The 144179-nt window shown below is 46.4% G+C and overlaps 5 protein-coding genes across 5 annotated transcripts; 3 read left to right on the top strand and 2 right to left on the bottom strand.

Annotated features, from left to right (window-relative positions):
• Positions 1 to 62077: 62077 nt before the first annotated feature.
• On the bottom strand, positions 62078 to 63220 carry LOC147983826 (uncharacterized). The gene has a single exon (XM_087540881.1). It carries the CDS (start codon positions 63218 to 63220, stop codon positions 62078 to 62080), a length of 1143 nt encoding a protein of 380 aa, XP_087397007.1.
• A 3002-nt stretch (positions 63221 to 66222) lies between these two features.
• LOC147983825 (uncharacterized) lies at positions 66223 to 67109 on the bottom strand. The gene has a single exon (XM_087540880.1). The coding sequence runs from the start codon at positions 66982 to 66984 to the stop codon at positions 66223 to 66225; it is 762 nt and encodes a 253-aa protein (XP_087397006.1). The 5' UTR covers positions 66985 to 67109.
• Positions 67110 to 69460: 2351 nt separating this feature from the next.
• On the top strand, positions 69461 to 71048 carry LOC125540989 (peroxidase 22.3). The gene is made up of 3 exons (XM_048704495.2): positions 69461 to 69741; positions 69895 to 70104; positions 70250 to 71048. Exons 1-3 carry the CDS (start codon positions 69466 to 69468, stop codon positions 70826 to 70828), a joined length of 1065 nt encoding a protein of 354 aa, XP_048560452.2. The 5' UTR covers positions 69461 to 69465; the 3' UTR covers positions 70829 to 71048.
• A 19608-nt stretch (positions 71049 to 90656) lies between these two features.
• LOC125535668 (peroxidase 2) lies at positions 90657 to 92104 on the top strand. The gene is made up of 4 exons (XM_048698736.2): positions 90657 to 90853; positions 90942 to 91133; positions 91245 to 91410; positions 91513 to 92104. Exons 1-4 carry the CDS (start codon positions 90692 to 90694, stop codon positions 91899 to 91901), a joined length of 909 nt encoding a protein of 302 aa, XP_048554693.2. The 5' UTR covers positions 90657 to 90691; the 3' UTR covers positions 91902 to 92104.
• A 9403-nt stretch (positions 92105 to 101507) lies between these two features.
• LOC147983824 (peroxidase 2-like) lies at positions 101508 to 103049 on the top strand. Its single transcript, XM_087543153.1, has 4 exons — positions 101508 to 101785; positions 101874 to 102065; positions 102166 to 102331; positions 102433 to 103049. Exons 1-4 carry the CDS (start codon positions 101582 to 101584, stop codon positions 102819 to 102821), a joined length of 951 nt encoding a protein of 316 aa, XP_087399279.1. The 5' UTR covers positions 101508 to 101581; the 3' UTR covers positions 102822 to 103049.
• Positions 103050 to 144179: the final 41130 nt, after the last annotated feature.

Raw genomic sequence — 144179 nt, 5'->3', positions numbered from 1 at the left:
ACTTTTTGACAAAACTTTTTTCCTATTTAGAGCAAAACATGGCCCACAACGATGAGGCCGGCGGTTCGGGCAAGCAATTCTAGGAGCTGTCCCAAGAGATGGAGGAAGAACCTCACCGCTATGAGGACGCCGCGGAAGACATCGATCCTGACTACACAACCCCTAGTGACGTCGGGGATGACACCACTGATGGTGCCGCCGAGGATGCCACCACTGATGATGGCAGCGCACGCACAGATGGCAGCCAACTGAAGAGGCAACGGATGGACCAGCGCCCGAACGTGCTCCGCACCGTCAAGGAGGAATTTACTCAAGTGAACTCCGACGGGCATCCAACGACGCCCAAAGAATTAGTCAAGGGGTACTCGCTTCAGCTCGGGTGCATTCTCCGGAGCACCGTCTCGATCAACACCGAGAACCTAAGGCATAAGGACCGAGGGAATTTGCGCAACCTCCTCTTCACAAAGCTGCACGAATAATACAAGTTCCCTGCTGACTTTGTAAACACACGCCTCTTAGGGAATAAAGTGAATAGTGCTGCCCTCACGACGATGAGCACGGCCCTGTCTACTTGGATAAGCGTAGTGAAGAGAATGATTGGCAAAGGTGATAGTTATGAGAAGATCAAGGCAAAAAATCCTTTGATCAGCGAAGATGACTACAAGGAGTTCAAGATCAAGTGCGAGAGCAGCGAAACCTCCGAATCAAGTCAGTGGGGGAAAGAAATGCGGGAGTTGAACTTAGGGGAACACAAACTCGGTCCCGGCGGTTACAGAGTGGCAGAGCCTATATGGGACAAGGAGGACGCGGAGTGTGCCGAGCAAGTCCTACCGCCCCGCTTCGAGAAATACCGTGACAAGCAGACCAGGAACTATTTCAGGGCCCGATACAAGGAGGACCCGGTAACAAAGGAGCTTACCACGGATCCGAAGACCAGGGCGCTTGAGCTTGTTCTGGTAAGGAATACACCCCCGCGTAATTAGCTCCATATGGTTGCATTCTAATTAATGAAGCAAAATTTCTAAATGGTTCACATTCCTTCCACAGGAGACTGAAAGCAGTAGCGCGGGGTCGTCTCAGAGCACCCCTTGGGACAACACTCTAAATAGGGCGTTGAACGTAATGAAAAACAAGGATAAGCTCAGTAAGCCGTCGTTAGCTTGTCGTGTGGCCGGCAAAGGCTTGTCCACAAAATGGTCGTCATACTATAACGCTGGTGGGCGAAAGGAGAGAAAGACCAGCTCGGAAAGCCAGTCACGCGAGGTTCAAGAACTCAATGCACAAGTGGCACGGATTTCGGAGATTATACAAGAGCAAGTGCAACAACAACTGGGATCGACGCTCACCGCCATTGTGCCTACCTTGATTCAGGGGCTGACGACGTGGATTGCGGGCGGCCAACATGGGCCCCCCCGGATCCCAGCTTCACGGCCAGCAACTCGCACAACGCGCAGGTGGCGCCATTGGTGTCTCCGGCGGAGGCGGTATTGGTGTCTCCTACGCCGGCACGGGCATTGGAGCTTAATGCACCCAGGTGTACGCCGGCCGGCACCTCGGTTGCAAGCGGCCCCTCCGTCAGTTGCATGCCCGCCGTTGGCGGTGCCTCAACATTAGCCGAGCTCGACGCCATCACGGTAACTAATTAAGCCTCTCGGCCGATGACTTCATCTCCTTGCCTTCGACTGGGCATCCCTGACGCCCTACATGTTTTCGCAGGGCGCCGCCGACGTTCCATGCACTCTCCTGCACTTCGTGGGCGGTGAGTTGATCGATGTCGCCAAGGGCAGAATCGTTCAACCGGGCAACCCCGTGTTCCACGGTAATCCGATGCCACCCACCGTGTATAGGGTTGAACTGGTTCGGGTGCTGCCAGGCTGCGACGAGTTGTTACCTCCGATTCGACCCGCTGGGGCCGACGAAGATGATGTGATGACCCTCAGCGCCTGCGTAAGCTGGCCCCTGCTTTGGCCGAAGAGCCAGATTCGTTTGGGGGCGAGGGACACCACCCCGCAGACAACACCGCCAGTCGTGCTGGCGCCAAGCCATGGCAAGACCGCCGCAACGCTACCGGACATGTCGGACATCCCTATGGCACAGGATCCAAACATGCATATGGCACAGGATCAGGACGACAACGACAACGACGACGGTACATTTACCAACGTCGATAAGTACTTTGCCGAACATGGGTACGGTGACGAATTCTTCGGGCCTCCTTCTCAAGAACCCAACCCTGAAAAAGACGACCGCGATCATGCTGGTACCGCGGAGAAACCAAATTGCAACAGGCGTCGTCTGTCGTTCAATTCTCAGAAGACGCCTCCAGCTGCCGCCTTCACCGAGCCTCAGATAGCCAAGGTGCCAAATATTATCAGCCCCAACACACTCAAGAAGGCGGTCTGTGAGCAGAACTCGATCCCATTACAGCACAAGAAGAAGGGACGGAAAATAAAGAGTAACAAGGGTGCCAGCCAGCCGGCACCGAGTATGATCCGTGCTCAGGACGGTCCACCTTCACCTAAGGATATGTCGAGGAGGGTGCATGTGGCGGGTAGGCCGATGCTACCGACTAATCTGCTTAATTCTGCAACCGGTGCTATGCGGAGTCTGCATGACAGTGTTGTTTCTTTGGAGAAGCGTCGTCTCTCCGCGAATGATGTGGCATACCCGGTTTTCGTGGCCAAGGTGCCAGAGGGCAAGGGCTTTGTGGATAACGCCATCGAGGGTATGATCATCCTGCGGTTTGATGACATCTTCGCTATGTTTAACCTTCATCCGCTGCACTACACCTTCGTTCGGCTATTTTCGCTGAGTATGGAGATTTGGATCATTAGAGCCAAGACCCCGGACATCGTGATAGTTGACCCCTTCTACATACGTGCCAAGATCTTGGGCGGCGCTAGGGACCGGCAATCGCGATTTCTTACCTCGAAGGCGTCATTCTGGCAAACCCAGATAAGGATAACTTCCTCGTGTCTTAGTTTCCCGAGTAAGTCATCCCCTCACCGCCCCGTAACATATGATTTCTTAGATTTCGATCGTTCTTTTTTTTTTCTAACATTCCGTGTTTTGTGTAGTGACACACATTGCACACTCATCCTCTTAAGCCCGAAATATTCCATGGCCACGTATTTCGACTTGGACCGTCAGTCGAAGAAAGACTACACAAATATCAAGAAAGTTCTTGATGATGTTCTCCCCGGCTACGCTAGATCTAGAGGCACCTTCACCAGGCTAGTTCGTAGGTACGGCAAGCACGTGTTCGCCCACACTACGACGTTCCCCTGCGTCAAGCAGCCGCCTGGCGGTCATAAGGATGCCTACTACGCCCTCCATCACATGCGGCGATTGTACGGGACCATAATCACCTTCGGCTACCAAATAATCTCAAAGATTGGGCCGCAAGATTGTCAACAATCCAGGACGCGGACATCAGACAAGAATTCTATCGCATCCAGTCGGAGTTTGCGGAAATCATCCACCAAGATGTCCTTCGTACCTCGGGACAGTTCTACCTCAGATATCAACCGTCCAACAGTGAGATAGGCACAACGCTACAAATGCAGGCTGACAACACCCGTGATTTCATGACCATCACGAGAGACGGCGGCTTCATCCATGCTCCGGTCCCTGAGTCGAGTCGAAAGTAGTGATGCTATGTGTAGTTCTGAAACATCAATTAGCTCATGTTATAATTAAACTTTAATGAACTTGTATGTCTCTTTGGTTTGGACAGTCGTTCAACTTATATGTAATTGATGCTATTTATTAGTAGGACCATGAATCGTGCTATTAATGTGTTGCTTTTCTCTTCTGATCCTTTTGTTGCATACTTATATATTGCTTATGTATTGTCTGTGAATTGTTACTAACGTTTTGTTTGGCTAGTGCATAGAGATGCCGTTGTATGTCGTGTACAAGGGTAAGGTTTCCGGAGTCTACAACGACTGGGAGGAGTGTCGGAGACAGGTTCACCATTTCAGCGGTAACAGTTACAAAGAGTACACCACTAGGGCGGAGGCGGAAGTTAGATACACGCGCTATCTAGCGGGAGAGAGGAGGGAGCGTTGGAGGAAGCGGATGAAGACCAGTTTTATCATGATGATGCTCATCGTGATGACCGCAGCTCTCTTCTATGTGATGGTAGTTTAGATGATCGATATCGACTTGTAATGTGAAGATAAACTCGCTACTCGTGGTTTCGAGACTTGTAATGTTATAACTTTGTTCGGTATTTTAAATTCGGACACTAATATGATGAATTGTATTCGGAGACTAATCTTCTATTGTATTCGATAAGTCTGTTGTTTATATGTTGTGCTCTCTATATTATGTGCGGTAATATGTTTTGTAACCTGTGCAAATATTAGAAAAGAAAAAAATCCCTAATATTCATACTAGTGGCGCACCACTCACCACACTAATGACGCACTACAATAAGGACTCTAATGGCGCATCATCCACTAGTGCGACATTAGTATGCCAAAGCACATGGGTAAATATGGCCCCCTGGGAGGCATACTAATGACGCACCGTGGGCTATACTAATGGCGCACTGCATGGTGCGCCATTAGCATACCACAGGTGCGCCATTAGTAAAAAATACTAATGACGTGATACTAGTGGCGCACCTGTAGTGCGCCATTAGTAGGCAAAACAGGTGCACCACTAGTAGGTCTTTTCCTAGTAGTGCGTGTTGAAGATCCTCTTCATCGAGGCCAGCAAAGTATGTACAGATGTCAAATTTAGAGCCACAATCCAGGCCATCATTTGATAGAATGTCTCTCGAAAGTATATATGTCCAAATAGCTTGGCTAGCCAACGATCACAGCTGTGTTTGCACATTATAATACTGTTGAGGTGATTACATGTCAACTTAGCACCTATTCATTTAAATTTCTTGAAATACATAACATGTTCACCATAATTTTAAGAGAGCCGTCATGGACACTTCAACTAGGGAGGAGGGACTCCACCATGGCTAGCGTGACACTGGCCAACTATGACCTGCCTCCGCCGTCCTTGGACGTCGCCGGCCTCAGCAGCAGATTCGCCATCAAGGGGTTCAGCTTGACCGATATGGTCGCCCTCTCTGGGGCACACACGGTTGGGAGGGCGCAGTGCAAGAACTTCAGGAATAGGCTCTACAACGAGGCCAACATCGACCCGAACTATGCGACGAAGCTCAAGGCCAACTGTCCCCAGCCAACCGGCTCTGGCGACAGGAACTTGGCCCAGCTGGATGACACGACGACAACCATGAACGCGGACTCGTTCGACAACAACTACTTCCTGAACCTCCAGCTCAACAAGGGGCTCCTGCACTCCGACCAGGTGCTCTACACCATTGGCGCCGGTGGTGCCACTGAGAACATCGTCAACAGCTTCGCGGCTAACCCGGAGACGTTCAGGAACGCCTTCGCCTCGGCCATGGTGAAGATGGGGAACCTCAGCCCATTGACTGGCTCCCAGGGAATGGTCAGACGCACCCGCTCCAGCGGACGCAGATTTTTAGAGCTTGGGCTCGTGGACACCTCCTATCCTTACCCTTTAATATACTTTGAGATCCGTGCCAGACAACTAACTTACAACATGAAATTTTCTCTTTTTTGTTCCTTCCAAATAAAACAACATATGAACATAAAACTTTGCAAGATAGCGAAACATTCTTACTACACTATGAGAAAAAAACTTATAGATTTTTTTGGCCGACATAAATATACAAAATGAGATTTTCAATATTAAAAAAATATATTTTTTAGTATTTATGATGCACGAAAAAATCTGAAAGTTTTTTCCCACATTCTAGTTAGAATGTTTTGTTGTGCTGCAAAGTCTGAAGTTCATATGTTGTTTTATTTAAAAGAAACAAAAAAGACAAATGTTCTTGCATGAATCTCAATGCATAGATGGATGGCTAGATAAGGAGGTGCACCCAAGCCTGTGAATCGTCCTTTGCACCGAAATGATAGCGTGAACCATGTCTATGGAGGTGCTCTACAGAATATTTTCCGCTCCAGCACCAAGGTGAACTAAGAATCGTCCTTTGCACCGAAATGATAGCGTGAACCATGTCTTTTTCTTTTTCTTAACTAGCACAGTGGCCGTCTAATGCGAGGACATCATATTTTACTCTTCCAAAAATGTTTACTATTTTTTTGTTTCTTTTGTGGGGTACTATTTATTTGTTGTTGACATTGATAAATTTTCATAGATGTAGCATTGATATTTATTTTGTATATGAATATATAATTATGTTGGTAATAAATGTAATAAGAATTATAAAATATATTTTTATGAAATCTGATGAGATTGATTCATTTCTAGAATAATATGTTTACAAAGTAGCCGCACTAGTGCCGCGCTCTTGCTCCTAGCCCTCGCTCCTAGCTGCGCCGCTGGCCACTCCGGCCGTGACGGCCACCATCGCCGTCCCTAGCCGTTCCTAGCCGCGCCGTAGGCCACCCCGGCCACAGTGGCCACCACTGCTTGCACCGCTTGTCACTCCGAACATGGTGTACCACATACTCCCCTCGCTTGTCACCATATCGCTCGCTGACCTTCGCTTTCAGAGAGGCCATGCATTCAAAGATCGGATCTGGCATTCTCTGAAGCTTCTGATCAACTTCAGGGCAGAACAAGTGCAGAGGGAATTATTTCTAGTTGCTGGGTTTACTCGATCCAAGATCACGCTCACGGAGGATTCAGTCGGTACTATTATTCTCCCTTGCTTCGGAGGAAGAGCATCTCAATTCAAAGTTCAGAAACTTAGTGCTAGCTTGTTTAAGTTTTCAGTCTCATCCATCAATGTTGGTTTTGCTATTTACAATGGTGGAAATGTTTCTTTGCCTGAATTCAACCTTGTTTTTCTCCTTTGGGGGCCAAATGGTCCACAACATCGATCTTTGTCAGACCCCGATCAGGATGAAGGTTGGACAGTAGTTTCTTGTGCAAGCAATTCAAATTCCAATGCAGATGCAGTTCGAGCTCCAAGGTACGTCAATCAGTCCGCAAACACCTCCCAAATTCAGAGCAATTCTCGTGCTCGATCAACGGTGGTAGTTACTACAGTTTTTGAAAGACTTCAATTCCCGGTTATTGGCAATAATGAGGCGGGAAGTGAGGACATTCAAACTAGTCAAGGTACAAGGGCTGAGATTGTGGCTGTTCCGTGGACTTGGCTGACCCGGACCAAGGCCTTTTGCGTCCGTTGTCTCCTAGAGGGCCTTTTGAGGCCGGACTGCACTAATAAAATTAGATACCGAAACTGTAAGGGGTGGGGCCATGTTGCCAGTGGCTGCCATTTAGCCTTCCGCTCCCTCGTCCTGTCAAATCGTCAGTCTGCCTCAATATCTGTAATGAAGCGATTGTGGTGCCTTCTCGGAGGAATGCTATCATAGAGCCCGACAATCAAGCGGAGAGAGTTGTCCCCCACCTACCAGCTTAGATGCTCCTGCTCGTCCAACCTCTAGCTCGACCTCTCTGCCTCCGCCACCTCCATTGACTACTAGTCGACTGCTGCAATCCACAGTGGTGAGAGGAGAGCTCGTAGAGCAGACCATGGAAAATTTGCCCTTTGACCCCACGCCGTTCCTCCCACCGTGTCATCAGGCACTGCAGATCGAAGGGCGGCCAGCTAGGGTGCGGGTAATCACTGATCCGGCTCCGCTGCGACATGAAGATTGGGCCATCGCCACCGTTGTCGGTGTCAAAACCGGCGGATCTCGAGTAGGGATCCCGAACTGTGCGTCTAAGGCAGATGGTAATAGGAGGCAGGGGACACGATGTTTACCCAGGTTCGGGCCCTCTTGATGGAGGTAATACCCTACGTCCTGCTTGATTGTTCTCGATGATATGAGTATTACAAGAGTTGATCTACCATGAGATCAGATAGGCTAAACCCTAGAAGCTAGCCTATGGTATGATTGTATGTTGTCCTATGGACTAAACCCTCCGGTTTATATAGACACCGGAGGGGGCTAGGGTTGCACAAGGTCGGTTACAAAGGAGGAGATATACATATCCGTATTGCCTAGCTTGCCTTCCACGCCAAGTAGAGTCCCATCCGGACATGGGACGAAGTCTTCAATCTCATATCTTCATAGTCCAACAGTCCGGCTGTCCGGAGACCCCCTAATCCAGGACTCCCTCAGTAGCCCCTGAACCAGGCTTCAATGACGATGAGTCCGGCGCACAGTATTGTCCTCGGCATTGCAAGGCGGGTTCCTCCTCCGAACACTCCATAGAAGATTTTGAACACCAGAATAGTGTCTGGCTCTGCAAAACAAGTTCCACATACTACCGCAGAGAGAATAATATTTGCACAAATCTAATCTGCTGACGCGTTCTGACAGCATGACGTTATGTCATGGCTCGGTCATTATTCGAACCGTTTTTCTCAACCGGCACCGCACACAACATGGGGCGGTTTTTTTCGACACGTCTTGTCAAAGCAGAGATCATGTCCCCTTATTACGGGATTCTCATCAATACGGACATGGGTAACCCAGCCGCGCCATCAATTACGGCGCCTAGAAAATAAGCGGTTTTAACAGGCAAGTGGGGAGACGCATCATCTCTTCGGCCCTTATAAAGGGACAAGGATTCACTCTTTTCACCCACGCCTTCTTCCTCCTTGCTTAGCCACTCCCGCACACTCGAGCTCTAGCGCCCAAGCTCGCGTTCCTCTTCTCAAACCACTCCAGGCATGTGCGGAGCAGGAGGCAAGTGGATGGTCTCCTCTGTCATGGAGGAGAACATCAAAAAGTTACGGGATACCGGATATCTGGCCGCGGATATCGCGCACCGGCTGCCAGATGCAGGGCAGATCATCCCTACGCCTGAACCCCATGAGAGTGTAGTTTTCCTTACCCATTTTGTCCACAGACTGGGATTTCCCCTCCACCCGTTTGTCTGCAGGCTCATGTTCTACTATGGGCTGGATTTTCATGATTTGGCCCCCAATTTCATCCTCAACATCTCGGCGTTTATCGTCGTGTGCGAGGCCTTCCTCCGCATCAGGCCCCACTTCAGCCTATGGCTGAAAACCTTCAATGTTAAACCGAAGGTAGTGGGTGGCCAGCAAGAAGAGTGCGGAGGCGCCATGGTGGGCAAGATGCCTAATGTCACCTGGCTCGAGGGCACCTATGTGGATACCATAAAGGGGTGGCAATCGGGGTGGTTCTACATCACTGAGCTGCGCGAATCCAACTGGGTGGCGGCCCCCAAATTTCGATCCAGAATCCCCACGTGGCTCGCCTCCTAGAAAGAGAAGGGCATGTCCTGGGGTGCTTCGGTAGAGTTGACTGGACTCCAGACCTATATCCGGAACATGACGAGCAAGAAAATCAAGCTTGTGAACGTGGTCCAGGTCATGCTCTTCCGCCGGATCCTCCCGTGTCAACGACGGGCATTCGATTTGTGGGAGTTCGACTCGGCCATGCACCAGACGCTGCGAGAGCTCTATGACACGACGCACGAGGAAGTCTGGAGGGTGCTATTCAAGGGCGTCAAGATTCCTCCCTCCCTCACCGAGGACCGCGGACTCAGCACAAAACGTCACGCCAATCCGATAAGTTTTTATATCTCCCAGGGTATTTATTTGCCCCGGTTTAGTCATATGCAGGATCTAAGCTTCTATGCCATTAACAGGACTGGATAAAGACAATGGAGCAGCTTGAATGCCCAGCCCCCCTGCCCGAAGATCCTGCAGGCGCTCTCCTAACGGAGGTGCTGACTCTGGCACCTTACAAGGTGCCGGTGAAGAAGACCAAGAAGAAGGCCGCGGGGACCCGAAAGGGTCTCCGGCGCAAGGTTGTATCGGACTCATCGTCCGATGACTCCGATGCTCACTCCTCCCACGAAGACGAGGAGGAGTGTTGGTGTCAAAACCTGCGGATCTCGGGTAGGGGGTCCCGAACTGTCCGTCTAGGTGGATGGTAACAGGAGGCAGGGACACAAAGTTTTACCCAGGTTCGGGCCCTCTTGATGGAGGTAAAACCCTATGTCCTGCTTGATTAATATTGATGATATGGGTAGTACAAGAGTAGATCTACCATGAGATCAGAGAGGCTAAACCCTAGAAGCTAGCCTATGGTATGATTGTATGTTATTGTTGTTGTGTCCTACGGACTAAAACCCTCCGGTTTATATAGACATCGGAGAGGGTTAGGGTTACACAAGGTCGGTTACAAAGGAGGAGATATCCATATCCGTATTGCCTAGCTTGCCTTCCACGCCAAGTAGAGTCCCATCCAGACACGAGACGAAGTCTTCAATCTTGTATTTTCATAGTCCAACAGTCTGGCCAAAGGATATAATCCGGCTGTCTGGAGACCCCCTAATCCAGGACTCCCTCAGTAGCCCCTGAACCAGGCTTTCAATGACGATGAGTCCGGCGCGCAGTATTGTCTTCGGCATTGCAAGGCGGGTTCCTCCTCCGAATACCTCACTGAAGAATTTGAATACAAGGATAGTGTCCAACCCTGCAAAATAAGTTCCACATACCACCATAGAGAGAATAATACTTCCACAAATCTAATCTGCTGACACGTCTTGGCAACACGACATTATGTCATGGCCCGGTGATTATTCGAACCGTCTCCTTTAACTAGCCCCGCACATAACGCGAGGCAGTTTTTTGACACGTCTTGTCAAAGCAGAGATCGTGTTCCCCTAATTACGGGATTCTCATCAATACGGTCGTGGGTAACCCAACCTTATCTAGGACTCCTAGATCATAGGCAAGTCCCAAACGGCTACGGAGAGGACGCTTGATATTCACCCTCTTTATAAAGGGACAAGGCTTTTACTCTTTCCCTCCCGTGCTCAATCGAATCCTTCCCCCGCCTCGAGTTCTAACACCAAAGCCCAGGTCAGGTGCTCCGGACCTTCAATCATGTCCGGATCTAGCCTTCAAGGCCGGTGGATGCCCTCCTCCGTTACAGAAGAAGATATCAAGAAGTTGAGGGAGGCCAGATACCTGACCGCCAAGGTTTCGCATCGGTTGCCTGCCCGAGGGCAGGTCGTCCCTACTCCTGAACCCAATGAAGACGTCGTGTTCATCTCCCACTTCCTCCGAGGTCTAGGCCTCACTCTGGATCCCTTCGTTAGGGGGCTGATGTTTTATTACGGGCTAGATTTCCACGATCTAGCCCTGGACTCCTTTCTCCACATCTCGGCATTTATTGTCGTATGTGAGGCCTTCCTCCGCATTACCCCTCACTTCGACCTGTGGCTCAAGACCTTTGACGTGAAGCCGAAGATGATCGAGGGGCAGCATGTAATGTGCGGAGGTGCATTAATAAGCAAGATTTATGGAGCTCCATGGCCAAACGGTTCTATTCCAGAGGTGTCCGGATTAGGGCAACGGGAGTTGTTTTATATCACAGCTCCCAGAAGTGCCAAGTGGGCGGCTGCCCCTGCTTTCCGCTTAGGCCCTCCACCACAACTGATGTCATGGATTAGCAGATGGCTGAGCTGGGTCCCAGCCAAGGACGTGCCTGTACTACAAAGCCGCATTCAAAATCTCTTCGAAGGAGATTTCAGTTTGATTATGGTAATGCAAGTCATGCTGGTTCGACGAATCCAGCCATGCAAACGCCGGCCTCTTCGCATGTGGGAGTTCAACCCAGAAGGACCGCGCGCTATTCAGAATTTCCTTGGCATGACGCACGAGGAGATGTATAGATCATTCTTCGGACCCCAGATAGAGTGTCCGGATACTACCGAGGACGTGGGCCTGAGCAGCAACCGCACCGCCGACCAAGTAAGTTATCCTCTAGACAAACACACCATCTTCCATTTATCATGACGTTATTCTGAGAAATCGCTCTTTGACTAGGACTGCATAACAAAGGCAAAGATGATTCGGTGTTCGGCCCCCCTTCCTGAGGGTTTGTAAAATCCAGTACTGGAAAAGATGCTCGAACTAGCACCTTGCCCGGAGCCCTCAAAGGAAGACAAAGGGGGGAATAATGAGGGCGAGAGCGGGCCTCCACCGCTACCTATTCTGACCGAGGGAACGAGCACCTCCGTGAGGGATGATAACCGAGGGGAGGAATCTGACATTCTCTCACCCCGAGGAAGGAAGAGGACTTCCTCCGAAAATTCGGAAACCAAGGTTTCTAAGCGGGAGAAGAAATCTCCACCAGAGGGTCCTGCCTTGGAGGGTGCTCTTGCCGCACAAAGTCCGCACGGGGATCAGCCCTCTAACAAGCTGTAGGCAATTAAAAGTACTTTAACAGTGAAGATATATTACCTTACCTCTGAGGAAAATAACCGAAGTATTTATCTTGCAGTTCGGATCTTAGCCCTTCTCAGCAGAGCTTGTCTTCACGGAATCTTCTTCCGGAGATGATGGAGAGCGAAACGCCTCTCCCGGACTCCTCCGCTCAAGAGGTGGGCGACCTTGAAGTGTCGTCACGGAGGGCCTCTCCAGATCCGGTGAGGCCAGAAGATAATCCTATAGTCACCTGAAGTCCCCAGCGTCCGGCTCTCGAAGAGAGCAAACAGAAGAGTCCGGCACCGTCTGGTATGCGGTCGGACGTACTGAGAGAGCTGTTGGAGTGAGCGGCCATCTCAGAAGAACACCGTACATTGATGGGTATGGTGATGGAAAGGATTTCATCCGTCGAAAGCGGGTTGGATGATGCCTTTATGAGTCTACTAACGGGCTTTGAGGTACGTAAAATGATGTACATTTGTGATGGTACCGCATATTTTTAGGTGTGCCCTGTGTAGATAGTAGCCCCTGAGACTCTGGTTGTCACCGAGAACGGCGACAAACAGAGGATCGTAGTCCCAGGTAGTAACCATGCCGCTTTAATGTGCAGGTAGTGGGAGCTCCGATGGCTAGCCGGACTCATGAGTTTGCCAAACTGAAGCGGCAACTGGATGCGGCGGATGCCGACATCGAGCTTGTTAACAAGAGGTTTGACGAGGCACATGGTAAGTGGTATTTTCTGGTGAATGCCACATAGTAAGAGCATCATGATGCCAGTATCTTTAATATGTTATGACTGAAGATGGAGCAGCCACCGTGGAAACCCTGCGGGCGGAACTTGCCCGAGCCAAGGAACAAGCAAGGATTAGTAATGCGGCTGCTGTGAAGGCGGCCGAAGAGTTGAAAACCGAGAAGGCTGCGCATTGCGAGAGCAAAGAGAAGATGGCCAAGATGGCCGTAAAGTTAAAAGACACTGCCAACCGTTGCCAGTTCCTTGGAAAAGAAAACCGAGCAAAGGCAACGGACCTTGAAAAGGCCACGATGGCGAACAAAGACACCCGCTCTGCTATGAGAGCGAAGAAGGAGGAGCTGCGTGAAGCCGGGGATATTGCGGCTGGGAAGCCCTTTATGCTGCGGAGGAAGTTCAGAGATCCACGGTATGCCCCTCTGGATCGGCTATGGAGTTCGGCAGACGCATACATGGACTTGGCGGCGAGTGCTGTCGATGCGGCCAAATACTTCCAAGATCAAACAGATCGTGAAGTGGACAAGCTATTCTGGTCGCAATTTAACATTCCAGAGCATCCGCTTCCATTGACTGATCAGCTAGCCGAATGGGCCGAACTCAATAGGTTGTCCGGACTCGCCATGAGGTCTATCGTGGATCAGCTGTGGCCGGAAAAGCCGAAGCCGAACAGCTATTTCAGCTTAGTGCAGCAGTTCCTTGGTGTGGTGCCGCGCATCAATGCGATGAAGAGGTCGGCGTGCATAGAAGGCTCGCGGATGGCCCTTGCCCGTGTAAAAGCATACTGGGCGGAGATGGATGCTACCACTATTGCGGCGCAGGGTTCGGCCATAGGCCGAGTGGCTGTCGAGCACTATTTCAAAGAGGTTCTCGAGGGTGCTCATTTGATAGAGGCCCAGTGCTCGAAGAATATTATGTTTGAGTGACATGTATTCCCATTGTAAACACAATGTTTTTATGAAATTTATTAAGGCTGTGTTTATACTTTTGCCTGAAAGTAATATGATGCCTCCTGTGTGGCCATTTATGTATACATGTGTATAACCTGAAATATTGCAGTCGTCGGCTTCATCCCCCACGCATAGAATGCGGGGGTGTTCGCAGAAGATGCGTGTTCACAATTAACCCAACATCTTGGTCCTATTAAGGAGGTGATAGCGCAGCGAACGAGGCAACCGGACTATAATGCTTTAACACTTTCACTTAGCCATAGGAGTTTGACGGTGGGGCTACTATATAGCCCCTGGTGGCTCCGCACTCTCCCGAATTCGGGGTGCGTACATGCCTGGCCAGGAAACGGCCCTTCGTTAAGGCGGAGAAATTCTAACATTCTGATAGGTCATCGAGTGGTTGACCAGTCTCACGCTATATCATGACAGTCAGTTTTCGGCTTTCTCTACTGAGGTGCTCGTCCGGATGACCCGCGGCACAATCGCAGTAGTTTTCCTAGTGCTACCTTAGCCGATAGAGCGGAACGTAAGGTACCAAAACATAGGAGCCGGGCAAACCCAACATTTGACCAAAGACATGATTCGGAGCTGATGCATATAGGGCCAAACTCGCGACGCCGAACACTCCCTAAGGTATTCGGTCTTTATGGTATGAACCGGGCCTAATCAGTGCCCTTTGTAAGAAGCCCCTGGTGTTCAGGTACGTGCATTATTCTGACGTGGCCACATGCAAGACGCCAGCATCCTTCTCAATTGTACTGAGAATCCGAGGGATGTGTATCAATAAGAGACAGTAAAAAAGGTTGACGCAGGGTCTTAATCTAAAAAGAATCCTTGGAACGGGTCCCTTCTGAACGTCTGCGCCCGTGTCTCCATTGTGCCGTATCCTGGACGGGTGTAGCACGGTGGTCATCTGTAAAAGAGAGGAACTTAGGTGAAAAGTTGTCGTGCAAAAAGGTAGGTTTTTTGAAAAAACAACCTATAATTCAAGATAAGTAAAATTTGCCACTTGTCTACGTGCGTTGAGCCCCTTGTATTTGTGATAGGGGTGTGGCCATCAAACCTGTACGAATTACATGCAGCTGCACCGGACTCGTCTAACCGTGTCCGTGGTCTTGACGACCTATCAAATACTTTAGTTGGTGAGGCTGTTTTAGTGTGCGGCTGCCCAGGCAGCCGCATTCTCTTCGGCGTGCAGGGATCGCTCCATATTTCCATTTACTGCAATGATGCCACGTGGACTGGGCATCTTAAGCGTGAGGGAAGCGTAGTGCGGTATTGTGTTAAAGTGAGCGAAAGCTTCGCGTCCAAGTAGTGCTTGATAGCCACTTTGGAACGGAGCAATGTGGAATGTTAAATTTTCGCGACGGAAGTTATCGGGGAAGCCAAATATAACTTCTAGTAGTAGGGAGCCCGTGCAGTGAGCCCCTGGGCCTGGCGTTACTCCTTTAAAGGTAGTATTGCTGTGGCGAATTTTCATTGGGTCTATCCCCGTTTTGCGGATTGTGTCCTGATATATCAGGTTTAGCCGGCTGCCACCGTCCATCAGGACTCGTGTGAAATGGTATCCGTCAATTATTGGGTCTAATACCAAGGCAGCCCATCCTGTATGCCGGATATTTGCTGAGTAATCCCGATGGTCGAAAGTGATCGGTTGAGCCGACCAGTGGCAGGACTCCGCGGTGATAGGCCCTTGGGCATATTTCTCTGGGAGTGCCGCTTTACTTCTCCCCTTGATTACGTGTAACACGTTTACTGTTTTGACTTCTGGTGGAAATTTCTTTTGTTCCCCAGTGTCTTGCTTGAGAGGCTCATCCTCGTCTTCGCTTGGTGTATCCTCCCCCTTGTGTACAGCGTTCAGCTTGCCGGACTGCTTGAAGACCCAACATTCTCTATGGGTATGATTAGCGGGTTTACCAGGGGTGCTATGGATCTGGCATATTTGGTCCAGAATTTTGTTCAGGCTAGACAGTTCATCCCTGGCGCCTTTAGGGGGGCGGCTTTTGCTGACCTGGCCGAGAGCTTCTGAATCCGGCATTTACTTCCGTGCTCTTCGGACTGTCTTCTTTGTTCTGGCGCTTATTCTTTTTGCTGCATCGTGATTTCTCGTTTTCATCTCTAACTTCGGATGTACTTGGGTCACTGGTGCTGCATCTGGCTAGCCAGCTGTCTTCACCCATGCAAAAGTGGGTCATGAGGCTTGTTAATGCTGCCATTGTTCTCGGCTTTTCTTGGCTGAGGTGTCTAGCAAGCCATTCGTCGCGGACGCTATGCTTAAAAGCTGCCAAGGCTTTGGCGTCCGGACAGTCGACTATTTGGTTCTTTTTAGTAAGAAACCTGTTCCAAAGCTTTCGGGCTGACTCTCCGGGCTGTTGAGTTATATGACTCAAATTGTCCGCATCCAGAGGTCGGACATAAGTCCCTTGAAAATTTGCCCGAAAAGCATCTTCGAGCTCTTCCCAGCTTCCGATGGAGTTTTCGAGGAGGCTTTTAAGCCAGTGCCAAGCTGGCCCTTTGAGCTTGAGGGGTAAGTACTTGATGGCGTGGAGATCATCTCCTCGAGCCATATGGATATGGAGGATATAGTCCTCGATCCAGACCCCAGGGTCTGTTGTCCCGTCGTATGCTTCTATGTTTACGGGTTTGAATCCCTCTGGAAATTCATGGTCCAGCACCTCATCGGTGAAACATAGGGGGTGTGCGGCACCCCTGTATCTGGGTGTACCGCATTGTTCGGATGTTTGTTGTGTTGCATCGTATGCTGGAGCGCGCTTGCGTGGTCCATAGATGGATCAGGTTGCGTCGTCCTTTTGATGCGAGCCCTCGCGTGGATCACGTATTGGCTTATGTGCGGCATTGTTTGCCGTTCTATGTTGGCCGTGAGGTCGTCTATCCGGCCAGGTGGCCGTTTTAATTTTTGGTTGCGGGGGATCTAAGGCCTCCTCATCGAATTCAGGTAGCAACTTCCGCTTCGGGTAGCTCTTAATGGGGCAATTACCACCGTACTTTGCTGCTGTATTGAGTACTTTACTCCATCTGATTTTAAGTGTGTCTTGTGCAGCCTTGAGCCTTTGCTTCTGCTTTTTTAGACTCCTCGCGGTGGCAACGAGCCTTTGACGGGCATTCTGTTGCTCCGGGTGTCTGTTCGGTGTGATGTCATCCGGACTGTTATCTTTGACAGAATCGGGTTGTTCGGTTTGACTCCGTGTTGCCGTGGTCCGGAGATGGTTCACCCTGCTCTAACGCTGGGTCTGTATGATCATTGTTTCTTCCGAGGCGGGATTTGGAGCGGCGCTTACGCCGTTGCTTTGACTGCTTCTCGAGGGGACAACCCTTCATTGCGTCCTTTTGTTCCTCGTGGTCGTTTTCTTTTGGTGTGTCCACCATGTATACGTCATGTGATGAAGTGGGCGTCCAGTGCCCTGTGGGCAGTGGTTCCTGTTCATCTCCTGCATCGTCGTCCATACCGTCGATGTCTTCGGATTCGAAATCGAGCATGTCGGTTAGGTCATCGACAGTGGCTACTAAGTCGGTGGTGGGTGGGCGGTGAATTTTGACGCCATCCGCATCCCAATCCTGCTGGACATACTTCAGCCAGGATTCTCCTGACAAGGAGAGAGACCTCAACGAGTTCAGTATGTCGCCAAGGGGCGAGTGCTGAAAAATATCCGCAGAGGTAAACTCCATGATCGGTGCCCAATTGGATTCATTAGGGACGGGCGCAGGCGGTTCGGAGTCCGTGGCCGGAGAGAGATCCGGCAGTATGTCAGCGCGGCTCTCATGCAGAGTAAGGTCGATGTTCGGCTGGATTGCCGATCAGGGTAAGGCCTCCGTGGTGGGGTCCATCCACCCGTCCATGGACGCGCAATTGGTTCCGAATTGAGGGTCGGAGCGGCTGCCGGTGCGATCTCCTGAACACTGTCGGATGGTAGAGCTAAATCGTACTCATCATGACGGCGTGACGCACAAGGCAGATGCTCGAATCCGTCGAAGATCGAGTCTCCGCGGATATCGGCCGTGTAGTTCAAGCTTCCAAATCTGACCTGATGGCCAGGGGCGTAGCTTTCAATCTGCTCCAGATGGCCAAGCGAATTGGCCCGCGGTGCAAAGCCGCTGAATACAAAAATCTGTCCGGGGAGAAAAGTCTCACCCTGGACTACATCGCTAATGATGATAGAAGGAGCCATCGAGCCTAACGGCGACGACACAGAGGAACTCTCAATGAAAGCACCAATGTCGGTGTCAAAACCGGTGGATCTCGGGTAGGGGGTCCCGAACTGTGCGTCTAGGTGGATGGTAACAGGAGGCAGGGACACGAAGTTTTACCCAGGTTCGGGCCCTCTTGATGGAGGTAAAACCCTACATCCTGCTTGATTAATATTGATGATATGGGTAGTACAAGAGTAGATCTACCACGAGATCGGAGGGGCTAAAGCCTAGAAGCTAGCCTATGGTATGATTGTATGTTGTAGTTGTTGTGTCCTAATGACTAAAACCCTCCAGTTTATATAGACACCAGAGAGGTTAGGGTTACACAAGGTCAGTTACAAAGGAGGAGATACACATATCCGTATTGCCTAGCTTGCCTTCCACGCCAAGTAAGAGTCCCATCCGGACACGAGATGAAGTCTTCAATCTTGTATCTTCATAGTCCAACAGTCCGGCCAAAGGATATAATCCGGCTGTCCGGAGACCCCCTAATCCAGGACTCCCTCAAGGAGGAAGAGGAAAGTTCTCCCGCCCCAGCCAGGGGAGACAAGAAAAGGAAGGCCGACCTAACCGGGGAGGCCGAAGGGTCCAAGAAGGGGAGGACCCTCCCTCTGGACTACGCCACAATAGCCGCCGACTGCGACGACGAGTGGCTACCCAGGGTCAAGCCCCTGGTGAAATCGTAAGTGTCTGGGCACCATAGTATTCATGGTATGTTTTATTACACTGCCTCTTCTCATGCCGAACGGGATTATGCAGTCCGTCCCAAGCTCGTCTCGACGTATCCTCGTCGAGCGGCTCTCTGGACTCGTCGGATATGAACAGTGGTTCTCTCCCGACCGCTACCACCCCTCGCCCTACGGACAATGCCGAGGTGTTGTCTCAAAAGGCACTGAGCCAAGGGGAGGTGGTCCTGGGGTGCCTCAAGGCGACTTCCCGGACCCTGGGTACCAAGGGAGCGAGGCTCCTACGGGTTCCGAGTTCGGACCTCAGCCGAACACTGCGCTGGAACCTTCGATTTCCGGACTCCGGCAGGCGATCCCCCATTATGGGGGGCCAACCATCTGTGTCGGTGTCCTCTGTCCAACCAGAGGCACCAGAAAACTTGCTGGAAGCGCTTCGCAGCGCTTCCATCGATGAAGAGCACCACACTATCATGAGTGCGGTGGTCGAGAAGGTTCAGTCCGCCAAACACGGACAGGCCGAAGCTTGCGCAAGCCTCCGAACAGGCTTTGAGGTAAGAAACCAAAAAATATAAGAAAATATTACCGCATAGATAGTATCCACTGATGCTCTGTTCGGCGTTCAAGAAGAAAAGCCGAATAGAGGATCAAATGACGGCACAGGAGTCTAATCAGAATGTATCTATGTGTATGTGCAGGCTTCGCTGCTCGCCGCTGCCGCACGTACTGCGGAGGTTTCTGCACTGAAGCAGGACCTAGAGCGGTCCAAGACCGAGCTCGTCCTTACCAAGAGGCAGCTCGAGGAGAACAAAGGTAAGTAGTACCTTTGTCTATATATTAAAAAGGAGTTTGTGTGTAAGATAATAGGATCATCATGGATTTGTCAGGGGCCACGGCCGAAATGGCGACCCTGAGGGAGGCATTGGCCAAGACCGAAGACAAAGCGGCCAAGGAGCGCATTGAACGGGAGAAACAAGAAGCCCGAGTAGGCGAGGTGCAGCAAGAGCTCGAGGCTCTTGCCAAAAGGCATGAGTCCTTGGAGCTGGACTCTAAGACGTGAGAGTCTGAGCTCACGCAGGCGCTTGAAAGCGTCTGGAGCGCCAAGGCCGAAGCCCACAAGGCCCTTCAGGAGATTGATGCGGTGAACAAGATAGCAGCGGGTAAGGCATTCATTATGCAAAGCAAGCATGTGAAAGAGACTTTCCTTTTTCTTACTCGAGTTCGGAGCTCTCCAGGAGCGTTTGCAGATCTTCCCCTTAGTGTAGTGGATGCCGCAGAGTTTTACCGAGCTGAGGATGGGAGTTCGGCGGAGAAGCTGTTTTGGTCTCAGTATACTGGGACCGAACACCCCGTGCCCTTGAGCGACCAGCTGAAGCAGTTGGTCGAGCTTCACAAGGCCGAACAGGCCATGAGGAACCTTATAGTCCGGATGTGTCCTAGCGAGCCCCTGTCCGGCAGCTACTTTGGTCTGGTGAGGCGGCTTGTGGAAGCCTGCCCACGGCTTGAAGTCATAAAGCGGTCCGTCTGCATCGAAGGTGCACGCAGGGCTTTTGCCCGGGCGAACATGCATTGGGCGAAGCTGGATGCCGTGAAGCTGGTGAAGGGGGGCCGCCGGAGGGCAAGGAGCATCGCTGCCCCGAGAACTATTATGAGAGTGTCCTGAAGGGCTCCCGCCTAGTGGCGGATGAGTGTGCCAAGGATGTAATTTTTTGAATGAACATGCTCATGTGATCATGTAATATGAAATGAGTTTATTTGCGCCATGGGATGCTTTCTTAATTTAAAATATTACCATATGTGCGGCTGTTTGTAAAATATGAGAGTAGGCCAGTCGGCGGCTTCTGCCCCCATGTAACTAGTTTTGGGCTGTTCGGGATAAAAATGAGCACTCTTTACCCCAATTTTGGGTCCTTCGAGGGAGGTGTTCAACACAATGAACCAGGCAATCGGACTATAATGCTTTATCACTCTCACTTAGCCATTGAAGTCTAGCATTTTAAATTTTGATGAAGCCCCTGGTATTCGGAGGGCCGAATTTGGGGCGCTATATACGCCTAAGCCGGACAAGACCGACTCCTCGCCCGAAGCGCAAAAAGTCTTTAAGGACTTGAGACCTCTCGAACAGCGACCAGTCTCTCGCCTGATCATGACAGTCAGTTTTTGGCTTTCTCTACTGAGGTGCTCGTCTAGAAGAACCGGGACACAATCGCAGTAGTTCTCCCACCGCTACCTTAGCCGATATAACGGAACGTAAGGTACCAAAGCATGGGAGCCGGGAAAACCCAACATTTGACCAAAGACATGATTCGGAGCTGATGCATATAATGCTATAAGTTCGGGGTGCCGCACTATCGAAAGTGTTCGGACTTCTGGCACCGTTTTATGGGGTAAACGAGAGCCCCTGGCGTACTTACCTTACCCTAATGTACGGGTGTGGATTGTCGTAAATGGACATATAAGAGAAAGAGAAAAACTTAAATAATGCAATGACATATTAATGATATGCATTGTTATTTAAATAATACGCCGAAGCGTACTTGGTGCAAGTAGTGCAATAAGCATAAAGTAGGGCAAGCTACGCATGAATAGTGAAAAGCGGGTATATCAATTATTACTAGAGACCACCTGGCGGTTCCCGTGTTCATCTTAGCTTCTTGCCTCCTTGGTTGTTGCTTCCGGAATGTGTCCGGCAATCGTACTGCAGGAAAGGGCTTCCAGAGAGTTAGACCCTGAAAGAGGAAAGGAATGAAAAAGGTATGCAGCCCCTAGTGCGGTTAAGCCGCAATGCGGGGCATGTCCTGATCGTGCCCCCGCCTATGTCCATGGTATTTTCAATGCGTAGCTATGTACGTGCGGCACAGATTTCGTCGCTTCACTGGGACTTGGACGGGGGACGAATTGCTAGGCGAGCTCTGATCGTGCCAGGCGATCCTGTTGCAGCTTGTTCTAGACTCGCTTGAAGGTGTCCGGGGCCTGTGACGCTGAATGAGTGGTCTTCCTGAACAGGTTGCTTTGTGCTTCTGCTGCGAGGGCCGCAGTGCGCTCTTCCGTACAGAGTGAGCGTTCTGTGTTTCCATTTACTGTTATGACCCCGCGAGGTCCTGGCATCTTGAGCTTGAGGTATGCGTAATGTGGCACTGCATTGAATTTTGCAAATGTTGTCCGTCCGAGCAGTGCATGATAGCCACTGCGAAACGGGACGATGTCGAAGATTAACTCTTCGCTTCGGAAATTGTCCAGTGATCCGAAGACCACTTCCAGTGTGATTGAGCCTGTGCAATGGGCCTCTACACCTGGGATGACGCCTTTAAAAGTGGTTTTGCTGGGTTTGATCCTCGAGGGATCGATACCCATTTTTCGCACTGTATCCTGATAAAGCAGGTTCAGGCTGCTGCCGCCGTCCATAAGGACTCAAGTGAGGTGAAATCCGTCAATGATGGGGTCTAGGACCAGTGCGGCGTATCCGCCATGACGGATGCTAGTGGGGTGGTCCCTGTGATCGAAGGTGATCGGGCAAGCAGACCATGGGTTGAACTTTGGGGCGACGGGCTCCATCGCATAGACGTCCCTTAGTGCACGCTTCCGCTCCCTCTTGGGAATGTGGGTTGCGTATATCATGTTCACCGTCTTCACTTGTGGGGGAAACCCCTGCTGTCCTCCTGTGTTCGGCGGCCGGGGCTCCTCCTCGTCATCGCTGTGCAGCCCCTTCTCCTTGTTTTCGGCATTTAATTTGCCGGCCTGCTTGAACACCTAGCATTCTCTGTTGGTGTGATTGGCTGGCTTGTCGGGGGTGCCATGGATTTGACACGAGCGATCCAGTATGCAATCCAAACTGGACGGAGCCAGAGTATTTCTTTTAAATGGCTTTTTCCGCTGACCGGATCTAGAGCCTTTGAATCCGGCATTAACTGCAGTATCTTCGGTGTTATTGCCGTTATTGCGGCGCTTTGGTCTGTTATGATGTTGCCTACCGTTAACATCTTTGGTATCCGAAGTGTCCGGATTCCTTGATGTGTTGTTGCTGCGAGCCAGCCAGCTATCCTCGCCCGCACAGAAGCGGGTCATAAGTATTGTGAGGGCTGCCATAGATTTGGTTTTCGTGGATGTTATGCTTGAATGCCGCTAGGGCCTCTGCGTCATGACAGTCTACAATTTGGTTTTTCTTAGTCAGGAACCGAGTCCAGAATTGTCTGGCCGATTCTCCTGGCTACTGGGTTATATGTCTCAAGTCATCAGCATCCGGTGGCCGCACATAAGTGCCCTGGAAGTTGTCAAGAAATGCGTCTTCCAGATCCTCCCAACTGCCGATGGAATCTGCTGGCAAGCTGTTCAGCCAATGCCGAGCTGGTCCTTTGAGTTTTAGTGGGAGGTACTTGATGGTGTGTAGATCACCACCGCGAGCCATGTGGATGTGAACGAGGAAATCCTCAATCCATACAGCGGGATCTGTTGTGCCGTCGTATGATTCGATATTTACGGGTTTGAAACCCTCCGGGAATTCGTGATTCATAACTTCATCGGTGAAGCATAGGGGGTGTGCGGCGCCTCTGTGCCGGGCTATATCCCGACGCAGTCCATACGAATCTTGTCTGCTGTATTCGGCCCGGCCGGATTTACTCTTGATGTATCCGACACGACGATCATCGTCCCGTGTTGGCGCGCGTGTCCGTGACCCGTATATTGACCTTGCGATCTTTTCCTTATTGTCCAATACGTCTCGCAGGTCCCTTGTGTTGTCCCGGGCCTTAGTATTTTTGATTGAGTGGCGGCGGGGTGCAGGCTGAACTTCAGGCTGAAACGCCTCTCTGGCTCGGCCACGCGGTGGCCGGTCAGCCACATCGCACACTGGTGATTGAGGTTTCAATGCTTCCTCCTCGAGGTGACGTAGCAACTTGCGTTTTGGGTAACTCTTGGAGGGGCGCTCGAGTTCATACTCCTCGGCCGCAAGGACTTCGGTCCACCTGTCTGCTAGCAAGTTTTTGATCAGCTTGAAGCTGTTGCTGCTTTTTCTTCGGGCTATTTGCCATGGCCATAAGCCGGCGCTTGAAGCGCTCTTGCTCGAGGGGGTCCTCAGGCACGATAAATTCGTCATCGCCGAGGCTCGCCTCGTCTTCGGAGAGAGGCATGTAATTATCCTTCTCCGGTTCTCCATCTGCTGCCTGCTCTGGAGGGCCAGCTTGTTCGTCCTCTAGCTCTACATCGTGCTGGAGGGGATTGTTGTTGTCTTCGGCGCTATCCGGAGTGTTATTATCTACTGTGCCAGTATCACTGCTCTTGCTGTGGCGGGACTTAGAGCGGCGCCGCTAACGTCGGCGCTTGGGTTGCTTCTTGGAGGGGTCGTCTTCCGCTGCCTCATCGCCATTGCCTTCTTTGGGGTGTCCACCATGTATATATCATATGATGAGGTGGCGGTCCAGTGCCCTGAGGGCGGTGGTTCCTGTTTGTCTCCGGCTTCGTCGTCCATACCGTCGAAGTCGAGCATGCCGGTTAAGTCGTCGATAGTGGCTACTAAGTGGGTGGTGGGTGGGCAGCGAATTTCTTCGTCGTTCGCATCCCATTCTAGCCGGACATAGTTTGGCCAAGGTTCTCCTGATAGGGAGAGAGACCTTAATGAATTTAGCACGTCGCCGAAGGGCGAGTGCCGAAAGATATCCGCGGAGGTGAACTCCATGATCGGCGCCCAGTCGGATTGGACGGGTACGGATATAAGCGGCTCGGAGTCCGTGGCCGGAGATGATTCCAGCGGTTCGGCGACGCGGCTCTCGTGAGGGGTGAAGTCAGTATCCGGCTCTATCGCCACTGAGAGTGCGGCCTCCATGGCGGGGTCCATCCCTCCACCCTTGGATGGCGCGTCTTGCTCCGGATTAATGGCCGGAGTAGTTGCAGATGCAATCTCCCGAACATTGTCCGACGGCAGAGTTACGTCATGCTCGTCGCGACTATGCGGCGCGTCCAACTTGGGCTCGAATCCGTCGAAGATCAAGTCTCCGTGGATGTCGGCCGTGTAATTCAAGTTTCCAAGTCCGACCTGATGGTCAGGGGTGTAGCTCTCGATCTGCTCCAGATGGCCAAGCGAATTGGCCCACAGTGCGAAGCCGCCGAATTCGAAGATTTGTCTGGGGAGGAAAACCTCACCCTGGACCGCATCGCTAGCGATGATCGAAGGGGCCATCAAGCCTTATGGTGACAACACAGTGGATGTAACACCCCGGGTGTAACTTTCTCAATTTGTACTCCAACTCTTGCCGTTTCCGGCGTTAAGTTATATCTATTTCTCGGGTTCGGGCCTTTGTCTCCGTGTGTTGTTTTCGTTTTTCATGCATCTCATATCATGTCATCATGTGCATTGCATTTGCATACGTGTTCATCTCATGCATTCGAGCATTTTCCCCGTTGTCCGTTTTGCATTCCGGCGCTTCGCTCTCCTCCGGTGGTCATTTCTAGCTTTCTTTCGTGTGTGGGGATTAAACATTTCCGGATTGGACGGATACTTGACAAGCGGCCTTGCTTTACTACCGGTAGACCGCCTGTCAAGTTTCGTATCATTTGGACTTCGTTTGATACCCCAACGGTTAACCGAGGGACCGAAAAGGCCTCGTGTGTGTTGCAGCCCAACACCCCTCCAATTTGGCCGAAAACCCACCAAACTCTGCTCCATGTCCTAGAGCGTTCGATCACGATCGCGTGGCCGAAAACCGCACCTCATTTGGACTCTCCTAGCTCTACTTATGCCTATATATACACCCCCCCCCCCGTTTTTCGGATCTTCACCTACCTCCGAACCCTAAAAGATCCCCGCGCCGAGCCGGACACGTCCGACCCGGCCGGACAAATCACCACCCGCCACCGCTGCCATGTGGCCCGTCCTCGTTGGCCCGCGCCTCAGGCCCACTTCGCCGCCGCCGCCAGCCCGTGGAGCCCAGGGCGGGCCCTCCCGGCCCGCAGCCGCCGCCTCCCGTGCCCGCATCGCCCCGCCGCCAGGGACGCCCGCGCCACCGTCTTCCTCCCGATCGGCCACCGCGCCGCCATCGCCGGCCGGCGCCACCTCGCCGGCGCGCGAGCCGCGCCCGCAGCCGCCTGTCTCGTCGTGGGTCGCCGCCCGAGCCGGCGCCGCCCTCGTCCACCACCGCCGGCGCCGCCTTGCTCCGGCCGGTGAGCCCCGGCCTCTTCCCCGAGCTCCGGCCGTCCCTCTCCTCTCCGGCGATTCGAGCTACAGTGACTCCGGCGAACATCGAAGAACGTGCCAGATCTGGATCTGGGTCATCTCGGTTGATTTTTTTCGTCCCTAACCCTAGTTTTTTATGCATACTTCGACCGCCCGTAACTTTGCATCCGTAGCTCCGATTTGGGCATATAATATATCAAAATCTTCGCCTCGGCGAGTAAATCATTCCATTCCATTGCACCATTTTCATTTGAGTTCATCCTGTTGCCCAAAATTCTGTTAGAAGGAGGCTTCGTGAGTTAATTGTCAGATCTGCTAGTTCATCTTAGACTTTTGTCATTTTTGCCATGATTATTGTGTGCATGCTATGCCTGTGAGTCCTTCATATGTTTTGTTAAGCATTTTGTCTTCTTTCCAGGGGTGCAACCCATGCATTTTTAGGGTGTGTGTGGTGACTTGTGCAAGCTTGCAAAGAGAGGCACCCGGGAAATCTGTTTTCAGGGACTTAGTTGTTTTCACTAAGTCTGGGATATTTTAGTTCATGATGCCATATGTTCAGCTTGTTTCCTAGTGATCCGTGCCTCTTTTGAGGATGATCAGTAAAGGAGTTTTGTTAATCATGTTATGCTCTTTGTTTGCAATTATGGAGCACCCTAGCTTGAGTCAATCGAGCTCTACTTTTGCTTCGTGGTGAATCTGGGCAGATCGTCAACTCGTTTGCGATTTGGCCGGCGTTGTTATAGTTGATCCGTGCATGCTATGCCATTGTTCTTGCCATGTCTAGCTTGTATTTTTTGCCTTCTTAATGGGTGTATGCCTGCCTTGCCATGACTTGCACCATGGTGAGTTCATCGAGCTCGTTTACATGCCTTCGTGAGTTATATTTCAGCATGTCTCAGTTTTCACTAAGTCTGAAAACTGATTGTGTTTTAGCTATGTTCGTGTGCCCGTTAATATATTTTGTGATCCCTTTTGGCCCCAGGTCACTTTGGGACTTTTGTTAAGCTTGTTGAGTATCTCCATGCCATGTTCTTACTTGTCATGTTCAGGTCATGTATCATGTTGTTTTTCTACTCCGAAGAGGGCTTCGTGATCTGAAATTTCAGACTAGTGTTAATTTCACCAAGTCTGGAATCTGTTTTGCATTTGCGTTTTTGCCATGCTTGTTTGAACCTCTTAATGGATGAATTGGCCATGGCTCAGTGCTAGCCTTTTGTTAAGCATCTTGTGTGAATCCCTGCCATGTCTTTTTTTGTCTTGTTTGGTGGCTGTAGCATGTTCATTTCGTTGCCTTTAGATGCCTACTTGCTGTAAATTGCAGACCGGTGTCATATCTTAAAACGCTTGCCATTTCCAAACCGTAACTCCGATTCCAATGATCTTTATATCGTTTTCAAGCGATTTCATCCCCTCTATCCAGTGGAACCCTTGGAATTCCAAGATGAGGCCAGGTTCATGCATTTCCTGTCATATCTTGCATTTTGCATCCCGCATCGCATTACATATAGCATATCATCATTTCATCATATTGCTTGTTCTTGCACGTGGTTGATTGTGTCCTTGTTGCTTGTTTGTCTTGTTGGGTAGAACTGGGAGACGAGTTCGCTACCGAGGAGCCCGTTGAGTTTGCTTGTGAGGATCCAGTCAACTCTGACAACTGTGCAGGCAAGATGATCATACCCTCGAAATCATTACTATCTTTGCTATGCTAGTTTGCTCGCTCTAGCTATGCCAATGCTACGATGCCTACCTTTTGCTTGTCAGCCTCCCAATTGCCATGTCAAACCTCTAACCCACCATGTCCTAGCAAACCGTTGATTGGCTAGGTTACCGCTTTTCTCAGCCCTCTTATAGCGTTGCTAGTTGCAGGTGAAGTTTGGAGGCCGTTCCTTGTCGGAACATCTTTTATTTACTTGTTGGGGATATCATTATATTGCTATGTTATCTTAATGCATCTATATACTTGGTAAAGGGTGGAAGGCGTGGCCTCTCGCCTAGTGTTTTGTTCCACTCTTGCCGCCCTAGTTTCCGTCATACCGGTGTTATGTTCCCGGATTTGCGTTCCTTACGCGGTTGGGTTATAATGGGAACCCCTTGATAGTTCGCCTTGATTAAAGCTTTTCCAGCAATGCCCAACCTTGGTTTTACCTTTTGCCACCTAGCCTTTTCTTTCCCTTGGGTTCTGCAGACTCAAGGGTCATCTTATGTTAACCCCCCGGGCCAGTGCTCCTCTGAGTGTTGGTCCAACCGAGTGATGTCCGGGGCTACCAGGGGCAACTCTGGGCTGGCCTACCCGTCGTCTTGCTCATCTGAGTGTGCCCTGAGAAAGAGATATGTGCAGCTCCTATCGGGATTTGTCGGCACATTCGGGCGGTGTTGCTGGTCTTGTTTTAACCTGTCGAATTGTCTTGTTGTACCGGGTTACCGAGTCTGATCGGTGTGTCTCGGGTGGAGGTCTATTCCTTCGTTGACCGTGAGAGCTTGTCATGGGCTAAGTTGGGACCCCCCTGCAGGGATTGAACTTTCGAAAGCCGTGCCCGTGGTTATGGGCAGATGGGAATTTGTTAATGTCCGGTTGTAGATAACTTGAACCTTAATTAATTAAAATGAATCAACCGAGTGTGTTGCCGTGATGGCCTCTTCTCGGCGTAGTCCGGGAAGTGGACACGGTGTTGGAGTTATGCTTGCGTAGGTTGTTCTTATAGCTTCTCGCTCGCGCTTTGCCTCCTCTTCTCGCTCTCTTTTGCCTATAAGATAGCCACCACATATGCTAGTCGCTTGCTGCAGCTCCACATATATTTGCCTCATCCATTCCTATAAGCTTAAATAGTTTTGATCGCGAGGGTGCGAGATTGCTGAGTCCCTGTGGCTCACAGATACTATAACTCCAGATGCAGGTCCAGGTGATTTCGCTCCAGGTGACGAGTACGAGCTCAAGTGGGAGTTCGACGAGGACTCTCAGCGTTATTATGTTTCCTTTCCCGATGATCAGTAGTGGTGCCTAGTTGGGGTTTGATTCAGGGCCTTGTCGCATGTTGGGTTCTTTTCCATTTTGGCGCCGTAGTCGGGCCATGAGTGTTTGTTTGATGGATGTTATTTATGTACTCTGATGTGACGTGGCGAGTGTAAGCCAACTATGTATCTCCCCCTTTTATTATGTATTACATGAGATGTTGTAATGATTTCCTGACTTGCGACACTGCTTTCAATGCGGTTATGCCTCTAAGTCATGCCTCGACACGTGGGAGCTATAGCCGCATCGAGGGCGTTACAGTGGAACTCTCAATGAAAGCACCAATGTCGGTGTCAAAACCGGCGGATCTCGGGTAGGGGGTCTGGAACTGTGCGTCTAAGGCGGATGGTAATAGGAGGCAGGGGACATGATGTTTACCCAGGTTCGGGCCCTCTTGATGGAGGTAATACCCTACGTCTTGCTTGATTTTTCTCGATGATATGAGTATTACAAGAGTTGATCTATCACGAGATCAGAGAGGCTAAACCCTAGAATCTAGCCTATGGTATGATTGTATGTTGTCCTACGGACTAAACCCTCCGGTTTATATAGACACCGGAGGGGGCTAGGGTTACACAAGGTCGGTTACAAAGGAGGAGAGTCCCATCCGGACACGGGATGAAGTCTTCAATCTCATATCTTCATAGTCCAACAGTCCGGCCAAAGGATATAGTCTGGCTGTCTGGAGACCCCCTAATCCAGGACTCCCTCAACCGTCGTCCCAATGCCAAATCAGCAGGTACATTTCCCCAATGTCTAGCAAATCATTGGAGAGTTCATCATCGACGTTAAGCACGTAGCAGTTCAAGATATATGTCCTTGTCCGTTTGGGCAAGCTTATGTTAGACTCCGCACTCCTTTAGATAGAGATGCTCTGGTTCTCCAAATCCCTCATGTTTTCGGAGATGTGCATATCATTTTCCAACGTCATAACCAAGGTCTAATTTGAAAGAATTTGGCGCTAAATAGAGATGTTTGGGTGCTTCTGATTGGTTTTCCGTTTGACAAAAGAGAAATTCATGAATTTGGCAAATGCTGTTAGAAGTTTTGGAAGGTTGTTGCTGTGGGACAGAGCCAAAAGCACATAGGCTGCTTTAATGGTAAAAATCAGAGTGGAAGAGATGAGAGATGTTCCTGGAAGCATTGTTGTGGGAGAATCTGATGATCCCAACTCTGAATCCTGGACTACAGTGCTCATTGTTTAGCAAGAGGTTTTGGGGGTGGCCCACCTGATGAAGATCCAGTCCCAGCTGATGGCAATCCTCACCCCAACCTGCTAACAATTTCTTTCACCCAAATCAGCTAAACCACTTCATTGGATCAATCCAGGAGCATCAAGCTAATGATTTAATGGATGGCAACCCACAAGATTTTCATCAACAGGCTATGCAGCAAGCAGAGATGGAAGTAGAACCAGTGGATGAAGAAAACATGCCAGGCTGGGGGCACTGGGCCATGCCAGCAGAAGTGGATGATCTTGTTGATCAGGAACTGGAGGAGGGGGAATTCATGGATTTGGCTGATCTTTTTCAACCCTTGGATGAACCTCAGTTGCAGGAAAATCTCCCAGATATGGACCCTCAAAGTGAGCTCACTCTCTTAGTTGGCTCAAATGGTGTAGAAGTAGAGCAGCAGATAGAGGAAGACAACCAGTTGGTGGAGGGAAATAACTTTTTGAATCTCTTGGTCCAGGCCCAGGAGGAGCTACCTAATCTAAACTTGGCTATTGGGGCTCTTCCAGCTCACCAACCTTTTTTGCAGGATGTGGATATCCAGGTGGATCAGCCTTTTATTTCTACTCCAGATGAGCCTCTGAATTTTATTAATTTGTTGTCTCCAGCGCACCAAGTTAACTTCCCAGGTTTTGACCTCAATCAAGCTCTACCTCAGTCTCCTTCTCAGAATGATCAATTTTGCAATCAGGATCAGTAGGAACAATTAGGTCTGCCTCAACTTAGAGAATATGTGGAAGAGGATGGGGCTCTGTTTGATCTCAATCTAGCTGAAGGAGATGACCCAGTTATTCAGCTTGCTTCTCCAGAAGTATTTCAAGTTGCTTTAGAGAAAGTAGTAACCCACAGCTCCACATTGGATGAGGAGGTAGAAATTATTGACCGGTCCTCAGATGAAACATCAATGCCATGTTCAGACTCTGAGAGTAAAGAGATCTCCTCTCACTCCTCCACTGATTGTTCTGCCCCACCTGGATTCAACATAAATGGAAAGTACTTACCTACCTCTCCTACTGCTGCTTCTCATGCAGATTAAGTAGACCAAGGATTTGCTAGTGAAGCTGTCTGGGAGAAGCATTTTTCTCATGAATCTAATGGAACAGCAAAGGCACAGGTACCTTTTGAATGGGTCGATTTCATTTGTAGTGCTCTCTTAATACTTGATAAGTTTGATTGGGAAAAAATGTTCCTCCAATCACCAATGTGGCAAATTATTTGTGAAGGAAGCCAACAAGATAAATTTGTTACCTTCTTTATTCCTAAATCTTGTCCTGTGACCGAACCTCCTTCATGCTCACATATGCAAGAGAGTAGAGGGGAGGAAACCTGCACTGCTGCCTCAGAGGAGCCCATCTTCTCCAGCCCAGTCACCCACAAAGGCAAGAGGAAGGACATATTGCCAATAGTTGACTGTGAGGTAAGAAGAAGTGAGATGCTGTTACATCTTAATAAAGGATTTAAAAAGAAAATTTGTCGGGACAATAATTGCATGGCTTGTTCTACCAAGCCCCCTATCTGCAGCATCAAAGTTATTAAAAACTTGAATACTTCTTATTGCAAGGTGGACCCAAAGGTGTGCAATGAGGAAAATCTACTACAGAAGAAAGCAAAGAAGGGGAAATAGCCTACATGGTAAGACTAGAAGATCAGAGCAAGGAAGAAGGAAGACTTAACAGAAGCCTCTTTTTGGGAATAATTTTGTGTCTCTGTAATGGTGGTCTTTATCATTTCTCCTTTACCACTCCAGAAACTTGTGCTCTATTTGCTTGCAGTAAGAGTAGAACTAAGTGGGTTTGTAACAGAGACTTTAGTCTGTTATGCTTGTTTGGCAAGTGTGTTGCCATCAGTTATTGTCACTTTGTTTTTTAAAGAAGCTATGAATAGAGCCTGGAATATCTTGAGTTGGAATGTCAGAGGAATTAATTCAAGTGATAAGTGGCTGGCCATTTCAAATAAAATAGAGGAGTCTAATTGTTCTGTGATCTGTTTGCAAGAGACAAAAAGAGAATCTTTGGATAGCTCTTACTTAAAGAAATTCTGTCCAAAGAGAATAAACAAATTTGATTACTTGCACTCCGTGGGAGCCTCAGGAGGTTTGCTCATTGCATGGAATGACAACATGTTTCAGGGAGAATGTTTATTGAAAAATGATTTCTCAATTTCCGTGAGATTCATCTCTGCACAAACTGGAGATTCTTGGATTTTAACAAATATTTATGGGCCATGTGACAATGAGGGCAGACATAACTTTCTTTCATGGTTCAAAAACATTCAAATGCCAATTGAAACTGATTGGATAATTACTGAAGACTTCAACTATATTAGATATCCATCAAACAGAAACATGGCAAATGGAGACCATAATAATATGATGCATTTCAATGAAGCCATCAGCAATCTTGCCCTGGTTGAAATTCCTCTCAAGGGCAGATGTTTCACATGGAGTAACATGCAACAATCCCCACTACTGGAAAAGATTGACTGGGTTTTCACTTCTGAGAGTTGGTCCTCAAATTATCCTAATACTATGGATTTCCCACTATCCAAACCAATATCAGATCATTGCCCATGTGTCATCTCTATTGGAACATGCATCCCAAGGGCTCAAATTTTTAGGTTTGAAAAACTATTGGCTTCAACATCATGACTTCAAACAGATAGTTGAGGAGAATTGGAAACAACTCATGTTTGAAAGTGATAGTGGAAAATTAATTACAACCAAGTTTAAAAGACTCAGAAAGAGACTCAAGATTTGGAGCAAATCTATCTCTAATCTGGCTGGTTATATTCAGGCCACAAATAATGTTATCCTAATGTGGGATCAATTTGAGGAATACAGACAGCTTAGTCACTCTGAACACAATGGCAGTGAAATGATCGAGAAACATCTGCTAAAATTACTTTCCTTTCAGAGAATCTATTGGAAACAGAGGGCCACAATTAGATGGGTAAAATTTGGGGATGAAAACTCAAAGTTTTTTCAAGCAAAGGCCACAATCAAATATAGATACAACAACAATCAATCTCTGCAAGATGAGAATGTCAATGAGCACACAGATCACCATGTGAAGGCAACAATTTGATGGAAATCATTTAAGGACAGATTAGGTCAGCAGGAAAGCACATCTGACCCCTAAACCTGATTAGCCTCATCACAAGAATTGACGGTCTACAAGAACTAGTGGTTCCATTTTCTGAAAAGGAAATTGATGAAGTGATCAAACAACTCCCTCCAGATAAAGCTCCGGGCCCAGATGGTTTTAATATGGATTTCATAAGAGCCTGCTAGAGCATCATTGCAGAAGACTTCTACAAGTTGATTGATGACTTCTATCAGGGCACAATCTCACTCCAAAGTATCAATGCTTCTTTCATTACATTAATCCCAAAGAAGGATAACCCTGTCAGAGCCAATGACTTCAGACCCATATCTTTACTGAATTGCACCATAAAAATCATCACCAAGCTATTAGCAAACAGTTTACAGAAAATTATCCTTCAAGTTGTGCACACCAATCAATATGGTTTCATCAAAAGTAGGACCATCAATGATTGCCTTGGATGGGCATTTGAATACCTTCATCAATGTCAGAAATAAAAAAGGCCTATAGTTTTGCTCAAACTGGATTTTGAAAAATCTTTTGATTTGCTCAGCCACAACACAATTCTAGATATCTTGAGGGCTAGAGGTTTTGGAGAAAGATGGACCAAGTGGATCAGCATGTTGCTCTCTTCAGGTACATCCTCGGTTTTACTAAATGGAGTACCAGGCAAAGTCTTCCACTAGAGACAAGGAGTAAGCCAAGGAGACCCTGTTTCTCCATTCCTTTTTGTACTTGCAGTTGACCTTCTACAATTTGTGCTCAATGAGGCTATGCAACAGAATTTAATAAGTCCACCCATAGACAGTCAAGCATGCCCAGACTTTCCAGTCATTCAATATGCATATGACACAATTCTAGTGCTCCCTACTGATGCAAGATAACTGGCACATGCCAAAAACCTAATTTTTCACTACTCAAAGTGTACTCAGCTCAAAGTTAATTATGAAAAACCATTCATGGTACACATAAATGTGTCAGATTCACATATGGCTAGTCTTCTTCATATCATGGATTGCAAGCAGGGCAGTTCCCATTCACATACCTTGGACTGCCACTGGGCACAACGAAGCCAAAGATTGAAGATTTTAACCCAATGATGCAAAGAATAGAAAGAAGGCTCACAAGGTGCTCAACAATGCTTTCATATGATGGCAGACTAATTCTTATTAAGTCAATCTTTGCTGCTTTGCCAACCTTCTTCGTGTGCACCCTGTCTTTACCTATGGGAGTAGTTGATCAGATAAACAAATATTTCAGAAACTTTCTCTGGAGAAAATTTGGCATGGAGGACAGAGGGACAGAACTGATTGCCTGGTCCAAAGTTTGTCAACCAAAAAAGCAAGGAGGATTGGGAATACTGGAAATTGCTCTTCATAATAAAGCTCTTCTCATGAAAAGACCTACTCAAATTCCTCAACCAGGAAGATATCCCTTGGGTGAAACTTATTTGGGAGAAATATTATCACACTGAGGCGCCAAGAGGGAAGGTAGAAGGCTCCTTCTGGTGGAAAACTCACATCTCCCTTCTAGAGTAGAACACAAAGGAGTTGTGGGCGTGGGTATATACATATTGCTTGCCGTCACTAGTTGATTCTTGATTTGGCGGTATTGTTGGATGAAATGGCCCAGACCGACATTACGCGTACGCTTACCCGAGACTAGTTCTACCGATGTGCTTCGCACATAGGTGGCTAGTGGGTGTCAGTTTCTCCAACTTTAGTTGAATCGGATCCAATGAACAGGGTTCTTTCTGAAGATCAAAAAGCAATCACTATACTGCGTTGTGGTTTTTGATGTGTAGGTAAGAACGGTTCTTGCTCAGCCCGTAGCAGCCACGTAAAACTTGCAGCAACAAAGTAGAAGACGTCTAACTTGTTTTTGCAGGGCATGTTCTGATGTGATATGGTCAAGACATGATGCTAAATTGTTGTATGAGATGATCATGTTTTGTTAAAGTTATAGGTAACTATTAGTAGCCTTATGGTTGTCTCTTTATTGCATAAGATGCAAGCGCCATATAATTGCTTTACTTTATCGCTATGCGATAGCAATAGTTGCAAAAGCAATAGTTGGCGAGATGACCATGTGACGACACGTTGATAAAGATCAAGATGATGGAGATCATGGTGTCATGCCGGTGACGATGGAGATCATGACGGTACTTTGAAGATGGAGATCAAAGGCACAAGATGATGATGGCCATATCATGTCACATATTTTGATTGCATGTGATGTTTATCTTTTATGCATCTTATTTTGCTTAGCATTATAAGATGATCCCTCACTAAATTTCAAGCTATAAGTGTTCTCCCTGAGTATGCACCATTGCGACAGTTCTTCATCCTGAGACACCACGTGATGATCGGGTGTGATAAGCTCTACGTTCACATACAACGGGTGCAAGCCAGTTTTGTACACGTGGAATACTCGGGTTAAACTTGACGAGCCTAGCATATGCAGATATGGCCTTGGAACACTGAGACTGAAAGGTCGAGCGTGAATAGTATAGTAGATATGATCAACATAGTGATGTTCACCATTGAAAACTACTCCATCTCACGTGATGATCGGACATGGTTTAGTTGATATGGATCACGTGATCACTTAGATGATTAGAGGGATGTCTATCTAAGTGGGAGTTCTTAAGTAATATGATTAATTGAACTTAAATTTATCATGAACTTAGTCCTAATAGTATTTGCATATCTATGTTGTAGATCAATTGCTCGCATATAGCTTCCCCATTTTATTTATGATATGTTCCTAGAGAAAACTATGTTGAAAGATGTTAGTAGCAATGATGCGGACTAGCTCCGTGATATGAGGATCATCCTCATTGCTGCACGGAAGAATTATGTCCTTGATGCACCGCTAGTGACGAACCTATTGTAGGAGAAGATGCAGACGTTATGAACGTTTGGCAAAGCTCGGTATGATGACTACTTGATAGTTTAGTGCACCATGCTTTACGGCTTAGAACCGGGACTTCAAAAATGTTTTGAACACCACGAAACATATAAGATATTCCAAGAGCTGAAATTTGTATTTCAGACTTATGCCCGAGTCGAGAGGTATGAGACCTCTCACAAATACTTTGCCTACAAGATGGAGGAGAATAGCTCAACCGGTGAGAATGTGTTCAGAATGTCTGAGCACTACAATCGCTTGAATCAAGTGGGAGTTAATCTTTCAGATAAGATAGTGATTGACAGAATTCTCTAATCACTATCACCAAGTTACCGGAACTTCTTGATGAACTATAATATTCAAGGGATGACGAAAACGATTCCCCGAGCTCTTCATGATGCTGAAATTGGCGAAGGTAGAAATCAAGAAAAGCATCAAGTGTTGATGGTTGCCAAGACCACTAGTTGCAAGTAAAAGGGCAAGGGAAAGAAAGAGAACTTCAAAAGAATGGAAAACAAGTTGCCACTCCCATGAAGAAGCCCAAAGCTAGACCCAAGCCTAAAACTGAGTGCTTCTACTTCTAAGGAAATGGTCACTGGAAGCGGAACTACCCCAAATACTTGGCGGATAAGAAGGATGGAAAAGTGAACAAAGGTATATTTGATATACAGATTATTGATGTGTACTTTACTAGTGTTCATAGTAACCTCTAGGGTTAATTATCATTTTGCCCTCAGTGGTGTCCATGTGCTCAGTTTTGCCCTCAGATGCGAATTGTGCTCAGTTTTGCCCCTAGTCCGAGCACACCGACTCGTTCTGTGAACTCAGTCCTCTCCATCAGGTCAACCTTTTGACTCGGACCTTACAGGTGGGACCAGGCGGCAGGGATGGCCAATTTTATTCAGACTGCTGCACGCGTGGCTTGTCGGACCCATCAGAGGGCCGTTGAGCAGAGAGCCGTTCCAGGTGTGCTATATAAGCGGGCGACAGCGGAAGTGACCACGGCGACAGAGAGCACGACGGTGACCACGGCGAGAGAGAGAGAGAGAGAGAGAGAGGATAGAAGTGGGAAGCTAGCTGTGGAGGGCGCGGCGGCGTTGAGATCCCCTTCGGCTCCGAGCTCCATGACTTCCTCAAGCTCCCGCGCCACCTCGTGGATGCAGAGTCGGGCGCGTGTGGACATGGTTGTCTTCGTCTGTCCGCGGTGCCGGGCGGGTGTTGATCAGAGGGTTTCTCAGACATCGAGGAATCAGAATCGTCTGTTCTACGTGTGCAGCGAGAATGGGGTAAGAATTGGGGCAATTGCACCATTTTCGTGGTCGGGATCTTTGAGCAATGGGTTGATCTGTTTGGTGTTCATGCAGGTGACATGCTTCTTTCTTTGGGTCGATGCTCTGGCCAAGACTCTGACGAATGAACTGCAAGAAGAGCATGAAGAATGGTTGTGCATGCTGCCACAAACGGCAGTGGCCGCAGCACGAGCTCCGGAAGAAGAGATGGAGGGCGAATCACGCACTCACAGAGAGCTAGCTGTTGAGCTTAGGATGTTGAAGAAGAAGGTTAGGGAGCTTGAAGATCAAGAACTACCAATACCCATTTGCAAATACTTTTGGGAATTTGTAGGTATGGTAATCGCACTGGTTGTAGTGTTGAAAATTTATGGAAAGGCATGAATTATGGAGGAATTTTTAATCTTGAAGTATGAGAAATTCACCTAGTTTAAATGTTGGTCAAAGTTGTTTAAATGTTAAAAAAAGAGAAGAAGTGACCAACATTTAAATATGTTGACAAAAGGAGAAGAAATGAGGAATTCGGAAACTTTTGATCAATGAAATGCAGCTCTGTGCTTTGCCTTTCTGTCAAGTGCATGCTAGACTAATGGGCCAACTGCATCCAATTAGGCCCATTCGGGGGTTCTCTTGAGTATTTTTCTGTTTTCTGTTCTGATTTAATTTAGGGAGTAAATCATAATGCTGAAACTTTTTGTGGAAGCTAATAGAATTATTCCAGAGCCAAACAATTAAGGTTAGAAATTTTTTGGAGTTGTTAATTAATCTAATTCAAATACACCATGATTTAAATCAAAGACCAAAATGTCATGGAAAATGCGCCTCAGCTCTAGTAGAGGTTTACGCCTGGTGCCAAAATAAATGAACATTTTTTAAGGGCATTACATTGAGAAAAAAATAATTTGTCTAAAAAATGAAGGGTGGAAAATGCACAAAAAAATGGTGCAGCTGGGGACTCGAACCCAGGACCGCGTTGGTTTGTGGTGTTTAGGGCTGTGCTGGTAACCGCTAGGACAAATGGCAAGACTTTGACATGGGTAGGGAAGGAAGGTATACATAGTGAGACTGTGAAATTTGTCAAAAAAATAGTGATACCGTGAATGTTTGCACACGCGTGAGAGTGGTTTTCCTTTGTCTTGCACTGAAATTTTGGAGGGTTGGAAGGTTGAAAACGTATGTTTGTGCTGCCACATGATTTTGGTTAGAGTGGCACTTGGTTTAGGGTTAGAGTGGCACTTGGTTTAGGATTTAAAGGGAATAAATTTGCATGTTAGTTCATGACTTCTTTTTTTGAATGAAACAGAGGGCTTCTCACCCCCTCCGATTTTCATTAATGAAAACCACAAGTTCTCGAACTTCATGACTTGGTTTAGGGAAGAAATGATATGTTTGAGAACGGACATTTTTTAACACACATAATAAACCCTAATAACTTAGATAAGATGCAACACACCGTACCATTACAATAATAAGTTCACGGACACATGACGAAACATGACACGACACGACACGACATAGAAAAGCAACAAAATAAAAAATGAAACATGACGAGCTTGACTCCGGGCTTGAACATATTCTTCTTGACCTCCTTCTCCACCTTGGCCGCGCGCGCCCCTTCAATACCATCTTCATCTTCACACCTCCTCCTCGTCGTCATAGGGAAGGGAGTGCATCTGGCCTGGAGTGGGGAAGATGCTCTGTAGTTGCTGTAGATGTTGTAGACGGTGAAGAAGATGGTCTCGCAGCCGCACCAAAAGACTTGGCTGAGGAGCTCACGTGCATCAAACGTGTTGGTGAAGGTGACCGTGAGCAGTAGGAGGATGCCGCCGCGGTCACGAACCTCATTGAGGGTGAACATCCTCGGCGAGCCCCGTGGGAGGTGGGCCTAGCCAACTCTGAGGAAGGCGCGGGTGAGTTCGACGGAACCCCTCCACCTTGAAATAGCCCACACATGGAGCTCCCTCTCCACGAGCACGCCCGGTGGGTAGCGCAACTCCGGCACGACAGGCGGACGGTTGAAGGCCGGCCCGTTGAACTGCATCTTCACTTGGTCTCGCTTGGGGAGGGCTCAGTCGCTTGGGTGTTTGAAGTTGGAGAGAATGGATCGGATCTGGCTTGTGGGTGGGATAGGAAGAGAGCCACCCCATTTATAGGTCTGTCGGTGGGAAAGGAAGAGAGAAAGGATAAGAACGGTGCGTGTGTGAATCCGAACGCGTGTGTGTATCCAGACGCGTGTGTGTATCCATTACGTTTTGCACTCTTAAATTTTTGCACGAAAACGATGCATGGGGCGCGTGCGTGCATCTGAATCACCGCATAGCTCTTTGACTAGGCGGTGCATCTGACTCGCTGCTCTGAACCACTGCCCTAAACCACCTAGCTCGCCCCGCTAGCCTAGCTCGCCTAGCGTGCCTCGCTCGCCTCGCTCGCATGCATGCATGTCGCCGCCTCCCGCGCATGCAAACCCTCGTCGCCGCCTCCCATGCATGCAAGGCCTGGAAAGGCTGAGACGGGCTATTTACTGCGGTCTCAGGCCCAGACAACGATGTAACACCCATGATGCAGCTATACCTCCCACGTGTCAGAGCACGACTTAGAGGCATAACCGCATTGTAGGCATGTCGCAAGAGGGGTGATCTTTACACATCCCATGTACTGAATAAGAAAGAGGTATAGAGTTGGCTTGCAATCGCCACTTCACACAATACATGAATATAGCATTACAACATCCAGAATACAATCAAGGTCCGGCTACGGAACCAAAATAAAAGAAGACCACCCCTAATGCTACAGATCCTCGATCGCCCTGACTGGGCTCCACTACTGATCAACTAAAACGAAACAACACAATGAACAAGATCTTCATCGAGCTCCTCCTTGAGCTCGGTTGCGTCACCTGCACAGTATCGTCGGCACCTGCAATCTGGTTTTGGAAGTAATCTGTGAGTCACAGGGACTCAGCAATCTCACACCCTCGCGATCAAGACTATTTAAGCTTATGGGTAGGTAAAAGGTAGGTGAGGTGGAGCTGCAGCAAGCACTAGCATATATGGTGGCTAACTTACGCAAATGAGAGCGAGAAGAGAAGGCAAAGCACGGTCGTGAACTAGAAGTGATCAAGAAGTGATCCTGAAACTACTTACGTTCAAGCATAACTCCAACACTGTGTTCACTTCCCGGACTCTGCCGGAAAGAGACCACCACGGCTACACACGCAGTTGATGCATTTTAATTAAGATAAGTTTCAGGTTTTCTACAACCGGACATTAACAAATTCCCATCTACCCATAACCGCGGGCACGGCTTTCAAAAGTTCATAACCCTGCAGGGGTGTCCCAACTTAGCCCATCACAAGATCTCACGGTCAACGAAGGATATTCCTTCTCCCAGGAAGACCCAATCAGGCTCGGAATCCCGGTTACAAGACATTTCGACAATGGTAAAACAAGACCAGCAAAGCCGCCCGATGCGCCGACATCCTCATAGGAGCTGCACATATCTCGTTCTCAGGGCAACACCGGATGAACACTACGTACAGCTAAAACCAACCCTCAAGTTTCCCCGAGGTGGCGCCGCGAGTGGCTCTGTTTCGGACCAACACTTGGAGAAGCACTAGCCCGGGGGGGTTAAAATAAATATGACCCTTGAGTCTGCAGAACTCAAGGGAAGGTGATAGGTTGTTAGTGCAAATGGTAAAACCAAGGTTGGGCCTTGCTGGAGGAGTTTTATTCAAGGCGAAATGTCAAGGGGGTCCCATTATAACCCAACCGCGTAAGGGACGCAAAATCAAGGAACAGAACACCGGTATGACAGAATCTAGGGCGGCAAGAGTGGAACAAAACACCAGGCATAAGGCCGAGCCTTCCACCCTTTACCAAGTATATAGATGCATTAAGTAAATAAGATATAGTGTGATATCCCAACAATAACCAGGTTCCAACATGGAACAAACTCCATCTTCACCTACAACTAGCAACGCTATAAGAGGGGCTGAGCAAAGCGGTAACATAGACAAACAACGGTTTGCTAGGACAAGGTGGGTTAGAGGCTTGACATGGCAATATGGGAGGCATGATATAGCAAGTGGTAGGTATCGCGGCATAGCAATAGAGCGAGCAACTAGCAAGCAAAGATAGAAGTGATTTCGAGGGTATGGTCATCTTGCCTGAAATCCCGATAGGAAGAAGAACGAGTCCATGAAGAAGACAAACGGACATAGTCGAACGAATCCTCACAACTCTGGAACGAAACTGAAGCTAATGAGAGAGGCAACCCGGAAAGAAGCAAGCAACATAGTAGACAAACATCACATAAGCATGGCACGATGCGCAGACAAGTATGATGCATGTTCGGTTTAATGAGGCATGGCATGGCAAAGTGCAACAAACAATACTACAAATTAAGTGGAGCTCAATATGCAACGAGTTCCACATTGACGAAACACCACAACAACTATTTAGTTCTCTCTCGTTTAGGTACACATCAATATTAAATGTTTTTAAACATGGCAAGAGGTGAAGCATAGTAAAACTACCTATCTAGGCAAGTTTAAATGAGGCCGAAACAATAAGCAACAAGTCCAGAAAATCCTCATGTGCATATTTTAAAGTTTGGTACTGTTCTGCCCTAAACCATATTTTATAGTGGTTAAACATGCAAAGCAAAGTCACCATGATAAACTATGCATTTTTCTACCCCATTTACATATAAAGATTATTAAATGTGGAGCTACGGTTAAATAGTTATGAAATAAATCATTTTACAAGTTATTTAAGAAAATTTAATCAAACAGTAGTTTAAACATTTTAAACATGGTTGAAAGTTGCAAATTATGAAACTAGACACAATTTTAAGCATTTTTCATATATAAAGTGTTTTAATATGATGCACCGTTTGAGAGATATGATATGCATAAACAACAGGGGGTATTTTGTAAAACTGCCAACTATGGATAATTATACAAATTCGCAGAGCACGAAAAAACATAGGCGGGCTGAAACTGGACGCTCACATTGGGTCAGGCCCAGTCGGTGCAGAGGCTGAAGGAGGCCGGGCTGGACAGGCCGGATCTGGCTGGGCCTTCCACGCGCTGGAGCTGGGCCGGGCCACCTTGGTGCTGGTTGGATCGAACGAGGGAGGGGCAGCGGTCAACGCGAGCGGTCATCTCGCTCGACCACCAGTTAAACAAAGGACGGCAGAGGCGCGATGCGGGGTAGGGGCGTGAACTCCGGCTCCTCAATGCGAAGACCACCGGCGGCGACGGAGCTTGGCAAGGCGGCGACTCTCACGGGCGATGCGGTCAACGGGGATGAGCAGCGAGTTGGACGGGATGCACGCCTTCCAGGCAGCAAAGTGAGGAGGCCACGGCGTTCCTGGCAACGCACTCCGGCGAGGCAGAACTCGCAAGGCAGCGGCGCGAGGAGGTTGAGGAGGAGCTCGGGGCTACGCTGCTGCTGCGAGGGAGGAGCACGGCGCAGGGGCTCGAAGGACGGGCGTGCTGTGGGACGAGAGGCTGCAGGCGCGGGCTTCTCCTTGCCGGTGGCAGTGTGAAACCGAGAACGATGGACGGCGGCTTGCTGGCGTTGGCGCTCCTGCGGGCGTTCCTGGCGACGGTGGGGGAAAGATGAGGCCGGCAGAATCCGGGACAGCAGGCGGTGAAGCAGGGCTCGACGGAGGACAGCGAGGCGAGCAACGGCAATTGCGAGCGTCTGCTGTGGGGCTCCATGGCGTTCCTGCGAGAGAGATCGGGGAGTGAGATAAGACCACGAGGTGGAAAGAGAAAACAGAAAGGAAAGGAAGGAGGCAGGGCAAGGCGCTAATCTGCTGATTCGGTCAGCCGGCGGCGGGGCTGCTATTGCGTTTGGGTGGCCGACGACGATGAGCTCTGACATGAGCCGGACACGAGGGGAGGCACTACTCAGGAGAGAGGTCGAGATCGAGCTTCTCTCGATCTGGAGTGGGTGGTGGCGTTTGGTTGGTGGATTCGAGGGGATCGGGAGGGATCCTGAGGGAGAAGGTGGGGCGCTAGGGGATTGGGTCGATGGGGATAACGAGGAGGAGATCAGGGGAGGCACTGCGGGATCCAAGGAGGATGGCGGCGCGTGATGGGATGGAGAGGGCACACCTCCTAAAAATTAGGGTTTGGTCTGGTAATATATAGCATGTAGGTAAAAGAAGGGGGATTTTGATCATCGGATTGTGATCGGACGATCGAGAATAAAAGGTTAGGGAGACCAAAAGAAAATCAGAGATGTTTTGTAGATGTTAGGGGATGATCCGGATCGATCGGTGATGACTGCCCGGGTCGGGTCCGGGACAGTTTTCAGACGCGCGCGCGAGGAGGGCTGCGGGCTGACGAGAGAGGTTAGGTTGGGCCTGGCGGTAAGTAATGGACTGTGGAGAGCGGGTTGGTCTGAGAGAAGAGGGGAGAGATGCTGCCCGGCACGGTTTTCGGAGACCGACAACGTCCGACGTTTAGACCAACTATAATGCCGATATAGTTATCCGTTGGGGCATCAAACGGACTCCAAATGCAATGAAACTTGACAGGCGGTCTATCTACACTATAATAAGACCACACGCCAACTTTCATCCCATTCCGAGAACATCTTCCGGTCACTTATAAAATAATAACTCGGACGTTCCACGGGCGCGTGCAAGTGTGTCTGGGCTCAGAGCGGACAACGAACGGAACTGGAAGACCCGGACGGATGCAAGTTTTGAAAACATGATGATGCAATGCACATGATGACATGATAAGATGCAACACACAAGCAAAAGACATGGCAACGACGGCGAATAACTAGGAGACACCTAGCGCAACGGTTTCGGGGCGTCACAACACTCCACCACTATGAAAGGATCTCGTCCCGAGATCTAGGATGGCACCGGAGGGAAACGGAAGAGGAAGAGAAGAGGTAAAACTAATTGCTTCTTGGACAAACGAGTGAAACCACGAACCTTCAGAGGTTAAACAATTTTAAAGAAAGAATAGAACGAAGATGAACGAAGTTGAAAACACTCCGTTAGTAAAGAGGAACAAGGAACATCACGAGAAACTTTGAGGTTAAAAGACAAGATAGATATTCGAACCACTCTGGTTAAAACAAGATAGAGAAGGAATAAGAATGATATAATTTCGACAACACTCCGTCTGATAAGAAAAGGAATTGAATAAGAACTTGATAAGATGAGAAGATACTTGATGAAATCACAACACACTGCCTCTGGAACTATTGAAAGAATGGAACAAGGGGTAAGAAAGATCTCAGACAACACTCCAGTTGAGAAGGGAGGTAAAACTTGATAAGATGGGAGAACTTGGAAAGAGGGCACGACACTCCGGTTAAATGGATAAGCACGAAAAGAACATGGTCCTGACACTCCGAGATGATGAGTGGACAGAGCAACATCACAATGCCTCCGAAACGAATGAATGGAAAAAACTAGATGGTTGGAAAGAAAAGAACGGAGAAGAAGAATGACAACTCTCGCAAATAAAATTGAAAGAGCATGCTTACGAAGAAAAGGTTGAACGGAGTTGTTGGATTATCAACAATGAAAAGAATAAGTTTGTAGTGGGCTTATGGAAACATCTCAACATTATGAGGTGACAAACGACCACTAAAGGAAGCTATTGATTTGAGTGAGAGCACCAAAGAGATGAAAAACTTCTTTTACCGCGAGAATGGGAGGAAAACTTGGATTATCGATAGACACCACCATTAGCAACATTCCTTAGGGAAGGCTTTAGGTGAAAATAACCCAATTTAATTCCAATGAAGAGATTGATGGATTTAATTTTCTCATTCCTGACAACTATTGAATCACGACAAACGAATTGAAATTGTCAAGAGTGACATAACACCACCTCAAAAGATGAGATATGAAAGAATTGCACTTCAAAATGCAAGATGAAGACTGCTTGAAATCCTCAAAACAAGACACGTGTTGAACACTATGTTTATTTTGGAGTATAGCTTGGCGGATCTTAACTTCAAGAAAAATCTCGAGGACAATTGAAGCATGAAAAAAATCCTTGGCGAACCACCATGTAGAGCCTCCATGAAAAACTCCAGCAATAAAATAATGACAGAAAGAAATAGAAGTTGAAAACACAAGGTGAAACCTTGCAATGATTAGATGGATCTTCGCGACGAGATAATGCGGAAAACCTAGAACTCCGGAAAAGAAAGATGAACAAAAGAAATCAAGAATTTGATGAGCCTCCGGAATAAGGAATTAATCCCTTGGATGAAACAATAATAAGAATTATGTTATGCGTACCCTTCACCAATTAAATTGATGACAAACAATGGATTTGGCATACTACTTATTCTCGTAGAAAGGATTAAGATAGATATAGTGCAAACTTGAGGAGGTCTTCGATGATACACCGTTAGGATTGGAAAGAACGAGTGAATTGATATGATACCAAGAGAAAAGGAATCTTGAATGAACCACCGGTAGAATTGGAAATGAATGAAGTAAATGGATGAATCACCGGTAAGAATTGAAAAACGACTGAAGATACTTGAGGGAATATAAATATATGAGAACAAAGAGATCACAATCTGATTAGAGAATATTTGAATGATGCACCGGTAAGATTTGGAGAACAATAGCTGAAAGCTGAGAATTAATAATCCCGAAATGATGGCCTTCGGAGAATCAAACTTAAAAATACTCGTGAATTACTCCGGATGGGTGAAAAGAATTCTCATAATCAAAACAATTATGAGAGGATGGCATCAAGCTAGAACTGAGAATCTTCGAGAGAACATATATGATTGAAGAGAAACTCTTCCTCGATCTTCAAAATCCGAGAATGACGACGAGAAGCAACACCATGAATTGTTGAGACACTCCGGAATAATGAAGAATATAAAGGTTGAATCAACAACGAAAATAATTTGAAAGATCTTGGAGAAAGACATTTGACTGATGATAATTCATTCTTACGTCAACCTATGAAAGATTTGAGAATAGCTCTGGTAAAATTAGAAGAGTCAGGTAAGATCCTGGAAAAAGACCTGTGGGTTAGGGCCCACCCAAAAGAAACACCATTGGAATGATTAAAAAGAGAGATTGCACCAGTTGAATTAAATGGCTTGAATGAGATAACAGCCTCGAAAGAGCTTGAACGAATGCAAAGTGGAAACATGAATCTTCTGAGATATCTTCAGCACTCCGGAACAATGAATAGCGAGTAGTGAATGATTAAGAGGTGCACCGGCATGAGAAGGCATTTGAAAAAAGGAAAAGAATATGATCAACACTGAAGTCTTGATTTGCGTCCACCGGAGGAGAAAAGAACGAACGAAGAATGATGAACTTGTACAGCATCTTCATGAGAACTGCCGGGTAAGAACATTGATTAAAAAGGATGAAGAGACTTCACAACAATAAGATGATACTTGATTAAGAAATCTGAGTCCTTGAAGAAAAAGGGAGGGAGGGTGGGAAAACAAAGGCAAGCTTGGGGCGGATGAAATGAACACCGTTGAGAAGAACTGATAATTGATCTTGCGGATGTAGAAAACGATCGGATTCACTTGAAGAGAAACACGTCGGTTGAGAAGAAATTGAGTTGGCAAACTCGAAGATTAAGAAGGATTTGTATTCACATAGGAACATGAGAACACCGCTTAGACAAGGGATGGAATCCACATTTAGCCTTGAAGCAACTCGAATACCACAATGAAAATGAAACAAAGGATTGGCTTGCAAAATAAGCCGGAACAAAACATATGATAGAGATTTCGTTCAAAGTTTTCATGGTGGGGCCCACACAGGCTCGATCGTACAACACCATCATGTACAAGGCAGTGCACATGACATACGAAGCGTCCCCGAGTCAGCATAGCCCAGGACTCTTTAAGACACAACGAGACCACTGTAAAACCAACCGTGGATAGACGGACCACTAGACGTCGAACCCCAATTTCATATCATACATCTGTCGAAAAGATATCCTAGGAGCTACTTGAATTCCCACTTATAAACTCCCGAAACTTTCTGGTTATGCAATCAGGTGTTGGGGATACAGGGGAAGCATAATATCTCAACCAAAACTAGCAAATCCTACATCCAGCTGTATCCATCCTTCAACACATAACCAAGAAACCTTTGAAAATTGTATACCTCAACCTTCGAAAAGCATCCGTTATACGAGTTATGGCAATACTCCTGAACTCCCGCCCCAGTACTGGGTGGCGTCGAGGTTATCTCGCCAACAACTGCATAAAAGAGATTTTCGATGTCGGCGAGCTCAGGTATTCCAGAACTACAACGATAAAATTGTGACGACAACACCTCAGAGCTCAACTCCCCGGGACACTGCCACAACCCCTAAATGTCAGGAGGCACCAAGAACAATGTTCTCGTCACAAAACCATCGGAACGATTCCAAGATACCCGCGTGATCCTAAAAAATGTGAAATTTGAGAAGAGAAGAGTCAAAACTCTACGTCAGGATGCCTCAACAGAGCGACGAAGGGACTGAGGAGTAAAAAGAATCCTATTCTCTGATATATATAATCCTAAAAGACTCAAAACATTTTTTCTAGACTCAACAACGCTAGCGATTCGATCAAGCAGGCGGCTCCTAAGTCGGGGAAGGCTCTGATACCAACTTGTAACACCCACGATGCGGCTATATATCCCATGTGTCGGAGCACGACTTAGAGGCATAACCGCATTGTAGACATGTCGCAAGAGGGGTGATCTTTACACATCCCATGTACTGAATAAGAAAGAGGTACAGAGTTGGCTTACAATCGCCACTTCACACAATACATGAATATAGCATTACAACATCCAGAAAACAATCAAGCTCCGACTATGGAACCAAAATAAAAGAAGACCACCCATAATGCTACAGATCCCAGATCGCCCCGACTGGGCTCCACTACTGATCAACTGAAATGAAACAACACAATGAACAAGATCTTCATCGAGCTCCTCCTTGAGCTTGGTTGCGTCACCTGCACGGTATCGTCGGCACCTGCAATCTGGTTTTGGAAGTAATCTGTGAGTCACGAGGACTCAGCAATCTCACACCCTTGCGATCAAGACTATTTAAGCTTATGGGTAGGTAAAAGGTAGGTGAGGTGGAGTTGTAGCAAGCACTAGCATATATGATGGCTAACTTACGCAAATGAGAGCGAGAAGAGAAGGCAAAGCACGGTCGTGAACTAGAAGTGATCAAGAAGTGATCCTGAAACTACTTACGTTCAAGCATAACTCCAACACCGTGTTCACTTCCTGGACTCCGCCGGAAAGAGACCATCACGGCTACACATGCGGTTGATGCATTTTAATTAAGATAAGTTTCAGGTTTTCTACAACCGGACATTAACAAATTCCCATCTGCCCATAACCGCGAGCACGGCTTTCGAAAGTTCATAACCCTGCAGGGGTGCCCAACTTAGCCCATCACAAGCTCTCACGGTCAACAAAGGATATTCCTTCTCCCAGGAAGACCCGATCAGGCTCGGAATCCCGGTTACAAGACATTTCGACAATGGTAAAACAAGACCAGCAAAGCCGCCCGATGCGCCGACATCCTGATAGGAGCTGCACATATCTCGTTCTCAGGGCAACACCGGATGAACACTACGTATAGCTAAAACCAACCCTCAAGTTTCCCCGAGGTGGCGCCGCAAGTGGCTCTGTTTCGGACCAACACTTAGAGAAGCACTGGCCCGGGGGGTTAAAATAAAGATGACCCTTGAGTCTGCAGAACCCAAGGGAAGGTGATAGGTTGTTAGTGCAAATGGTAAAACCAAGGTTGGGCCTTGCTGGAGGAGTTTTATTCAAGGAGAACTGTCAAGGGGTTCCCATTATAACCCAACCGCGTAAGGGACGCAAAATCAAGGAACATAACACCGGTATGACGGAAACTAGGGCGGCAAGAGTGGAACAAAACACCAGGCATAAGGCCGAGCCTTCCACCCTTTACCAAGTATATAGATGCATTAAGTAAATAATATATAGTGTGATATCCCAACAATAATCAGGTTCGAACATGGAACAAACTCCATCTTCACCTGCAACTAGCAACGCTATAAGAGGGGCTGAGCAAAGCGGTAACATAGCCAAACAACGGTTTGCTAGGACAAGGTGGGTTAGAGGCTTGACATGGCAATATGGGAGGCATGATATAGCAAGTGGTAGGTATCGCGGCATAGCAATAGAACGAGCAACTAGCAAGCAAAGATAGAAGTGATTTCGAGGGTATGGTCATCTTGCCTGAAATCCCGATAGGAAGAAGAAAGAGTCCATGAAGAAGACAAACGGACGTAGTCGCACATAAGCATGGCATGATGCGCAGACAAGTATGATGCATGTTCGGTTTAATGAGGCATGGCATGGCAAAGTGCAACAAACAATACTACAAATTAAGTGGAGTTCAATACGCAACGAGTTGCACATTGACGAAACACCACGACAACTATTTAGTTCTCTCTCATTTAGGTACCCATCAATATTAAATGTTTTTAAACATGGCAAGAGGTGAAGCATAGTAAAACTACCTATCTAGGAAAGTTTAAATGAGGCCGGAACAACAAGCAACAAGTCCGGAAAATCCTTAGGTGCATATTTTAAGGTTTGGTACTTTTCTGCCCTAAACCATATTTTATAGTGGTTAAACATGCAAAGCAAATTCACCATGATAAACTATGCATTTTTCTACCCCATTTACATATAAAGATTATTAAATTTGGAGCTATGGTTAAATAGTTATGAAATAAATCATTTTACAAGTTATTTAAGCAAATTTAATCAAACAGTAGTTTAAACATTTTAAACATGGTTGAAAGTTGCAAATTATGGAACTAGACATAATTTTAAGAATTTTTCATATATAAAGTGTTTTAATATGATGCACCGTTTGAGAGATATGATATACATGAACAACATGGGGTATTCTGTAAAACTGCCAACTCTGGATAATTATACAAATTCACAGAGCACGAAAAAAACATAGGCGGGCTGAAACTGGACGCTCACATTGGGTCAGGCCCAGTCGGTGCAGAGGCTGAAGGAGGTCGGGCTGGACAGGCCGGATCTGGCTGGGCCTTCCACGCGCTGGAGCTAGGCCGGGCCAGCTTGGTGCTGGTTGGATCAAACGAGGGAGGGGGAGCGGTCAACGCGAGCGATCGTCTCGCTCAACCACCAGTGAAACAAAGGACGGCAGAGGCGCGATGCGGGGCAGGGGGCGTGAACTCCGGCTCCTCGACGTGAAGACCACCGGCAGCAACGGAGCTTGGCGAGGCGGCGACTCCGGCGGGTGATGCGGTCAACGGGGATGAGCAGCGAGCTGGACGGGCTGCGCGCGTTCCAGGCAGCAAAGTGAGGAGTCCACGGCGTTCCTGGCAACGCACTCCGACGAGGCAGAACTGGCAAGGCAGCGGCGCGAGGAGGTTGAGGAGGAGCTCGGGGCTACGCTGCTGCTGCAAAGGGGGATCATGGCGCAGGGGCTCCGAGGACGGGCGTGCTACGGGATGAGAGGCTGCAGGCACGGGCCTCTCCTCGCCAGTGGCAGCGTGAAACCTAGAACGACGGACGGCGGCTTGGTGGCGTTGGCGCTCCTGCGGGCGTTCCTGGCAACGGTGGGGGAAAGATGAGGCTGACAGAATCTGGGACAGCAGGCGATGAAGCAGGGCTCGACGAAGGACAGCGAGGCGAGCAACGACAACGGCGAGCGTCTGCTGCAGGGCTCCATGGCGTTCCTGCGAGAGAGATCGGGGAGTGAGATAGGACCACGAGGCAGAAAGAGAAAGCGGAAAGGAAAGGAAGGAGGCGGGGCAAGGCGCTAATCTACTGATTTGGTCAGCCGGCGGTGGGGCTGCTGTTGCGTTTAGGTGGCCGGCGACGATGAGCTCTGACATGAGCCGGATATGAGGGGAGGCACTAGTCGGGAGAGAGGTCGAGATCGAGCTTCTCTCAATCTGGAGTGGGTGGTGGCATTTGGTTGGTGGATTCGAGGGGATAGGGAGGGATCCCGAGGGAGAAGGTGGGGCGCTAGGGGATTGGGTCGATGGGGATAACGAGGAGGAGATCAGGGGAGGCGCTGCGGGATCCAAGGAGGATGGCGGCGCGTGATGGGATGGAGAGGGCACACCTCCTAAAAATTAGGGTTTGGTCTGGTAATATATAGCATGTAGGTAAAAGAAGGGGGATTTTGATCATCGGATTGTGATCGGACGATCGAGAATAAAAGGTTAGGGAGACCAAAAGAAAATCGGAGATGTTTTGTAGATGTTAGGGGATGATCCGGATCGATCGGTGATGACTGCCCGGGTCGGGTCCGGGACAGTTTTCGGACGCGCGCGCGAGGAGGGTTGCGGGCTAACGAGAGAGGTTAGGTTGGGCCTGGCGGTAAGTAATGGACTGTGGAGAGCGGGTTGGTCTGAGAGAAGAGGGGAGAGATGCAGCCCAACACGGTTTACGGAGACCGACAACGTCCGACGTTTAGACCGACTATAATGCCGCTATAGTTATCGGTTGGGTGATCAAACGGACTCCAAATGCGATGAAACTTGACAGGCGGTCTATCTACACTATAATGAGACCACATGCCAACTTTCATCCCATTCCGAGAACATCTTCCGGCCACTTATAAAATAATAACTCGGACGTGTCGCGGGCGCGTGGAAGTGTGTCTGGGCTCAGAACGGACAACGGACGAAACTGGAAGACCCGGACGGATGCAAGTTTTGAAAACATGATGATGCAATGCACATGATGACATGATAAGATGCAACACGCAAGCAAAAGACACGGGAACGATGGCGAATAACTGGGAGACACCTAGCGCAACGGTCTCGGGGCGTCACAACGAGATGACCCAACGGTCCATCCAGCGCGCCCGGTATTTGTTAAAAAAAACAATCTCCCAGCCAATCAGATTGCATCTCACGGACCGCCCCCTCCTCCCCACAGATTCCTTCTAGAAGGGTTAGATCGACGGCCCTTGATCGCCGCTAGGGTTAGATGAACGGTCCTTGTTCAGCGCTAGGGTTCGCGGGGTTTGGAGCAGTGAAAGCTATGTTTGACCGGATTTCAAATGAGCATAATAAATTAAATAAAAAACCTGCGCACATAGTCTTCTTATGTCATATACTAACGATTTAAGTTGATAAATAAGGTTTACATACATTTAAACGATAAGTTCATGTGTATTGTGTGATATCTCGGGTATCTCAAACTCTTTTGTACGACGTGAAGAGAAGTGTTTTGGGGAAATGAACATCAAAAAATCAAAAAACTCACCACAGCTTCATTTTGGAGTGACTAAGAAGGATCCAGGCTTAGTTTTTCATTTTGATGTTTTACACTTGTTTAAATCTTGGTCAAAGTTAAGTTTGACCAGAATTCAAATGAGCAAAACAAATTTTTAAAAAATCAAAAAATGGAAAAACCAGCGCACATAGTCTGTATATATAGAATATATGTGTAGGAAAGTTATTTGGCTGATTTAGACAAGGTCGGAAAAAACCTTGCTTACAAATGAGGCCGTTTACCCTACCTTTGGACCCCTCTTTTTAGCACATTTTTCATGAAAAATTCAAAAACCTCATCATAGCTTCATTTTGGATTGACTAAGAAGGATCCAGGCTTAGTTTTTTATTTTGATGTTTTAGACTTGTTTAAATCTTGGTCAAAGTTAGGTTTGACCAGAATTCAAATGAGCAAAACAAAATTCAAAAAATCAAAAAAGGAAAAACCATATGCTCATTCAAACATCATCCAACAGATTTAAACATCATATCAAACATACTTCTAACATAGGTCCAACATCATCCAACAGAAATACAACATGTCAAGTGATAAATGTTTCATAATACAACATCATCCCTTATTCATAATGTTTCATAATTATTCATATATAGCATTGGGGCTTCTTTCTGTTCCTTGAGCTTCTTGCCATCACTTTGCTCCTCGTGCACCTTGTGCTCATTGCTTCTTCTCTTCTCCTCTTGGTTATCGGTACCTTGCGCGTCTTCTTCAAACCTATCATAGAGCTGTGCAAAACATAAAGGGTAATGAGATCATGTCAAGTGATAAATGTATAGTAGTATTTGACCCTTGGAAGATTTACATACCTAGCAGAACTCACAACAACAGAAGGTTGGTCACCATTTGGAGCCTCACTTGGATCATCATTTAGAGCCTCACTTGGATCACCATCATCACCATTTGGAGAATCACTTGGATCACCATGGTCACTATTTGGAGCCTCACTTGGATCACCATTTGGAGCCTCACTTGAATCATTATTTGGAGGATATTTTGGATCATCGTCAAAATCATGCGGCTGTTGACCATCATCATTTGGAACCTCGTCAAAATCCTCATGTGATGTAACCGGCTATTGACCATCATTTTCATCATCTGTTGAGGCAACCGGCTGCTGACCAACATTTTCATCGAAGCCTTCATCGAAACTCTCTCCGAACGCTGGATCTACTGTGTTATCACAATACTTACCGAAATGACCAGACCCACCACACCTTGTGCACTTACGCTTCCTCGCTCCAAGTCCAGCTCCTTCGCTGCGAGGTCTGATTCGACTCTTCCTTGGTCTACATGCTGCTCTCTTCAGAACTGGGGCGCAAAGCTTGAATCCAGGGTCCACCATGTCCCATTGTTGTTTTCCATCCATAGCAGGCAAGGCATAAGCATATGTGGCTTTGAACCTTGCAACAGAGTAGTAATCATGCACATATTGTTGTATGTTCCCTGCTGGACCTGGGAGAGAAGTGATGAAAAACAAGGCATGAATGCATGGCAACCCAGTTATCTGCCATTGCCTACAACTGCAAGTTCTAGCTTCTAGATCCACTGGATATCTCCATTCCCTCTTCTCTTTATCCAAATATGATATCTCTGCTGTGGTACCCGAGCAAAGAGTCATGTTCATTTCCAAGCCTGTTGTCTTCTGCTTCAGTTCATTCATCACGGCAGGGATGATAATGTGGCCCATGAATTTTGCCTCGGCTATTCTTGCACGATAATGAAATTTCTGCACGTATTCTATCCTTATCATGTCAAGCAAATCCACCACATAATGACCCTTTAGTTTCCGGATCGTTGAGTTGAAAGACTCTGCTAGATTATTGTGCACATAGTCAACTTTGCTCACTTCACTGAATTGGCTTCTGTCCCATAACTTGGAGTGGTGTGTTTCCAAGTATTCTTTCACTTTGGGATTCATGTATAACTGCCTCAAGTGGTAGTTGTGCTTCTTCACACTGCAAGTCAAAGATGTTGGCCATAAATTGTCGGTATACACCTTTCCTTTGAATTTCTTCATGAAATTTGCAGCAAGGTGACGCATGCATTCCCTATGCTCTACTCCAGGGAACACATTGTCCAAGGCCACTTCTAAACCTTTGCAGGCATCTGTATGAATGACCAACCCATTGGGATGTGCAATAGCCTGGCGCAGATTATGCAAAAACCAAGCCCAGCTCTCCTCAGACTCTGTATCCAGCACACCGTAGGCAACTGGAAATACAAAACTATGTGCATCAACTGCACAAGCTGCTACTAACTGTCCTTTAAACCTCCCTATGAGAAAAGTGGCATCAATAGCCAAATAAGGCCTGCAGCATGCCAAAAAAACCCGGCGACAAGCCTCGAAGCAGACAAAAACCCTCCTAAAGCATTCCTTGGTCTTTGTCACTCCCCTGAATGTGTACTCCATGGTGTGGTGATCAATATCTACAATACTACCTGGGCTTGTCCTCTCCACTTCACCTTTGAATGAATACAACAATTGAAAACTTTCCTGCCAGTTACCATAAATAGAATACATAGCATGTTGTTTACCATTGAACAACCTCATGTATGGTAAATCTATCTTGAACTTATCTTTGATGTTCTTCTGCAATTCCTTTGGACCCACTTGCTGGTTTTATTTCACCCACTTCTTTACTTCTTCTGCCACCCATCTTGACTTGGCTCTACTGATTGTATCCTTCCAAAGGGTTGATTCCTCGCATGTGTGCTTAAAAGGGTTCACTTTGACCTGAACATTAGTGCTATTTCGCATTTTAGATGCGAGCAGCCTCCATGGACAACCCTCAGTCGGACAGTGCACTCTGTAACATACTTGATCGCTCTTGTCAACTTTGAAAGTACGTTCTACCTTGATGCAGTATGTCACAAGTGCATTTCTACACTCATTCATGGATGCAAAAATTGTACCTTCTTCCATATGAGGGTTCAAAGGGTCCCATTCAACAACTGCAAGGTCTTCGTCCTCACCCACCGCGTCATCATCCACACGGACTGCATTGTGAGCCTCATCTTGGTTTTCAGTCCGAGGTGCCCGTTGTAAATTCCGAATAACATCATAATATAGCTTCTCTTCATCAACCCCAGAATTGTAGTCATCAGGCTCCACTTCAAGGGGGACCCTACTGCTGTTGTCCACACTTGTCGAGCCACCACGTCGCCGTGCACCAACTGAACTGTTCTGGCTAGAGATGCCATTACGATGACTTGGTTCTCCCCGAGATGTTGCACCTGTCATCCTAGGTCCAAATGCCTACTTAAGCACATCAACTTGTAGCCTCACATGAAAATTATCTTTCTCTTTATGCCTAACAAACATGGTAGCTAGATCTTCATCATTACTAACTATCACCCATTTATTTTCCCCATCATAGTATTTGTATACCACTTCATCAAGCAAACCCCAAAGATATTAGCTACAAATTACCTCCCCAAATTGTCTGAAACTCCAATTACTAGCCATTGGCAACCGATAATCAAAACCTCCTTGATATTTCTTCTTATCCTTTGCATCGAACATGTATCGGTCCCTTCTAATGTGCACCATGAAAGCAACCCGCAACTCCATCCTAACCGGCGAAAAACAGAGACGTAATCAGCACACTAATTGGGCAAACCTACTCGAATCGAGTGTTCAAATGCACAACTAATCTCAATCTAAACAAGAGGCGAGACTTACCCCTCGGGAACCCAGTCGTGGATGCGGCGGATCTCCGGCCTGATGCCTGCCTCGCCAAATACTCCGGGGTCGCCGCTGCTCACCATTTCGCCCTAGGGTTCTTTCTCCTAGTTCAAATAGCTCCAGCAGCCCCCCACCTTTGAGCGCTCTGGCCGGGCGCACGGAAGGAGGCAGTGCCGCGGGTCGAGCAGGTGGCGGGCGCCCCACCCGTGGCATCGCAGGAAGGTGGCAGGCGTCGCAGGTAGCCGTGGAGAGTAGGCGCAGGACGGTAGCGGCGGAGCAGGCCGTGCAGCTGGTGGCGGGGCAGGTGCTGGCCGCGGCGCAGGTGGCGGCGGCGGCGGCGCAGGACAGCCGGCCGGTGGATGGGCAGAGTGAGCTAGAATGATTTGGGGATTTAGTTGCACGGGCCTACATGTCAGCTCCAGACCCACGTCCATGCGGTCCCACGTGTAAGCTCCGGACCCACAACCACTAACGCTGGCGGACGGAATGGACTCAAATATGGCCGTTTGGCCTCGTCATACTTGTTGTGCATGGACTAGGGGCAAAACTGAGCACAATTCGCATCTGAGGGCAAAACTGGGCACATGGACACCACCGAGGGCAAAAGGATAATTAACCCTAACCTCTAGGTATTTGATACCGATTCAGTTGCTAAGATTAGTAACTCGAAACAGGAGTTACAAAATGAACAGAGACTAGTTGAGGGCAAAGTGACGATGTGTGTTGGAAGAGATTTCAAGGTTGATAAGATCACCATCGCATACCCCCTCTACCTTCGGGATTAGTATTAGACCTAAATAAATGTTATTTGGTGTTTGCGTTGAGCATAATATGATTGGATCATGTTTATTGCAATACGTTATTCATTTAAGTCAAAGAATAATTGTTGTTCTGTTTACATGAATAAAATCTTCTATGGTCATACACTTAAAATAAATAGTTTATCGAATCTCGATCATAGTGATACACATATTCATTATGAAGTCAAAAAATGCAAAGTTAATAATGATAGTGCAACTTATATGTGGCACTGCCGTTTAGGTCATATTGGTGTAAAGCGCATGAAGAAACTCTATGCAGGTACTAGCTCACTTGCATCAATATGAGATGCTTCATGCTACACTATTTCACATAACTTTGTTACCTGCCCCACTTTTTTTCTCCGGAGAGTTATACTTGATGAAACCTGTGAACCCAGGTTCGGTTTTTAGCATATGAATCTCCTTCCAGCAACTATTACACATTGTTTTTTTTATTCCAAAAATATAAAAAAAAACCCTCACATTATCTTTTAACATACTTGTGCAACTAAGAACACTAGCAAGGATTGACACCCTTGTTAGAACTGTTCGGGACATAAGTGAAGTTTTATTTGTGTTGCAGTGCATTAAACTGCTGCAGGATATCAATACCTCTATAAATTGATACCTTGGTTTCCCACTTAGAAAAAACTTGTTGCGTATTGCAAACTCCTACACTAGGGAGCCCAACAAGTGTTACACGCCATAACAAGTAGTCCCCGTCGTAGATCGCTTCATCTCCGACTACCAGTTGTAGCATCGCCGGGTGGCAGTCCCAACATCTTCGACAGCCGGTTGTAGCATTGCCGCTGGCGGTCCCAGGATGTCGCGACGTCCATCACCATACGTGAGCCACTAGTCACAACACTGTCCCCATGCACTCATAACACTGGGTAGTTGCTCGACACGGCGTGTCACCGGGTTGGCAGCAAGCGCATATGGCTTTGCAGTGCCTCGGCCTCCGAGGAACATCTCCGTCCAGGGATGTAGTCGCCCTTGAATATTTTTGTAGCCATGTGGAACAAGGGGAGGGCTTATCTTCCAGACCATTCGCATCGAACTAGAGGAACGGGGAAGCAGGAGGAGTAGGGAGCCAGGGGCGCGTTACACGACGTCTATGGTGACGAGCGACACCGGACGGCTTGCCGGAAGCCTACTTGGATATAGTTGTGTCACATATAGAAGGGGAAAGAAATATCTTTCTTGGGACCACAAGGAAAGGATATGGATGGAGGGAGATGTGGGCGTGCAGTCCCACGTGGGACACATGTCGCCCGTGGAGAATAACTGTCGTGGTGTTCGATCGGCAAGATGGTTTGAAACAATTCCTATTTTTATCAATCTAAAAAATTCTAGAAGTATTTCTCTCGCTAGTGCACTTATGAGATTACACTGTAAACTTCCAAAGCTTGGCGGAAGACCTTTCAACTGTTGACTTACTAAAATGATATCAAAAGGAAAATGAAGGGTTGAGAAAATTTTATTGGAGGGGGTTATATATTTGTCTCACCCACGAAACCAAATGCACTTGAGCATAGAGGTAGAGCTCCACTAGACCAAGATAAATGGAAATAATAAGGAAGGTGTGGACGGGATTTGTTTTATGAAACCCAAATAATAAGTGATGCACGTGTGGCACGAAGCAATCTGATCGTGACTTTTTTACAATTAAAGTTGTCGTCCGAATAGAAAAATAAATTCAAAAAAAATGAAAGTTGTCATTCGAAAAGAAAGTTGCTTGACAAATAAAGTTGCCATTCTCACGTTACTAAACTTGCCATAAAAAACGTTCGCAGTTGTCATGTGTCCGTCCCACATGTGTAGTACTTATCAAGGTTGTTTATAAAAACCCCATATATCAGTTAATAATAATAACATTCTTGCAGCAGCCATAGTAGACGAAGGCACATTACTCACTAATAAACTTCCACAAGGACTATCAACTAAAATTCGCAATCCCATGCGCCACCGTATTGGCATGCCGGCTAATCGTTATTTTTTTAGAAAAGGAGGATTATCCCCGGCCTCTGCATCTGGGCGATGCATACAGCCACTTTATTAATTATTCTCACAAGACCTTATAAAGTCATACAACAGCAAGACTAAAGCCACCGTCTAAGCAACAACTGTCGCTACACCTATCCAATTGATAAAGGGGCACAGATAGTCTGGGCCTAATACCAAATAGACATCGCAACCAAACTTAAACATCTAAGACCTGAGGTCCCAACCAAGACGCCTGCCGGGTATGGGGCACCTACCAGTCCGGCGCACTTCTCAACCAGGACGCCTGCCGGGTATGAGGCCGCCACAGCCACCTGCCACCAATCCATCTTCAGAATTGTACTGTTGCATGTACCGTGCCAGGGCTCTCTGCCATCGATGCCACCACAACGCCCGACAGCGTCGTCCTCCTGCGCGAGTCCATCCTCCCATAACGAACTCCAAATCTGCACTGCGCCACGCTGTCAAGATCCGTCTAAAACTTTGGTCTTGATCAATCCACCCACATCATGCTTTCTGGTAATCCCAAAAATCATCTTTATTTTTATTTTTTATTTTGAAACGGGCAAAAGATTTGCCGCATATATTAATTAAGGATAAGAATGTTTTGTTACAGGCCCGCAAGCTACAAGGATTTTACTCTCCCGGAATGATGGTCCCTAACTTTTTTGTGCCCGCGGCGACCCAGAGTTTAGCTTCAAGCTTGATGTTGTTGAGCAAGATTGTTGGCGGAGATGACTTGTTGCGGAAGACCCTCCCGTTTCGTTCATTCCAAATAGACCAAGATATTAGCATGGTAAGGGAAGCCCGGGCCTTGCGATTTGGCATGGAGATGTTGGAGCGGTTGACCCACCAATCTTTGACAGATTGCTCAAGATGCCATGTAGAGGTGTCAAGATGCTCAAGGTGTAGCCATTCATTGACCAAATTCCAAAGGCGAATGGTGAATCTACATTTGTAGAAGAGGTGGGCACCGGACTCTTGCACACGCTTGCATAGGGGGCAAAGGTCGCAATTTGGCCACCCACGCTTTGCCAGTCTGTCAGCTGTCCAAATCCTATCTTGGATAGCCAACCATGCAAAGAACTTCACTTTAGGCGGCGCCCAGGCTTTCCACACCGCATGTGGCATCGGAGAGTGTGTGGAGACCATGAATTGTGCCAAGTAAGCGCTTGCCGACGAGTATTGTCCATTCTCGGTGTGCTTCCAGATGATTTCATCCTCGACGTGCTCCACAAGATGAAAGCCATTGATGAGAGTCCAAAGGTTTATGAATTGCCTAATGTGCTCGGCGGTGAAGCTTATCGTGATCTTAATCTTGGAGGTCCATGCATCATTGAGGAGCGCATCCTTGACTTTCCAATTTTTCCTCGAGGATGCCTCGAAGATAAGAGGCGTGATTTCCTTAGGCTTCCGGTCTTAAACCCATGGAGCTTCCCAAAAGGGGGTCCTCGCCCCATTACCAACCGTGATTGTTGTGCATGCGTAGAAGAGGTTGAGGTCAATCTCATCGCAAGGATTTCCCATGCCGACCCACATTCTCGTTGGTTCCTTCCACTCGAACCAAGGCCATCTCAGTCTTAGGGCTCTTGCAAATTTAGTTGTGTTCAGTACTCCGAGACCTCCCCTCTCAAAAGGTCGGCAGACCATGTCCCAGTTGACCTTGCACTTGACACCAGTCGTCCTGTCCGCGCCGGACCAAAGGAATGCCCTCGCAATCTTGTTTGTGCTGTGTAGGATGCTCGGGGGGACAATCAACGGTCTGATGTAGTAGACCACTTGCGAGGAGAGTGAATATTTGACAAGTGTGGTGCGCCCGATGGTGGTAATGTTGTTACCCTCCCATGGGATGAGCTTGGCCGCCGCCTTGTCCTCTAGGAATTGAAAGTCCACTTTCTTGAGTTGCCACACCGAGAGTGGAAGCCCCAAGTATCTCATCGGAAAAGAAGCCCTCACCGCCGGCAAGCTTTGGGTGATATGCTCGAGGTTTAGGTGTGCACATTTGATTGGGACGAACGAGCTCTTGTTGAAGTTGGTTTGGAGGCCTGAGACCTCACCAAAGCCTTTGAGGATGGCGGCGAGGTTGTCAATGTCTCTCTTAATGGGCGCCATGAATACCGCTGCATCATCCGCATACAGGGAGGTTCGCGTGATAGTGCCTCTGCCCCAGATCTTGTGGAGTAGCCCCTTTCTTGTATCCAATTCGAGAATTTGTTGAAGGGGGTCGATAGAGATGACAAATAGGAGAGGTGACAAGGGGTCCCCTTGCCTGAACCCGCAGCGGTGGAAGATTGCGGGGCCGGGCACCCCATTGAGGAGAATCCTGGATGATGATGAGTTTAGGAGAGCAGCCGCCCAATTGCGGAACTTGCATGGGAAACCCCTCCTACGCAGGAGATCGAGGATATACTCCCAACGCACCGAATCAAAAGCCTTGCAGATGTCAAGTTTGAAGAGGAGTGATGCAGTCTTGCTTTTGTGTAGTCGGCGTGCGAGATTCCGCACATACATAAAGTTGTCGTGGATGCTCCTTCGTTTGATGAAGGCACTCTGGGCATTGGAAACTAAAACATCCATGTGAGGTCATAGTCGGATTGCTAGGATCTTTGCAATAATTTTTGCAATCCCGTGTATGAGGCTAATCGGTCTGTAGTCAGCAATGCCCTCCTCCCCATCCTTCTTGGGGAGCAAAACCACATTCGCCGAGTTGAGCCAGTGAAGGTTGGTTCCATGGATGTCCTGGAAGAGGTGCACCACCCGCATCACATCCCCTTTGATAGTGCCCCAATATTTACTGAAAAAATGCCGGTGAACCCGTCCTGCCCGGGCGCTTTATCCTTTGGCATCTCGTTTATGGCCTCCTTCACCTCTTCCTCGGTGATGCAGTCGTCCAAGGTGGACAAGTCAATTTCCTCTAAATTTAGCTCCCCCCAGTTGAGGTCTAGCGCACTGGGGGTCCCTTGCCCCATGACGCTAGATAAGTGGCCATGAATAATCTCCTCTTTCATCTCATGCTCAGTGACCCACCCTTGATTGTGCTTTAGCCTATGTATGTGATTTTTCCGTCTCCGAGCATTGACCCGTCGATGGAAAAATTTAGTGTTTGCGTCACCCTCCTTGAGGTTGGCCATTTTTGAGCATTGTTTCTTGCGGGCCCTCTCAATTACCGCAAGGCTAACCACCCTCCTCTTGAGATTTGTCCGTAGGTCGCTCTCCTCATCGGAAAGGGTCCGCACCTCTTGGGCTTGGTCAAGCCGGAGGATCACCGGCAGGGCGGCATGCGGGTGGATCTTTGCCTTAGAGAATAGGCCTCTACTCCATTCCGACAGGCGAATGGCAGTTTTCTTGAGCTTGTGGTGGAGCACATGATATGGCTCGGTGTGGTTTGATGGCTCATTCCAGGCCTTCTCCACCACCTCAAAGAAGCCTGGCATAGAGGTCCAGAAATTTTCAAATTTGAAAGCCCTAGGCCGCCGAGGCCCCCTATCGTCTGCGAGTAATAGGGGGCAGTGGTGCGACAGAGAAGAACACAGAGCATGAAGAACATGGGTGCTGAATTGGACATCCCAATCAGCATTGCAGAAGAAGGTGTCCAACTTGCACAAAGTCGGGTTTTCTCGTTCATTACTCCATGTGAAACGCCTATTTTGAAGACGAATCTCTTGCAATTCACAAGTGTTAAGGGCGGCCCGGAAGCGGTTTATGCGGCTCCTATTAACATTTCTTTTATTCTTGTCGCTAGCACGAATGATTTGGTTGAAGTCCCCATTGGCTAGCCACATCACCCCATTTGGTGGCTTTTGGCTGACGAGTTCGTTGAAGAATGCATCCTTGCATGCAGGATCGGTCGGGCCATAGACTGTTGTTAGTTTGAAATGCACCTCGGTGCCCTTGACATGTATCATGGCTGAAAGGCAGTACGTCGTGAGGGTGATGTTGCTCACATCCACGACAAGCTCATCCCAAAGGAGCAGGATCCCTCCTCTAGTTCCAGAGGCAGGTCTTTGGGCAAACCTTTTTAGCCTTTGCCCTCCCAGGAAGGCCGCTGTGTAGCAATCGATATTTTCAAGCTTAGACTCTTGCAAGCAAATGATTTGGCACGATGATGCGGAAATAGTTTAATTGACCGTAGCCCGACGATCTGGATCATTTAATCCCCTGACGTTCCAGCTTAGGATGTTCACATGTTGCTCTAACATATTGGTACCATGGAGACACATAGGCAAGAGCTAAGGCAGGAATAACTAGCAGTCAGCACTGCAACCATGAACAGAGTAGCAACCCTCGATGGACATGCCCATCCGAGGTAACAAACACAGGGGAGCACACAAGCTAACCAAAGATGAACTAACATTTGAGACTTAAGTTGCACAGGCGTAGAGCTGGAGCATCAATTATTCTTCTGGTGTCTGCCTCGCCGCATCGCCAGAGACCACCTCATGGTCCAGGCCATCCGCGCCGCCGTGGTAGATGAGCGCGTCCTCCGCCGCTGTTGCCTGCACATCACCGACCTTGAAAAGGGCCCTCAAGGCCGCCAGCACGTCCAGAGGCAGCTACTCCTTGAACATGGTCGAGAGCTGCAGCAGGGCCCGTTCAGTGACATCCTCGCCATCCTGGACAATGCCCAGGTTATGGCAAACCAGCAGTTCTGCCGCCTTGGCAGCCGGAATGGCCTTGCGACTTCCTACTTTGCGTAGCCAAGCACTGAAGCAACGAAGAGATAGACCACCGGTGCCATCATGAGCAATGTCCATCCCCGCCATCATCTTGCGCCGCCCCGCAGCCATCAGCGGTAGGGAAGCCCTTGGGGGCTCCGCGATGATAGGCTCAGGGCACGGCAGAAACAGAGGAGTGGTGTCTTCCGGCACCAGCACCGTGGCCACAGGGGCGGCAGGGGTGTGGGATGACACCAGCGGCAGTGGCGATGTCGTCGTCGAGGTCGGGGATGCCTCGAAGCCAGGGCGAGCCGGGGAAAGCAATGGCAGCGGGGATATGAGGTGAGCCGGAGCGCAGATCACGACGGCGCCCCGCTCCGTCGCGGACATCGAGGACGCAGCCGAGCCACCATGCTTAGAACCAGGCGTTGATGGCAGCACCGACGTCGGGGAGTTGGGCGCCGTGAGGTTGTCGCGGGAGAGACGGCGGCCAGATCGTGGAGACGCCTGACGCACCGGGCTGCGTCCCGTGACCTCGTCCCTGGTGGTGATTGTTGGGGAACGTAGTAATTTTAAAATTTTCCTACGCACACGCAAGATCATGGTGATGCATAGCAACGAGAGGGGAGAGTGTTGTCTACGTACCAACGCAGACCGACTGCGGAAGCGATCACACAACATAGAGGAAGTAGTCGTACGTCTTCCCGATCCGACCGATCCAAGCACCGTTACTCCGGCACCTCCGAGTTCTTAGCACACGTACAGCTCGATGACGATCCCCGGGCTTCGATCCAGCAAAGCGTCGGGGAAGAGTTCCGTCAGCACGACGATGTGGTGACGATCTTGATGTTCTACCGACGCAGGGCTTCGCCTAAGCACTACAACGATATGATCGAGGTGGAATATGGTGGCAGGGGGCACCGCACACGGCTAAGGAACGATCTCAAGGATCAACTTGTGTGTCTATGGGGTGCCCCCTGCCCCTGTATATAAAGGATGGAGGAGGAGGAGGAGGCCGGCCAAGGCTAGGCGCGGCCAGGATGTGGAGTCCTACTAGGACTCCAAGTCCTAGTAGGAGTCCACCAAGAGGGGAGGAAGGGAGAAGGAAGTGGAGGAGTAGGAAAGGTGGCCGGCCCCCTTTTCCCTAGTCCAATTCGGACTAGAGGGGAGGGGGGGCGCAGCAGGCCTTTTCTCCTCTTCCCACTAAAGCCCATCAAGGCCCAATACTTCTCCCAGCGAATTCCCGTAACTCTCCGGTACTCCGAAAAATACCCGAATCACTCGGAACCTTTCCGAAGTCCGAATATAGTCGTCCAATATATCAATATTTACGTCTCAACCATTTCGAGACTCCTCGTCATGTCCCCGATCTCATCCGGGACTCCGAACTCCTTCGGTACATCAAAACTCATAATATAACTATCATCGAAACCTTAAGCGTGCGGACCCTACGGTTCGAGAACAATGTAGACATGACCGAGACACGTCTCCGGTCAATAACCAATAGCGGGACCTGGATGCCCATATTGGCTCCTACATATTCTACGAAGATCTTTATCGGTCAGACCGGATAACAACATACGTTGTTCCCTTTGTCATCGGTATGTTACTTGCCCGAGATTCGATCGTCTGTATCCAATACCTAGTTCAATTTCGTTACCGGCAAGTCTCTTTACTCGTTCCGTAATACATCATCTCGCAACTAACTAATTAGTTGCAATGCTTGCAAGGCTTATGTGATGTGCATTACCGAGAGGGCCCAGAGATACCTCTCCGACAATCGGAGTGACAAATCCTAATCTCGAAATACGCCAACTCAACATCTACCTTTGGAGACACCTGTAATGCTCCTTTATAATCACCCAGTTACGTTGTGACGTTTGGTAGCACCCAAAGTGTTCCTCCGGCAAACGGGAGTTGCATAATCTCATAGTCATAGGAACATGTATAAGTCATGAAGGAAGCAATAGCAACATACTAAACGATCGTGTGCTAAGCTAATGGAATGGGTCATGTCAATCAGATCATTCAACTAATGATGTGACCTCGTTGATCAAATAACAACACTTTGTTCATGGTTAGGAAACATAACCATCTTTGATTAACGAGCTAGTCAAGTAGAGGCATACTAGTGACACTCTGTTTGTCTATGTATTCACACATGTATTACGTTTCCGATTAATACAATTCTAGCATGAATAATAAACATTTATCATGAAATAAGGAAATAAATAATAACTTTATTATTGCCTCTAGGGCATATTTCCTTCAGTGATTGCCGCAAGCAGACCCGTGGGCGCGACATCGTGGCGGCGGCCACCACCAGAGCGATCACGAGAGCGGTCCTGGTCCGCCCCGCGCTGGCCCTCCCGCGCGTTGCGGGAGAGAGACCGGCGGATGCAGTCGCCCCACCCCGTCTGACCTCTTGAGCCATCTCTACTATGGCTGCCGTCGCAGTCGTCGGCGTCGTCGCGCCGCGTGTTGCGGCGGTCGTCGCGAGCAGCTGGAGCCGTGCGCCGGCTGCCAGGAGGCGGAGCACCGTCGACGATGTCTGGGTACCAGGTGAACTCGTTCACGTCTGGGGTGGGAGGGTTGTCGTCATCTTCGCATGCGTTGGAGTGGTCCTCGTGCAGGTCCAGATGAATGAGCACGCGGTGCCGCAGGCCACGCCGCCCACGCCGCCGCTGGCCGCGTGCCGGCAAAGTGAGCCACTTGACCTTCAGGATCGCGTCGGGGTTGGCGGTCCACGCCCACAGCGCGAGGTACCTCGTGTCCTCCCTTCGTAGCGACCTGTTCTCGATGTAGTCCAGAGAGCAGCCGTGCCCAATGACGAACGTGGCGACGTAGTTGTTCCAGCCGTGGACAGGAATTCCTTCGATGCAGAGGCGCACATGATGCAGCTGGTCTTCATTCTCAGCATGGGCTTCCAGGCGCCAGGCGCGCACGAAGATGTGGAGGCCGTCATGGTGGAAGTCGCCGCGGTCCGTTGCATTGGCGCAGTGGTGCTGGTACATGAACCGGACAAAGAACTGCTCGGGGTAGTGGCGCACGACGGTGACGTCCGCCTGCCTGATGCTGAACTTGGCAGCGAAAGCTGCCGCAACAGTTGCAGCGGGCACGTCGTCGCGAGCCCCCTCGAGCCAGGCGACAGCTGCGTTGCTGGAGAGGAGCGCCGACTCCTCCTGCATCTCCGAGGTGGTCGGGACGACCACGTAGTCCACCTCTGGCCTTGATGCAGCGTCTCCAAGCCTGCGGGCCATTGGAGCAGCGACGGCGAGGTTGGGGAACACGGCGGCCGCTGCAGGCTGCTGGGGAGGAAGCGCCCAGCCCCGGCCCGCTCCAAAGCGTGGGGCAGTGCCCTCCTGAGGCGCGACAACAGGACGGGGCAGGGGCGGTGGAGCGATGAGGTGGGCGAGGTAGCTCAGCGGGCGCCACTTGTTCCGGCAGTCGCGGGCGCGGCGGTGGTTCTCCAGGCAGCGAGTGCAGCGGATGGGGTCTCGGCAGTCTGCAGCTCGGTGTCCGGGGGCGATGCAACGGCAACACCTCCCTTTAAGCCAGCTTGGGATGGGATGCGCCTTGAATGCCGACGAGGCAAAAGCCGGGCGCCGCGGGGCGTTGCGTGCCCGGACGAGCTGCCAGCCGCCGGTCACATCGGCCTCCTCCTCGCGCCCCGTACCCGGGCTTGAATACCCCGCAGCAGCAGGCTGCACACCGTGGTTAAAGTCTGCCTCGCCTTGAATGCCCTGGGCAAGCAGAGATCGCGAGGACTCACACGCCGCGGCCTGAGCCAGCAGCCCATGCTGCGCGACCAGCGGAGAAGCAGCCACCTCCTCAACGCCCGAGCCTGACACGGCGGCTGGGGCGGGCTGGCGGGACGGTGGATCCAGACCTGAGCCAAGGGACGGCGCCACATCAGGCAGCCGATGCAGAATGGCCACAGGAGGTGGAGCAGCTGGCCACTTAACCAGCGCCGGTGGCGGGGGCAGCGGCATGGACCAGCAGGCGAGGAAGGAGCCACGCGCGGCCGGCGAGGTCGCCGCTGATGCGGTCGCCAGAGCAGGGGGGGGGGAGCGGAGCGGGAGGCATACGGCGTAGGGCCGATATACGGCCCTTTCTTTAACTACTAAAAAAATCATCTTTATTATTACCACAGTCACGGAGTGACCCCGACGCAGACTAGTTAAGATCCTGAGTACATGTCACGTTCTCGATTTTTAGGAGGTATACATACATAAATACATCTGAGATGTACTGTTGACATGAAGAGACGTTGCTCTTGCTGTACCTATCCAACGCTAGTTCAGTTAATTAACGAACATCCATAGTACCAGGAAACACGGTCATCAATGAAAACATATGTAGTTTATGTTTGTGTCAGGTGTATACATTTTCCTAACAGGGATCTATTTAAAATAATATACATGAATACGCGTGAGTTGGATTTCACTAGCAAATCACGTATTCATTCATCAATCTTACAAGGCACAGTTCTAACAGCGGTTCCGCGAACCCAGGTATGGCGCTGCATTTGGGGTTCATATATATACCAGGGACCGCGTTAATGCCCAGCACCAGATCAATCATATACCGTATAGCCAATTAGTCATCGATACCCTTAATTGGCAATTAGAAGATAAAATGTATTTTCATCCACCATTGTTGCTCGTAGGATCATCTCTTAGATATCTACATTCGGAGGTTGGGTAATCATAGAGAGCATCGATCCGATACCTCGAATGCAGAATGACGCGTATGCATGTAACGTCCTAAGATATATAAGACTTAATCATCTAAGACGTTGAAGCAACCATGAATATTCCACGGCTGCTAATGGTGCGCTGTACTACTCCCATCAAAATCATTCTGCAATGTGCAGCTGCTGATTAATTTGACTATGCATGATACAACAGTGCACGATGCACTTTTTTTTTTGAAACTAGTGCACGATGCACTTGACCTACGCGAAATACAGCATGATGACACCGAGAAAAAGGAAAGAAAAAAGATGCAGAGCAGCAACGATCATCTAACAGCCAGCTAGCAGATGGATTGCACTTGGCCATGTGCGCAGAGGAAGCATATTTCTTTTGTTTGAAAATACTTATTGGAAGTAAGAGTTCATGCACAGCTTTTGAGCATTCGAAAGGAAAAGAGTACTATGTCGTTTTAGAATTTCGTTGACTTCCATGCACTCTATGGAATATGGATGATACATCCTTGAATGACTTTGCAAAACATGGCTACTTGCTAATGTCCAATCCAAGTCAACTCCCCGCAAGTGCTGGTTCATTTGACTCTATGCATGACACATGCGCGCACAATGCACTCCGCGATGCACTCGGCGAGTTGCACCAATACGACAACCCTGAAAAAGGCTGGAATGATCTAGTAACCGCTAGCACATGAAACGCCAGGTTGGCCACCACATTATTCGCCGGCCAAAACCGGGAATGACCGAGCTTGCGAGCGGCTATTCATATATATCTGCATGGAATATGCAGGGAATGACATCCGCATCCACCGCAAAACTTCATCTCCTGCAGCGAGTTATCGACAGGTACTCCTGTGTCATGGCATCTTCATCTCTATCAGTCGTGTTGCTCCTGTGTCTGGCCACAGTGGCGTCGGCGCAGCTGTCGACGACATTCTACGACAAGTCGTGCCCTTTGGCTCTTGAAAAAATCAAGACCGGCGTGGAGACGGCCATCAATAGCGACCGCCGCATGGCCGCGTCGCTGCTCCGGCTGCACTTTCATGACTGCTTTGTCCAGGCAAGTTTTTCACATACTTAAGATGTAGCCGGGCTGGACTTGGGCGAAAGCCTGTTTCGAGACTTGTTCTGTTTCGGTTTTGTTCATTTGCTGAACACCTACCTAGTGACTAACGAGCGTGCATATGTTGCCTGGCTACGTACGCACATGCAGGGCTGTGACGCGTCCGTTCTGCTGAATGAGACTAGCGTGGGTGGCAACGAGCGGGGCGCGTTCGGGAACGTGGGATCGCTGCGTGGCTTCGAGGTCATCGAACAAATCAAGAAGGATGTGGAAGCCGTGTGCAAAAAGCCCTACAGCAACAACCCCGTCGTCTCCTGCGCCGACATCCTCGCCGTCGCTGCTCGCGATTCCGTCGTCGCGGTAAGAAAATGATCCATCACCTCCCAATCCCAGTTCACTCGACTCGATCGCGTGGCGAAGCGCCAAGTTTACCGGTTGTTTACTTTGTGCGCACCGACGGCAAAATAATAACTCGATTTTGTCTTCCTGATGCATACATACACAGTTGGGAGGGCCGACGTGGGAGGTTCAACTGGGGAGGAAGGACTCCGCCAACGCTACCGTGGCTCTGGCCAACGCGAACCTGCCTGGGCCGTTCTTGGACGTCGCCGGCCTCAAGGCCAGCTTCGCCGGCAAGGGGCTCAACTTGACCGACATGGTCGCCCTCTCTGGCGGCCACACCATCGGGATGGCGCAGTGCAAGAACTTCAGGAGCAGGCTCTACACCGAGCCCAACATCGACTCCACCTTCCAGGACAAGCTCAACGACACCTGCACCCCGTCTGGCAACGACAACAGCCTGGCCCCGCTGGACGACACGGCGACCCCCCCGACCCAGGACATGTTCGACAACGCCTACTTCCTCAACCTCCAGTCCAACAAGGGGCTCCTGCACTCCGACCAGGTGTTGTACAACGCCACCGCAACCAGCGGTGACACCGAAGTCATCGTTAACAGCTTCGCTTCTGCCCAGGCCGTGTTCTTTAAGGCCTTCGCCTCGGCCATGGTGAAGATGTCCAACCTCGGCCCGTCGCCTGGCTCTCCTCAGGGCCAGGTCAGGAAAGAGTGCTCCATCCCCAACTAAGATCACCATTTGCACCGAAATGACAGCGTGGACCAACAACCTGCTGCTGTGAGAGTCCACCCGTATTTTTGCCGTACAATGAACCATGCGTGTCCTTTCAGCACCTTGCATTGTAGTACCACGTATTCCATTATTTCTATCCTTTTCTATGTACACTTTTTTTTATCCCAACATTCTTCTATATGTTACTCTTCTTTCCTGCAAATTTCGTAGTAACATACTTGCAAATGATAGTATTTTCTGTATGAAGCATACGGTTGATAATTTTCGAGAGACAAATCATGTCAGGTTTCACAAATTCTTAGAGATTGTTCACAAAAATGCCAAAGAAATATCACTTGGGATTCACATTTTTCACACGTTTCATGTCGGTTTCAGCAAAGTTTTTTTAAGCCCAAACCATAGAACAATTGGGTCTACGGATTTTTCATTGATATAAATAATAATATAAGACAAAAAGAAAAGAAAAAAACACTATCCAACTCCTGTTTTAGGTAGCATTGGTATAGAATAATACTACACCCGTCTCCAAATATAAGACATTGGGTCTACGGAGGCAGTAGCTATTTGAAACCATCATCCTAGATGTGATTATATCCATGCTTCGAATCACTACTGCAACTTGCTTATACGCCAGGTGCATGGCTGTTCGCCTAGCGCCAAATCACGGGCACTCAGCAAACGCATATACGCCAAGAGCAGCATTCGGCAACCACGGGCTCACGGCAACGAGGTATTGTTGCCGACTGTGCATCACCGCTAACAAAGCACAGTCAGCAAATGCAACAGACCCCGTGAGCCCCACGCGCCAAAGACTAGCCAAGTGGCATCTTCGTTTGCAACTGACGGCTTCATGACTTGCTGTTATCTATACCAAGAGCCACGAGCAACCGCTCGGCAAACCACCTGTCACCGAAATAGTCTGACCTGACACGTGGACCCGTTAGACCCACCTGTCAATGAAACATTCTAATTATTTGTTAAATTTTTAAAAAGAATAATATGATGTGTTTTAGTTACCGAGAGTAATCTGGTACTGCACGGCATCCCATAATTGATTAAAACATTTGAACCTGACCTGTGGGCCCACGTGTCCCACATGGCAGTGGTACTTTTACCGAGACTCGAGAGCGCAATGTCATTCCTTTCCGAGAGGCGCCCTCGGAAAAGAATGGCACTTCAGTAGTTAAAGTGCTCAGGCGACCCCTTTTCCGAGAGTAACTCTCGTTAAGGTGCCTGTTTCCGAGTTTTACTCTCAGAAATGTGTCACATTGCTGTTGTTATCAAGCTGGTCCTTATGTAATCCCTGCAACCGAAAACAAATATGTACATTTTCTGTCTATATCTTCAGTGTAGAAAATGACATCGTATCAAATGAATGTGGGAGCTCCTAGAGGGTTAGAAATTCCTCGAGCACATCACACACATATTCACATAGGCATAATTCAAACTAGTTCACATAGGCATAACTCAAACTAGATCACATAGGCATAACTCAAACTAGTTCACATAGGGTAATGATTCATACAAGTTCATAGAGAAAAAAAACATTGCTCGAGCACATGACACACAAGTTTACGTATTCATACATAGTGTTATTTCATGCAAGTTCACATATTGCAAAACACATGCAAATTCTAAGTTTGTAGCGGCGTTGCACACATGGACACATTCTCTGCCTTGAGATTGCATAAGGGCCTATAAGAGGAGAGTGATGTGAGCACTGTTCATCGCTATAAAATGAATGAGGCTAAATTAAGAGAATGTTCTACCTCAAGTTTTAGCTCGAGCATCTTGGAACTTTCATGCGTTTCTGCTCGTTCCTTCTCTCTTTGCTCCTTCTCAACCCCCCGTCGTTGCCCTCTTCAGCATCCTGCTTTTTGCTATAAAGCATGTAATATGGCATTACATATAGGTTGCAACGGTTCTATTTTGAGGCATCGACATATATGAATGGTTATGGTGCTAACCTTGAGACACGTGAGCTCACGCGGCGCGGCGGTCTGGCGATTTGGCATTGTGAATGCTGATACATTTTTCTATAAGTTTGGCTAAAGTAGGGATACTTTGACTTCGGACAAAACTTATATGCGGACTAAAAAGGACCGGAGGTAGTATGTTTGTTAGTACTTCCCATGTCAGACAAGGGTGGATCCCACGTGCATTGCCATTAGTCAACCATGGCTAGGTGTTTTCATGATGGATATATACGAGTACTACAAATACATGCATGCAATTCCAAATAAACAAAAAAGAAAGCAAATGCAAAACTAATCCTTCCAGAAGAAAGAAAATAAAAATAAACTAAAACAAATAAATGGAAAAAATTGCACACTATTACACAGAAATTGAGATTATTTATAACATGCAAGAATGAAAATATAACATTGCAACTTTCATAAAAAGGGGAAGAAGGAATGAATTAATGGCATTGGTATTACAATTAAAGAAGAAAGAAAATAAAAAAACTATAAAAACAAAATAATGAAGTTTTCTAAGACAGAATGAATTAGTGGCTTTGGTATTACCCTTTAATAAGAAAGACACCCTTTAAGAATGAAATAAAAATCTTTTCAATAAAGTATAAATAAGTGGCATTGGTATTACTCTTTAACAAGAAAGAAAGTGAAAATCAAAATTTAAAGCAAACAATGAAAAAAATGCAGACAATGTACACAAAATTGTGTTTTTTAAAAATATGCAATAATAAACATATAATGGTGGAATCTTCGTAAAAAACAATATTTCCTAATAATGAAATGAATTAGTACCATTGGTGTTACCATTAAAGTAGAAATAGAATAAAATAAAAACAAAAACAACATCAAAATAATGAAGTTTTCTAAGAAATAAATGAATTAGGGTTTTTGATACTACCCTTTAATAAGAAAGAAAATAAAAAACAAGGATGAAATTTACACAAAATTGTGATTTTTTTTCAAAGTATGCTAGAATAAGCATATAATAATGGAATTTCACAAAAAAGAAGAAGATTTTCTAATCATGAATGAATTAGTAGCATTGGTATTACCATTAAAGAAGAAAAAAAAAGAAAGGCTAAAACAAAATCAAAATAATAAAGTATTTCTAAGAAAGAATGAATTCGTGGCTTTGGTATTCCCCTTTAAAAAGAAAGAAAATGAAAAAAAATTCACACAGTATACAGGCAAATTTGTAAAATTTTAAAATATGCAAGAATAAGCATATAATAGTCGAATTTTAGAATAAAAATAGGAAGGTTCTGACGAAGAAATGAATTAGTGGGATTAGTATTACCATTAAGAAAGAAATAAAATGAATTAAAGCTAAAACAAAATGAAAACAATATTACCATTTGCAAGTTTCCTTTTTTATTCAAGATATTTAATTTAATTCTTTGAAAAATTAAAGCATGATTCCCTATAGAGAGATGAAGTTTTCTAAGAAAGAATGAGTTTGTGGCTTTGGTATTACCCTTCAAGAAAAAAGAAAAAAAAATAAAATAATCAAAATAATGAGGTTCTCAGAAAAACTTAATGGATTGGTGCAATTGCTATTACCCTTCAACAAGAAAGAAAATAAAAAATCTAAAACAAAAATGAAAAAATTGCAGACAATATAGAAAAAAATACTTCGTAAAAATATGCAAGAATAGACATACAATAGTGGTGTTTCTGAAAGAAAAAATGTTTCTTAAGAAAAAATAAATTAATGGTATTGGTATTACCCTTAAAAATAAGAAAAGAAGATATTAACTAAAAAAATAACATAAAGAAGTTTTATAAGGAAGAATGAACTAGTGGCATTGGTATTACCCTATAAGAAATAGAAATGAAAAACAAAAAAAGTTGCACGCAACTTTATACTGAAATTACACTCTTTTTAGTATGCAAAGAATAACCATGTAGTAACGCAATTTTCGCACATATTTTATACTGGTGTATACATTTACACTTACTCAACATCTCAAGAATACCCACAAAAAAATAAAAAGAAAAGGTGGCTAATAAGAAAGAAAAACAAAAACAAATGAAAACCTAAAAGTACAAAGGGGGATAGAGGGAGGGTTGCACGATATGGAATTGACTGGCCCAAATATGTGGTCTGTCAACCAGCCAAAACAACTCCACGAAAAAATTGACTAATCTTGAAGCAAAAATAAACAGTCAAAAAAATCGACTTACCCAAAATCGTGTCAGGCGACTTACGTATAGCTAAAGTGTATATGTTTATCTTCTATTCTGCAAATTATTCCTAACATTTTCTCTATGGAATGTCGATTGACCTTTTTATTTTATTTTATAATTTCTAGAGATAAACACATGTCGAGTTTCACAAAGGTTTAGCTATGGGCCTCTCTGTGATGCGGTTGATCTTTGGCAGCACAGATATGGGTCGCGCTATTCGTCACCCTAGGTGAGGAATAGTTATTCTTCACCCCTCTCTATTTTACCATCAATGCACCGTAATTTTACATTCCGTAAGTTTTGTCTTATTTGCGACGCAAAAAGGGACTGTAAGAAAATATATATATATATATATAATGTAAAATTACAAACGTAAAAACATAGTCTAAAATTATTTTATATTATGTAAAATTACAAACGTAAAAAATATTTTATATCATGTAAAATTACAAACGTAAAAACATAGTCTAAAATACACATAAACTGTAAATTTTCTTGTCTTATGACCTATATTTTTATTTTTCTTATGTCAAATTTTACGTAGTGAATCAATACGAATGTAACTATTTGAATTCGAAACGTAATTTAATTATGAAATGATCGTAAGATTACCTCGGGTGAAGAATAACTTATTCTGCACCCTGGGTGATGAATAGTAACACTATATATATATATATATATATATATATATATATATATATATATATATATAGTCTTTTCTAGCCACATTGTAATTCCTTTTGAATCCCAACTTTCTTTCATATGTTCGTCTTCTATTCTGCAAATTATCGCTAACATTTTCTCCATGAAACAAACGTTTTTTTATGATTTTACAATTTTCTAGTGATAAACACATGTCAATTTTCACAAAGTTTTAGACACTATTCATAAAATCCCAACGAAATATTACTAAGTTCGCTTCAATTTAATTTATTTCACGCGTCTCATATCTATTTCAGCAAAAATTTACACATCTTTACTTTTTTAGGAACGGGGTCGTTCTTCCATTTGATTAGATAGTGAGTAAGAAGTTAATTAATTATTCTAGCAGCAAATTGAGCATAACTCAAATGATTAGGTTCTTTGTTGTGGAAATAGACCACCCGGATTCAAATTCTAGACTTAGCAAGGGTGCTCATATTTTTCAAGATCTATTCTAAATTTTTTGGCGGTGTTCCTTTTGTGGGAGATAGCATTCCTGATGGGTACAAGGCATTGTATTGATTTCGGCAATCTCAAATAGGAGTGAATGTATGTGAGCATTTGCATTTGCATTGTGTTTCTTAAGAAACAATCCGGCCAAATATAACCAAAATTTTAAATAGGGCTCGTCTCGATGGCGTGCTCCTCTCTATGAATTAGCACCGCAAGCGGCGGCCAGTATTTGTTTCCCCGACAACGGGGAGGGGTGAGCTCTATGGGAAGAGAATTGGCGGTGGTGAGCTTGGCGATGAGAGAGGAACGGGGAGAAGAGGAGGAAGGAAGCGCGGCGGCGGCTGCAAGGAACAAAGGAGGGGATGGTGAGTGGCGGCTAGGGTTCTCACCCAATCGGAAGAAGCGAGGAGCAGGAAGTAGAGAAGCACACACCCTCCTCGTCTCTATCCATACCCCAACCATGCATCCACACCACACCATGCACACACCCAGCATGTGGAATTTCATCTATGCCCTCGACAGGATCTAGAAACCACGGGTGCGGCAACCGCAGATTTCTACCACACAATGCATGCACCATGTGCGTCTGCACCCTCGGCAGATGACAGAGGAGCCCCATCAACATTTATACCCCACACACTAGTGAGACAACATAGCTGACCGAAGGTGAGAAGAAAAAATATTGTTCATCGTTTCAATCTCGGTTCCATGCAATGGCTCGGACCAATCATACCCCGGATCCAACGGCTGTCACTCGTTTGGAAAGACAATCCGACGGCCCATAATCCCTGAGCTCTCCCCCTTTCCCACACAAATGTAACCATGAGATGTCATTACTAGAGCTAGTTGGGCCAAGTGCCAATAACTACATGTTTTGATTAAAAAAACAGAGACAACGATCGCATCATGTCAAAGCTAAGCTAAGATTAAGCTAGCACTGGATCCTAATGGAAAGGGACCGCACAACGGTCAGACCATGGCAGAAATGTCTTGGACTCATACCGACCTTCCCACGAAACCAGTCCAAATGAGCTGGCCCTTTCGGACTACTATTTCGTCCTCTAGCTGGCCACTCCTACACAAGTTCCACACGAGGCGAACCCGTGGACCGTAGTAGATCAGTAGACAGTAGTGGACCAACACTGTACAAGTAGTTGCATTTCATTTTTTGAGCAAGAGACAAATTTTAGAGGTGGACGACTGACGCACATAGATAGCGCACGCCCATGAGAATGATATACCCTATCTCGTATGTGCATTTAGCATGGCACTCCAGTGGTCTACTGAACACTGTAGTTCAGGACCATGCTGTCTGAGCGTCTCGAGTACCGGCAAGTAAGAAACCGCATGACGGTCAGCTGGTGGTCACCTGCGAAATTTACTGCCTGATGTGGACGCGCCTGCCATTGCGCCGGCACCTTTTCCAGCCTGCATCGCGGGTGCATGCGTCCATGGAATTTGGTCCATGGTGCAGCGAAAGAACACTCACTAATTATGATCCGGACCATATGTACTATGCTTACGTCCGAATTAATTGGAGAAGGGGGCACTCGTGTTATCATCTTAGCTAACTAGCTCTACTGAATGGTTGTTGGTTTTGAAAATGAGGATGATGTGTCACCTGAACCCATGGATCAAACTTGCCACACGTACGTTTAGACACAAACCACATGTGGGGTAAGTATCCGGCAGAGATATGATATGCCACTGGTGTGTGTGCATGTTTTCGTCTACTCGATATGATTAGGCACCGGTAGAAAAAGGATCTGTTGTCCCAGTTCGTAAGGGCCTTTTGTCCTGGTTCTGGAACCGGGACTAAAGGGTCGGTACTAATGCCCTGTCCCTTTAGTCCCGGTTCAATCCAGAACCGGGACAGATGGGCCTCAACGTGGCCTGTGCGCGGAGCCCAGACAGAAGACCCTTTGGTCCCAGTTGGTGGCACCAACCGGAATCAATAGGCATCCACGCGTCAGCATTTCTGTGGTTGGGATTTTTATTATTTTTTTTGAAGGGGGGGGGGTTGGGGTTTTGTGGGGTTAATTTAGGTGTTTCATATATTGTGTTAGCTAGCTATAATTAATAGAGAGAAGTGTCATCTCTTATGTCCGTGCTTGGTCGACACTACGTATTATACATACGTATAGAGAGGACTAGACACGCTAGCTAGCTAGTAAGCAAACGAAGGAAACAGAAAATCGTCATGAACATATATGCATACAGAGAGAAGTGATATCGACCACCTCTCCTTCTCCGAGAGATTGGTCGAACAACAAGTTTTCGTATATCTATCCTACACTACCGGCTACATAAATACAATAATTATCTCTTACAAATATAATCATACGGACTCAGGGTCCACATAGAATTCTCCGTCTTCAGGGATCACGTGGTCAAGAAAGAATGCCGCCAATTCCTCTTGAATTGCTCGCATGCGAGCTGGTGCTAGGAGTTCATCCCGCTTCCGAAACATCTAATTCAAAGAAGGGGGTCAATACATACATATATATATATATATATATATATATGAATGAATGAAACTCAACACAAATGATGGTAATAAAATAAAATTGTGAATGTTGTTATTTACGTACTTCATATTGTTCGTCAGTGTAGCCCCGCTCACAGGTCGTGTGGCGGATGGACTCGCAAACGTAGTATCCACAGAAATCATTCCCTTGTTCCTGCCACAACCACTTTACAATAAATAGAGGTCAATCAAACTGATAAGCAAGAATGCCAAATGGTATTGATGAAACTAGCACTTGAATGACTAGTAGATGCGCGGAACATGCTACTATAATACTTACTTTCGGGTGTCTAAATTGCAGCTCCTTCGGCAGTCCCGGAGCTTTTCTGGTGAATTTTCTCCAAACCCTGCCGGACAAAGAAAACAATTACTTAATATATCAGGAAATGAACAAAAGTTGCTGATATGGTGGATAATGATCGATTTAACTTACTTCTCGAGTATTTGAGTCATGTCTGCATAGTCCTGGGGATCTTTTTGTCTTGAGTCTAAGACGGTTACTAGTCCCTACTCAAGCTTAATCTCTAGGAGAATATAGTGAAAACTGCACAAGCATGCATAACTCATCAATTACATTACTATAACCTTGACTAATATATAAGGAAAACCGAATACGCACAAGACAGTAACACTCACTTGAAGTTGTAAGGAAAGAGTATTATATCTTTGTTTTCATTTATTACCAACGATCGTAGCAAGTTGGCCTCGGTAGCTGCGGCATGAAATTTAACCTGAGTTGCATCTATGAGATATGTGTTAATGAACCCAATATCACCGACTTGTCTTTTCTTCAATTCAGCGATCTTCGATCTGCATAATATAGTGAGGATGATTATAAATACATGCAATGAAAGAGCTGAGCTATATAAAGAGACTTAATGACAGAAGTAGTACTACTTACAGACAGTAGCAGGAGACTGTTGTTTTATCGAGGGCCAATTGATTGAAAAACTGATAGAACTCCTCAAATGGAACAGGCAACCGTTCAATTCCAACGAGGTCATGCTCCTTTTTAACTTTCACATACAAAGTACTCCTCCCCCCAGAGTCTCTGCAGATTTTCAAGTACCAATCATGCAATCTTCGCATCATCGTTGATAGAGATCTTTCATCTTTGACGAGAGGCTTCCCGTACTCGTATCTTTGTATCTGTACCTCCATGGGTTCATAATGTACATCGTCGGGCAGGTAATCTGCAAGATTGCTATAACCGGGCACCATCCTCGGATCATTAGCGACGTTGTGGCTAGGCACCTTGAGCGGGGGGCACGATTGCTTCGCTTGTTCGCCGAGCTGGGCAATTTGTTTCCCAGCTCGTCGTTCTTTCAGCCTTTGATCACTGACAGTACTTCCCGACCGCTCTGCTTCGGCAAATTCCTTTCCAATAATGCGCTCATAGTTTCCTTTCGGGGGAGACTTGGGTGGTTTTGTCAGGGCAGCCAAAGTGCGCTTCGTTTTCACCGGATCTATCTTCTCCTCCGGAAGTGGATGTCTCTTTGCTTTCAACCCTTGAAACCAGTCATCCACTTCGGTTCGTGCGATCTCGGCGTTCTCCTCCGGGGTCCTCTCGTATGGTAACTTCTCTGGAGTCTTCAGAGAAGGACCGAATCTGTATGTCGTCCCGCCTCTGGCCGTACTGCTAGACGTCGGCTGAGCAGACGGAGCGGTTGTCTTCTTTACTTGCTTACGAGGCGGAGGAGAAGGACTACGATGCGCCGGAGCAGCCGGAGTGGCGGCAGGTCTCTTCCGCCCTTGCTGACGAGGCGGAGAAGGAGGAGGCTGGCTGCTCGGGCGCGTCGGCGTAGGCGGAGAAGGAGGCGGAGTGCCGCCACGCGCTGGAGAAGAAGCCGGTCGAGTGCCCTGATCGTCACTCGCCGGAGGAGAAGGCGGTGGAGGAGGCGGAGTGCCCTGACTCGCCAGAGGAGGAGGCGGTGGATGAGGCGAAGTGCCCTGACTTGCCGGAGAAGGAGGAAGAGGCGGAGGCGTCCAGTTCGGAAGGTTGATGAGCTCCTTCTGCCATAGGCATGGAGTCTTCAGAGCAGACCCCAGCCTAGTCTCCCCTTCACCGGTAGGATGGTCAAGCTGGAGGTCCTCAAATCCCTCTGTTATTTCATCCACCATCACCCTAGCATATCCTTCTAGAATCGGCCGGCAGTGAAAAATTGCGCCGGGTTCAGTAGGATAAACAGAGCCAACAGCCGCCTCGACCTTCAAATTCATCCATTGCGTCATAAGGTGGCAATTTTGAGACTCCGTGATAGCATCCACGGGATAGCTGGCAGGAGCCGTCAAGGCATGCTCCGGCTGAAGCAGCTCGGTGGAAGCCACGCTGCTTCTCTGCTGAGATGGCGGGGTAGCTTCGGGGGAAGCTTCGGCAGTACGTTTGCTGCGATTTGCTTCTCGTTCCTCTATCGCTTGTACCCTTGCTTGCAGCGCCTGCATTTGGGTCTGCTGCACTTTTTTCCTCCTCTCATGGGATTTGTAACCGCCTGCGTCCGGAAACCCAACCTTCCACGGAATGGAGCCTGGCGTGCCTCGTGTCCGTCCAGGGTGCTCAGGATTCCCGAGGGCCATTGTGAGCTCGTCGTTCTCTCTGTCTGGAAAGAACGTCCCTTGCTGCGCTGCTTCGATATAGTGCTTAAGCTTCCTGACTGGTATGTCCATTTGATCGTTCGTCCAAATGCACTTCCCTATTACAGGGTCCAAGGTTCCGCCAGCCCCGAAGAACCAAGTCCGGCAACGATCTAGCCAGTTAATTGTCTCTGGTTCGATCCCTTTATCAACCAGATCATTCTCAGTCTTGGCCCACTTAGGCCGAGCTACGAGGTAGCCACCTGACCCCGTGCGATGGTGATGCTTCTTCTTCGCAGCATTTTGCTTGTTTTTCGCCGACATCTTCTTACTCTTTTCCGATGTCTTGTGGGCCACAAATGCGGGCCAGTGATCTCTGATCTTCTCATATCTGCCCTTGAATTCTGGTGTCTTATTATTTTCGACAAACTTATTCAGCTCTTTCTTCCACCTCCTGAATAGTTTTGCCATCCTCTTAAGAGCAAAAGACTTGATTAATTGCTCTTTAACTGGCTTCTCTGGATTATCCTCTGGCGGTAGGGTGAAATTTGACTTTAGCTCAGTCCAAAGATCATTTTTCTGCATATCATTGACATAAGACACCTCAGGGTCTTCTGTAGCCGGCTTAAACCATTGTTGGATGCTGATCGGGATCTTGTCCCTAACCAGAACCCCACACTGAGCAACAAATGTGTTCTTTGTTCGGATGGGTTCAATCCGTTGGCCGTCGGGCGCGATTGCTATGATCTCAAACCTTTCATCCGAGCTCAACTTTTTCTTTGGGCCTCGTCTCTTTACCAAAGTTGTGCTCGATCCGGAGGGCCAGAAAAAAGAACAAAGACTTAATTAATATGTGTACATACCAAAACAATGAATGCATCAATTAGCTAGTCAGCACAGGCTTAACTAATATATATACCTGGCCGGACTCGGTTCGGTCACCGGAGCCGTCATCACGGTCTCCTTCTTGCACCGGCATTGGGTCACCGGAGCCGTCCTCATGTTCTTCTTCTTGCACCGGCATTAGGTCACCGTAGCCAGCTTCTTCACCCTCTCCTTCCAGACCATCGGTGTCATTGAGAAACAACGAGACGGCATCACTTCCTTCTGCGATTATGTCCCTCAACAACGCTTCTTTTGCTTCGTCTCGGACGATGTCCATAGTTTCTACAAATATTTACAACATGGCAATTATTATTCAAACATGACAGATGGATATATTAGTGGCAAACGTAGAACTAGCTACCTAATCATAGTAAGGAATCATATATATTAATTAGTGGCCTCGACGCTGCTTCTCTAGGGTTTGGGGTGGCCTCGACAACGCTTCAAGGGTTTGGGGTGGCCTCGAGAACGCTTCAAGGAGGGGGTAATATTGACCCCCCCCCACGTGTTGAAGCTATCGGGAGGGGGTATATCGACAACGACGACACTACATATATGTCCCTCGACGACCCTCGTTCCTGATAAAAAAGAGAGGAAGAAGAAGAAAAAAAAGAGGAGAAGAAAGAATAGAGGAGAAGAACCCTAGGGTTTAGGGTGGCCTCGACGCTACTTCTCTAGGGTTTGGGGTGGCCTCGATGCTGCATCTCTAGGGTTTGGGGTGGCCTCGACAACGCTTCAAGGATAAAAAAAGACGAAGAAGAAGAAAAAAAGAGGAGAAGAAAGAATAGAGGAGTAGAACGAAGAAGAAGAAAAAAAGAGGAGAAGAAAGAATAGAGGAGTAGAATCTACTCCTCTATTCTTTCTTCTCCTCTTTTTTTCTTCTTCTTCCTCTTTTTTTTATCGAGAACGAGGGTCGTCAAGGGTCACCGAGCGGTATAGGAAACCCTAAATATATTCTATTTTCTCTTCTTCTCCACTATTCCTTTCTTCTTCTCCTCTTCTTTTTCTTATTTTTTCTTCTTCTTATTTATTTCTCCTCTTCTTCCTCTCCTCTTCTTCTTTCTTTCCTCTTCTTATTTTCTTTCTTTCCTATACTTCTTTTCCTTCCTTCTTAATATCACTTAGCAAATTTTGCAACGATAGGGAGGGGGTGCTCCCGTGGTCTAAAATCCGTCTATGCACGATAGAAAATTCTGAAAAAATAAATCTATGATCCCTCAACATCCCCGCCTCTCTCATGAACAAAAAAAATATGTGAATTAAAAAAACATCATGTTCTATGAACAAAAAACATCATATTTCATCCACATTCGTGCATACATCATATATGTGATCATCTATGAAAAAAACATCATATTCTATAAAAAATCATTACATATATATATATAACAAGCATATATATATATATAACAAGCATATATATGAAAAAAATTGCAAAGGGAGGGCGCCGGCGGCCGGACCAAGCTGAGGAGAGGACCGCGCGCGCGGGGTCGGCGCGAGGATGGCGTCGGGGCAGGGGCGCAGGCGACGGCGAGGGCGGGCCGGGGCGCGCGCGTCGGGGCAGGGGCGTGGGCGACGGCGACGTGGGTGGGCCGGGGCGGCGCGCGTCGGGGCAGGGGCGGGCCGGGGCGGCGCGCGTTAGGGCAGGGGGCGGGTGACGGTAGGCGACGACGAGGGCGCGGGCGACGCGGGCAACGGCGAGGGCGCGGGTGACGACGGGCACGGGCGAGGCGACGGCGACGGCGGGGCAGCCTGGCGGCGTCAGCGTCGGGGCGGCAACTGTGAGAGATGAGAGTGAAAATTTCCAAAGTGTTTGTATATATAGCCAGAGCATTGGTTCCAGTTCGTGGCACGAACCGGGACGAATGCCTACCTATGGTCCCGGTTCGTGCCATCAATCGGGACCAAAGGCCAATTTTCAGCAGTCCAAAGGGCGGGAAGCGGCGGCCTGTGGTCCCGGTTGGTGGCACCAATCGGGACGAAAGGGGGGCATTGGTCACGGTTGGTGCCACCAACTGTGACCAATGCCCCCCTTTAGTCCCGGTTGGTGCCACCAACCGGGACCAAAGGTCTTGTGCTGCCCCGCGCCCAAATGTTTAGTCCCACCTCGCTAGTTGAGAGGGAGCCGCACCTGTTTATAAGGTGCGGTGCGCCTTCCCTCTCGAGCTCCTCTCTAAAGCAGGCTTTTGGGCCTAACCATGTAATGTGTGCCTGTGGGCCTACTGGGCCTCCCGCGGGCCTGAATCCTGGCCCATGGTAGGGTTTCTAGTCGTATTCAGGCCGTGGGTGCCCAGTAGGTGGCACTTTTTTTTGTTTTTTTGTTTCTACTTACAATAAAATACTTATTGTTGCTATATTTAATTTTTTTTCCAGTTTTTTGTTTTGTTTTCTGCATTATTTTTTTTTGTTTTTTGCTTTATTTTTTAATTCTTTTTGCTTTTAGTTTTAGAAAAATTATAAACTTTCTGTTACTGCCATTAGTTTTCAAATTTGAAAACGCTTTTTTTTGTTGCTTTATTTATTTTATTTTGTTTCTACTTACAACAAAATACTTATTGTTGCTATTTTTATTTTTTCTAGTTTTTTTGTTTTGTTTTCTGTATTATTTATTTTCTTTTGTTTTTTGCTTTATTTTTTAATTCTTTTTGCTTTTAGCTCAGCAAAATTATAAAATTTCTGTTGTTTTATTTATTTTATTTTGTTTCTACTTACAACGAAATACTTATTGTTGCTATTTTTTCCAGTTTTTTTGTTTTGTTTTGTGCATTATTTATTTTATTTTGTTTTTTGCTTTAATTTTTACTTCTGTTTGCTTTTAGGTTAGCAAAATTATAAATTTTCTGTTAGTGTCATTAGTTTTAGAAAAATTATAAACTTTCTGTTAGTGCCATTAGTTTTCAAATTTGAATAGTTAAAATTTGAATTCTTTGAAAATTGTTTGAATCACAAGTTTGTGATTAACTTACTAAAAAATGAGAATAGATGCGCTTATAGAGAAAACTCAATCTAAATTCCTAGTAAATTTTTGTGAATTTCAGAGAAATTCACTATGAATTTAGGTTAAACTTTTCTCTATTAGGGCATCTATTTTCACTTCGAGAGGAGCTCAACAAGGCAGAGAGGGAAGGGCTTATAAACCAGTGTGAGCCCCCTTCGGTTGGCGAGGTGGGACTAAACTCTGCCCGCAACGAGGACCAACCCTTTAGTCCCGGTTTGTGGCACAAACCGGGACTAATGGTCATGGGCCAGGGGCGAGGAGCAAAATTATAAACTTTCTGTTAGTGCCATTAGTTTTAGAAAGTTGAAAGTTAAAAGTTGGCATGGGCCAGGGACTAATGGTCATGGTATTACAAGGGCCGAACCATAAGACATGAAAGCATTTCAAATGAACTCTGAAAAAGTTGAAAGTTGGCATGGTATCATAATTTCACCCACATAGCATATGCATGTACAAAACGGACAATGGTAGCTTGTTCGTGTGTTACAAAGTTGGCATGGTATCATCATAATAGTTGCGGGAGAAAGTCTTCACTTTTTCTTCGCTTGTGTCATTTGCTTATTGCGCCGTAACCATGGATAATCTTCATTGTTTATCAGGATGCTTGGGTCAGCCTTGACATTGAAGGGAGGAATTTCATGAAACTTTTCATAATCTTCAGACATGTCTGTCTTGCCATCCACTCTCAGGATGTCCCTTTTTCTGAAAAAACTATGTGGCGCTTTGGCTCATCGTATGATGTATTCGCTTCCTTATCTTTTCTTTTTCTCGGTTTGGTAGACATGTCCTTCACATAGATAACCTGTGCCACATCATTGGCTAGGACGAACAGTTCGTCAGTGTACCCAAGATTTTTCAGATCCATTGTTGTCATTCTGTACTGTGGGTCTACCTGTACCCCGCCGCCTAACAGATTGACCCATTTGCACTTAAACAAAGGGACCTTAAAATCAGGTCCGTAGTCAAGTTCCCATATGTCCACTCTGTAACCATAATATGTGTCCTTTCCGCTCTTGGTTGCTGCATCAAAGAGGACACCGCTGTTTTGGTTGGTGCTCTTTTGATCTTGGGTGATCGTGTAAAATGTATTCCCATTTATCTCATATCCTTTGTAAGTCAATACAGTCAAAGATGGTCCCCTGGACAACAAGTATAACTCATCACAAACAGTGTTGTCACCTCTGAGACGTGTTTCCAACCAACTGCTGAAAGTCCTGATGTGTTCACATGTAATCCAGTCGTCGCACTGCTCCGGGTGTTTGGAGCGCAGACTGTTCTTGTGTTCATCGACATACGGGGTCACCAAGGTAGAGTTCTGTAGAACTGTGTAGTTTGCTTGAGACCAAGAATATCCATCCCTGCATATTATTGAGTCTCTTTCAAGAGTGCCTTTTCCAGTCAGTCTCCCCTTATACCGCGATTTAGGGAGACCTATCTTCTTAAGGCCAGGAATGAAGTCAACACAAAATCCGATAACATCCTCTGTTTGATGGCCCATGGAGATGCTTCCTTTTGGCCTAGCGCGGTTACGGACATATTTCTTTAGGACTCCCATGAACCTCTCAAAGGGGAACATATTGTGTAGAAATACGGGCCGCAGGATGACAATCTCGTTGACTAGATGAACTAGGACGTGCGTCATGATATTGAAGAAGGATGGTGGGAACACCAGCTCGAAACTGACAAGACATTGCGCCACATCACTCCTTAGCCTTGATACGATTTCTGGATCGATCACCTTCTGAGAGATTGCATTGAGGAATGCACATAGCTTCACAATGGCTAATCGGACGTTTTCCGGTAGAAGCCCCCTCAATGCAACCGGAAGCAGTTGCGTCATAATCACGTGGCAGTCATGAGACTTTAGGTTCTGAAACTTTTTCTCTGGCATATTTATTATTCCCTTTATATTCGACGAGAACCCAGTCGTAACCTTCATACTGAGCAGGCATTCAAATAAGATTTCTTTCTCTTCTTTCGTAAGAGCGTAGCTGGCAGGACCTTTATACTGCTTCGGAGGCATGCCGTCTTTTTCGTGCAAACGTTGCAGGTCCTCCCGTACCTCAGGTGTATCTTTTGTCTTCCCATACACGCCCAAGAAGCCTAGCAGGTTCACGCAAAGGTTCTTCGTCACGTGCATCACGTCGATTGAGGAGCGGACCTCTAGGTCTTTCCAGTAGGGTAGGTCCCAAAATATAGATTTCTTCTTCCACATGGGTGCGTGTCCCTCAGCGTCATTCAGAACAGCTAGTCCACCGGGACCCTTTCCAAAGATTACGTAGTGTAAATCATTGACCATAGCAAGCACGTGATCACCGGTGCGCATGGCGGGCTTCTTCCGGTGATCTGCCTCGCCTTTGAAATGCTTGCCTTTCTTTCGACATTGATGGTTGGTCGGAAGAAATCGACGATGGCCCAGGTACACATTCTTCCTGCATTTGTCCAGGTATATATTTTCAGTGTCATCTAAACAGTGCGTGCATGCGTGGTATCCTTTGTTTGTCTGTCCTGAAAGGTTACTGAGAGCGGGCCAATCATTGATGGTCACGAACAGCAACGCCTTAAGGTTAAATTCCTCTTGTCTGTGCTCATCCCACGTACGTACACCGTTTCCATTTCATAGCCGTAAAAGTTCTTCAACTAATGGCCTTAGGTACGCATCAATTTCGTTGCCGGGTTGCTTAGGGCCTTGGATGAGAACTGGCATCATAATGAACTTCCGCTTCATGCACATCCAAGGAGGAAGGTTATACATACATAGAGTCATGGGCCAGGTGCTGTGATTGCTGCTCTGCTCCCCGAAAGGATTAATGCCATCCACGCTTAAAGCAAACCATACATTCTTTGGGTCCTTTGCAAACTCATCCCAGTACTTTCTCTCGATTTTTCTTCACTGCGACCCGTCAGTGGGTGCTCTCAACTTCCCATCTTTCTTTCGGTTCTCACTGTGCCATCGCATCAACTTGGCATGCTCTTCGTTTCTGAACAGACGTTTCAACCGTGGTATTATAGGAGCATACCACATCACCTTCGCAGGAACCCTCTTCCTGAGGGGCTCGCCGTCAACATCACCAGGGTCATCTCGTCTGATCTTATACCGCAATGCACCACATACCGGGCATGCGTTCAGATCCTTGTATGCACCGCGGTAGAGGATGCAGTCATTAGGACATGCATGTATCTTCTTCACCTCCAATCCTAGAGGGCATACGACCTTCTTTGTTGCGTATGTACTGTTGGGCAATTCGTTATCCTTTGGAAGCTTCTTCTTCAATATTTTTAGTAGCTTCTCAAATCCTTTGTCAACCACAGCATTCTCTGCCTTCCACTGCAGCAATTCCAGTACGGTACCGAGCTTTGTGTTGCCATCTTCGCAATTGGGGTATAACCCTATTTTGTGATCCTCTAACATGCGATCGAACTTCAGCTTCTCCTTTTGACTTTCGCATTGCGTCCTTGCATCGACAATGACCCGACGGAGATCATCATCATCGGGCACATCGTCTGGTTCCTCTTGATCTTCACCAGCTCCCCCCGTTGCAGCATCACCGTATTCAGGGGGCACATAGTTGTCATCGTACTCTTCTTCTTTGCCGTCTTCCATCATAACCCCTATTTCTCCGTGCCTCGTCCAAACATTATAGTGTGGCATGAAACCCTTGTAAAGCAGGTGGGAGTGAAGGATTTTCCGGTTAGAGTAAGACCTCGTATTCCCACATTCAGTGCATGGACAACACATAAAACCATTCTGCTTGTTTGCCTCAGCCGCATCGAGAAACTCATGCACGCCCTTAATGTACTCGCGGGTGTGTCTGTCACCATACATCCATTGCCGGTTCATCTGCGTGCATTATATATAATTAAGTGTCCAAATTAATAGAAGTTCATCATCACATTAAAACCAAAGTGCATACATAGTTCTCATCTAACAACATATAGCTCTCCAGAGCATCTAATTAATTAAACCATACATTGAAACTATGTAAAACATTTCAATGCGAAAACAAATGCGATCATAATCGCAACCAAGGTAACAATTGATCCAACGGCATAATGATACCAAGCCTCGGTATGAATGGCATATTTTCTAATCTTTCTAATCTTCAAGCGCATTGCATCCATCTTGACCTTGTGATCATCGACGACATCTGCAACATGCAACTCCAATATCATCTTCTCCTCCTCATTTTTTTTATTTTTTCCTTCAACAAATTGTTTTCTTCTTCAACTAAATTTAACCTCTCGACAATAGGGTCGGTTGGCATTTCTGATTCACATACATCCTACATAAATAAAATCTATGTCACGTTGGTCGGCATAATTTTCATAAACAATAAATGAACCAATAGTTATAAAGATAATATATATACCACATCCGAATCATAGACAAGACGAGGGCCGACGGGGGCGGATACCAAAACCATCGCACTATATAAGAAGCAATAATAAAAGTAAGAAAATAATACAAGTATCTATGTAAACATACAAGTAAGAATATTTTTTCTTTCAGAAAGAAGATAAGAACAAGAGGCTCACCACGGTGGTGCCGGCGATGAGCTTGGCGCGGGTGATCGACGGCGGTGAAGACAGGGACGGGGCGTGACGGACCGCTAAACCTAGACAAATATTATGGAAAATGGAGCTTGGAGGTCAAGCTTGGAGAGGAGAAAGCTTAAGTAGTGTGGCTCGGGCATTCCATCGAACACCTTGTGTGCATAGGAGGTGAGCTAGAGCACCACCAAGCCCTCTCCCCCTCGGCCAGAGAAAAACAGAGCACTCTGCTCGCGAGCGAGGGGTATATATAAGCACCTCATTGGTCCCGGTTGGTGACATGAGCCGGGACTAAAGGGGAGCCTTTGGTCCCGGTTCAAGCCACCAACCGGGACCAATGGTGGTGGGCCAGGAGCGAGGCCCATTGGTCTCGGTTCATCCCACCAACCGGGACCAATGACCCACATGGCCCGGCCGGCCCCCTGGGCTCACAAACCGGGACCAATACCCACATTGGTCCCGGTTCTGGACTGAACCGGGACTAATAGGCTGACCCGGCCTGTATCAAAGCCCTGTTTTCTACTAGTGAGGCCCGATCGAATTGACCATATGCAATCATGCATGAATACGCTGAGCGAATATGCCGCAAAATTTCTTGCGCCAATAATGCAGTTGCTGTTGGTGTTGGCCAAATAAATTTGTTTATGTCGAATACGCTGTACCAAACTGGTAATCAAATCAACGTGAGAACGTTCCATGCTAAGCCTGCCAATTGTATTCGTTTGTAGGGTATCCTTTCTCCAGGGCAATGATTGCCAACATGTCCGCTAGTATCGTCCCTGTGGACAAGTTAGGCACAACATTTGGAGGTTTTAGCCACGGGCGCCCGTGGCTCCAGAACCTCTGCTGGCTATATATATGTCCAATGCTAGTGTTGTCTCTTGCAAGCCACGGCCAAGTCAAGAAAAGTGGGGCAGAAGCACCACTTAACACTCTGGTATAGTATTACACTAGTCGCTAGATCAGCGATGGCCTCTGCCTCTCGCCTTGGCTTAGTGGTGCTCGTGGCAATGGCCTCGGCGGCGTCGGCGCAGCTGTCGTCGACGTTCTACGACACGTCTTGCCCCAACGCGCTGGCCACCATCAAGGCCGGCGTGACGACCGCCGTGCAAAACGAGGCCCGCATGGGGGCGTCGCTCGTCCGGCTGCACTTCCACGACTGCTTTGTCGATGCAAGTCCCATAATCTTACTCACGTGGGAGTACGCTGTAAAAGACGTTAGTACACGCAAATGATTAGTGTTTCTGAATTTCTTTCCAGGGATGTGACGGGTCCGTTCTATTGGCGGACACGGGGAGCTTCATCGGCGAGCAGGGGGCAGCCCCGAACAACAATTCCATTCGAGGCATGAACGTCATCGACAACATCAAAACTCAGGTGGAGGCCGTGTGCAAGCAGACCGTTTCCTGCGCCGACATCCTCGCCGTCGCCGCGCGTGACTCCGTCGTCGCGGTAAGCTCGGCAATTACCAGCTCTCATGCACGTACTGGTGCTGCCGGACCAGCGACGCCCCCATAACTAACTGAGGTTTGGAACTAATTCTGGACATACTTACCAAGGCAGCTGGGTGGGCCGACATGGACTGTTCTTCTTGGGAGGAGGGACTCCACCACTGCAAGCAAGACCAACGCGGAAAATGACCTGCCACCTCCTACCTTCGACCTCCAAAACCTCACCACCTTGTTCGGCAACAAGCAGCTCAGCATGACAGACATGGTTGCGCTCTCAGGTACACCCCGCTAATATCTATGCATGAGTTCTCTGAGCTCAAACTTCACCACAGCAACTCGCGAGAGATATTCTGACACAAATATGCTTGATCTACCTGCAGGTGCCCACACGATCGGGCAATCGCAGTGCCGGTTTTTCAGGGACAGGATCTACAACGAGACCAACATCAACACCACCTTCGCGACATCTCTCAGGGCCAACTGCCCCCAGTCCGGCGGTGACAGCAGCCTGGCGCCGCTGGACACGCAGACGCCCAACGGCTTCGACAACGCCTACTACACCAACCTCATGTCCCAGAAGGGGCTCCTGCACTCGGATCAGGTGCTGTTCAACGGCGGCGGCGCCGACAACACGGTCAGGAGCTTCGCGTCCAGCGCGGCGACGTTCAACAGCGCCTTCACAACGGCCATGGTAAACATGGGGAACATCGCGCCAAAGACGGGGACGCAGGGGCAGATCAGGCTCGTCTGCTCCAAGGTCAACTCGTAATCTCCGCGCCAACACTCTGCTGCTGCGCATGAATGAACTGAATAAGGTCTCGGGTACCAGTACCAGAATCTACGGAGTAGGGTGGTGTGTGGTTACGTATGTGTGTTGGTTGGAAACTGTAGCTGTGCATCTACGTCCACATGTGTAACATGCTAATTGTATGTCATGCTGCGAGATGATAACATCTGCCACTTTCCACTCGACGGCCCTCATGTCCGCCCCTATGCAAATGTCATCACGGACGGACTGCCCATTAGACCTGGGCATGGACAGCCCAGCCCGAAAAATCCAAACTGGGTCACGCTCGGCCTTCGGGCTGGTCATGGGCCTCATTTTACAGCCCGGAAGCTAGATCGAGCTGGTTTCAGGGCCAAATCCTATTCGGCGCCTTAAGCGCCGAATATATGTGTAACATGCTAATTGTATGTCATGCTGCGAGATGATAACATCTGCCACTTTCCACTCGACGGCCCTCATGTCCGCCCCTATGCAAATGTCATCATGGACGGACTGCCCATTAGACCTGGGCATGGACAGCCCAGCCCGAAAAATCCAAGCTGGGTCACGCTCGGCCTTCGGGCTGGTCATGGGCCTCATTTTACAGCCCGGAAGCTAGATCGAGCTGGTTTCAGGGCCAAATCCTATTCGGCGCCTTAAGCGCCGAATATATGTGTAACATGCTAATTGTATGTCATGCTGCGAGATGATAACATCTGCCACTTTCCACTCGACGGCCCTCATGTCCGCCCCTATGCAAATGTCATCATGGACGGACTGTCCATTAGACCTGGGCATGGACAGCCCAGCCCGAAAAATCCAAGCTGGGTCACGCTCGGCCTTCGGGCTGGTCATGGGCCTCATTTTACAGCCCGGAAGCTAGATCGAGCTGGTTTCAGGGCCAAATCCTATTCGGCACCTTAAGCGCCGAATATATGTGTAACATGCTAATTGTATGTCATGCTGCGAGATGATAACATCTGCCACTTTCCACTCGACGGCCCTCATGTCCGTCCCTATGCAAATGTCATCACGGACGGACTGCCCATTAGACCTGGGCATGGACAGCCCAGCCCGAAAAATCCAAGCTGGGTCACGCTCGGCCTTCGGGCTGGTCATGGGCCTCATTTTACAGCCCGGAAGCTAGATCGAGCTGGTTTCAGGGCCAAATCCTATTCGGCGCGCCGAATATAGGCCAGCTCGTACAGGGCGCACACCCCCCGATCTCACATCGTCGCTATATGGGCCGGCCCTTTTATTTCTGTTTTTAAAGTGCAAAAGCAAAAGAAAAGCAGGTGCAGTAGGAATCGAACTGGGTAGCTGCTGTTTCATCGTACACTACACAAACCACCACGCCACCAAGCCTATTCTGCTTATGTTCACCTTTTCTTCCTTGTACTTTTCTTTTATCATTTTTCCTTTTTTTCATTTTCTGTTTTCCTTCTTTCCTTTTTCTTTTTCTTTTTCCTTTCTTCCTGGTTCGACACAAAATCGATGAATTTCTCAGATTCGATGAACTTTTTTCAAATTCAATGAACTTTTTTGAAACTTGATGAACTTTTTTCAATCTCGATGAACGTTTTTCTCAAATTCGATGAACTTTTTTCAAACTCGATGAACTTTTTTCTCAAATTCTATGAACTTTTTTCAAACTTGATGAACTTTTTTTCAAACTCGATGAACTTTTTTCATATCCATGAACTTTTTTCTTAAATTTTTCAAACTCGATGAACTTTTTTTCAAACTTGATGAACTATTTTCATATCCATGAACTTTTTTTTATGAAAAGTGATGAACTTGTTTTAAATCTATGAACTTTTTTCAAATTTGTGGTCTTTTTTATCAAAATCGATTAATTTTTTTTCAATTCGTGAACTGTTTGAGAATTCATGAACTGTTTTTCTCAAAATCGATGAACCTTTTTCAAAATCCAATGAACTTTTTTCAAATCTGTGAACTTTTTTTTGTGAACATTTCTTTGAAAAAATGATGAACTTTTTTAAAAAAATGATGAACTTTTTTTTGTGAACATTTCTTTGAAGTCCGCGGCCTTTTCAAAATCAATGATCTGTTTTTAAAATTCGCGAATTCTTTGTTCAATTTTTCGTTCCCTTTTTCCAAATAATTTGTACTGCAGCAGGAAGTCGGGGTCAAATAAAACTGTTTTTGTACATAAGAGGTCAATGTTGTCATGGTGCAGTGGTTGAAGCCCCAAGGACATGAGCAAAAGCACGTGGGTTCGAATCCCTCTTTCTACCCTCTTTCTACAATAGCCGGCCCCTGGTCCCAAACGTCTAGTCACTACCATATATTAAAAAGAGCAAAATTACTGTAATTCAAAAGTACTAAAAGGACACTGCTAATTAATCATCTTATATGGTCTTTTCTCACGTGATGGATATCATCTTATATGGTCTTTTCTCACGTGATGGATGCCTGTTTCCCATGTTCGTCCCTAGTGCATTAATTTTTTGTTTTCAGAATTATATAAAATATATATCTTCTAAACTGCGTGTCGAAATTCAGATCCGTTTTCATTGTTAAAACCCTCGCGACATGCTCTTCAAAAGTAGATGTTTCGACGAATTAGTCTTCCTGCCAACTAAACATTAATATGTGTGCAACTAGACTACATTGCCGCGCCAACTGAGCATATGTGTGTGCCAATAGTCCTGCAAACTAAACATCAATGTGTGTGCAAACTAGACTATATTGCCGTGCCAACTGAGCATATGCGTGTGCCAATAGTCCTGCCAACTAAACATCAATGTGTGTGCAACAAGACTAAATTACAAGCCAACTGAGCATATGTGTGCAACTAGTCTTCTCTGCCAACTAAACATCAATGTGTGTGTAATTAGACTACATTACAAGCCAACTAAACATTAATGTGTGTGCAACTAGACTACATTACAAGCCAATTGAACATATGTGTGTGCAACTAGTCTTCACTGCCAACTAAGCATCAATGTGTGTGCAAGTAGACTACATTACAAGCCAACTGAGAATGTATGTGCAACTAGTATTTTCTGCCAACTAAACATCAATGTGTGTGCAACTAGACTATATTACAAGCCAACTAAATATTAATGTGTGTGCAACTAGACTAGGTTACAAACCAACTGAGTATATATGTGTGCAACCAATCTTCTCTGCCAACTAAACATCAACATATGTATAACTAGACTACATTACAAGCCAACTAAACATCACTGCATGGATTCGGTTAGCTTGTAATTAGCCAGCAGATTAAACCATGAGGTCATGTCTCCATGTATACGTAACTTGCAAGCTAAGCTACACTTCTTCCTACCTACACGTATGCATGCATGGTCGGCCGGGTTAATTCCATCCAACAATCTCTTCCTCTCACTTCTCTCCTCACAAACCAAGTCTTAAAATCTAACTAAACCACTTCATCCATCACCATGGCAACACCTACGTGTATATACACATCGAACCATGCCACCAACCTTCCCATCTCATCTCTCTCTCAAGTCTCAGCACAGAGAGCCGCTGTCAATCAATCACAGAACCATGACTATTTCCATCACGATTCCTTGCCTGTGCCTCCTCATGGCAGCTACCAGCGGCACAAAGCAGCAGCAGCATCCGCACCCAGCTCCACCACTGGGGGCGGCGGTGGTGTACGGTGTACCCCAAGTTCAAGTTGACGGAGAAGGCTGGCCGCCGATCTGCGCTTCTTCCCGTGTTACACCTAGGAGCACCAGCACAACAGCCCGCTGTGTGTCGCGGCTGTCCGGTCGATCAGGGCGGCGGGGTGTCCTGAGTGTTCGACCAGGGGCGGCGGCGCGGCCAACCTTGACCAAAGGCGACCTGCGGTGATGACCTGCAGCAGCGGAAGATGCAGAGGACCAGCGGCAGGAACAGCTAGGCAGAAGGTGCGCCGACAGCTGCCATGGCCGCGCGCGGGAGAGAGAGGGGTGAGGGAGTGGAGGCTAGCTAGGGGAAACCGGGGGTGGGTTGGTCCTTCGGGTAGTGGTGGGCCTTGTCATCCACGTGCAACGAGTGAGATCGAGCGGTCAGAACGCGGCCGCTCGTTCTGTCCATATAGTGCGCGGCCACTTTTTAGATTTTAAGTTGTTTTTTATCTACAGAAGGAGGGCTACATATATTTCGGCTCGTTCTTGGGCCGGCCCGCATAACCAGGTGCGTGGGCGCTCGTTTCGTTTGCTGGCGCATAAGGCGCCAGTGAGGAGCTCTCGGTTTCAGGCTTCTCTTCTCTATGATTATTGGGCTGGGTTTCCGGGCTTTAAGGCTGGGCTTGCATGTGGAGGTTAAAAACTGCTGTTCGGGCCAGGCTTTCGTGCTCCAGGCGTGTGTGCATAGAAAAGTCATGCTTGGGCTTGGAGTTTCAGGGTCAGGCTTTTGCAAGCCAGGCCTAAAACCCGGCTCGGCCCGACCAATGGTCAGGTTTACTACCCATCATAAGTGGAGGATCGTCTCTACTAATGGGCAACACTATCCAGACTGTCGTTGGTAAGACATCACAAGTCAAGCAAATGTAAATTGGCTAATGAGCCCAAATCTTTATGAGTTCTTTTGGCACAAAAACACATAGTGCAAATCGCTTAAAACATAGTTGTAAATTGCGGCACATTGCACTCCTTTCCAACATAACATTAAAAACAGCATTGTATTCCATAAAAAAAAATACATTTATTGATCACCATCAATCTCATTAATCCCTTCCAGGGTTGTAGTGTATGTGTACAACCCCAACATTCTATAGGTCCATGTGAATACTTATCCGTCCCTAGGTCAAGTGTATGCCGACCGAGATTTGGGGAGGAGGCGCTGGAGGCGCCAAGTTCTATCTGGATCGAGGGATGTTGGCACACATCTACTTGTCAGGACATGGGAGAGCCTAACGTACTAGCAATGAAGAACCGATTAGGAGGCTTCCGCGAGGAGAGGGGGGACCCATGAAGGAGGAGATGGGTCATGGAGGGAAAGGCGGGGCATGGTGGTGCAAGAGAGGTGCACTTAGGAGGGAAAGGTGGGGGCGTGGTGGTACAAGAGAGGTGCACTTAGGAGGGAAAGACCGGGGCGTGGTGGTGAAGGAGGCAACAACAAGGTGTGGAAGTGCCAAAGAAGAGGAGGGCTACACCGCTGCCACCCAAGGAGCAAGAATGGGCATAGGAATGGAGAGGGATGTAGTTAGGTTTTCCCTTCCCTTGCTCATTTTTATAGACAACAGGAATGGGGTGAAGGGCCTCATCCATTGGGTTCGGCCTAGTCACTTATGGGCACAATACGTCGATCGGTGGAGATGAAGTCTCTAGTGATGATCAGATATATAGAAGCCACCTGATGGTGATATAGCCTCGGGACAATGAGTTAACCTTGATGAACCAGATATCTACTTTCGCAAGGGGTGTCCAAGAGTAAGAAGGAACCAAATAAAGGCTTTGTTGAATGTATATAATGAGATTTTGGCTGAAGGGTACCTTGGTCCGTGAAGTGATGTAGTTAGGCAGAATAATGGTGATTTTGAACATCTAAAGGATCGCTTGTGGAAGCAAAGTCAAGGGTGGATTTAGAGAAGCTTATCAACGGATGGCAGATGGAATCTTTTTGAATCAGTCGCCGAAGCCATTCCAACCTATTCAATGTCTTATTTCTTGTTACTTGGAGGATTATGCCAACAACTCGACATGATGATCCGAAAATTCTGGTGGAGTTATAAAGCGATAGAAAGAAAGACTGGAGTTATAAAGCCATAGAAAGAAAGACTGCATGGGTCTCATGGGACTCCATGGTGATGCCAAAACTTCACTTATGCCCCCAACAACACGAGCAATGTGTCAATCCTTACTAGCTTTGCTATTTGTGCAAAGTATTGAATGATATATGAATGCGATAATTCAAAACAGTGCCCGGTCTCATTTGGACCTGGTGAACAGTAAAATAAAAAAAGCAGGAATTTTTTTAAATGATATTTTTTTGTCTTCCAAGATTCTCAAGTGTGTGATGACCATTGTTCAAGAAATCTTCCGATTCAGCGATTAATCTTCCGATTTATCGCTACTCAGGGGTGACCGATAAGATTATGCCTTATCTTCACCATTTATCTTTTGGACCGATTTATCACTCTGACGAGCGATTTATCGGAAATCTACCGATAAATCGGACCTATTCATAGCACTATGTTTTCGAAAACTATGTTTATTTGTGTTTTGTTGACCTTTTTAGGCAATTTGTATTGTTATCCTATTTTGTTTGTCAATATACGAGGATTCAAAGGCTAGGAATCAAGGTAACACATCTGTCCAATATTGTTTTGGTGTTGAATATAGCGTATTTTAGTGTTGGGAACCTGAGATTTGCAAAAAATATCCAATTAATCGGTCGATTTCCGATTAATCTCTAATCTCTGGCTGACCGAGACGATAACGATAAGCGATATCCTCAACATTGGTGATGACTGTGCAATATTTCGAGGTGTTCGGATATTCAAGGAGCTCGTGGAAAAAGAGATAAAATTGGCTCCGAACTGTGCTGGTTTCAAATGTTTCTCAAACACCTGAAATTTGTATTTTTTTTGCCACGAGCTCCTCAAATATCCAAACTTCACCAAATTTTGCACGGACATCACACACAGAAGCATCTTGCACGACAAATAATTACAGTTTTTTTGCTGGTTATATTGTTCATCGGCGGGTGCATGTGAGCATGGGAACCAAAACTCAGGTTCTAGTGAAAGGTAATAATTTTGTATTTTTAGAATAAATAATAACTAACAAAATACAAGTAAAACTTGTTGAAAGTGTTCCACTCTTTGAGTGAGATACCTCTGCATCATCGAAGTAATATGTAATAAAACAGATAATTCTGTTGAGTAATATGACCTACATTTGAATAATATTCCCCTAAGGCTTTGGGTCATCACCAAGACAAACAAATTTATTATCCATTATCTTTAGTGACAATAATACAATACAAGCAATTTCCATTTACTATCACCACATAGATTACATGCACAATTAGATCCAACTAATGCACATTTTTGCTCTATTGATTACCCATCTAAATTGGCCAAGAGAAAACAAATAACAGGGGAACAATATGAATCCAACCGAACGTAAGCATCAACACAATCTAAACATAAATGAATAATTATTCACATGATCAACATCACAACAAAGTACACATCAGATTGACCACACTCATGGTAGGCAGCTGTGTGGCCACTGTATTGAACTACAAGGGGGGAGATTTCACGCAGAAAAAATAAGGGAGGACATTACATATTTCCTACCGCTATGAAATTCCGCAGTCTTGGGTGGAGTACTCGTAGTTGTTATTGGAGCAGCGATGATTGATGTTGATGAATTCCTCCTCCGACAGAGTGCCGGAACAGGGCTGAAGGTGAGATTGCCTCAGAACACGAAGTGGCCATGGGAAAAAAAGTACTCAAGAAATATGAATAGGCTTTTCGGGGTATATAACAAGTGAGATCTGGTGGGTCCAGGTGTTGTCTGGGCTTCCAGGGCCTACCCAAGTGTCCTAGCTCTTTCACAGTGCTTCTTTAGTATAAGAACAACTTCTGTAATTTTTTAGACTTTGTTTTTCAAAAGCATAGAGATTCTATTTTGCCAAAAAACAAAAGCACAACAAAAACAAGTCCTAGCATTGGACACATAAGTAATCAAATAGTTCCAATAGAACTTCAAAAGTTTTGCAAAAGTGATGGACACAAGCCATGAACAATACAGAAACTATAAATATGTTTAGGACGTATTAGCATCCCCAAGCGTAATCCATGCTCATCCTCAAGCATTTAAGATGATAAACAAGGATGATTTTTTTATGTGAATGCTACTTATCAAGAACGTGATCCTATGATGTATAATCTTTGGTGGGTCTAAACAATAGCTAAGATATATACATGACAATGGTCTACATTTAATATTCCCAAACTATCTCAATGCATACAAAAAAGTTCCCAAAATTCTTTGATAATCAAATGCATGAAGTCAATATCACCAGTGCCAAAGTTTCAAAAGAATGTCATTATTTATTGAGAAAACAGTAATGGCTTTCATAAAAAATAATGTTTAGCATGAAAATCAATTCTAGACTAATCCTTGATACAAGAAAAAAAATACAAACACTTGTTGCTTTTCTGTGCCATTCCAACAAATCAATCAAATTAGTGTAGAATCCAAGCGCAAGTCTAGGTTTCACACCCTAATGATTGGCATAAGAACATAATGTTGTGGGTTAAAAGCAGTCAAAATTAAAGATAATCTTGGTTCAGTGAAAGGGGTCATTAGGGCAAGAGGAAGACTTCATAATCAATATTAATGCAAGGATTAGAGATTGTCATGCAACTAGGTTGCACATAGAGGTATGAATATATGAAAGCTCTCGTACGGACTAGTGGGGTGCATCCAACTTGCTTGATCAAGATGGCCAAAAGCTCATAGAAGCAGACTCATTATTGGAATATATAAGCCAAACCCTATAATTATAGTCCCCAATAGTATACAAAACACTGAAATTCATACCATTTTCAACTTTTAATTTTTTTATAAAGAGAATATATTAATATCGCGAAGGTATCAATTACACCAAGCCTCTGCACCAACAAGATATCGAAAGACATCAAGGATGCACGCAGTCAAAAACAAAAATAAAAAGAGAGAAATATAAAAACAATGCATGGTGGGTGGGTGTGGGAGGGGGGGGGGGGGGTGATCCAATCAGATTTGGTTTGGGCCTTAAGATCACATAGGGGAAAGTGAAGTTCCAACTCCACAGAAGCTGAAACCCGATCTAGTGCACTCTGGATTGGGTCGACCATGTGATTACTACAAAATAAAATCGATATTCCATAATATATGGCCATATTAATATAACATATATGTGTGTGTCTCTGAGAATGCAGAGGCCACGAAGTTTATCCTTCATTCCAAAAAGAAAAGAAAAATGTTCTGTATTATAGAGAAAATGATCAGTTAATTATTTATATTAATCGGATCTCCTCTATGGTAACCGGCGTAATCAAGTTTGTATTTGAACCCATTACTAGCTAGCTTATCCCATGTGTTTAACCCATATAGAAGACTAAGAAGAGGGAGATAATATGACACATTATACACAACTTCTGCGGATTAGTTGATACCTCCTGACCCATAGATCAAACTGCCACGTCGTTTAGAAACAAACCACATGTGTGGTGTATGTATCCTGCCGATATGATATGCCACTGAGTGCATGTTTTCGCCTAAGCAATATAATAAGGCCATATCGAACTGCCATATGCAATCATGCATACACTGAGCGAATAATGCAGCCAAATTCTTTGCCCGAATAGTGCCAACTTGGTGTTGGCCGTATAATTTTATGTTGAATACGCAATCAAATCAATGTGAGAACGTTCCATGTTAAGCTCATGCGGAATAGATGTTTATGTCCATGCTAATCGCTTGTGGGGTAACCTTGCTCGACGATAATGATTCTCAAGAGATGTTTATGGTCAAGTTAGGCACAAAATGTGGACGTTTTAGCCCAGGGCACCGTGCTCCAAACCTCTTCTGGCTATATATATGTGCATTGCTGGTATGGTTCTCTTGCAAGCCACGGCCAACACAAAAAAGGTGAGGCAGAAACACCAAATAACATTGTGTATTATACACTAGTGGTTTAGATTAGCGATGGCTTCTGCTCCTTGTCTTAGCTTACTGGTGCTCGTGGCAATGGCCTCCGCGGCATCGGCGCAGCTGTCGCCGACGTTCTACCTCGCATCGTGCCCGAGCGCGTTGTTCATCATCCAAACTGCGGTCCAGGCCGCAGTGAATAGCGAGCCCCGCATGGGGGCGTCGCTGGTCCGGCTTCACTTCCACGACTGCTTTGTCGATGCAAGTCTCACATAACCTTAGTCAGTTGTAGCATATGCACGGACGTTAGTACAGGCAAATGATTGGCATTTCTGTACCTTTTTTTCAGGGATGTGACGGGTCCGTTCTGTTGGCAGACACGGGGAGCTTCGTCGGCGAGCAGGGGGCTGCTCCCAACGCCGGTTCCATTCGAGGAATGAACGTCATCGACAACATCAAGACCCAGGTCGAGGCCGCCTGCACGCAGACCGTCTCCTGCGCCGACATCCTCGCCGTCGCCGCCCGTGACTCCGTCGTTGCGGTAAGCTTTACAGTTAGCTCTAATGTGTGTGATTCTGCACATGGTCGATGCGTGTGATTCTACTTTCTTGGTTGTGGTTTCAAATTAAAATTCTGTGTAGCTGGGAGGGCCAACATGGCCTGTTCTTCTGGGGAGGAGGGACTCCACGACCGCAAGCAAGACCAATGCAGAAAATGACCTCCCACCTCCTACCTTCGACCTCCAAAACCTCACGACCGCGTTCGCCAACAAGCAGCTCAGCATAACAGACATGGTTGCGCTCTCAGGTACACACCATCGATGAGTTTGAATCATGATTGAACTGAAACTTTTACTAGTACAACGGCTCGCTAGAGGGACGCTAATTCTGACACGTATGGCTGTGCAGGCGCCCACACGCTCGGACAATCGCAGTGCCGGTTTTTCAGGAACAGGATCTACAACGAGGCCAACACCAACACGGCCTTCGCGACGGCGCTCAAGGCCAACTGCCCCCAGTCCGGCGGCGACAGCAGCCTGGCGCCGCTGGACACAGCGACGCCCAACGCGTTCGACAACGCCTATTACAGCAACCTGATTTCGCAGAAGGGGCTCCTACACTCGGACCAGGCGCTGTTCAATGGCGGCGGTGCCGACAACACGGTCATGAGCTTCGCGTCCAGCGCAGCGACATTCAACAACGCCTTCGCCACAGCCATGGTGAAGATGGGGAACATTGCGCCGAAGACTGGGATGCAGGGGCAGATCAGGCTCGTCTGCTCCAAGGTCAACTCGTAATCTCCACGCCGCCGACGCTCTGCTGCTGCTACGCATGCATGAATGAATTAAATAAGGTCTCGGAGACCAGCTGTACCAGCACCTACGAGTACGTAGCGTGTGTATTCGGGCGGGTGGCTGGAAATTGTACTTGTGCATGTGTGCATCTACACATGTGTAACAAATTCTCGTGCAAAAGCACGACGAATTGCTTCCTTTTATCTATGACATCTGTACTTTGAGATGTTACTATCTGGCATCTGCCACTTGAAGTCTTTAACCCTCTCCACGGGCGGCGGTCTTTGTTGGCATGCAAATGTCACTGCAGGGTAGCTCTCACAGATGGGCAGGGGATGATCGTCTCTACTGATGGGCAGGTGACGTCCATCAGTAAGACATAACTAGTGACGAGACACTATAAATCCATCTTTACGAGATTATTTGACACAAAGATATAGAATGTATATTGCTTTAAACAAAGTTCCACTCCTGATTACGGTACATTCCAGGCCGTTCCATCGTAACATTACAAACTTCATTGTATTCCATCAACATCAAAATATATCAATTATATCATAACTTTCATTAACCTTTCCCCAAGGGTGTACTTCAAGGGTCGAAGTAACCCCCCCCCCCCCTCCCCCCGGCAAAAAAAAGGTGTGCGACAGTCACAAGAAATGCTTGAACACCTCTCATACCTACCCTGGAAACCCAGCAGCTCAACCTCATCATGTAGTAAATCCAACGGTGGAGCTATGTTATGACCTGAGGGGGCCGTGGCCCCCCCAGCCCAAACGATTTTATTTCATTACTACTAGGTAGCAGTGGCCCCTGCTGGCTGCAGCTCGGCTTAATCCATCTTCACGCACAGTGCAGCAACGAACTAACCCATCTTCAGGCACGTGCTTCTCAGCTCATGTGTGTAAATTATATATAGTGTGCATGCAGTCACTAGAATAGCCTGCGAACTCATTGTATTCATCCACAAAGGGGTTACAAGTATATAAGAAGAGTACAGAGAGAGAGAGAGAGTAGAGCAGCGGCAGCACATGACTAGCTGAAGTATTTAGGCAGCGGATGACTTGTTCAGTCTAACAATGTGGTGTGGTTCATCTCAACCAGCTGCCCCCGCCGTGACGCACAGCCTAAATCTGAAGAGCGTTGCCTGTACATCAACACTGATGTACAATGAGTCAAACTGGGGTTTTTTCTTGTGTGGTTTGATATAACTAATTGGGAAGTTTTTGGTGATGGCACTACAATTTTCTCTCTAAGTGGCAGTTGGTCAGCCGTTGATTGTACTATTGGACTATACACATTATAAATCAGTTTTACTAAGTCTCCGCCGATTAAGACTTCGTTATGTCTTAGTCGATACTATATCCCTTAGATCTTGCATAGAGAATTGTACATTCTTTTCTTCAGTTTTTTCTTTTTTTTTTATATACTATATCATTCGACTGAGGCTTGGTTAAGTCTCAGTCAACCGAGACCTAGCTACACTTATTATAAATTTCTTGTCAGCAGCAGTTGCTCTTTTTTGTCCCCCCCCCCCCCCCCCCCCCCCCCGGTCTAGCTCCGCCACTGAGTAAATCTAATCTAAATACCTTTTGTTTCAGGCTACGGAACACAAGGCTACATTGTCAATTCTCCTGCATGGCTGCATAAACTACTTTTCTATTTATCTTACCTTTTTGCCCAGCTTTACACATTCTACGGGCTTTTTGAATCCTTTTACTTAATATCAAGGGGAAAACAATAGGTATTAAGTGTGTGCTTTTTTATTGATAGCTCCTATGTCGACTAAGCGCACACCTAGGCATGCTTAAGCGCTCGGAGTAATGCCTAGGCACCCTTGTTGTGCCAGCACACATATGCTCTTGAAATATTATGATGCATGTCTATTAAGTCATGTTCCTGCATAACTCTCTAGTGAAGCATATTAAATAACATTACACTTTTAGGAGATGCCACTTTACACAACTAACTACTCCCTCCATTCCTAAATATAAGCCTTTTTGGAGATTACAATATAGACTACATACAAAACAAAATCCGCATGTAGTTCGTATCGAAATCTTTAAAGGGGCTTATATTTAGAAACGGAGGGAATACTAATGGTGCAATGCAAAATCATGTTTGTGGAGCTAAAGATGATAACTCATCGCCATTGGTTTTAATTACTTAACATGGCCATCACACAAAGAAGCCAATGATTAATTGCTAATAAAGTCTATGACAACACTGAAATGAAATTTTGTATCAACTAATGTGTATGTATCTAGGGAGATTGCAGATTTGTAACAACCCTATCATGTTAAGAAGGGACAATATAAGGATGGACCATTATTAGAATTTTTTTTGAAACACTATTTAGAAGTTTCAAAGATGATATGCAGACATGTTCTCTAAGTATCTATAATTTTTCATTAAATAATATCATTATTTGTAGGCTACACAAAAAGACAAAAACCTGGCCCAAAAACAACAAAGGAATGTCCTTTTTTGGGCGGGGTAGAAAAAGTCCATTTTAATCTATGTATTAATCTTTTTTGTGTACACCACATACGAACATATATGTTAATGAAATTTTATATGTGTATATCACAAATTATATGCTTACGGGTATTTTTTCAGATTTTTTTAGGTGTGCAAATAGTATTTTCACTGGAAAAATAAAATAAATGGCTCCTGCGAGGTTAGTGGAAATACCTATTGTAGGCCTTGTTCAGAGAACCTCCGCTCCACAACTTCACTCTCAAAGTTGGTGGAGTTACAATTAAAAATTGTGGAGCAGCTATTTCCCGCCTCCGCAGCTCCTGGAATTTCGTGAAGCTGGTAAAATTCCGAACAAGCTCGTAGTAGCCAAACAAAATTCAATTTTAATTCCCGCAAAAAAAGGGCCAAGCCCTCCTTCCTCCTCTCCTTCGGCCAAGGGCCCTCCTCCTTCTCCACCAAGCCCTCCTCCTCCTCCTCCTCCTCCTCCTCCTCCTCCTCCGGCCAAGCCCTCCTCCCACCCCCTCCCTCTCCTCCTCTCTCCTCCCTCCTCTCTCCTCCCTCCTCTCACCCCTATGTGACGCCCCGAGACCGCTGCGCCAGGTGTCTTCCAGTTATTCGTTGTCTTTGCCATGTCATTTGCTTGTGTGTTGCATCTTGCCATGTCATCATGTGCATTGCATCATCATGTTTTCAAAACTTGCATTAGCCCGGGTCTCCTAGTTCCTTCCGTTGTCCGTTCTGAGCCCAGACACACTTGCACGCGCCCACGGCATGTCCGAAATAGTATTTTATAAGTGGCCGGAAACTGTTCTCGGAATGGGTTGAAAGTTGGCATGCTGTGTTTTTATGTTGTAGGTAGGCCGCTTGCCAAGTTTCATCGCGTTCGGAGTTCGTTTGATGCCCCAAGGATAACTATAGCGACAATATAGCCGGTCAAACGTCGGACGTTTTTGGTCTTCGAAAACTGCCGTCGGGTCTCTCTCTCTTCTCTCCTCTCAGCCTGAGGCCTTCTGCACAGCTCACAAGTTTCAACCGACCCCTCCTCACGCGCGCGTCCGAAAGCTGTCCTGGACCCAACCCGGGCAGTCGTCACCGTTGGATTCGAATCATCCCCTAACATCTACAAAACATCTCTGTTTTTCTTTTTGGACTCCCTACCTATTTGTTTCTCGACCGTCCGATTACGATCGGAGGGACGAGGTAGCCCCTACCAAAAGATCCATATGCCATATATAAATAGATTCAACCCTAATTCCTAGGGGAGATGTCCCATCCATCCCCACGCCGCCGCCACTCTCCCCAACGGGATCCAAAACCTCGTTTTCCCCTCCTGTCCAACCACCATCGCCGCCCAAATCCTGCAGGAGCCCGAGCTCCTCTGCCCGTCGCTCCTCTCCTGTAGCCGCCCGAGCACCGGCGAGCTCGCTGGAGCAGACCACCGACGCCCGAGCCCAATCCCATCGCGCTACCTCCTTCTTTCCCTTCTTCTTTCCCTGTCTCATCCCTCTCTCGTGCTCTGCATGTTCGAACAGGAGGCCATGGAAGCCGCCCTTCCGTACCTCGTCTCCGGCCCCTGCCCGTCGGAGCCGTGCCTCCCTGGACCCGCGGCTGTGGAGTCGGTCTTCATCCACGCCTCGCCCGCCTTGACACGCTCACCATCGTCGCCGGGAGCTCCAAGCTGCCCCAAGCTCTGCTCCATTCCAGCGTCGCCCGCGCGCCAAGTTCTGCTGCTTCCTCATCCAATCCGCGTCCTGGCCGGTGCGTCTCCGCGGTCGGACCTCCCCAAGCCCTCTTCACCGGTCTCCACTGCTTCTGCATGCGGGGACAACGACGACCGGCGCCAAGTTCCCCTGCCTCGCTCGCCTACATCCGCCTCGCCCCTCGCCAGCAAGCTGTCGCCGGGCCTGGCCCCTGCCGCGCCTCCGTTGACCCCGCCTCTCGTGTTCCTGGATCCGCTGTGCCGCCGCGTTCCCCGTCGTCGTCGACCTCCATGTCCCGCCACCGGCCTCTGCGCGTCCTGCATCAAACAGAGGAGCTCGAACCGCTGCCTTGCTCGTCTTGATTCAACGAGACCGAGCCGGCCTCCTCGTGCCCGCTTGGGTCGCATCCTGCAGCAAGGCCCAGCGCGCCCCTCTCCTCTCCGTTGTGGGCCTCAGCCCAGGGTGAGCAGCCCCCGCTCCTGTGCACTTTTGGGGCCGGCCAGATTCGGCCCAGTGTAGTATTGTTTTTCAGATCTACGAATTTATCTTTATCCAGGTTTTACCAGTTTTGTAGAAAACCCCTCCATGTTCATGCATATAATAACTTCAAGACCGTGCATCGGTTTAACATAAGTTATATATGAAACATGACTAGAATTTTATCTAGTTTAATAATATCCAACTTTCAATCATGTTGGACATGTTTAAAATGATGTTTGCTTTATTTTTCTTAAATAACATGTTAAAATGCTTTAATTCATAACTAAATAACCGTAGCTCCAAATTTAATAAACTTTATATGTATTTGGGGTAGAAAAATGCATAGATTATCATGGTGACTTTACTTTGCATGTTTAATAACTATAAAATATGGTTTAGGGCAGAACAGTACCAAACCTAAAATATGCACATGAGGAGTTTCCGGATTTGTTGTTTGTTATATCCGGCCTCATTTAAACTTGCCTAGATAGGTAGTTTTCCTATGCTTCACCCCTTGCCATGCTAACAAACATTTAATGTTGTTGAGTACTTAAACGGGAGAGAACTAAATAATTGTTGTGGTGTCGTCAATATGCAACTCGTTGCATATTGAGCTCCACTTAACTTGTAGTTTTGCTTGTGCACTTTGCCATGCCATGCCTCATTAAACCGGACATGCATCATACTTGATTGTGCATCATGCCATGCTTATGTGATGGTTGTTTACTATGTTGTTTGCTTCTTTCCGGTGTTGCTTCTTCGGGTTAGTTCCGATAACGTCGCGTTTGTGAGGATTTGTTCGACTTCGTCCGTTTGTCTTCTTCATGGACTCGTTCTTCTTCCTTGCGGGATCTCAGGCAAGATGACCATACCCTCAAAATCACTTCTATCTTTGCTTGCTAGTTGCTCGCTCTATTGCTATGCCGCGATACCTAACACTTGCTATATCATGCCTCCCATATTGCCATGTCAAGCCTCTAACCCACCTTTCCTAGCAAACCATTGTTTGGCTATGTTACCGCTTTTGCTCAGCCCTTCTTATAGCGTTGCTAGTTGCAGGTGAAGATGTAGTCTGTTCCATGTTGGAACATGGATTTTGTTGGGATATCACTATATCTATTATGTTAATTAATGCATCTATATACTTGGTAAAGGGTGGAAGGCTCGGCCTTATGCCTGGTGTTTTGTTCCACTCTTGCCGCCCTAGTTTCCGTCATACCGGTGTTATGTTCCTTGATTTTGCGTTCCTTACGCGGTTGGGTGTTATGGGAACCCCTTGACAGTTCGCTTTGAATAAAACTCCTCCAGCAAGGCCCAACCTTGGTTTTACCATTTGCCACCTAAGCCTTTTTCCCTTGGGTTCTACAGACTCAAGGGTCATCTTTATTTTTAACCCCCGGGCCAGTGCTTCTCTAAGTGTTGCTCCAAACTGGGCGATGTCCAGCGCCCCCTGGGCAACCAGGGTCTATGCCAACCCGACGTCTTGCCCATCCGGTGTGCCCTGAGAACGAGATATGTGCATCTCCTATCGGGATTTGTCGGCACATTTAGGTGGCTTTGTGATACGTCTCCAATGTATCTATAATTTTTGATTGTTCCATGCTATTATATTATCAACCTTGGATGTTTTATATGCATTCAGGTGGCTTTGTGATACGTCTCCAACGTATCTATTATATTGTCTCCTAACCTATTAACCTAGAGCCCAGTGCTAGTTTCTATTTTTTCCTTGTTTTAGAGTATCGTAGAAAAGGAAAATCAAATGGAGTCCAATTGACCCGAAACTTCACGGAACTTATTTTTGGAAGGAAAGCAACCCGGGAGACTTGGAGTCCACGTAAGGGAAGCAACGAGGAAGCCACGAGGCAGGGGGCGCGCCCTCCACCCTCGTGGGCCCCTCGTGGCTCCCTTGACGTACTTCTTCCGCCTATATATATCCATATACCCTAAAACGATCAAGGAACACAATAGATCGGGAGTTCCGCCGCCAGAAGCCTCCGTAGCCACCGAAAACCAATCTAGACCCGTTCCGGCACCCTGCCGGAGGGGGCAAACCATCTCCGGTGGCCATCTTCATCATCCCGGTGCTCTCCATGACGAGGAGGGAGTAGTTCTTCCTCGGGGCTGAGGGTATGTACCAGTAGCTATGTGTTTGATCTCTCTCTCTCTCTCTCTCTCTCGTGTTCTTGAGGTGGTACGATCTGGATGTATCGCGAGCTTTGCTATTATAGTTGGATCTTATGTTTCTTCTCCCCCTCTACTCTCTTGTAATGGATTGAGTTTCCCCTTTGAAGTTATCTTATCGGATTGAGTCTTTAAAGATTTGAGAACACTTGATGTATGTCTTGCCGTGCGTATTTGTGGTGACAATGGGATATCACATGATATACTTGATGTATGTTTTGGTGATCAACTTGCGGGTTCCGCCCATGAACCTATGCATAGGGGTTGACAAATGTTTTTGTCGTGATTCTCTGGTAGAAACTTTGGGGCACTCTTTGAGGTCCTATGTGTTGGTTGAATAGAAGAATATGAGATTGTGTGATGCATATCATATAATCATACCCACGGATACTTGAGGTGACATTGGAGTATCTAGGTGACATTAGGGTTTTGGTTGATTTGTGTCTTAAGGTGTTATTCTAGTACGAACTCTAGGGCTATTTGTGACACTTATAGGAATAGCCCAATGGATTGATTGGAAAGAATAACTTTGAGGTGGTTTCGTACCCTACCATAATCTCTTCATTTGTTCTCCGCTATTAGTGACTTTGGAGTGACTCTTTGTTGCATGTTAAGGGATAGTTATGTGATCCAATTATGTTATTATTGTTGAGAGGACTTGCACTAGTGAAAGTATGAACCCTAGGCCTTGTTTCAACGCATTGCAATACCGTTTGTGCTCACTTTTATCATTAGTTACCTTGCTGTTTTTATGTTTTCAGATTACAAAAACCTTTATCTACCATCCATATACCACTTGTATCACCATCTCTTCGCCGAACTAGTGCACCTATACAATTTACCATTGTATTGGGTGTGTTGGGGACACAAGAGACTCTTTGTTATTTGGTTGCAGGGTTGCTTGAGAGAGACCATCTTCATCCTACGCCTCCCACGGATTGATAAACCATAGGTCATCCACTTGAGGGAAATTTGCTACTGTCCTACAAACCTCTGCACTTGGAGGCCCAACAACGTCTATAAGAAGAAGGTTGTGTAGTAGACATCAAGGTCTTTTCTGGCACCGTTGCCAGGGAGGTTAGTGCTTGAAGGTATATCTTTAGATCTTGCAATCGAATCTTTTAGTTTCTTGTTTTATCACTAGTTTAGTCTATAAAAGAAAACTACCAAAAAACTGGAATTGAGTTTGCCTCATACGCTTCATCTTTTTAATATCTTTCGTGAGTATGATTGAAAGGAAAATTGTGCCAAAGTGTTAGAAGAAGAATGCATTAAAATGTTTGGCAGTAAATATTTGAATGATGAGCATGATTGCAATGTTGTTAGTATGAATTCCTTGAATATCCATGATGCTAATGATATGCAAAGCCACAAGCTTGGGGAAGCTATGTTTGATGAAGATGATATTTTTTGTCCCCCAATATTTGATGAGCAAATTTATTATGATGAAAGCATGCCTCCTATTTATGATGATTATATTGATGAAAGTGGATTTGGAGAGGTCATGACTTTATTTTGTGATGAATCCACTATTTCGGAAGAGGTTCCAATTGAATATGAGAACAAAGTTGCTATCTATGATGATTATTGTGATGACTTGTATGCTATAAAGAGTAATAATATTCATGAAACTTGTCATCATGATTTTAGTTTTCAATTGGATTATGCCTCACATGATAGTTATTTTGTTGAGTTTGATCCCACTACTATTCATGAGAAGAAGTTTGCTTATGTGGAGAGTAGTAAATTTTCTATGCTTGTAGATCATGAAAAGAATGCTTTAGATGCTGGTTATATTGTTGAATTCATTCATGATGCTACTTAAAATTATTATGAGGGAGGAATATATGCTTGTAGGAATTGCAATAATATCAAGTTTCCTCTCTATGTGCTTAAAATTTTGAAGTTATGCTTGTTTTACCTTCCTATGCAAGTTGATTCTTGTTCCCATAAGTTGTTTGCTCACAAAATCCCTATGCATAGTAAGTGGGTTAGGCTTAAATGTGCTAGTCATATTCTTCATGATGCTCTCATTATGTTTCAATTCTTATCCTTTATGTGAGCATCATTGAAATCATCATGCCTAGCTAGGGGCGTTAAACGATAGCGCTTGTTGGGAGGCAACCCAACTTTATTTTTGTTCCTTGCTTTTTGCTCCTGTTTAGTAATAAATAATTTATCTAGCCTCTGTTAAGATGTGGTTTTATGTTTTAACTAGTGTTTGTGCCAAGTAGAACCTTTGGGAAGACTTGGGTGAAGTCTTTATGATCATGCTGTAAAAAACAGAAACTTTAGAGCTCACGAGAATTGCTGCCATTTTTTTATTGGAGAGTGTTATTTAGTTAATTCCTTTTGAAGATGATTAATAGATAAATTCCTCAGGTCCATAAATTTAGTTTAGAATTTTTTGGGTTCCAGAAGTATACGTTTGATCCAGATTACTACAGACTGTTCTGTTTTTGACAGATTCTGTTTTCTATGTGTTGTTTGCTTATTTTGATGAATCTATGAGTAGTATCGGAGGGTATGAACCATAGATAAGTTGGAATACAGTAGGTTTAACACCAATATAAATTAATAATGAGTTCATTACAGTACCTTGAAGTGGTGATTTATTTTCTTATACTAACGGAGCTCACGAGTTTTCTACTTTAAGTTTTGTGTTGTGAAGTTTTCAAGTTTTGGGTAAAGATTTGATGGACTATGGAATAAGGAGTGGCAAGAGCCTAAGATGGGGGATTCCCAAGGCACCCCAAGGTAATATTCAAGGACAACCAAGAGCCTAAGCTTGGGGATGCCCCGGAAGGCATCCCCTCTTTCGTCTTCGTTCATCGGTAACTTTACTTGGAGCTATATTTTTATTCGCCACATGATATGTGTTTTGCTTGGAGAGTCATTTTATTTTATTTAGTTTTGCTTGCTGTTCGAATAAAATACCAAGATATCAAATTATTAAATGTTAGAGAGTCTTCACATAGTTGCACAATTATTCGACTACTCATTGATCTTCACTTATATCTTTCGGAGTAGTTTGTCATTTGCTCTAGTGCTTCACTTATATCCTTTTAGAGCACGGTGGTGGTTTTATTTTGAAGAAATAGATGAACTCTCATGCTTCACTTATATTATTTTGAGAGTCCTAAACAGCATGGTAATTTGCTTTGGTTATGAATTTAGTCCTAATATGATGGGCATCCAAGAGGGATATAATAAAAACTTTCATATACAGTGCATTGAATACTAAGAGAAGTTTGATACTTGATAATTGTTTTGAGATATGGATATGGTGATATTAGATTCGTGCTAGTTGAATAGTTGTGAATTTGAGAAATGCTTGTGTTGAAGTTTGTGATTCCCGTAGCATGCACGTATGGTGAACCGTTATGTTAAGAAGTCGGAGTATGATGTATTTATTGATTGTCCTCCTTATGAGTGGCGGTCGGGGACGAGCGATGGTCTTTTCCTACCAATATATCCCCCTAGGAGCATGCACGTAGTACTTTGTTTCGATAACCAATAGATTTTTGCAATAAGTATGTGAGTTCATTAAAACTAATGTTGAGTCCATGGATTATACGCACTCTCACCCTTCCACCATTGCTAGCCTCTCTAGTACCGCGCAACTTTCGCCGGTACCTTAAACCCACCATATACCTTCCTCAAAACAGCCACCATACCTACCTATTATGGCGTTTCCATAGCCATTCTGAGATATATTGCCATGCAACTTTCCACCGTTCCTCTTATTATGACACGCACCATCATTGTCATACTGCTTTGCATGATCATGTAGTTAACATCGTATTTGTGGCAAAGCCACCATTCATAATTCTTCCTTACATGTCACTCTTGAGTCATTGCACATCCCGGTACACCGCCGAAGGCATTCATGTAGAGTCATATCTTGTCCTAAGTATCGAGTTGTAATTCTTGAGTTGTAAGAAAATAGAAGTGTGATGATCATCATTATTAGAGCATTGTCCCAGTGAGGAAAGGATGATGGAGACTATGATTCCCCCACAAGTCGGGATGAGACTCCGGACGAAAAAAAAGAGGCCAAAGAAGCCCAAATAATAAAAAAAAGGCCATAAAAAAGAGAAGGCCCAAATAAAAAAATGAGAGAAAAAGAGAGAAGGGGAAATGCTACTATCCTTTTACCACACTTGTGCTTCAAAGTAGCACCATGATCTTCATGATAGAGAGTCTCTGTAAGTGCATCTAGTGCCACCCCTAGTTGGTTTTGGAGTATTGACGACAAACCTAGTTGAGGGACTAATGTGTTTGTGAGAATTGTAGGATAACACAGGTAGAAGTCCCTCATTGATTCGGTTTTCTTACCAGAGATGACCCCTAAAAATGTATGAAGACATTGATGTCAAAGGTGGTATATGAAGATATTCACATTGAAGACTATGACAAGAGAAGACATCGCATGAAGCCTGTGGAGCTCGAAGACTTAGATCTTTCGTAGCTCTTTTTCCTCTTCCTTGTTGAGTCATAGGAACCACCGTACTGTTAAGTGGGGTCCAAGAGAACCATTCAGAATGACTGAAGTGATGCTTAAACAAAACCTATGTCTTTGAGTGAAGACTATGAGAGCGAATCTTGTCCAGAGTCGGACAAGTCAGCTTTGCTTGTAGCCCAAGTAAAGTTGCCGTGTGAGTTTGAAATCTGACCGTTGGAACACGTGTCAGTTCGTTAGTGACCCAGGGTCATTTCGGACAAATCAGGTCGGGTTGCCTAGTGGCTATAAATAGCCCACCCCCTACAACCATAAACGGTTGGCTGCTCAAAGTTAGTGTACGGCTTTTGTCGTTTGAGAGCAACCCACCTCGAAGCCTTTGAGAGAGAATTCCTTGCGAGGATAAAGCCCTAACCACCCAGAGCCAAAGAGAATTAGGCATCACTTAAGTCTTCGTGTCTGTGTGATCTGAAGACTTATTACACTTGAGGACTGTGCATCCTCCAGCCGGTTAGGCGTCGCGTTCTGAGCATCCAAGAGACATTGTGGATCGCCGGTGAACGAAGTCTGTGAAGGTTTGGGAGTCTACCTTGAAGACTTACCAGAGTGATTGGGCGAGGTCTGTGTGACCTTAGCTCAAGGGGAATACGGTGAGGACTGGGTGTCCTAAGCTGCGTGTTCAGGACTGGGTGTCCGGGACTGTGTGTCCTCAGGTTTAAATACCTAGTCGCCCTAACCAGACGTACAGTTGTCACAGCAACTGAAACTGGTCCAACAAATCATTTTCTTCAACGAGTCACTGGTTTCATCCTTCCCGTCCCTGTACTTACTATTACTCCTTGTGAAGTCATTGTATGATTGCACTATCTTTTGTCTTCACTAAGTGACTGCGTGTTCTGTTTGGCTTCATAATATCTTCCTACCTGATCCTTACTGCATTGCGGCTATTAGTCATTGTGCTCTCACTTGAATACTTGACTATGGCTTGCCTAGTGTAGTCTACCTTCCGCTGCATGGTAATAGGTTTATTTCTATCGTTTGTCTTTGAAACTTCCACGTTTTGAAGAATTTCATAAAAATCGCCTATTCACCCCCCTCTAGTCGATATAACACACTTTCAATTGGTATCAGAGCAAGGTACTCCCTTGTTCTGTGTGATTCGGTTTAACCACCTGGAGTTTTAGCTATGTCGACTGCAGGGATAATCAAAGTCTCCGCTGCGTGCCCCGTCTTCGATGGAACTGAATATCCCTACTAGAAGAATAAGATGCGCATGCATCTTGAAGCCATTGACGTCGACCTATGGTATGTCGTCAAGAATGGCGTTCCCAAGGCTGGAGAAGGTGTCACTGCTGCTGATGTCAAGAAGTTCATTCAACTGGACTCTACCGCCAAGAATATCATCTGTGGTCATCTGACCAAAGGACAGTATGGCCGTGTGAGTGCTTTGGAAACATCTAAGCTGGTCTGGGATTGGCTCTCCAAGGTCAACGAAGGCGTCTCAACCCAGAGAGATCAGAGAATTAGTGTCCTTCGCAACCTCTTCAACCGCTTCAAGCGAAATGACAATGAGAATGTCCAGCTCACGTTTGATCGACTCACTGACATCACAAATGAGCTTCAAGCCCTCGGCGCTACTGAGATCACCAAGCATGAAGTCGTCAAGACACTACTGATATCACTTGACAGTTCGTTTGACACCCTAGCCCTGATGATTCAAGAACGACCTGATTTAAAGACACTCGATCCGTCCAACATACTTGAGAGGCTCTGAGAAAAGAGATATCTACGGTCCAAACTATGGGCGAACTCGTGCCTTGAAGGCAAAAGCTGTCTCCTCATCCGAAGAAGAATCTGACAGCAGTTCTGATGATCCTGAAGACATTGGAAAGGAACTTGCTATGCTTGTGAAGAAGTTCCAAAAATTCACCAAGAAGAAAGGCTTCAGAAAGTCTTCATGATCAAGCTCAAGGAATGATGAAGCTTCTGCTCATGACTACAAGAAGAAAACATGCCACAAGTGCAAGAAAACTGGCCACTTCATCTCTGAGTGTCCATAGTGGGACAATGAGAACAGAAAGAAGAAGAAGAGCAAGGAATATGACTCTGACGACAAGAAGAAGAAGAAATACTCAAAGTCTTCTTCCAAGTCTTCCTCAAAGTCTTCATCACACAAGAAGAGCTCATCTGGCAAGGCACATGCGTTTGTTGGCAAGGAAATGGATTCAGAGGAGGAGTCCGCTTCTGAGGAGGCGGAGGTGGAGTCTGAGGAGGAGTCCGATTCTAGCATTGCAAGTCTGGCTATAGCATACGTTGCCAAGTCCATCTTCAACACTGAAGACAATGACTTCACCACCGACACCGATGCAAATGAAAAGGACTACTCTGCTCCTACCTACTGCTTCATGGCACACGGTGCCAAGGTAAACTCACACACTACTCACTATCAAACATCAAGTGACGATGACTCTTATTGTGGTTCAAAACCCAGCTACAAAACACTTGCTAAAATTGCAACTGAACAATAGAAAGCCATGGAACATATTCAAAAACTGTTAGACAAAAGCGATGATCTGTTAGGCGCTGAAATGACTCGATCTGAGTCCTTAATTGAAGACATAAAAAATCTTCACGTTAAGTATGAGGAACTTGAAAGTCTTCATGAAACGCTCTCAACAACTCATGAAAATCTTTCCTATGATTATCTTCAAAGGAAGCAAGATCTTGAGAAATTGAGAGCGGCTCATGAAGATCTTCAAAAAGAAAATGAGTCACTTCGCGCCAAACAGATCAGTTCCGCTCAGGAAGGATTTGAACCACCATGTCTTAAATGCATTGAGCGTGAAAATGCTACTTCTGTTGCTGAATGTTCTACTGCTGCTACTGTTGCAATATCTTCAACTGTTGATGTGGGAACTAACCCCTCTACTGAGGATACCACTGCTATTGCTGATGAGAATGCTAGGTTGAAGACATTGCTTGAAACAGGGATGTAAAAAAGTCTCAAAGGGCATCAGACACTATGTGATGTCCTCAAAAGACAGATCCTGAACCGAAACCCTAGGAAAGAGGGTGTTGGGTTCGTAAGGAAAATGAATGCTGATGGCTCTTACTGGAAACCTAAGCAGTACCCCAAAACAACATGGGTTGCTGCAAAGGAACCTTCAGCAGATCCATCCAATCTATCTGGATTCACTTGTGCTAACCCCGTTGTCATTGATGAATCCTTTGATGCAAACTATAAATTGTTTAAGAGTCAGAAAGGTGAAGTGTTTGCCAGGTACATTGGTACTAACTGCAGGAATGGACCGCCTATGAAGAAGATCTGGGTTCCGAAAAAGTGTTTGGAGAATCTTCCTGTGAATGTCATCATGACACCACACGTGAAGAAGACAAACCTCAGACCACAGGCTTCATACGGTCCAAAGGCTTCATACAAACAGAGGACTCACTTGAGTTGCACTAACGCAAATGTTTTGCAGGGAAACCATACTCAGGCCTATGAATATGAGCGCGGTTCATCAAACCGCCATGTTCATAAGACCAAGAACTATTCTGCGTATTCTTATGAGTACTATTGTCCGCCTGCAAGACTTTTTGCTAGGGCTCCAAAGCCAAAATTCTCAGACGCTACACTTAGACTTATTGCTTCTAAGCCATCCTTGAAGATGTGGGTGGCTAAGAAAGCTTAACTCTCTTTTGTAGGGAAAGGTCTCCAGCAGAAAACCAAAATCGGCTAACGCTATTGCTGGGGACCTTAAACATCTTGTAGGGCGCAAGATCAAATGCCCGAATGGTCTTACTATGTACTTCGTTCCTGAGTCGCTTGCTACTCTCCCTATCAGTCCTAATATGGATCTAAGCTTTCATAACCCACTGGTTCGTCAAATGTTTTTGCTTCACAATTCTCTCCGTGAAGCCTATCCCCCTAACTGCACTATAGGGTACGACACCAGCGTCTTCAAAATGGATTATTGATAGTGGGTGTACCAATCACATTACTGGCAAAAGAAGCCTTCTTATGGACTCAACCTTACGTCCATCCGACAAGAGTCACATCACATTTGCTGACACTGGTAGAAGTAAGGTATTGGGTCTAGGTAGAGTTGCAATCTCAAAGGATCAACACATGGATAAAGTCATGCTTGTTGAATCCCTTGGCTTCAACTTAATGTCTGTCTCAATGCTTTGTGATTTGAACATGATCGTAATATTTGGAAAATATCGCTGCCTTGTTCTAATGGAATATGACAAGTCTCTAATGTTTGAAGGGTATCGGAAAGATGACTTGTACGTGGTAGATTTCTCAGCAGGACCACAACTTGCCGTATGTCTTCTAGCAAAGGCTTCAGAATGCTGGCTCTGGCATCGGAGGCTAGGGCATGCCGGCATGAGGAACCTCCACACCCTTGCAAAGAAGAAGCATGTAATAGGAATCGAGGGCGTCAAGTTCAAGAAAGATCACTTATGCGGAGCCTGTGAAGCAGGGAAGATGACGAGGGCCAAACATCCCTCGAAGACAATCATGACAACCACTCGACCCTTCGAACTGCTCCACATGGATCTTTTCGGTCCCACTCATTACTCAACTCTTACTACTACTGCTTGCCTCTATGGCTTTGTTATTGTTGATGATTATTCTAGATATACTTGGGTGCACATAATCCTCTACAAGACTAAAGTGCAGGATGTCTTCAGACGCTTCGCCAATCGAGCAATGAACAATTATGGCGCCAAGATAAAGCACATCAGAAGTGACAATGACACTGAATTCAAGAACAATGGCCTTGATACATATCTTGATACCTTGGGCATCACACATGAATTCTCAGCCCCATACACGCCACAGCAGAATGGCGTCGTCGAACGCAAGAACAGAACACTCATTGAGATGGCCAGAACGATGCTAGATGAATACAAGACCCCAAGAAAATTTTGGCCTGAAGCCATTGATACTGCATGCCATACAATCAATCGTGTTTATCTTCACAAGCTTCTGAACAAGACATCTTATGAGCTCCTTATTGGCAAGAAGCCAAATGTCAGCTACTTCAGAGTATTTGGCACCAGGTGCCGGATCAAGGACCCACATCACACTTCAAAATTTGCACCAAAAGCACATGAGGGTTTTATGCTTGGATATGGAAAGGATTTGCACTCCTACAGAGTCTTCAATCTCTTTCATTATAAAGTGGTTGAAACAGTGGATGTGCGATTTGATGAGACCAACGGTTCACAAAGAGAACACCTGCCAAATGTGCTAGATGAAGTTCCATCCAGCGAATCAATCAAGCTGATGGGAACTGGAGAAATCATGCCCTCTGAAGCTCAACCTGAAGAGGAACTCATCATCTCCGCACCTGATCAACCTGAAGACAATGCTCAGCCTGAAGACAATCCCTCTAACAACGACAATGATCAGCAAGAGCAAAATCTTTGTCCTGTACATCCTCGCGTTGCCAGTGAAGTGCAGATTGAGAGAATAATTGATAGGATCAATGCACCAGGTCCACTCACTCGATCAAGGGCAACTCAGCTAGCAAATTTTTGTGGTCACTTCTCATTCGTCTCAATAACAGAACCCAAGAAAGTTGAAGAAGCCTTCATGGAACCTGAATGGATTCAAGCTATGCAAGAAGAGCTTCAACAGTTTGAGCTAAACAATGTATGGGAACTGGTTAAGCGTCCTGATGCTCGGAAGCACAACATAATAGGCACAAAATGGATATACCGCAATAATCAAGATGAGCATGGTCAAGTTGTCAGAAACAAAGCTCGTCTCGTTGCTCAAGGATATACTCAAGTGGAAGGCATTGACTTCGATGAAACATTTGCTCCTGTGGCTAGACTTGAAGCCATACGCATACTGCTGGCCTATGCAAATCATCATAACATACTTCTATATCAAATGGATGTGAAGAGCGCCTTTCTCAATGGAAAAATTGAAGAAGAGGTGTATGTTGCACAAGCGCCTGACTTTGAAGATCCAAAACATCCTGACATGGTATACAAGCTCAACAAGGCACTGTATGGCCTCAAACAAGCCCCTCGGGCCTGGTATGACACACTCAAATATTTCCTGAAGAGCAAAGGCTTCATACCTGGTTCCCTAGACCCCACTCTCTTCACAAAGACATATGATGGTGAACTGTTTGTGTGCCAAATATATGTGGATGACATTATCTTTGGCTGCACCAATCAGAAGTACAGTGAAGAGTTTGGATATATGATGCAAGAGCAATATCAGATGTCCATGATGGGAGAGCTGAAGTTCTTCCTCGGTCTTCAAATACGACAGCAACACAACGGCATCTTCATATCTCAAGAAAAGTATCTCAAAGATTGCCTGAAGAAGTTTGGTATGCAAGACTGCAAAGGCTTCACGACGCCAATGCCAGCCAAGCATCATCTGGGTGCTGACGACAATGGTAAAGAGTTCGATCAAAAGGTATACCGCTCCATGATTGGTTCTTTGCTTTATCTACGTGCATCTAGGCCAGATATTATGCTTAGTGTTTGCATGTGTGCTCCATTTCAAGCGGCACCAAAGGAGTCGCATCACCTAGCTGTGAAGCGAATTCTTCGATATTTGGCTCACACCCCAACTCTAGGATTATGGTATCCAAAGGGCTCAGAGTTTGATCTGGTTGGATTCTCGGATGCTGATTATGCTGGTGACAAGGTGGATCGCAAGTCTACATCAGGCACATGTCATTTTCTGGGATGATCACTTGTATGTTGGTCTTCAAAGAAGCAGAACTGCGTATCTCTCTCTACTGCTGAATCTGAATACATTGCTGCTGGATCTTGCTGCGCTCAGCTTCTGTGGATGAAGCAAACACTCAAGGACTATGGCATTCATCTGAAGCAAGTGCCACTCTACTGCGACAACGAAAGCGCCATCAAGATTGCCAACAACCCAGTTCAGCACTCGAAGACAAAGCACATTGAAATTCGTCATCACTTTCTCAGAGATCATTGTGAAGGAAGATATTGATATCATACACGTCAACACTGAAGAGCAATTGGCAAATATCTTCACCAAGCCCTTGGATGAGAAGAGATTTTGCAAGTTACGATGTGAGCTAAATATCTTGGAATCCTCAAATGTCCTGTGATTAGGCACACATCCTAACACTTATGCATATTGATGACTTAGATGTGCAACACACGAAGAAAAGTATATCTTCAATCAATGAAGACATACATTCTAAGTGTGAATACATTAATGCGGAATTTGACTTCGGAGCGCCACGATAATTGTGCACCGTGTCTGGGTCTAATACTTCCTATACGGTGGGTAACGCCACCACCAAACTTTCTGTTTGAAGTGCTTCACTCATGGTGTTACATTAGCTATGTCTTCACATTTGGTTTGGCTTCAATCTCAACATGTCTTCATGATTATCTTCACTATGTTGATTATATATATATATATATACTAGTGTTCTGTCCTCTACAGCATTCACTTATAGCTATGTCTTCTTGTTGAATCTTTTGAACTAAGTGAATGTGATCGGACCCTAACCTCTCTATGCTTTCTATCTCAAACTCTATCTCTCCAAATCATATGCATTCTATTGAAACTGTCGAATGTCTTCTCTGCATCCTTGTCAGCAGAAGATACAGAGACAAACATTAAGTCCGTTTTCAATGCTCATTCCTTCACCTGAAACCCGAAGAAGTGGGAACGACCACCCGACAATCCAGGCGTGCGTGGGACGTGGAACAACCCCCGATATGCTGCATGACGGCCACGTGCCCATCAGATGTGAATCGCCAGGGGCACCTGTGTAATAACGCAGTGCCGCCCCTGTACCTTATCTACGAGTGAATGTCTTCGCACGATGAGGTCAATGTCTTCTAAACTGATTTATCTTCAAAATCTTCTGAGAATGCATATGACCTCTTCCCCTTCCCTCGCACCTTAATGCTGTCACAGGTACATGTCCGTGGGAGAATCCCTTGGTTCTCATAGTCTGCATTCATTTGCAGAATTCTTACAGCATCATATAAATTCTCTCGAAGCCAGTTCCTGTTTGTCCAGCAAGCGAAAACCTTTGAAGCCTTTGAACGTATTGAAGCCTTTCAGTTTAAAATTCATGGCTTCAGAGAAATCTGCAAGGAAGGGTGGCCGAAAGCGTCGAGGAGAAACATCAAGAGATCTGCCCGATGACCTCTCAAAGTTGTACAAGACAGATCCTGAAGAGGATTACAATCAGCGCAAGACACGAATCCAATGAATTCAACGCTATTGGGAAGAACAGAGGTTCAAGTACAGATTTGTGACCAAGGAATATGCTGAAAAGAATGCCATCAAGCGACCATGGGGAGACATCCTCTACAAAAATCTTCAACCCAGGACCAGAGATGAAGCCATTGAACAAGGCTTCTATCCCTGCATGGTCCGTGGACCACAGCCTGCGGATGCTGACCCATCGTCACTGCTACGGTGTCGTGACGACATTCTGTTCAAGCGCAACTTCCAGTTTGCCCAGAACTCAGCAAAGCAGAACAAGAAGACACTGGGACTAGACTTCAACCCTGGTCCTTCTGCTCCAAGGGCTGACGGCACACGTGATGCAGAACCCAATGTCGTCGGTCCTTTCTACAACCTTGAAGGTCTCATAACTCATATCTTGGTTCAAGGGACAGCTGTGAATGAGCCTGCAGATGACGCTGAATCAGATGAAGTGCCTGCAGCGCCGAAGCCAAAGAAGCTGAAGCAGCCAAAAGCTTCAAAGCCTGCCTCTGCACCAAAAATCTCACGGGCGAAGCCACTGGGAACTGCACCTCCTGAAGACAGTGTGCAGTCTGAAGATTTGTCACGCATCTCCAAGCCCCAGAAGGTCAAGATGTCTCTGCCACACACCGGCCAAGAGCTAACAGCTGCGGCCATTCTGCACAATGATGCCATTGATCTGTCAAGTGATGAAGATCTTGCAGATGACGCTCTTGAGCAACTCATCAAGAGCAAAGAAGAAGCAGAAATCTTCAATAATCTGCCTCTCTTTGACGTGTCCATCATCCACAACTTCATTGATGAATGGTTTGACACGCCCAACATCAGCTTCGACGATCTGCAACTTCCGATTGGCCTCAGTGTCGCCTTCCATGGCGCCATTGCTTCAGAGTTAGCTATCGCCCAGCACGTTGTTGAACTGAAGCAGAAGATTGACTTTGAGAAATCTCAGTTCAAGAAGCATATGGCCAAGCTCAGCGTGCAAGAAGTGAAGAACTTCAAGATTATGCTGCACGAGATCAAGGAAGCCTTTCTCACGAAACATGCAGAAGCTCAGGGTTCTCGTGAACGCATGAAGGTTCTGGCTGATAGGTGTGTACGAGCCTACAATGAGGCTGAGAAGCGCAAGGCCCTTGGGCGTCCTGGCATCGACCCCAGGATGGCTGCAAAGAAGAAGAAGAAGAAGCCCGCTACGGCTGAACCCGACGCACCAAGGCAGGAAGCAGATCCCATTGTCTTCCCAACCAGCATGACTGGCTCGAAGCCAAAAGCCCGGTCAACCGCTTCAGAGCTGAAGAAGACAAGGACTGCTGAGGCTGAAGTCAGGAAGAGGAAACATCCTAAAGCCTCTCCGACTGCCCCCTCCAAGAAGAAGAGGAAGACCAAGAAAGAACGGGCTGCTCCCATAGAGCCTTTGATTGTTGAACCCATTTCCATGGTTCGTCCTGACGCTGAACGCCAACTGACAATCCATGAGCCTGCTTTTACAGAGGCTCATGAAGCTGAAGACTTTCCAGCAGCTGATCCCATCGCTGCTGAAGATATTGGTCACCATGACCATGTAGAAGATGGTGCAGTCCTTCCTCAGCTCGAGCACAGCGAACTCATCAGCATTGGTCGTCCTCTGACACCAATTGCTCAGGATGCTTCATGGGCTGATCGTCCACAAGAGGAAGAAGACTTTGAGGCCTAGCCAACACCAACTCCACATGCGTCGTCAGTGTTACGCAGGCTTCGCAAAGGACCAAGGCCTCCAGTCTCTGAGTCTGAAGCTAAAGCTGCGGAAGACATTCCGGCTGCATCAGCCGATGAAGAAGAAACCCCAGAAGCTCCTACTCCCCCGTCCCACCAAGAAGCTGTTCTCGAGGAGAACGTGATTGTGACTGACCCTCCAGCTCGTCAAGTGGAGGTTGAAAATCTTGAGGCTGCCACCACCAACACCACTGAAGCCACTGACGCAGTCGTGGCTGAAGCTAATGTGGAGCCCTCACCCACAAAAGCACCAGAAGTCAGCGAAGCCACTGATCCCACTGCTTCTGTTCCTGCACCTGCTGCCAGTCCCCAGTTCGACTATCATGTTGAGCACATGCCTCAGGTACAGAAGCCAATCCCAAGATTGCCCAGGTTCCCAGGTCCTGCATCAGCACCTGGATCCTTCAATATCAATGGCTTCAGAGCAGACAACACATTCTTCAATAGCTCCAGGAACCCCTACTCAAGGGAAAGAATATCATCTGATCGGTTCTGGAGCTATCCGCAGCGAAGCTATTACTCCTGCATTCTATACAATCAAGGTCGCATCTTCCCACACAAGCGTCTTGACGAAGCAATAGCTGGTCTGCCCTGTCTGGAAGAAGCTCTGGATTGCTTCAAAGAAGTTGGATTGCTGCCATTCGTCACTGACTAAGAGCATTGGAATGAAGAGTTGCTGCTCCAATTCTATGCCACACTTCACATCCGCGGGTATAACAGAGATCCGAAGACTTGGGTCCTGGAGTGGATGACAAAAATGTTCATCACGAAGCCAAAGCCTTTGACATCATTGAGCTCACTGGTCTACCCACTCTCGGCGATCTCTATGAATCTGGCTGTCAACTTCACAGTGAAGCTGTGGAGAGCATCTTTCAGAGGCTTGAACCTAACATGAGTCAGATGCTCAGTATGATAAAGCCATTACCCCAAGATGCTCCATATCCCAAAGAGTTCTTTGTTGAAGACCTAGAGTATCTGCCAAGGACTATTTATCACATCATAAGGCGAACTCTCTGGCCCATCAAAGGGCACTCTCCACATGCCAAGCTGGAAGGTGCAATGAAGACTTTGGTCTTCTATATTCTTCATGGAAAATGCTTCAATGCACAGGACTTCTTCATTCGCCAACTTGCTGCATCAGGCTCTGATCTGTTTGGCTTGAAGTTCTATGCCCCATGGGTCATGCGGCTGATCAAACTTCACTCCACTATCTCATATCAGCCATCTGCTCGCAATCATCGGATTTTTCTGCCTCGTGTGGATATGTCTGTTGAAGCCATCTATCCTGAGCCTGCCAAGGAACCTCTAAGTCTTCAGAATGCAGAGCATCAGAGTTTTTCTCAGAACATTGAAGGAGTTGAAGCAGTCGCTCGTGTGTATCCTTTGGCTGGCACTACACGTGCACCGCATCCTGCTCGCACTGAAGCCACTGACAGTACAACTGCTCCACGACCCAAGAAGCGCACTCGTGTTCTCAATGACCGAGAGCTTCTTGTGGCTCTTCATCAGAAACAGGATAGATATCATGACTGGCTGAAGCGTCAAATGCAAAGCCTCTTGGTGGATGTTAATCGCATTCGCTATCTTGCCACCAAGAATGCTTTTGTTGCCCATGAAACCTCTCGCCGCACATGGAAAGGGATGACGCTGATGTGTTCTGAAGATGATCTTCAAGAGGATGGCTTCTCTGAGCGCTTCAAGTTTGACTCCACACCTCCTCGAAGGGCAGTGCTGCGACGAACTCTATCTCTTGAAGACTCTGAGTTCTCTTCCTCTGCTGCAACTGTGAATGCTAGAGTGATCGAGGATAAAGACGATGCTACTTCACCGCCACCTCCTTCAGCACGCTTCGACTCTGCTCCAAGCTCTTCTGCACCGCCAAACACCACCAACGACCCTGCTGCTTCACCTACTCTTCATGGGAACGAGTAGATGCTCTATGTCTTCAAACCTTTTTGGTCCTTACTGACAAAAGGGGGAGAAGCATATGAGTTTGATAGTCTTCAAGCGGGTCTATATGGGCGGGTGCTTTATATTTTTCTTCGTGTTTACAACTCTCGTTTTGATACATTTGGTTCTTTGAGTTGTAACACTTAAACTCGATGGTCGTCTGCTACCTATTTTCCATTTTGTGATGCGATGATAAATTCCGCATGTGCGACGATAAATTCCGCACTTAGATCATTTTGCAGATGTCCATTTTCCATTATGCATGTCATTATCTTCACATACCTTCACATGCATAGTGGATTGTCATCATAAGTTGAAGAGGATCTCCACAAGCACAACCTGCCATGTGCATTTGCATTCCAAAAGCAAATTACTTATATGCACATCTTCAGGGGAGCCCTTGCAACTTATGAAGACAATTCCTTATCCTTTACAATTTCACATATTATATTCCCCGTTGAAAACTTCAACTAGTTTGTCATCAATCACCAAAAAGGGGGAGATTGTAAGTGCATCTAGTGCCACCCCTAGTTGGTTTTGGAGTATTGACGACAAACCTAGTTGAGGGACTAATGTGTTTGTGAGAATTGCAGGATAACACAGGTAGAAGTCCCTCATTGATTCGGTTTTCTTACCAGAGATGACCCCTAAAAATGTATGAAGACATTGATGTCAAAGGTGGTATATGAAGATATTCACATTGAAGACTATGACAAGAGAAGACATCGCATGAAGCCTGTGGAGCTCGAAGACTTAGATCTTTCGTAGCTCTTTTTCCTCTTCCTTGTTGAGTCATAGGAACCACCATACTGTTAAGTGGGGTCCAAGAGAACCATTCAGAATGACTGAAGTGATGCTTAAACAAAACCTATGTCTTCGAGTGAAGACTATGAGAGCGAATCTTGTCCAGAGTCGGACAAGTCAGCTTTGCTTGTAGCCCAAGTAAAGTTGCCATGTGAGTTTGAAATCTGACCGTTGGAACACGTGTCAGTTCCTTAGTGACCCAGGGTCAATTTGGACAAATCAGGTCGGGTTGCCTAGTGGCTATAAATAGCCCACCCCCTACAACCATAAACGGTTGGCTGCTCAAAGTTAGTGTACGGCTTTTGTCGTTTGAGAGCAACCCACCTCGAAGCCTTTGAGAGAGAATTCCTTGCGAGGATAAAGCCCTAACCACCCAGAGCCAAAGAGAATTAGGCATCACTTAAGTCTTCGTGTCTGTGTGATCTGAAGACTTATTACACTTGAGGACTATGCATCCTCCAGCCGGTTAGGCGTCGCGTTTTGAGCATCCAAGAGACATTGTGGATCGCCGGTGAACGAAGTCTGTGAAGGTTACAAAAACCTTTATCTACTATCCATATACCACTTGTATCACCATCTCTTCGCCGAACTAGTGCACCTATACAATTTACCATTGTATTGGGTGTGTTGGGGACACAAGAGACTCTTTGTTATTTGGTTGCAGGGTTGCTTGAGAGAGACCATCTTCATCCTATGCCTCCCACGGATTGATAAACCTTAGGTCATCCACTTGAGGGAAATTTGCTACTGTCCTACAAACCTCTGCACTTGGAGGCCCAACCACGTCTACAAGAAGAAGGTTGTGTAGTAGACATCACTTTGCTTGTCTTGTTTTACCATTGTCGAAATGTCTTGTAACCGGGATTCCGAGTCTGATCGGGTCTTCCTGGGAGAAGGAATATCCTTCGTTGACCGTGAGAGCTTGTGATGGGCTAAGTTGGGACACCCCTGCAGGGTTTTGAACTTTTGGAAGCCGTGCTCGCGGTTATGGGCAGATGGGAATTTGTTAATATCCGGTTGTAGAGAACTTGTCACTTAACTTAATTAAAATGAATCAACCGCGTGTGTAGCCATGATGGTCTCTTTCCGGCGGAGTCCGGGAAGTGAACACGGGTCTTGTGTTATGCTTGAACGTAAGTAGTTACACGATCACTTCTTGATCATTATAGTTTTCTCGACCGTGCCTTGCTTCTCTTCTCGCTCTCATTTGCGTAAGTTAGCCACCATATATGCTAGTGCTTGCTGCAGATCCACCTCACTACCTTTTCCTACCCATAAGCTTAAATAGTCTTGATCTCGCGGGTGTGAGATTGCTGAGTCCTCGTGACTCATAGATACTTCCAAACAGTTGTAGGTGCCGATGATACCAGTGCAGATGACGCAACTGAGCTCAAGTGGGAGCTCGATGAAGATCGTGTTCGTTGTGTTGTTTCATTTCCAGTAGATCAGTAGTGGTGCCCAGTTGGGACGATCGGGGATCTAGCATTTGGGGTTGTCTTCTTTTATTTTGGTTCCGTAGTCGGACCTTGATTGTATTCTGTATGATGTATGTATAACTTGTATTTGTGTGAAGTGGCGATTGTAATCCAACTCTTTATCCCTTCCTTATTCATTAAATGGGATGTGTAAAGATTACCCCTCTTGTGACATGCCTACTATGCGGTTATGCCTCTAAGTCGTGCTCCGACACGTGGGAGATATAGCCGCATCGTGGGTGTTACAAGTTGGTAATTAGAGCCTTCCCCGACTTAGGAGCCCCCTGCTTGATCGAATCGTTGACGTTGTTGAGTCTAGAAAAATGTTTTGAGTCTTATAGGATTATATATATCGGGGAGTAGGATTCTTTTTACTCCTCAGTCCCTTTGTCGCTCTGGTGAGGCCTCCCGACGTAGAGTTTTGACTCTTCTCTCCTAAAATTTCACGAATTTTTTTTAGGATCACGCGGGTATCTTGGAATCATTCCGATGGTTTTGTGACGAGAACATTGTTCTTGGTGCCTCCTGACATTTAGGGGTTATGGTAGTGTCCCGGGGAGTTGAGCTCCGAGGTGTTGTCGTCACAATTTTATCATTGCAGTTCTGGAATACCTAAGTTTTGCCGACATCGAAATTCTCCTTTATGCATTTGTTGGTGAGATAACCTCGACGCCACCTAGTACTGGGGCGGGAGTTCGGGAGTATTGACATAAATCGTATAATGGACGCTTTTCGAAGGTTGAGGTAAATGATTTCTGAAGGTTTCTTGGTTATGTGTTGAAGGATGGATACAACTGGATGTAGGATTTGTTAGTTTGGGTGAGATATTATGCTTCCCCTGTATCCCCAACACCTGATTGCATAACCAGAAAGTTTCGGGAGTTTATTGAAGGAAATATTCCCTAGAGGCAATAATAAAGTTATTATTTATTTCCTTATATCATGATAAATGTTTATTATTCATGCTAGAATTGTATTAACTGGAAACATAATACATGTGTGAATACATAGACAAACAGAGTGTCACTAGTATGCCTCTACTTGACTAGCTCGTTAATCAAAGATGGTTATGTTTCCTAACCATGAACAAAGAGTTGTTATTTGATTAACGGGATCACATCATTAGGTGAATGATCTGATTGACATGACCCATTCCATTAGCTTAGCACCCGATCGTTTAGTATGTTGCTATTGCTTTCTTCATCACTTATACATGTTCCTATGACTATGAGATTATGCAACTCCCGTTTGCCAGAGGAACACTTTGTGTGCTACCAAACGTCACAACGTAACTAGGTGATTATAAAGGTGCTCTAAAGGTGTCTCCAAAGGTACATGTTGGGTTGGCGTATTTCGAGATTAGGATTTGTCACTCCGATTGTCGGAGAGGTATCTCTTGGCCCTCTCGGTAATGCACATCACATAAGCCTTGCAAGCATTGCAACTAATGAGTTAGTTGTGAGACGATGTATTACGGAACGAGTAAAGAGACTTGCCAGTAACGAGATTGAACTAGGTATGGGATACCGACGATCGAATCTCAGGCAAGTAACATACCGATGACAAAGGGAACAACGTATGTTGTTATGCGGTCTGACTGATAAAAGATCTTCGTAGAATATGTAGGAGCCAATATGAGCATCCAGGTTCCGCTATTGGTTATTGACCGGAGACGTGTCTCAGTCATCTCTACATTGTTCTCGAACCCGTAGGGTCCGCACGCTTAAGGTTTCGATGACAGTTATATTATGAGTTTATGAGTTTTGATGTACCGAAGTTAGTTCAGAGTCCCGGATGTGATCACGGACATAACGAGGAGTCTCGAAATGGTCGAGACATAAAGATTGATATATTGGACGGATATATTCGGACACCGGAAGTGTTCCGGGGAAGTTTCGGATAAAACCGGAGCACCGGGGGGTTACCGGAACCCCCCGGGGGGTTAATGGGCCTCATGAGCCTAAAGTGGAGAAGAGGAGGGGCTGCCAGGGCAGGCCGCGTGCCGCCTCTCCCCCTAGTCCGAATTGGACAAGGAGGGAGGGGTGGCGCCCCCCCTTTTTCTTCTCTACTTCCCCCTCTCCTACTTGGACAAGGAAAAGGAGGGGAGTCCTACTCCCGGTAGGAGTAGGACTCCTCCTGCGCGCCTCCTACTAGGGCCGGCCGCACCCCCCCTTGGATCCTTTATATACGGAGGCAAGGGGCACCCCTAGACACACAAGTTGATCCACGTGATCATATTCTTAGCCATGTGCGGTGCCCCCTTCCACCATAGTCCTCGATAATATTGTAGCGGTGCTTAGGCGAAGCCCTGCGACGGTAGTACATCAAGATCGTCACCACGCCGTCGTGCTGACGGAAATCTTCCCCGACACTTTGCTGGATCAGAGTCCGGGGATCGTCATCGAGCTGAACGTGTGCTAGAACTCGGAGGTGCCGTAGTTTCGGTGCTTGATCGGTCGGGCCGTGGAGACGTACGACTACATCAACCAAGTTAACGCTTCCATTGTCGATCTACAAGGGTACGTAGATCACACTCTCCCCCTCTCGTTGCTATGCATCACCATGATCTTGCGTGTGCGTAGGAATTTTTTCGAAATTACTACGAAACCCCAACATTTATAAGTGGGAATTCAAGTATCTCGTAGGATATCTTTCCAACAGACACATGATACATTATGGGATCTATCATGTGTTTGTTTCCGGCTTATTTTGCAAGCCAATCCTTTGTTTTTGTTTTAATTTGTGGTATTCGAGTTGCTTCAATGTCAAGTGTTGATTCCATACTTTCCTTAAGCGGTGTTCTCATATTTTTATGTGAATACAAATCCTTCTTGATCTTCGAGGTTGCCATCTCAATTTCTTCTGAACCGGTGTGTCTCTCTTCAAGTGGATCCGATCTTTTTCAACATCCACAAGATCAACTCAAGTCTTCTCAACGGTGTTCATTTCAATCGTCCCAAGCTGCCTTTGTTTTCCCGCCCTCCCACCCTTTTTCTTCGAGGACTCGGATTTCTTAATCAAGTATCCATCTTATTGATGTGAAGACTCTCCATTCTTTTTCGTCAATATTCTTATCCGGTGATTCTCATGAAGATTCTAACGGAGCTTCAAGTTCATCATTCTTCATTCTTTTACTACGGTGGATTCAATTCAAGCTTTGTCGATCATATCTTTTCCTCGTTTCAAATGTTTTCTCATGCCGGTGCACCCTTGAATCATTCACCTCTCACTATTCATTTGTTCCGGAGTGTTGAAGATATCTCAGAAGATTCGTGTTTTCATTCCAAATCGTTCAAACTATTTTGAGGTGGTTATCTCTTTCAAGCCATTTAATTCAACCGGTGCTATCTCCTTTTCAAGTAATCGTTCAACGGTGTTTTCTCTTGAGTGGGCCCTAACCCACAGGTCTTTTCCCAGGATCTTACCTGACTCTTCTAATTTTCCCGGAGCTTCTCAAATTCTTTTCCAAGTTCACGTAAGAATGAGTTATCATCGGTCAAATGCCTTCTCCAAGATCTTTCACATTCTTTTCATCATTGGCTCAACCTTTCCATTCTTCATTCCGGAGTGCCTCAACGATTCATGACGGTGTTTCTCGTCGTCATTCTCGGATTTTGAAGACCGAAGAAGACTTTTCCTCCAAATTTTACCCGTTCTTTCAAAGATTCATGGTTCTAGCATTATGCTATACTCTCATAATTGTTTTCGATTGTGAAAATTCTTTTCAACCATCCAGAGCATTTCAAGAACCTTTGTCAGTTTGATTCTCCGGAGGCTATCACTTCAGAAGATTTATTCATTCCGGCTTTCAGCTCTCATTCTTAGAATCTTACAGGTGCATCGTTCAAATATCCTCTAATCAGCTTGTGATCTCTTCGTTCTCTTGTATCAAATTACCTCAACTATCTTCATTCGTTCTCCAATTCTCATCGGTGATTCATCCCTTTACTTCGTTCATTTTCAATTCTTATGGTGGTTCGTTCAACAGTTCTCTTCCTTGTTTATCATATCAATTCATTCGTTCTTTCAAATCCTACCGGTGCCCCCATTTAGTTTATGCTATATCTCTCTTAATCCTTTCAACGAGAATAAGTAGTATGACAAATCCATTGCTTGTCATCAATTTAATTCATGAAGGATCAGCATATGTAATTCTTATTCTTGTTTCATCCAAGTGATTAATTCCTTATTCTGGAGGTTCATCAAATTCTCGGTGTCAATTGGTTCATCTTTTCTTTTCCCAGAGTTCCAAGCTCTCATCATCATGAAGATCCATCTAATCATTGCAAGGCTTCAACCTTATTTTTTCACCTTTCATTTCGTTTGATCATTCTTTTATTAATGGAGTTCTTCATGGAGGCTCTACATGGTGGTTCATCAAGGATTTAATTCCTTCTCGAAGTGCTCATCAAGATTCTTTTCAGAGGAGCTCAAGTTTTATTCATTTTGCAATCCGGAGTGCAATTGTTCTTCCTTATCTTTTGAGGTGGTAATATATCATTCTTCATTCACTAGAATGAGATAGTTAAACCCATCAATCTCTTCGAGCATGAGCTCTTCTCAATCCATCAATCGCTTTGTTGGAGTTATCTTGGGTTATATTTCACCTAAAGCTTTCCCTAAGGATTGTTGCTATTTATGGTGCTTATAAATGACCCAAGTTCTTCATTTATCCTCCCGGTGAAATAGTTTCTCGTCTCCTTGTTCATATCAATCCAAATCCATTGTTTCCGTTAGTGGCAGAATTTCACCTCATAATTTTTGAGATGTTTTCCATAAGCCCACTTCAAGCTTACCCTTTCGTTGTTGATAATCCAACAACTCCGTTCTAGTATTTGTTGTAAGCATGCTCTCCCAAGATCTTGTTTCCCTCCGTTCATTCCATTCCATTCTTTCATTTCTTCCGGAGGCATTGTGTTGTTTCTCTCTCCTCTCATCTTCTCAGATTGTGAGGATCGTGTTCTTTTCATGCTTATCCACTTAACCAGAGTGTTGTGTCCTCTGCTCAAGTTCTTTTAATATTATCAAGTCTTGCATCTATTTTCAACCGGAGTGATGTCCGAATTTGTTCTTCCTTGTTTCTCTTTTCTAATGGAGTGTTTTCAACTTTGCTCATCTCCGTTGTATTCTTTTCTCGAAGTTGTTCAACCTTTCAAGGTTCTTTGGTTTCACTCGTTTGTCAAAGAAGCAACTTAGTTTTAATTCTTCTCTTCCTCTTTCGTTTTCTCTCCGGTGCCATCCTAGATCTCGGGACGAGATCCTCTTGTAGTGGTGGAGTGTTGTGACGCCCCGAGACCGTTGCGCCAGGTGTCTTCCAGTTATTCGCTGTCTTTGCCATGACATTTGCTTGTGTGTTGCATCTTGCCATGTCATCATGTGCATTGCATCATCATGTTTTCAAAACTTGCATTAGCCCGGGTCTCCCAGTTCCTTTCGTTGTTCGTTCTGAGCCCAGACACACTTGCACGTGCCCGCGGCATGTCCGATATAGTATTTTATAAGTGGCCAGAAAATGTTCTCGGAATGGGTTGAAAGTTGGCATGCGGTGTTTTTATGTTGTAGGTAGGCCGCCTGCCAAGTTTCATCGCGTTCGGAGTTTGTTTGTGCCCTAACGGATAACTATAGCGGCAATATAGCCAGTCAAACGTCGGACGTTTTCGGTCTCAGAAAACTACCGTCGGGTCTCTCTCTCTCTTCTCTCCTCTCAGCCTGAGGCCTTCTGCACAGCTCACAAGTTCCAACCAACCCCTCCTCGCGCGCGCGTCCGAAAGTTGTCCCGGACCCGACCCGGGCAGTCGTCACCGTTGGATCCGGATCATCCCCTAGCATCTACAAAACATCTCCGTTTTTCTTTTTGGACTCCCTACCTATTTGTTTCTCGACCGTCCGATTACGATCGGAGGGACGAGGTAGCCCCTACCCAAAGATCCATATGCCATATATAAACAGATTCAACCCTAATTTCTAGGGGAGATGTCCCATCCAACCCCCCGCCGCCGCCACTCTCCCCATCGGGATCCAAAACCAGCCTCCACCTTCTCCTCGTTTTCCCCTCCTGTCCAACCACCATCGCCGCCCAAATCCTGCAGGAGCCCGAGCTCCTCTACCCGTCGCTCCTCTCTAGTAGCCGCCCGAGCACCGGCGAGCTTGCTGGAGCAGACCACTGACGCCCGAGCCCAATCCCCTCGCACTACCTCCTTCTTTCCCTTCTTCTTCTTTCCCTGTCTCATCCCTCTCTCGTGCTCTGCATGTTCGAACAGGAGGCCATGGAAGCCGCCCTTCTGTACCTCGTCTCCGGCCCCTGCCCGTCGGAGCCGTGCCTCCCTGGACCCGCGGCTGTGGAGTCGGTCTTCATCCATGCCTCGCCCGCCTTGACACGCTCACCATCATCGTCGGGAGCTCCAAGCTGCCCCAAGCTCTGCTCCATTCCAGCGTCGCCCGCGCGCCAAGTTCTGCTGCTTCCTCATCCAATCCGCGTCCTGGCCGGTGCGTCTCCGCGGTCGGACCTCCCCAAGCCCTCTTCACCGGTCTCCACTGCTTCTGCATGCGGGGACAACGACGACCGGCGCCAAGTTCCCCTGCCTCGCTCGCCTACATCCGCCTCGCCCCTCGCCAGCAAGCTGTCGCCGGGCCTGGCCCCTGCCGCGCCTCCGTTGACCCCGCCTCTCGTGTTCCTGGATCCGCTGTGCCGCCGCGTTCCCCGTCGTCGTCGACCTCCATGTCCCGCCACCGGCCTCTGCGCGTCCTGCATCAAACAGAGGAGCTCGAACCGCTGCCTTGCTCGTCTCGATTCAACGAGACCGAGCCGGCCTCCTCGTGCCCGCTTGGGTCGCATCCTGCAGCAAGGCCCAGCGCGCCCCTCTCCTCTCCGTTGTGGGCCTCAGCCCAGGGTGAGCAGCCCCCGCTCCTGTGCACTTTTGGGGCCGGCCAGATTCGGCCCAGTGTAGTATTGTTTTTCAGATCTACGAATTTATCTTTATCCAGGTTTTACCAGTTTTGCAGAAAACCCCTCCATGTTCATGCATATAATAACTTCAAGACCGTGCATCGGTTTAACATAAGTTATATATGAAACATGACTAGAATTTTATCTAGTTTAATAATATCCAACTTTCAATCATGTTGGACATGTTTAAAATGATGTTTGCTTTATTTTTCTTAAATAACATGTTAAAATGCTTTAATTCATAACTAAATAACCGTAGCTCCAAATTTAATAAACTTTATATGTATTTGGGGTAGAAAAATGCATAGATTATCATGGTGACTTTACTTTGCATGTTTAATAACTATAAAATATGGTTTAGGGTAGAACAGTACCAAACCTAAAATATGCACATGAGGAGTTTCCGGATTTGTTGTTTGTTATATCCGGCCTCATTTAAACTTGCCTAGATAGGTAGTTTTCCTATGCTTCACCCCTTGCCATGCTAACAAACATTTAATGTTGTTGAGTACTTAAACGGGAGAGAACTAAATAATTGTTGTGGTGTCGTCAATATGCAACTCGTTGCATATTGAGCTCCACTTAACTTGTAGTTTTGCTTGTGCACTTTGCCATGCCATGCCTCATTAAACCGTACATGCATCATACTTGATTGTGCATCATGCCATGCTTATGTGATGGCTGTTTACTATGTTGTTTGCTTCTTTCCGGTGTTGCTTCTTCAGGTTAGTTCCGATAACGTCACGTTTGTGAGGATTCGTTCGAATTCGTCCGTTTATCTTCTTCATGGACTCATTCTTCTTCCTTGTGGGATCTCAGGCAAGATGACCATACCCTCGAAATCACTTCTACCTTGGCTTGCTAGTTGCTCGCTCTATTGCTATGCCGCGATACCTACCACTTGCTATATCATGCCTCCCATATTGCCATGTCAAGCCTCTAACCCACCTTTCCTAGCAAACCGTTGTTTGGCTATGTTACCGCTTTTGCTCAGCCCTTCTTATAGCGTTGCTAGTTGCAGGTGAAGATGTAGTCCGTTCCATGTTGGAACATGGATTTTGTTGGGATATCATTATATCTATTATGTTAATTAATGCATCTATATACTTGGTAAAGGGTGGAAGGCTCGGCCTTATGCCTGGTGTTCTGTTCCACTCTTGCCGCCCTAGTTTCCGTCATACCGGTGTTATGTTCCTTGATTTTGCGTTCCTTACGCGGTTGCGTGTTATGGGAACCCCTTGATAGTTTGCTTTGAATAAAACTCCTCCAACAAGGCCCAACCTTGGTTTTACCATTTGCCACCTAAGCCTTTTTCCCTTGGGTTCTGCAGACTCAAGGGTCATCTTTATTTTTAACCCCCCCGGGCCAGTGCTTCTCTTAGTGTTGGTCCAAACTGGGCGATGTCCTGCGCCCCCTGGGCAACTAGGGTCTATGCCAACCCGACGTCTTGCCCATCCGGTGTGCCCTGAGAACGAGATATGTGCAGCTCCTATCGGGATTTGTCGGCACATTCGGGTGGCTTTGCTGGTCTTGTTTTACCATTGTCGAAATGTCTTGTAACCGGGATTCCGAGTCTGATCGGGCCTTCCAGGGAGAAGGAATATCCTTCGTTGACCGTGAGAGCTTGTGATGGGCTAAGTTGGGACACCCCTGTAGGGTTTTGAACTTTCGAAAGCCGTGCCCGCGGTTATGGGCAGATGGGAATTTGCTAATATCCGGTTGTAGAGAACTTGACACTTAATTAAAATGAATCAACCGCGTGTGTAGCCGTGATGGTCTCTTTCCGGCGGAGTCCGGGAAGTGAACACGGGTCTTGTGTTATGCTTGAACGTAAGTAGTTACAGGATCACTTCTTGATCATTATAGTTTTCTCGATCGTGCCTTGCTTCTCTTCTCGCTCTCATCTGCGTAAGTTAGCCACCATATATGCTAGTGCTTGCTGCAGATCCACCTCACTACCTTTTCCTACCCATAAGCTTAAATAGTCTTGATCTCGCGGGTGTGAGATTGCTGAGTCCTCGTGACTCACAGATACTTCCAAACAGTTGTAGGTGCCGATGATACCAGTGCAGATGACGCAACTGAGCTCAAGTGGGAGCTCGATGAAGATCGTGTTCGTTGTGTTGTTTCGTTTCTAGTTGATCAGTAGTGGTGCCCAGTTGGGACGATCGGGGATCTAGCATTTGGGGTTATCTTCTTTTATTTTGGTTCCGTAGCCGGACCTTGATTGTATTCTGTATGATGTATGTATAACTTGTATTTGTGTGAAGTGGCGATTGTAAGCCAACTCTTTATCCCTTCCTTATTCATTACATGGGATGTGTAAAGATTACCCCTCTTGCGACATGCCTACTATGCGGTTATGCCTCTAAGTCGTGCTCCGACACGTGGGAGATATAGTCGCATCGTGGGTGTTACACCCTCCCTCCTCCCTCCTACGATCCTCCTCCATCCCCCACCCCCAGCTCCCATTCTCCTCCCTCATCTCTCCTCACTCTGTTCTTGCATAGAGTAGATTTTTTAGTAAATTAGTAAAAATTCAAACTAGCTAGGTTAACTAGGTTGGCTAGCTAGGTTAACTAGTTTAATTAGGTTAATTAACTAGGTTAACTAGCTAGGTTAACTAACTAGGTTAACTAGTGATACGTCTCCAACGTATCTACTTTTCCAAACACTTTTGCCCTTGTTTTGGACTCTAACTTGCATGATTTGAATGGAACTAACCCGGACTGACGTTGTTTTCAGCAGAATTACCATGGTGTTATTTATGTGTAGGAGCAAACATTCTCGGAATGACCTGAAACTTCACAGAGCCACTTTTCAGAAAGGGATTTTTGTATTCGTGCCCCTAGTTGGGTCACGCTCGACTGATTTGCCCCTATTTTTTCAACAATTGCGGTTTTGCCCAGCTCACTTCACTCGCCTTGTGTTTTTGCCCTTCCGGGGCGGTTCCGACCAGTGAGCAGTCGCCACGTGGCGAACCGTGATTGGTCGGAACCGCCCCGGAAGGGCGAAAACACAAGGTGAGTGAAGTGAGCTGGGCAAAACCGCAATTGTTGAAAAAATAGGGGGAAATCAGTCGAGTGTGACCCAACTAGGGGCACAAATACAATTGTTCCTTTCAGAAAATATGAAAAATACCTGCAAAAGATGAGGGCCAGGAGCCCACCACATCTCCACGAGGGTGGGGGGCGTGCCTGCCCCCCCTAGGGCGCGCCCCCTACCTCGTGGGCCCCTTGTTGCCTCTCTGACTCCAACTCCAACTCCATATATTGAGTTTCGGGGAGGAAAAAAATCAGAAAGAAGAAATCATCGCGTTTTACGATACGGAGCCACCGCCAAGCCCTAAAACCTCTCGGGAGGGCAGATCTGGAGTCAGTTCGGGGCTCCGGAGAGGGGGATCCGTCGCCATCGTCATCATCAACCATCCTCCATCACCAATTTCATGATGCTCACCGCCGTGCGTGAGTAATTCCATCGTAGGCTTGCTGGACGATGATGGGTTGGATGGGATCTATCATGTAATCGAGTTAGTTTTGTTAGGGTTTGATCCCTAGTATCCACTATGTTCTGAGATTGATGTTGCTATGACTTTGCTATGCTTAATGCTTGTCACTAGGGCCCGAGTGCCATGATTTCAGATCTGAACCTATTATGTTTTCATCAATATATGAGTGTTCTTGATCCTATCTTGCAAGTCTATAGTCACTGATGTCTACTACACAACCTTCTTCTTGTAGACGTTGTTGGGCCTCCTAGTACAGAGGTTTGTAGGACAGTAGCAAATTTCCCTCAAGTGGATGACCTAAGGTTTATCAATCCGTAGGAGGCGTAGGATGAAGATGGTCTCTCTCAAGCAACCCTGCAACCAAATAACAAAGAGTCTCTTGTGTCCCCAACACACCCAATACAATGGTAAATTGTATAGGTGCACTAGTTCAGCGAAGAGATGGTGATACAAGTGGTATATGGATAGTAGATAATAGTTTTTGTAATCTGAAATAATAAAAACAGCAAGGTAGCAAGTGATAAAAGTGAGCGTAAACGGTATTGCAATGCTAGAAAACAAGGCCTAGGGTTCATACTTTCGCTACTGTAAGTTCCCTCAACAATACTAACATAATTGGATCATAAAACTATCCCTCAACATGCAACAAAGAGTCACTCCAAAGTCACTAATAGCGGAGAACAAATGAAGAGATTATGGTAGGGTACGAAACCACCTCAAAGTTATTCTTTCCAATCAATCCGTTGGGCTATTCCTATAGGTGTCACAAACAACCCTGGAGTTCGTACTAGAATAACACCTCAAGACACAAATCAACCAAAACCCTAATGTCACCTAGATAATCCAATGTCACCTCAAGTATCCGTGGGCATGATTATACGATATGCATCACACAATCTCAATTCATCTATTCAACCAACACAAAGGACCTCAAAGAGTGCCCCAAAGATCTACCGAAGAATCACGACGAAAACGTGTGCCAACCCCTATGCATAGGTTCATGAACCCGCAAGTTGGTCACCTTAACATACATCAAGTGGCACGCGGTATCCCATTGTCACCACAGATATCCACCGCAAGACATACATCAAGTGTTCTCAAATCTTTAAAGACTCAATCCGATAAGATTACTTCTAAGGGGAAACTCGATCCATTACAAGAGAGAAGAGGGGGGAAGATACATCATAGGATCCAAATATAATATCAAAGCTCGCGATACATCAAGATCGTATCATCTCAAGAACACGAGAGAGAGAGAGAGATCAAACACATAGCTACTGGTACATACCCTCAGCCCCAAGGGAGAACTACTCCCTCCTCGTCATGGAGAGCACCGGGATGATGAAGATGGCCACCGGAGAGGGATTTCCCCCTCCGGCAGGGTGCGGGAACAGGGTCCCGATTGACTTTTGGTGGCTACGGAGGCTTCTGGCGGCGAAACTCCCGATCTATCTTGCGTTCTGGAAGTTTTAGGTCACGTAGGTATATATGGGTGCAGGAGGTACGTCAGGGGAGCCACGAGGGCCCCATGAGACAGGGGCGCGCCCTAGGGGGGCGTCCCCCATCCTCGTGAGCACCTCATTCCTTCCTTGACGTAGGGTCCAAGTCCATCGGGTGTGTTTCCTTCCAAAAATAACTTCTCCAGTTGATTTCGTTCCGTTTCGACTCCGTCTGATATTCCTTTTCTTCAAAACACTGAAATAGGAATAAAACAACAACTCTGGGCTGGGCCTCTGGTTAATAGGTTAGTCCCAAAAATAATATAAAAGTGGATAATAAAGCCCAATATTGCCCAAAATAGTAGATAATATAGCATGGAGCAATCAAAAATTATAGATACGTTGGAGACGTATCAAGCATCCCCAAGCTTAATTCCTGCTCGTCCTCGAGTAGGTAAATGATAAAAAGATAATTTTTGATGTGGAATGCTAGTTGGCATAATTTCAATGTAATTCTTCTTACTTGTGATATGAATATTCAGATCCATAAGATTCAAGACAAAAGTTTAATATTGACATAGAAACAATAATACTTCAATCATACTAACTAAGCAATTATGTCTTCTCAAAACAACATGGCCAAAGAGAGCTATCCCTACAAAATCATATAGTCTGGCTATGCTCCATCTTCATCACACAAAATATTTAAATCATGCACAACCCCGATGACAAGCCAAGCAATTGTTTCATACTTTTGATGTTCTCAAACTTTTTCAATCTTCACGCAATACATGAGCGTGAGCCATGGATATAGCACTATAGGTGGAATAGAGTGGTGGTTGTGGAGAAGACAAAAAGGAGAAGATAGTCTCACATCAACTAGGCGTATCAACGGGCTATGGATATTCCCGTCAATAGATATCAATGTGAGTGAGTAGGGATTGCCATGTAATGGATGCACTAGAGCTATAAATTTATGAAAGCTCAAAAGAAACTAAGTGGGTGTGCATCCAACTTGCTTGCTCACGAAGACCTAGGGCATTTTGAGGAAGCCCATCATTGGAATATACAAGCCAAGTTCTATAATGAAATATTCCCACTAGTATATGAAAGTGACAACATAGGAGACTCTCTATCATGAAGGTCATGGTGCCACTTTGAAGCACAAGTGTAGTAAAAGGATAGTAGCATTGTCCCTTTTTATTTTTTTTATTTGGCCTTTTTTCTTTTTTTATTTGGCCTTTCCCTTTTTTTGGCCTTTATTTTTTTATTTGGCCTTTCTTTTTTTTATTTGGACTTTCTTTTTTTCTTTTTTTGGGAACAATGCTCTATTGAATGATGATCATTACACTTCTATTTATTTACAACTCAATGATACAACTCGATACTAGAACAAAGATGACTCTATATGAATGCCTCCGGCGGTGTACCGGGATATGCAATGAATCAAGAGTGACAAGTATGAAAGAATCATGAATAGTGGATTTGCCACAAATACTATGTCAACTACATGATCATGCTAAGCAATATGACAATGATGAATGTGTCATGATGAACGGAATGGTGGAAAGTTGCATGGCAATATATCTCGGAATGGCTATGGAAATGCCATAATAGGTAGGTATGGTGGCTGTTTTGAGGAAGGTAAATGGTGGGTTTATGGTACCGGCGAAAGTTGCGCGGTACTAGAGAGGCTAGCAAAGGTGGAAGGGTGAGAGTGCGTATAATCCATGGACTCAACATTAGTCATAAAGAACTCACATACTTATTACAAAAATCTATTAGTTATCGAAACAAATTACTACACGCTGAAGGAAATATGCCCTAGAGGCAATAATAAAGTTATTATTTATTTCCTTATATCATGATAAATGTTTATTATTCATGCTAGAATTGTATTAACCGGAAACATAATACATGTGTGAATACATAGACAAATAGAGTGTCACTAGTATGCCTCTACTTGACTAGCTCGTTAATCAAAGATGGTTATGTTTCCTAACCATGAACAAAGAGTTGTTATTTGATTAACGGAATCACATCATTAAATGAATGATCTGATTGACATGACCCATTCCGTTTGCTTAGCACCCGATCGTTTAGTATGTTGCTATTGCTTTCTTCATGACTTATACATGTTCCTATGACTATGAGATTATGCAACTCCCGTTTGCCAGAGGAACACTTTGTGTGCTACCAAACGTCACAACGTAACTAGGTGATTATAAAGGTGCTCTAAAGGTGTCTCCAAAGGTACATGTTGGGTTGGCGTATTTCGAGATTAGGATTTGTCACTCCGATTGTCGGAGAGGTATCTCTGGGCCCTCTCGGTAATGCACATCACATAAGCCTTGCAAGCATTGCAACTAATGAGTTAGTTGTGAGACGATGTATTACGGAACGAGTAAAGAGACTTGCCAGTAACGAGATTGAACTAGGTATGGGATACCGACGATCGAATCTCAGGCAAGTAACATACCGATGACAAAGGGAACAACGTATGTTGTTATGCGGTCTGACTGATAAAAGATCTTCGTAGAATATGTAGGAGCCAATATGAGCATCCAGGTTCCGCTATTGGTTATTGACCGGAGACGTGTCTCAGTCATCTCTACATTGTTCTCGAACCCGTAGGGTCCGCACGCTTAAGGTTTCGATGACAGTTATATTATGAGTTTATGAGTTTTGATGTACCGAAGTTAGTTCAGAGTCCCGGATGTGATCACGGACATAACGAGGAGTCTCGAAATGGTCGAGACATAAAGATTGATATATTGGACGGATATATTCGGACACCGGAAGTGTTCCGGGGAAGTTTCGGATAAAACCGGAGCACCGGGGGGTTACCGGAACCCCCCGGGGGGTTAATGGGCCTCATGAGCCTAAAGTGGAGAAGAGGAGGGGCTGCCAGGGCAGGCCGCGTGCCGCCTCTCCCCCTAGTCCGAATTGGACAAGGAGGGAGGGGTGGCGCCCCCCCTTTTTCTTCTCTACTTCCCCCTCTCCTACTTGGACAAGGAAAAGGAGGGGAGTCCTACTCCCGGTAGGAGTAGGACTCCTCCTGCGCGCCTCCTACTAGGGCCGGCCGCACCCCCCCTTGGATCCTTTATATACGGAGGCAAGGGGCACCCCTAGACACACAAGTTGATCCACGTGATCATATTCTTAGCCATGTGCGGTGCCCCCTTCCACCATAGTCCTCGATAATATTGTAGCGGTGCTTAGGCGAAGCCCTGCGATGGTAGTACATCAAGATCGTCACCACGCCGCCGTGCTGACGGAACTCTTCCCCGACACTTTGCTAGATCGGAGTCCGGGGATCGTCATCGAGCTGAACGTGTGCTAGAACTCAGAGGTGCCGTAGTTTTGGTGCTTGATCGGTCGGGCCGTGGAGACGTACGACTACATCAACCAAGTTAACGCTTCCGTTGTCGATCTACAAGGGTACGTAGATCACACTCTCCCCCTCTCGTTGCTATGCATCACCATGATCTTGCGTGTGCATAGGAATTTTTTTGAAATTACTACGAAACCCCAACACGCGCATGCTCCTAGGGGGATAGATTGGTAGGAAAAGACCATCGCTCGTCCCCGACCGCCACTCATAAGGAAGACAATTAATAAATAAATCATGCTCCGACTTCATCACATAATGGTTCACCATACGTGCATGCTACGGGAATCACAAATTTCAACACAAGTATTTCTCAAATTCACAACTACTCAACTAGCATGACTCTAATATCACCGTCTTCATATCTCAAAACAATTATCCAGCATCAAACTTCTCATAGTATTCAACACACTCATAAGAAAGTTTTATTATTCTTGAATACCTAGCATATTAGGATTTTAAGCAAATTACCATGCTATTTAAGATTCTCAAAATAATCTAAGTGAAGCATGAGAGTTCATCTATTTCTTCAAAATAAAACTACCAC

The sequence above is a fragment of the Triticum urartu genome, chromosome 2A, assembly GCF_056163025.1.
Source record: "Triticum urartu cultivar PI428250 chromosome 2A, HENAU_Tu73, whole genome shotgun sequence".
Lineage (NCBI taxonomy): Eukaryota > Viridiplantae > Streptophyta > Magnoliopsida > Poales > Poaceae > Triticum > Triticum urartu.
The sequence above is the reverse complement of the archived record's forward strand: the minus strand, read 5'-3'. Positions and strand labels throughout refer to the sequence as shown.

Coding starts and splice junctions, on each gene's coding strand:
- LOC147983826 (XM_087540881.1), bottom strand. CDS start 63,220: ATGATACATGTCAAGGGCACCGAGGTGCATTTCAAACTAACAACAGTC.
- LOC147983825 (XM_087540880.1), bottom strand. CDS start 66,984: ATGTACCAGCACCACTGCGCCAATGCAACGGACCGCGGCGACTTCCAC.
- LOC125540989 (XM_048704495.2), top strand. CDS start 69,466: ATGCAGGGAATGACATCCGCATCCACCGCAAAACTTCATCTCCTGCAG. Junction 69,742..69,894: donor TTCATGACTGCTTTGTCCAG/GCAAGTTTTTCA, acceptor ACGCACATGCAG/GGCTGTGACGCGTCCGTTCT. Junction 70,105..70,249: donor CTCGCGATTCCGTCGTCGCG/GTAAGAAAATGA, acceptor ATACATACACAG/TTGGGAGGGCCGACGTGGGA.
- LOC125535668 (XM_048698736.2), top strand. CDS start 90,692: ATGGCCTCGGCGGCGTCGGCGCAGCTGTCGTCGACGTTCTACGACACG. Junction 90,854..90,941: donor TCCACGACTGCTTTGTCGAT/GCAAGTCCCATA, acceptor ATTTCTTTCCAG/GGATGTGACGGGTCCGTTCT. Junction 91,134..91,244: donor CGCGTGACTCCGTCGTCGCG/GTAAGCTCGGCA, acceptor TTACCAAGGCAG/CTGGGTGGGCCGACATGGAC.
- LOC147983824 (XM_087543153.1), top strand. CDS start 101,582: ATGGCTTCTGCTCCTTGTCTTAGCTTACTGGTGCTCGTGGCAATGGCC. Junction 101,786..101,873: donor TCCACGACTGCTTTGTCGAT/GCAAGTCTCACA, acceptor CCTTTTTTTCAG/GGATGTGACGGGTCCGTTCT. Junction 102,332..102,432: donor AGACATGGTTGCGCTCTCAG/GTACACACCATC, acceptor ATGGCTGTGCAG/GCGCCCACACGCTCGGACAA.